Here is a 144,179-nt window from a genome sequence, read left to right as displayed (position 1 = left end):
GTATTGCTTCATTATTTCAGAGATTTTATCTCAGCCCATAGGTCTAGGTAAACAGGGTTTTCACAGGTTGTGGGCAGCCATAGCTCACACCTCTTGGAGCTTCCTTCACCTGGATCTTGCTTCCAGCCTATCAAGGCTTGCTGAGGCTTGGTGTAGGACTTCTTTGGCCCCCAATTGTGCCCCCTTTGGGCCCCATTGTTGACACGTGAGACAACAGACCCCCCAACCAAGTCACTTTTTTTTGTGCATGTTTCAAAATCTGGTCCAAAAATCACTCTTTTTGTCATATCTCGGGCATTCGAAACCCGATTCATACAAGGTGAGAGTCTAAGTTGGGGTTTTGGCACGCTCTGGACACGATGATGATGTTGGATTTGCCAAATTTTGATGATAGAATATTCTGCAATAGATTTCAGGTCTGAGACAGCATGTATTTGTATACTTATGGCTTATGTGATGCTTCTACTGATGTCTATTGATACCGGATCACTTGTGGATGTTATGCCTCTTATGTGAGACCCATTTGGAGCTGATTTAGCTCAGCCATTGATTGTTTTGAAAAATCCTAGATCTGTCCAAAATAGGGCAGCCACCTGTTACTTCCATTTTATGCTTACATGTCTTGGCATTTGATGCCTGATTATGCTCGGTTGGCGCCTATACATACGAGAATGTATGCCTATGGATTTGAGCTTGGATTGAGCACTGATTTACTCAGTTTATAGAGATTATATACTACTGAAAACTTCAGGACTGAAGCTATTTATGCTATAGTTGGGTTATGCCTATTGATCACGGGGTGCTCCCGGCTACTCGGTATGATGTCATGATGTATTTGGACTATGCCACATGTCTTGTTTATGCTCTAGAATGCTTTTGAGCTGAGATAAGAGCTCAATTTGGGTTTCACTGTCACTTCTTTGCAGCTGGCATTTCATCTATGACATGGTTTATGCCTAGGCTACCCAATACGGGTTATGATGTCTTGGTGAATGCTTTATGATTGGCTGTGGATGGCAATTGTTTGAGCTCGTCTCGACATTCATTTGAGTATTCCCTTCAGTAGTTGGACATTGACTTGGATTTTTCTGTTACGACTTGGCTTTTTCCACTATGACCTTGGATGCTATTGAGGCATTGTCTTGGTTACCTGTCTTTAGTTCTTTGACTTGGTTTGCTTGAGTTGTTGAGCTCGTTTATCCACCTTTTGATCCAGTGGGAGCATCTTGTATGCTTGACTGACATTGAGCAGGATGTTTATGCTATTTTGAGCATTTTGCAGATACTTGAGACTTTGGGATCTCTTACACTTAAATATTGCATGGTTCATGCACTGATATCTTGGAGTTGCTTTTTGACTTGAGCTTGGGCTTTTCACTCTTGTGAGCATATACCTACTGGTATCAAGTCTTGCCAGTGTTATGTATACTTTGTCCTATTGTCTAGGGGATATGCCTACTCACACTGATGGATGCTTTGGTGACATGTTTGGGTGTTTGCTCAGGGTCTTGATGACTGTTTGGTGCTTATTTATGCCTGTTTATGGCTGGTCATGTCATGGCTATCATTTCTTGACTTGGTACAGTGATTTGGTCAGCAATTGCCTCTCACAGTACCCTATTGTCATTTATTACAGCAAGCATATAACTCGAGACTGACATGGATTTTTCATGTTGAAATATTCTGAAATGATGTACTTTCACTAGTACTTAGTGGGCAGCAGCTTTGGTTACACTTTTCTCGCCATTTTCTCTCAATTTTGGTGTTTTTTCGGTCATTTTCTGCAATAAACAGCAAGCAGTTTTGAACTGTCTACAGTCTTCCAGCCTGCATTATAGCAAGTTCGTCCACTGATCATGCTATTTTCAACATCATTAAGCTTGATGGTACGAATTCCTCTTATTGGAAGAGCCAGATTTGTCAAGTGTTGGTGTAGAAATCGCAGATCAAACCTTTGAGGTTAAGCAAGCATCCGCCTATGCCAAATGAGGAATGGCTTGAGCTTGATGAGTTATGCAAGTCCACTATTGTATTATCTCTCACAGAACAGGTTCATTACAATGTATTTGAGGAAGAACAGAGAGCATGGAAGTTGTGGGATAAAATCAAGAATCTCTATGACAAGAAAAGTCTAGCAAGTCAGATGTATTGGCTAAAGCAACTTATGGATCTGGCATGAAGGAGAATGTGACTATGTCTGCTCACTTGAGCTAGTTCCATGCTATACTCAAGAACTTGACTTCGCAGGACATCACTTTTGTAGAGGATGTCACTCCTCTTTTCTTGCCTGGTACTCTTAATGAGCCATGGGATGTATTCCGCACCACATTATGTGCCTCTACTGCTACCTTAAAATTATCTGATGTTGAGAGTGCTCTTCTGCAGAAAGAGATTAATCGTAAGAATTTGGATGCCTCTCTTGTGTCGCATGCTATGACAGTTAGAGGCAAGAATGATGGGTATGAAAGCATGGCAGTGGTAGTAGCCGTGGATGGGATTCTCAAAAATATCGATCCAAGTCTCGTGGGAAGTCACGTAGCAAATCCCGTGGCAGGAATACAGATGTTACTTGTTACCATTGTGGGAAAAAGAGCCATATTAGGCCACAATGTCATGAATTGCGCAATGAAAGGAACAAAGATAAGGGAAAGACAAAGTGTAGGATAAGTCTTCTGATCGCAGCATAGTACCTGCAAAGTCTAGTGTTAAAATTGAAGAGATCAATGTTATGCAGCCTGAGGATATTGATGATGATTATATCCTTGCAGCTTCTTCTAGTGCTTGGCAAATGACAAAGATACACTCTATGTATGCACAATGTTGGCTCTTGGACTCAGGTGTGTCCTTTCATGTGAGACCTTGCCGAGAGAGGTTTCATTCATACTATACTGTTTCGGGTTCTGTGTGCTTGGGTAATGACAACTCTCTTCATATTGTGGGCATTGGTGATGTTAGGCTGCAGTTTCCTTCTGGTAGCAGTTTTGTTATGCAGGATGTATGTCATGTACCTGCTTTGACAAGCAAACTCATGTTAGCTGGACAGCTTGATGATGTAGGTTATCATGTATCTTTTGGAGACTTTGCATGGAAGATCCTCGTGGTAGACTTGTGATTGCGAGAGGTGCCAAGGCTGGCAGCCTCTATCCCTTGATTGTATCCGCTTCTTCCCTTGATCATGTTTTGTCTGTGGATTCTATCCCACATGTATCTCTTTGGCATGCCAGTTTGGGCCATATGTCTTTGAAGGGAATGAAAATACTTTCTGGTTTGCAGTCCTTACCGCCCCTTAATTATGCATGTTTTGATTCAGGTGAGCATTGTCTTTATGGCAGGAAGACTAGGTCTATGCATAAGAAGTCTGGTAGGCCACGCATGAGTGAGCCCTTGGCATTGGTACATTCGGATGTCTGTGGGCCCATGCCTTGTCAGTCTATGGGTGGTGCCAAGTATATTGTTACTTTCATAGATGATTTTTCACGGAAAGTTTGGGCTTATCCCATTAAGCTGAAATCCGATGTCTTGGTTGTGTTTCAGAGATGGCTTGCATTGGTTGAGAACCAGTCTGGGTATAGGCTAAAATGCCTAAGGACAGATAATGGGGGTGAGTATGTCTCACGTGCTTTTGAGCAGTTATGTGATGAGAGGGGTATTAAGCGTCAGTTGACTGCCCCCTACTCCCCCCCCCCCCCCCCCCGAGAATGGTTTGGCTGAGCAGATGAATAGAACCATCCAGGAGTGTGTACGTAGTATACTTAGCCACGCAGGCCTACCATAGAGCTTTTGGACTGAGGCAGTTAGTACAGCTGTGCATATCATAAACAGATCATCTTCTAGTGGTTTGGATTTCCAAGATGCAGAGGAGGTATGGACTGGAAAACCTCCCTCTTATACGAATCTCCGTGTCCTTGGATGTGAGGCATTTTGCCATGTGCCCACGGACAAGAGAAGTAAGCTGGATCTTAAGAGTGTCAAATGCATTTTACTTGGTTATAGGGATGCAAGCGAGATGGGTTACCATCTCTAAGATCCGCAGGCGCGAAAAGTCATCCACAATCATGATGTAGTCTTCCATCAAGACAAGATGCATCGGCAGCTTGAGAGAGTTGTTGAGATCCATAGGGTCATATTTCAGGAGGACGTGAGAACTCCTGCACAGCCAGTTGGATAGCCTACAGCTGCAGCAGATGCTCCTGGTCAGGGTGTTGGACAAGCAGTTGGGCAAGCAGCAGAGCCTGCCGTGAGATGGTCTACTAGAGGCAGATGTCCACTTGATAAATTTCAGCCCTCGATACATTATGTCTTGGTTACAAATGCAGGAGAGCCTTTCACTTATGATGAGGCTATGCACAGGGGTGACAATAACTCCTGGGAGAGGGCTATGCAGTCTGAGATAGACTCCTTGCATAAGAATGACACTTGGGATTTGGTTTCCTTGCCTACGGGCAAGAAGGCTTTGCTATGCAAGTGGGTGTACAAGCTGAAAAGTACCCCTGGACACCTCAAGCTGGCATACAAGGATAGACTGGTAGCAAAGGGTTTTAAGCAGGAGCATGGTGTGGATTTTGATGAGGTCTTTTCTCCTGTGGTTAAGATGACCACCCTGCACTTAGTCTTGGCTTTGGTTGCTCAGCTTGACTTAGATTTATACAAGATGGATGTCAAGACAGCTTTCTTACATGGGGACTTGCATGATGAGATTTATATGGAGTAGCCTAAGGGCTTTGCAGAACCTGGAAGGGAGCACCTAGTGTGCAAATTGAAGAAAAGTCTTTATGGCTTGAAACAAACACCTAGGGAGTGGTATCATAAGTTTGATGCCTTTATGCAGTCACAAGTCTATAGCAGGAGTGCTATGGATCCGTGTCTTTACATGAAGAAAGCCCATGATGGTTCTTTATTGATTTTGGTACTCTATGTGGATGATATGTTGATAGCAGGGAAAGCTCATGATGAGATAGATGCTCTTAAGGCTCAGCTCAAGAAGAGCTTTGAGATGAAAGATCTAGGACAAGCCGCTCACATACTTGGTATGCACATTAGACGCAACATGCATCAGGGACTCCTCTACTTGTCACAGAGGGAGTACATTCATAAAGTCCTTGAGTGCTTCCACATGCAGGACGTAAAGCTTATTGGTTGTCCATTGCCTTCTTATGTGAAGGTATCATAGGAGGCTGATTGTCCAAAGAGAGATGAGCGCAGGGCCAAGATGGCCAAGATTCCCTACGCATTCGCAGTGGGTAGTCTTATGTATGCCATGATCGCCACTTGTCCAGATATTGCCTTTGCAGTTGGTATTGTGGCACGCTATATGGCTACACCTGGCAAGAAGCATTGGGATGCCGTGAAGGGTATCATGAGGTACATGAAAGGCACTGCAGATATGTGCATATGCTATGGCAGCCAGGATACAGGAGTCGTGGGGTACACTAACTCTAATTATGCAGGACATGCAGATAGTAGGAAGTCCACTTCCGACTATGTATTCACCTATGCTGGAGGTGCTATTTCTTGGATGTCCAGGGTGCAAAAATGCACGGCCCTTTCTACTACAGAGGCCGAGTATGTTGCAGCCGCTGAGGCTTTCAAGGAGGCCATTTGGTTGGGTCATTTGGTTGTTGACCTTGGTATTGATGCTATCCCTACACTGCATTCGGACTCTATGAGTACTATTCAGTTAGCCAAGAATCCGGTCTTCCATGCGAAGACGAAACACATTGAGGTGAGGTATCACTTCATACGTGGAGTCGTTGAGGACAAGTCTGTTGATCTTGTCAAGATCTCTACTGACCAGAATCCTGCAAATCTACTCAGAAAAAGCCTCTCTACAGAGCGCTTTACCTTCCTCAGGAGGTTGATGGGTGTGGGATGAGATGACGTCTTTCCTCATCCTGTTGTACATGTGTACATGTTGTATTGTCTTTTTCTTTTTCTTTTCACTCCTCACTAGGGCAGATTCACCTTTAAGTGGGAGGTTGTTGGGGGTAAAGGCGCCTCCGCCTAGCCGCCCATGTATTACTACACTGACAGTCACCGCCATTGCACACTGTAGGTGGCGGGCGCCCGTCACCGTCGCTTTATTCTTTATTCTTTTTAGTGACAGTTTGAATAAAGGAAAGCCCAGTCACACATTGTGACTGTTGGAGTTCCCATTTCTTGTCTCTCTCTTTCTTGCTCTTGCTCTCCCGCCATAGCTCTCGAGTGCAAGCTTCGATCCTTCTCACCTTTCATGGTATGCACCCCAATCTATGGTGGCCAAGAGTATGCACCCTCTTAGATGGTGGGAGATTGAGACCTCAAACATGTTATGTTGTAAAATGGCAAAAAGATGCTAGGCTAGTTACAACTTAGCATTTTATACTTAACCCTAGTAGGCTAAATATTGGCTAAGGCATTTAGGCACTTTTACTCTATTACAGTGCCACTTTCTTGGATTAATATAATTAAGCAGGCCATACTACCATACTATTTGAACATATAAAAACAACTTTCTTTTACTAAATAGTTACATAGGATCTGTTAACATAGTCTTTAGCATAAAACAAACACTTAAAAATTTTAATAATTCATAAAGTCTATAGAAAACTATCACTTTTTCAAGAATGAAATAAAATGTCCCACCTAGGATGAGACCCTCCAACCAGCAAGGTTGGGCTGTATATGATTGCACTCCTCCTTAGAGAGAGAGAGAGAGAGAGAGAGAGAGAGAGAGAGAGAGAGACTCTATGAACTGAAAAATGAATGTGGATGTATGGGACCTAAACAATATGGAAACTTGAGAGTGATACTACCATCCTTTAACACAATTCCAAGTGTGCGATTGCCACCCATAAAAGTCAAATTTCTAAACATTTAAGTTTACATTTAAAATTAAATAAGAAATTCCATAGATTCACTACTTGAATGATAATAAAGATAATATTTATATTAATGGAATCAAATTAGAGTGCTTGAAATGTTAGGAAGGTATTATTAGTGATTAAGTTACACAAAGGGAAATGTTAAAGAGATAATTACATAGTTATAAATCCACTTAGATAAAAATTATTAAATGACTAGTTATTCAAACATAATATTCGCAATTTTGCTAAGGAAATTATAATTATCGATACAAAAAACCAAAATTATTAAAATTTTTCCTATCTAATCAAAATGCTAGAATAACAATTCTACAAGCCTTTTCTAACCATCTCAAGTTTATTTTTATACAAGCCACTAATATGCACATTACCATCTGCATTAATTTAGAGAGGAAAAGAAAATATATTTTAAAAGATTTTGAAGTAAATTCAATTAACCATATTTTACCCAAACATGGTTATCCTCATTTTTGGCCATCATCATTATATGGAACATCCACTGTAACTTCAAGTTGGTGCATTCGAGATGCATGGGTTTCATGGCCTCCTTAGGTTGTACTTCAGCTTTAGGATGAGCCTCAGCTTCAGCAATGGGTTCACTGATGGTGGGAGCATGAATGTTCTCCCTACATCTCTCTGGGGCTATTGAAAATTGTCTTCAACACACATTTCAGGAATACGCATGAATGGTCTCCAAACTTAGGTTGATTTTTATTAGGGTAAATCAAAAGTGTAGTAGCACTCATGAATTCTTTGAAAGACAATTCAAAGTAATTTCAATATTGCAATTACCTCCTATGCTTTGTTGGTAGAAATAGAGCTAAAATGAGTGGTTAGAAATAGAGAGATAGTGTAAATAGACTTTATGAGATGTAGTATTAGTTGTTTGCTAAATATGAAACTAATATTGGTAAAAAAGAAGACACGAACATCTTGAGTTGTAAGAGGATGTTCCATCTAGCATAGGCCATGTGATTGCCAATGGTTTGCACAATTGGAATCCACTCATCCTCAATGTTAGACACTTGTGTCGTTTTGTCCTTTCTTGTAAAGTTGAGAATCTATGGTTTTTTTTCAAACAAAAAGGTTTATATAGGTGTTTTTTTGGAAAAGAGAGAGAAAAAAGAAAGCTCAATATATTTTTATATTTTCTCTTGTTTTAAATCATTTTATTTTTAATTTAGCTTTGTTGAGCATGTTTTCTCCCTAGAAAGCCAATTTTTCTAAGTCTATTTATTATTATTAAAATCCAAATTCAATTTTATTTTTTCAATCTCAAAAATTTTCCTTATCTTGTTATTTTATTGCACCAAAAGTGCTCTCCTTTCCTATTTCTTATGGGTAAGGTTGCCTAATGCACTGTTGATGTTCGATTATGATGCCATAAAATTGTAGAGTGACCAAATTTTTTGTAATGAACAAGATTGAGGGAGAAGAGAGGAGAGAGAAGATTGAAAAAGGAGAGAGAAGAGAGAAAATGAGATAGAAAGGCTAGAGAATGAGAGAGAAAGAAGGAGAGAAAGCCATGAAAGTTGGAAGGAAGGTGAATAGACTAGTTGATTTCAAATTTTGCATGATCCTAACTAAGTCCCTAACAATTTTTATGGTAAGTATGTTGAAAACAAACTAAGAAATGGCTTATCCACCCTAGTGGTCAGTGGTCAAAAGGTTATTTCACCAAATGTAGTTAAGGAATAAAAGAAAAGGGTTTATGTTTTAAGTGTAGAGAAAAGTATACAGTGGATCATGCCCCTAAATGCCCTTACAAAACAACCAAGGGCAAGGTTCATAGCATGTATATCATGGAAGATTGGGAAAATGAGGATAAGGACCCAAATGCTTCGAATGTTGTAAAGGCAATAGGACATGCTAAAAATGTTGAGTATGAAAAGGATTAGAGAAAAAACAATTCTATGACCCATGGATGCATCTCCATGGATGCATGGCGAGGATTTAGGAGCCCTAGCACACTGCGCATTCAAGGAAAAATCAATGGAAAGAATGTATTTATTCTACTAGACAATGGTAGCACTCATAGTTATTTGATGAATTAGCCATTGATAGGCTAGAACGGTTGCCCACAGAATTACATCATCCCCTCAAAGTGCAATTGGCTAATAGTGATGAGAAAATCATCATACACATATGCTATAAGAGGTACCCCTATGCTTGGCTAAGAATTAAGTGGTATTTATTGATTTAAATGCATTAGAAATGGGCCCCATTATTTTTGTCTTATACTGTGACTGGCCGAAACACTTGGGCAAAATTGCTATGGACTCCTCTTAGTTACATATGGAGTTTCTCTTAGAGGGGTAGCTCATACACTTAGAGGGAGTTCATGATAGTGCAAATTTTTAGCTTATTATAGCAAAGCAACTCAAATTCAACATTGAAGACCTTGCTAGAGTATAAGGATTTGTTTTAGATGCATACAACCCTCCCTCTTAGGAGGGAGGTAGATCACCCTATTGATTTAGAGCCCCAATCTAAGCCAGTGATGAACAAGCCACCGTACAAATTCTCAAAGTGTGAGTATGAAGAAGTTGCAAAGCAAGTCAAGGAGTTGCTTGAGATGGGGTTTATTTAGTCGAGTTCTTTTGCTTATGCTCCCCAGTCCTGTTAGTTAAGAAGAAAGATGGGTCTTTTAAAATGTGCATTAACTATAGAGACTTGAATAAAATTAAGGTTAAGAATTGGTACCCCATACCTAGGATTGAAGACTTGCTTGATGAGTTAAAAGGAGCAAGGCACTTTATCAAGATTAATATGAGATTTGGCTATCATCAAAGAGCATGAGAGAGAGTATTGAGGTAAATACGACATTCAGGACTAATCATGGGCTTTATCAAAAAACTCGCTTCTCGCCCTTCCCCAATCTTATGAATAAAATCTTATACCCCTTTTAAGGCTTATGCTTGTATTCTTTGATGACATTCTTCTTTACAAGAAGTCAATGGAAGAGCACTTGTCACATGTCAAAAGGGTGTTTGACATGTTGGGAGAGCAAAGGTTATCTACTGTAGAAAGTAAGTGTATATTCATATAGACATTAATGGAGTATTTGGGAAAAATGGCATTTTGGTTGATCCCAAAAAGGTGCAATGTGTAAAGGACTAGTCCACACCTTCAAATATCACTTCCTTGTGTGGTTTCCTTGGTCTATCATCATTCCATAGGAGATTCATCAAGCATTATGCAACAATTGCAACACCCCTATGACAAATAGAAGGAAGGCAAAGAGACTAGTTGATTTCAAAACTTGCATGATCCTAAATAAGCCCCTTACACCTTTTATACCCTACCCATATAGCTAGGTATTTTCTGGTATTTTTTTATGTTTTCCCATACTATTATCTTCTTTACATTTTTGAATCAAATACATTTATACAATCGGTTTTTTCCCATTTAAATCTTAAATGATCCATTTTAAAATGTGCGAAATTTCTTATATTCAAATCATATGGTTTAAATTTTGTATTAATTACACTCATGTCTAACAATATGTAAATATACAAATGTGTCAATAATTGAAATTTCATCGTGAATATGTAAATTTAACAACATATAAATATGAAAATGTGTCAACATCAATGCAAGTAGCTCAAGACCATGTGTGGCATAATTGGATCCATAGAGTTTTAGCTTGCATGATTTATACACAATAAACCTTTCTTTTTGTACCGATACTCCTCAAATTGCAACTCTTCTTTCATTAGTAATTACCTCAAATGGTTGATCAAAGTCAAGGAGTTTAAAAATATTGTTTATGAAGAATATGCACTTGCTCTTCTTACCATGACGGTATTTCTCATAGAGGATTTGTAGTGCAATCCTTAAATGAACCTCATTATCCTCTAGTGGTTTGGAGTATACTAGCACATCATTGAAGAACATCGATAAGAGTCATCTAGATATGGTTGAGAGATATATTGCATTGATTGGTTGAATGTTATTGGGGCATAATCAATCTGAAGGCATGATCGATAATTCATAGTGCCCATATCTACTACAAAAGGCAATCTTTGGGATATCATGTTCCTTAATTTGGATTTGTTAATATTTGAATCTCAATTCTATCTTTGAAAACATCTTGGATCTGTGTACTTGGTCATCTGGTCATCTTGTATGATTGTTTGAATATTGATTTGGCTTTCGAAATTAGTTATATCTCATGGTCAACCTCTTAGTTTGGGGCATTTGTGTCAACTATTCTAGGAAGAGATATTCAAAATCATTGATATGTGAAGGTACTATATTTTCTTTAGTCTTCTCAACCTTGTTTAGTTGGTGATTGTATAGACTGATTGTTCTTTCCTTAGGCCATTTCATAGTTGGCTTGCCTTGGCTAGCTAAACTCTAGTTCTCTCACCTTTCCGACAGGTCTTTATGATGTTCCCTCCCACGACTTGGAAGATAACTTCCTCTTTGGTATACAATATCTAGGCTCTATTCTTCTTGAGCCATTCAATGCTTAAGATGCAGTCATAAAACCTCGTGGGCACAACTCAAAATTTGGCTTCAATTTCCTAGATATTTAATTCGAATTGAACTTTCCCTCTAGTTTTAGTAGAGTCCCACTAGCCAACTCTAGTATCATTTTCTTTGTTTCCCTCAAATCTAGATGCAATCTTTTAATTATCTTTGGTCTAAGAGAGGAATGAGTACTTCCATAATCAATGAGGATTTTGAAGGACTTGCATGTATAAGTTGTTGTTGTTGTTTGGATAATAGAGCATTGGTAGCCTTCTCCCTTGTTTTTGACAATTGTATGTATGGATCCTTATTCAATTTCCTCACTTAGATGCACCCTTCCTTTTTTGGCTAGTTGATCATAGTGTTTACTTGAGCTCTAACCACTCTTCCTTAGCCAGAACCTCTAGTATTATTACCATTTCCATGACCTCTTTTGACTAGCTACTTTGGATTAGGCATGTTGGAGGGGAAGAGGGGGCACATTGATGCTCATCATGGATAAATGGAATCCCGAATAGAAGATGAATGAAGAAGGCTACTTTTTTATCTGCAAAATTAGAGGAGTTGGAGTACATGGTGAAGAAAATGGTGGAAAAATCCATTGGCTCAAATTTTATGCCCATGGAGCTTTTTAGACACATATGGGATACATGCAAGAATGACATCTGTGAATATGCAAACCACTTCGAAGGACTGGCTGGATCCCCACCTCCATAAATCATGAGCTGATAAAGTTGATCCTCGAATCTATGGATAGGCTCCTTGTAATGCAGTGGCATCCTTTGACTATGCTTGAATGCCAAAGAGCTAGCTCTGCAAGTCAAGTTTCTGCTCCCTAGAATACCCCATAGGGATCAATATGGCTTTCTCCACAAACGACATATCCATGATGATATACTCAACTTGGTTGTGTCAATTGATCTTCCCTTTGAAAAGGAGGGCAGTTTATCCTGATCAATATGGACATGGACATGGCATATGATAGAATTTAGTGGGATTTTATATTGGCTAGATTAAGTTGGATGCATTTTGGCATACATTTGTACCAAATGGTCAATGGTCTCTTTGCTAATGCTTTTGCCGCAAAATTAGTGTTGACAACCTCCTCTCTCACAAATTTTAGTTCAAAAGATCAATACCATAGGGTTGTCCCATCACACCCTTGTTGTTTTCCTAATGATGATTAACTACAAAATTTAGAGTGGTACTATTAAATGCCTCCCTCTCCCTAATAGTTCTCATTTCTACATGCAACTCTTTGCTCATGATAAGTTTAATAGTATAGATGCTAGTAACTAGAATGTGGATGCCCTTATGGAAGTCTATAATCTTTTTTGTCATGTATTAGGTACAAACATGTGTTAGGAAGATCGAGGTGCTTCCTCTTTTAGTTTTAGGAAGTGAGGAATGAATGAAAGAATATGGTTTCAAGATCATAGGCCCAAGACAAGTCTTTTGTGAAAGGAAGCGACGGATCGAAGGTTGGACTCGAGAGCTATGGCCGAAGAGCAAGAGCAAGAAAGGGAGAGACTAGAAATGGGAACTCCAACTGTCACAATGTGTGACCGGGCCTTCCTTTATTCAAATTGTCACTAAAAAGAATAAAGAATAAAGTGACGGTGATGGGCGCTCGTCACCTGCAGTGTGCAATGGCGGTGACTGTCAGTGTAGTAATACACGGGCGACTAGGCGGAGGCGCCTTTACCCCCAACAACCTCCCACTTAAAGGCGAATCTGCCCTAGTGAGGAGTGGAAAGAAAAAGAAAAAGATAGTACAACATGTATACAAGTACAACAGGATGAGGAAAGACATCATCTCATCCCACGCCCATCAAACTCCTGAGGAAGGCAAAGCGCTCTATAGAGAGGCTTTTTCTGAGCAGATCTGCAGGATTCTGGTCAGTAGAGATCTTGACAAGATCAACAGAGTTGTCCTCAACGACCCCACATATGAAGTGATACCTCACCTCAATGTGTTTCGTCTTCGCATGGAAGACCGGATTCTTGGCTAACTGAATAGCACTCATAGAATCCGAATGCAGTGTAGGGATAGCATCAATACCAAGGTCAGCAACAACTAAACGACCCAACCAAATGGCCTCCTTGCAAGCCTCAATGGCTACAACATACTCTACCTCTGTAGTAGAAAGGGTCGTGCATTTCTACACCCTGGACATCCAAGAAACAGCACCTCCAGCATAGGTAAATACATAGTCGGAAGTGGGCTTCCTACTATCTACATGTCCTACATAATCAGAGTCAGTGTACCCCACAACTCCTGTATCCTGGCTGCCATAGCACACACACATATCTGCAGTGCCTTTCACGTACCTCATGATACCCTTCATGACATCCCAATGCTTCTTGCTAAGTGTATCCATATAGCGTGCCAAAACACCAACTGCAAAGGCAATATCTGGACGAGTGGCTATCATGGCATACATAAGACTGCCCACTGCGGATGCATAGGGAATCTTGGCCATCTCGGCCCTCTGCTCATCTGTTTGCGGACAATCAGCCTGTGATACCTTCACATAAGAAGGCAATGGACAGCCAATAGGCTTTACGTCCTGTATGCAGAAGCACTCAAGGACTTTATGAATGTACTCCCTCTGTGACAAGTAGAGGAGTCCCTGATGCATGTCGCATCTAATGCGCATACCAAGTATGTGAGCGGCATGTCCTAGATCTTTCATCTCAAAGCTCTTCTTGAGCTGAGCCTTAAGAGCATCTAGCTCATCATGAGCTTTCCCTGCTATCAACATATTATCCACATAGAGTACCAAAATCAATAAAGAACCATCATGGACTTTCTTCGTGTAAAGACACGGATCCATAGCACTCCAGCTGTAGCCCTGTGACTGCATAAAGGCATCAAACTTATGATACAACTCCCTAGGTGTCTGTTTCAAGCCATAAAGACTTTTCTTCAATTTGCACACTAGGTGCTACCTACCAAGTTCTACAAAGCCCTTAGGCTGCTCCATATAAATCTCATCATGCAAGTCCCCATGTAAAAAAGCCATCTTGACATCTATCTGGTATAAATCCAAGTCAAGCTGAACAACCAAAGCCAAGACTAAGCGCAGGGTGGTCATCTTAACCACAGGAGAAAAGACCTTGTCAAAGTCCACACCATGCTCCTGCTTAAAACCCTTTGCTACCAATCTAGCCTTATATGCCGGCTCCGGGTGTCCAGGGGTACTTTTTAGCTTGTACACCCACTTACATGGCAAAGCCTTCTTGCCCGTAGACAAGGAAACCAAATCCCAAGTGTCATTCTTATGCAAGGAATCTATCTCAAACTGCATAGCCCTCTCCCAAGAGTGACTGTCACCCTTGCGCATAGCCTCATCATAGGCTGTCCAACTGGCTGTGCGGGAGCTCTCAGCTCCTCCTGAAATATGACCCTACGGATCTCAACAACTCTCTCAGGCTGCCTATGAATTTTGTCTTCATGGAAGACTACATCATGACTGCGGATGACTTTCTGCGCCTACACATCCCAGAGACGATTACCCATCTCACTTGCATGCCCATAACCAAGGAAAATGCATTTGACACTCTTGGGATCCAGCTTACTTCTCTTGTCCCTGGGCACATGGCAAAATGCCTCACATCCAAAGACACGGAGATGCGCATAAGAGGGAGGTTTTCCAATCCATACCTCCTCTGCAACCTAGAAATCCAAACCACTAGAGGGTGATCTGTTTATGACATGCATAGCTGTACTAACTGCCTCAGCCCAAAAGCTCTGTGGTAGGCCTGCATGGTTAACCATACTACGTACACGCTCCTGGATAGTTCTATTCATCCGCTCAGCCAAGCCATTCTAGGGGGGGTGTAGGGGGTAGTCAACTGACGCTCTTCAATACCCCTCTCATCACATAACTGCTCAAAAGCACGTGAGACATACTCACCCCCATTATCTGTCCTTAGGCATTTTAGCCTATACCCAGACTGGTTCTCAACCAATGCAAGCCATCTCTGAAACACAGCCAAGACATCGGATTTCAGCTTAATAGGATAAGCCCAATGTTTCTGTGAAAAATCATCTATGAACGTAACAAAATACTTTACACCACCCATAGACTGACAAGGCATGGGCCCATAAACATCCGAATGTACAAGGGCTCACTCATGCGTGGCCTACCAGACTTCTTATGAGTAGACCTAGTCTACTTGCCATAAAGACAATGCTCACATGAATCAAAATATGCATAATCAAGGGGCGGTAAGTACTGCAAACCAAAAAACATTTTTATTCCCTTCAAAGACATATGGCCCAAAAGGGCATGCCAAAGAGATACATGTGGGATAGAACCCACAAACAAAACACGATCAAGGGAAGAAGCTGATACAATCAAGGGGTAGAGACTGCTAGCCTTGGCACCTCTCGCAATCACAAGTCTACCACGAGTGATCTTCCATGCAGAGTCTCCAAAACATACATGATATCCTGCATCATCAAGCTGTCCAACTGACATGAGACTACGTGTCAAAGCACGTACATGACATACATCTTGCATAACAAAACTGCTGCCAGAAGGAAACTGGAGCCTAACATCACCAATGTCCACAATATCAAGAGAGATGTCATCACCTAAGCGCACAGAACCCGAAATAGTACGGTATGAATGAAATCACTCTCGGTAAGGTGTCACATGAAAGGACGCACCTGAGTCCAAGAGCCAACATTGTGCATACATAGAGTGTATCTATGTCATCTGCGAAGTACTAGAAGAAGCTGCTAGGATATAATCATCATCATCAACATTCTCAGGCTGCATAACATTGATCTCTTCAATTTTAACACTGGACGTTGCAGGTACTATGCTGCGATCAGAAGACTTATCCTGCACTTTGTCTTTCCCCTTATCTTTGCGCAATTCATGGCATTGTGGCCTAATATGGCCCTTTTTCCCACAAGCATTTCTGCCACGGGATTTGCTACGTGACTTCCCACGAGACTTGGACAGAGATTTCTGAGAATCCCGTCCACGGCCACTACCGCTGCCATGCTTTCCATATCCATCATTCCTGCCTCTAACTGTCATAGCATGAGACACATGAGAGACATCCAAATTCTTACGGTTAACCTCTTCTTGCAGAAGAGCATTGTTACGGTTAACCTTTTCTTGTAGAAGAGCACTCTCAACATCAGATAATTTCAAGGTAGCAGTAGAGGCACATAATGCAGTGCAGAATACATCCCATGACTCATTAAGAGTACTAAGCAAGAAAAGAGGAGTGACATTCTCTGCAAAAGTGATGTCCTACGAAGTCAAGTTCTTGAGTATAGCATGAAACTGGCTCAAGTGAGCAGACATAGTCACATTCTCCTTCATGCGTAGATCCATAAGCTGCTTCAGCCCCACCACTAATACATCTGACTCGCTGGACTTTTCTTGTCATAGAGACTTTTTATCTTTTCCCACAACTGCCATGCACTTTGTTCTTCCTCAAAGACATTATAGTGAACCTGTTCTGTGAGAGACAATACAATAGTGGACTTGTATAACTCATCAAGCTCAAGCCATTCCTCATCTGGCATAGTTGCAGGCGAATGCCCGCTTAACCTCAAAGGTTTGATCTACAATTTTTGCACCAACACCTGCCAAATCTGGCTCTTCCAATAAGAGTAATTCGTACCAGCAAGCTTAATGATGTTGAAAATAGCATGATTAGTGGACGAACTTGCCATAATGCAGGCTGGAAGACTGTAGACATTTCAAAACTGCTTGTTGTTTACTGTAGAAAATGACCAAAAAATCACCTAAATCTAGGAAAAATGGCGAAGAAAGGGGAACCAAAGCTGCTGCCCACCAAATACTAGTGAAAGTACATCATTTCAGAGTGTTTCAACATGAAAAATCCATGTCAATCCATACATATATGCTTGCTGTAATAAATTTCAGATTTCAGTAAAAGAGAGCTAATAGTGCCAAAATTGGATCCCAAGGCAATCAGATACTGCCAAGACCAAAGCTGGCATCATGTGGGCATAGCATAAGCATATGACGATCGATAAGCATGAATCCAACACCCAAGTATGTCATACAAACATCTGCCAGTGAGTAGGTACACCCCCCCAGGCAATGGGGCAAAGTGTTCCTGCCACTACCAAAACTTAACACAAGTAGGTGTCAGTTCACAAAGATACGGATCCAAAACTGAGACTTAGCTCATAAGCATACAGTGAACCAAGACATATGATGTATCATCCCAAAAGGTAAGAAGTCCCAAAGTCTCAAGTGTCTGTAAACTGCTCAATAGCATGTAACGGCTCAATGCATAAAAGTACCACCTGCTCAATGTCTGATAAGCATTCAAGAATGCTCCCACTGGCACAAAAGCCGTATGTACGAGCTCAAGAGCTCAAGACAAGGCAAGACACAATGCCAATGACATAAGTCCAAGACAATACATCAATAGTACATCCCGAACATGTAGGAGATAGAGCATCCATATGTAGCATCCATAAGCATGTAAGACATCAAGTACATCCCAAGATACAACTCTAGCAAGCCAATAAATAGCTCAACTAAGCTCAACTAACGATCCCGAATCAAAACCAAGCTTTATGTCGAGCCCGAAGTGTCAATACGTCACCATATATGTTCGAAACATAGCCCGAAAAGCATAGGCATAAGTATACATGAGTAAAATGACTTCAGCCCAACTGTGTACAACAGTGATTTACTATTCAAAACTGAGAATTTCAGCACCAAAATCAGCTCCAAATGGTTGCCAAACAATAGGCATACATTCCCCTAACATCCGGGCATCAAATGGGATCAACCCGACATCAAATGACAATGCCAAACAAGTTGTAGCATCAAATGTCAATGTAACACTGTCATAAACTGCATGTGGATTGTTATGACAGTCCCAAAACATTGTTAAATCAGTCCAAATGCTATGCCAACACATTAACCATCAAAACCAAGCATCAAAGCATGTTCATATGCCCGAAATGGAGCCTTTCCAAGTGCCAATGGAGGGGGAGAGCTGTTGTTGTGACTATCAATGCTGAAGACACATATGGGAGGGCTGTGTGATTCTGCCAACTGTAAATGCTGGTCCTGGGGCTGCAAAAAATGGTGGCCAAGCTTTGGAGGGGTCCGGATAAAGCCAAGGAAGGCCTCAAACAAGCTCCAACAAGTCTTGTTCAAAGGCAAGTGAGATATGAAGCAAGGGAGCTTCAATGGTGGGTGCCCCAATCTTGTTTACAGGCTGTGAGACTTGAGAACTAAAGTAAACCCTAAAGAAAATGATCAAATACCTCTGACGTAATGCCTTGAAGGTGCCCAACAATTCCAGGAAGGTGCTCGCAAAGCCGGGGAGTGATGGGAGCTCAAAGGAGTCGGATATGGCTGCTGGGAAGGAGACCCAATGCAAATAGGGAGTTGATGGGATGCTAAGAATGCCATGAACCAAGCTCAAGAGTCGGAAAGCAAAGCTCTGATACCAGTTGAAAGGGAGCAACGGATCGAAGGTTGGACTCGAGAGCTATGGCGGGAGAGCAAGAGCAAGAAAGGGAGAGACTAGAAATGGGAACTCCAACAGTCACAATGTGTGACTGGGCCTTCCTTTATTCAAACTGTCACTAAAAGAATAAAGAATAAAGTGACGGTGATGGGCACCCGCCACCTGCAATGTGCAGTGGTGGTGACTGTCAGTGTAGTAATACGCGGGCAGCTAGGCAGAGGCGCCTTTACCCCCAACATTTTGGTACTTGGGTTTCCCAAATGTTGGTATTGCCTTCACCAAAAAATAGAAGTTTGAATGGTTGAAGGCCAAGGTGGAATCCAAAGTAGCTGCCTTGAGGCATCTCTTGATTATCTTGTGTTGAAGAATTTTTTTATTAATGCTATTATCAAACCTATGGCTAGTTTTGTGGCCATGGCAAGTTCATTCTCTAGAGCTTGATGACGTGCATTGGATAAGCTAATAAGGGACTTTGTGCGAGGCTATGCAAACTCTACCCAATGGCATGCAATGGCATGGAGCTTGTTGTGCGACTCCAAAGATGGTCTTCAAATTGATCTAAAGGCTCAAGATGGATCCCCCTTAGGTCCATATTATCACCCATTGGATGCAATTAGTCATCCTTGCAAAAAGGAAGACAGGTAGGTCTATAGTGGGAGAATGTTCTGATGGCAAACATGGACTTCAAAATTCATGAGTCAATGGCAACAAATTCCTTACTAAAAATATGGAAGAGATACATAAAGGACTTGAAGTGGTCTGAGGGAAGCATGCAAGGAGGAGACGCATCTCTCAACAAACACTTTTGGCTTTCATCCCTTGCATATAAGGATAATAAGGCTCCATCAAAGAATCATATGAAGCATCACCTTGCCTTGGATAGGAAGGGAATGAAAACATTGGCACAACTATTTTGGAAAAGGATGCCTTTAAGCTCATGGAGGTTGACGAATTGCAAGAGAAATTAAACTTGACCCATGTTGAATGCACCTTACTCAATCGAACCTTGGAGAATAAGAAGGATGGGTGGCTGACAACTCTGTGGTCAATAAAGAAGCCTGTCACTAAGACGTTGCTCACTAGAAAGGGCAAACCTCCGAGCATAGCCAAGAATAGGAGGGACTTTGAGTCAAAGAAGAATGACAATTTCTTGGCCATTCAAGTAGCTTGGAAAATTATATTTCCCAAGGACCATTGGAAGGCTTAGCGATGTCAAATTTGGAAAGTAACCCCCTCCAACCAACTTAACACCTTACTTTGAAAGGTGTGCACAAAGAAACTTAGCACTAAGGATGAAATAGGAAAATTCCTTAATGTGTCTCCTTGGAGTCCTTTGTACCATGCCACATTGTGACAATCATATTAAATGATAAGGATGTAGCCGTTGTGATACTTATAGAAGGAAAAGATCCATTATCCAAGTGTTAGAAACCTTATGTTGATGGCCAATTATCAATAGAAGTTATTAGAATGTGTGCAATTAGCCTTATTTTTTTAAAGACTAAAGTAAAGGAAATGGAAATTAATTGTCCATGTATAAGAAAGGAAGAAGGTAGAAAAAATGATGCTAAGGCCTCATATGCTCTCATGACTCCATATAATACTAAGATGCCATAAAGCACAATCCTTCTCTATTTTGATCTCTAGATAGGCCAATAATGGCCACCTTTTTGTACATGCCTTGATAGTCCCCCATCAAAATCCAAATTGCACTCCTTTTGCCATGCTTTGAGTGTACCCTTGAGTGCATCTAGTTAGTCCAATGTCAATGTCCTCATTAGACTAAGGTTCATCCAAGTGATCAAATCACAATAATGGTTAGACATGAATGTAGACATCAATCATATCCACTACATACTGATGTTTACTCACACACAAAATCAAACTATGCATGAGCTAGTTCACATAGCTATGGGTATCAACAAGTGTTGTAGCTTGCATAGTGTATGTCCAAATTTTCCAAGCCACATTGCAAAATTCCCATGGAAAGCAAGCGCTTAAGGTAAAACCTCATAATTATCCTGTCAATCCAACTTTGAATTTTGATCCCCTTTTCCACAATTTAGAATGGCAACAAGCTTTTTTTTTGCACCAATGCCTAGAGCACTAATGTAACATGAGATTGGGACCTCAAAGAGTAGTAATACCAATGACATTGATGCAATCAACATGGAGATGTTTAGTCAATGTGAAATTAGGTGCACCTCTTGAGTTTTCAAGCGTATTTGCATAGACATTGCAGATGTTGGGGTTGATTGCTCGTGATAATAGTTTTATAGTTCAAACTTGGGTTGAAATTGAGGCTAAATCTCAAGGGTGAATAAGAGAAACATTTAATGATGAATGCAAATGAACACTACATGTAGTCCACTATATGTGGACAAAAGTGCAATAAATAGATACCACTAAAGTCTATCTCTCCCAAGCTTATAATCCCTTTGATACTAGAGTGGGAGAGAAATATGTGGGAAAAGGATGTGTTCTCAACATACCGAGAGTCTCAGAATAAAGACAAGGCTACTTTTTGTAGACCCCACTCTATTTTAGGAGGCCATTACCAAAACCATCAATAACATAAAGATGGATTGTTCATTCAAGAATTCATGTCATCTTGCTATCACTGACCCACTATTAGTAGACTCCTAAAAGTCTAACCCATACGTGGCATGGACCACCCCCCTAGTATTCTAATGACCATCCTAATGCATTCTCCATCATGTCCACCATATATGGCTTGCTTACATGTACAACCACATTTCACTTTGCACATTAATCACAAATTATGTAACAATAGATGTAACCTTGTTTATATATGTGAATTTGTTTTTGTGAAGTGCATCTCTCTCAATATATAAATTAAGGGAGTAGCGAATGTGAGATAAATGTAACTAGGCTAACATGTGCAAAGTGTATACAAAGCTCCTCTCTCAATAGATCACTCATGTTACTACTTTTAACTCATGGAAGTAGCCTCAATCAGGTTGTTGACATAGTTGTGACTACCTCAAGCTATACAAGCTTGTGACTACATCACAATGCCAATCGTGGTCCATAAGATAGAGGATTACCTCTTCATTAAAGTAGAATGTATGTTTCATCCTCATTTGTAAGATGAAATTCAAGAACAAGTTTCAACTTGAGGTAGACTTACTTTTGGGTTTTTGATCTTGAAGATAGCCATAAAACTTTGTTCTTTACTTCTAAAAGAGAGGGGTTTTGGCTAGATGGTAATATATGCTGTGTTTAAAATTGATGGATGCATTACTAAGAGGTATTGTAATGAAGGCATTTGCAGATAAGTTATAGATGTGTGAATTGGACATTTGTATATATTTTGCAACGGTACCAGGCTAGAAGAGTATAAGAGTTGATTTGTGCCAAATGTTCATAGAATTCTTTTGATGAGAAGAGGTGTTTACGTTATATGATATGTTAGATGAGGCAAGCCAACTTCTATTCTAAACTAGGGTTCAGTTGATGTTTTTAAATGTACTTAAATGCTTGTGAGATGTTTTAAAAACTTGATATATAGGGTAAGAATTGGAAGATTCCTACTTAGCTAAGTAGGAAGTGCTTGATAGTAAAGAGTGTTTCATTAGTTAGCTAAGCTTTTGTGTTTAAGCTTGCAAATGACTTTCTACTTTTATATCCATGTTTCTTTTAGAAGAGCATAGGCTTCCACTTACTTCTGTGATGAACATCATTGTTCACCCTATTAAGCAATTCTTTATGCTGCACGATAAACCATCTTGATTTGCATGTTATAGAGATACCAAAAAACACACCATGTTGATCTACATGTTAAGGTGATAACAATAACACTCTTTTGCTATTTGGCCTATCTAGGGTGTCTTAGCATGTCTTCCTAAAGGTTGAGCTAAAAGACGAGATTGTAGCTAGGTCCACAAAATCTATTTTTTCCAAGCAACTTCTTTGCTTCCAACTTAATGGCATTCACAATCTTCAAAAGAGAAGCCCATGACTTCCTCAAGGTTGCTAAGATACGTGGTTTCTTATAATGTAGAAAGTTTTGAGAAGCAATAAGATCCCACTTTAAAAGTATCCACCAAATATCACAAAACTATGCATTATTGGCCTAGCGGCTCTCTACCAATCTCTCAAGCCAATGCATGTTTTTCCATCAACATCTCAAGAGAACCTTAACAATTGAGGACATTCCCAAATTCTCAATACTTGGAATCCCTAGACAACAATTCTTAACATCCTTCCAACTTATTGAATGCAGTAGGTGAAACATATTTTGCTCAATGTAGAGGTCCTCAAATAAATTAGCCTTTGTAGTTTTTATTGGACTAGGAGCATAGATCAAATATGAATTAGGGGTAGACATTATACAAACCTTGAGAATATTATGTGTTGAGCTAGGTAATAGAATACCATGGGTTTACTTCATACCTTAGCTTGTTGAGAACCCAATTTGATTTGTATTTTTCCAAAATGTCGATATTGTAGGGAAATCTTAATAACTTAAAGATGTTCCATCCACCAACAATGTTTCTGGTCTGTTGTAAAGACAATGGAACTTTCTTTGTAACACTTATCAAAGTCAAGTCCAACCAACTTTTTGAGAATCATGCACCATTGATGTGCGATGATATCTCACATGAAAGTAAACCAAGTTTAAAACCAATTAAAACTTTGTTAAAATGGTAGCCTCACACAAAGAAAACACCTTTTAAATTTTTTTAAATTGTCCTATTGGGATATTAACCAAGAAAAAAAAGTCAAAACTTTTCATAAAAATATTAGCTCAATCCTTCCTCCTCATCACACGATGTCCACACTTTTTAGAAACCTCTCATTTACCAATGATAATGAGACAACAACCTTGAAAAGTTAGGGTTCCATAACATTGGCATGCTATCCTAAACCTAAGGAAATGTTAATATGCTAGTATCCCTAACTATTGCGGACCATGGGTGGAGCTTCTTTGTTTCAGTTACCTCTCTCTCTCTCTCTCTCTCTCTCTCTCTCTCAATAGGTAGTGTCAATTACAAATAGTGTACAAGAGTCACATGATTACTAAGTATCGCCCAAATTCACTAAAGAAATGGTAGCATACAAAGGAGCCAAATGATCCATGGTAAGAAGACCCAAGTAATGTCCAATTTCCATTGAAGGATGCCTCACAATGACTGATATGGCTATGCACGGCATAATGGGAATAAAAAACAAAAGCATTACATATAGAACAATCACGCAAATATTCCCAAAAGTGTAGAGAGTGGAAATCACTAATACATGTGGTTGGGTTGAGCATGTAAAATTTGGGATTTCCAAAAACATAGTCCTTCATATGCATAGAGCTTCCTACAATGCCAAAATTCAGATAGAGACATCATTTACGTTAAGTAACCAGTCAAACTAGAAACCTACGAAAAGTGGCCTCTCTAGTTGTAGTACAAAAGCATGAGCCATTTGAAATGATCCATCTTAAGAGGGTCACAACAAATGGAAGACCACCCACCAACATTCTCCAAATGAAGACTTTACCTTTAAAAGGGGTTCTATTGAGCCATTGCACCATCACTATAGATTTCCACCATGCTTTGTCCTTGATAAGCAAATGATATATCTGTATTGTTAATGTTGATCTCTCACTCTGGATGCATGAGGCCTTTAGTTTGACATCCGACTACTTTATTGCCCAATGGACTTCGTTAGAATCAAGGGCACATTATTGCTTGATTTGTGTCCTTTATTGCCCAATGGACTTGATTAGAATCAAGGGCACATTATTGCTTGATTTGTGTCTAAGCTGTTCTGATCCCAGTTGGAGTTGTGAGCACACATCTAAGGAAAAATTCGTCAGGCAAATAGCTTGATGTGGCCATCTCCTCTCATTGGATATCGATCGTTTTCTTGCTTGTCAGAGCCTAGGAGATGTTCTGTCAGGCAAAAGGCTTCTCCACTCGAATTCCATTATAGAATGGGGGGTCTTGGCCTCTATGTACTTTGGGGCTGGACCTTTGCTTGAAGGGCCTGCCCACGCTCACTCTCGGATGTGGGATATGCCTCACACACAAAGTGAAAGTTCCTTGGCCCCCCATTTCCCCCCTTCTTCGTGGGTCTCGGTCTGTGTGTGTCTCTAACATGCCACGAGCCATTTGCAGCACGTTTTCAACGTCGATTTCACGTAGTAGAAGCTATATGCGAGTGAGGTCACGCAGGACATATACAGTGCTGAGTTTTGGAGACTGCAGCAACGGAGCCCTAGGCCATAGGAGCCTCTGCGATGCTTATGAGCCGGAGGTAGTAGAAGGCTTGCCAGATGATGTTGTGAGGATAGCAGCAGGGCACTACCACTCTTTGGCAGTAACTGCAAGTGGAAAGCTCTGGGCTTGGGGCCGCAACGTAGAACACCAGCTTGGGAGGGGCGTAGAACAGTGCAGGTGACCTGAACATTCTTTCATGCAAGTTTGTGTCTTGATTTATTCCACCATGCTGTTGCTGAGAGAGAGAGAGAGAGAGAGAGAGAGAGATGAAATGAAATGATATATTAACGTCTACAAAAGGCCAAAATGACTTATGAGACCATGAGTTACAATCATGTGTATGATGGTACAACTCTCTGGGCAAAATATGTATGTAGCACAAAGCAAAATAAGAAAGAAAACTAACTATGGCTATGTGTAAAACATAGAGCTCCATGTAGTAACAATGAGCTCCAAATGGTACAATCTCATGTGGGTATGGAGGACCTAGCTCTAGCCCGAGCAATGATCCCCTGTATCCACCTATGAATGTGTCGTCGATGTCTGTGCTGAGGTCTAGGACGTCTGGATCGGCTAAGCTGAATGGCTCGATCAATCAATACTCCTTGCTTGTGTGTGGACTGTGGTGGTGAGGGAGGCTCTCGTGTGGACTGTGGCTGTAACTGTGTTGAAGTCTTTTCAGTCTCCTTTGCAAAGAAGTCTGTGAGTTGCCTCTGTGAAGGGCCTCGATGTCCTGGAGCAGTTGTACTCCTGAGGCGCACGTCACGAAGCCGTCGTATCTCAAGAAGAAAGAGGCCAAGGCATTGCTGATCGGTAAAATCCATGACTCTGGATAGTGGTCCAAATCCGTCTCTAAAGAGATAATTGAAACGACCACGGATCTCATAATACGTTGGGCAGTAGCAAATATAATACTCCTCTGTCTCTGGCTCTAATTGGCATATCTGGCATATGCGCTCCTCTGGTGGGATGGATCTATAGCTACCAATCTCAATCTCTAGTTGATGTGAGGAGGTGCGTAACTGGCCATTAGTACATCTGATCCCATGGAAAAGATGGGTGTCCATGTATCTCGGGCGAACAATAAATCCATCATCTGTAGTATGAAGGAAATGTACGCGGTAAAAAGCCATCTTTGTCCCTAGCTCCTACCCTGGCATCAACCATGTCCGTTTGATATCCAACTGGGTAAGATCCATCTTGATGATCTTGCGGATCTCTAACCTGCTCAGATCAAGAGATGGTGCGTTAAGGGAGTACTGGAAGGGGGGTAACTTGTCCATGCTAAAGCCATGTAGCTCAAACCAGGCCGACATCTATGCATACCAACATGAAGTATCACTCTCTTTGGCAAGCTATCTGGAGGACTCAAGGGCCAACCGTGCATATCTGTGTCTGGGTAAGTCCCATAGGCTATGTATGTATGCGACCGATCGGGTGAGGGCCTCTATCACAATCAATGTAGCTGCTAGCTCGGCTTTGACGATCTCATGTGGCATTGAGGCCTTACATTTGATTATCTTGGATATCATAGACACTAAGGGTTTCTCCATCGACCTCCATCCGTTATAAGTGCGCCTTGATTTGCTACGGTGGTCAAGATTAGGCCCCCATATCTGTACTCCATAAAGTAGTGTGGATGTGACCAGTGTATTGAAGAGCCATAACTTGGTGCAAGGTTCTTGGAATTGCACCTGTGAGCACATCCTCTCCGAACCACCTAGTGCTGTGTATCCGCGAGTCAGTCTAGTGTCTGTTGTCTCTCGCATAGAAAAGGTGGGCCTTGTGAATTAGACTCCTAGATATGTATAAGAATCCACATACTCCAGCTTCTCAAATCCATATGTGAATTTAGGTGCCGATCTCTTGACCCACTATGGTGTAGTATTAAATACCATCACCTTGGTTTTACCAAGGTTCATTGAAAGCCCACTGTTCAAAGTATAGGAGTGTAGTGCATCCAAGTGTCTCTGTAAACCCTCTGGAGAGTCAGCTATCAATACAGTGTCATCTGCATACAATAGGAGGGGAATCCAAGTGCTAGCGGAGCTTCTCTATCTCCTTCTTGTGAAATGTAATCAGCAATCCTATCAATGTACAGGCCAAATAATGTCGGAGAGAGGGGGCATCCTTGCTTCACCCCAATGGTGGAGTAAATAGGTGCCGAAAGGCCCTCAGGTATCCGGACTCTGCCCACACCTCTCTCATACAATGCCAAAATACCCCAACTGAGTCTCGATACTGTGTCAAAGGCTTTGCAGAAGTCCACAAAGCAGTAGTAGGTCCGTTGGCCATGGGTCCTTCCCTCCTCAATGATCGCTCTGAGTGTGAGGATGTGATCCAATGTGGAGAAGCCTCTCCTAAAGCCAGCCTTGTTAGAAGTGGTACAACAATGGAAGCATAAACAACATGCTGAAATATAAGACAAGAGAAAGAATAAACATAAATGTAGATGAGAACTCAGATGTATGCCTGGGAAACGGAATCCATATCGAACACGAGACAACAACATACAACAGTGAGTCACTGGTTGTGTTGGCACCCTGGTACTGTCTCCTCTCTCCTCAGAAGAATCCACAAATGATGGCTGAAGTATCTAAGAGGAGGAGTCCCATCAATATATAGGCATCAAATGAGGGGAGCATTAAACGCAATCGGCCAACATTAAATGCTCCCTAGCCCTAAAAAGGGCACCAGAAAATGCCAGAAAAAAAATACTATAAAAAGGCCACAACCTCTGCAACACAAACTCACCCTGAGCTGACTAATATGCTAACACCCTCTCTTAGATCAGGGGTGATCTAATACAATACGATAGTAAAATCATGGGGTATCATAAACTATACAATATAGAACAACCAGAAGAACCATGGATATCCAAGCAGCGAGTGGCCAGCCCACCACCAAGATGCCGCCAAACATGTCTCTGAACATGTGACCATGGAATCCTCGCCTTTGGTCAGAACAGCCAAAGTGTCCCCTCATATCGGCTCCAGACAAAAGCCTCCCGTTCTCTGTCAAGTAACCAGTCCATCATGAACCTCGATGTCAATCCTGCTCCAGGATTTGTACCTGCTAGACTTCGGTCATAGTAGCTCTTTGTGTTATGTCACCTATGTCACTCAGGACATACAAGAACAATCTGCCAAACATGTCTTTGAACATGTGACCGTGGAATCCCCGCCTTTGGTTAGAACCGCCAAAGTGTCCCCTCATATGTGTTAGAGTGCAGCGGTGCGGAAGCGTAGGACTGAGAGAGAGAGAACGTAGAGAGAGAAGAGAGAGAAAGAGACAGTGAAAGATGAAGATCTGCTGTATAAAGTGTGCTGAATACAAAGATATGCAGATATATACACGGGCGCAGTGCGCTGGACTGCGTGTCTCCACCTCGACGATGCAACTTGCTGTTCACCTCAAAGTCCGCTGCAGTCTGCACTGTCTCCTGTCTGAAATCTGCGAACAGAGACGGAATCTGCGCGTGTCACCGGTCTGTAAACTGCGAGCAGAGAAGTGGCCGAAGTAGGGGATCGATTAAGGATGTGGACTGCAGTAGCCACAGCCTCGGCCCACAGAACCTGAGGGGTCTGTCGGTGCTCCATCATGGTGCGTGCCATCTCGATCACATTGCGGTTCTTCCGTTCAAGAATGCCATTTTCTTGAGGAGTGTTGGTATTGGCAAACTCCTGGTGAATACCTTTATCTGCACAAAACCGAGCAAACTCATTAGAAACAAATTCACCGCCCTTGTCGGATCGCAAGGTCTTCAACTTCCGGCCCGATCGGTTCTCCTCAAAGAGAAGCCAATCCTTGAAGTGTGAGAAAGCTTCTGACTTTAATGCCAAAAAATAGGCCCATGTCATCCTGCTGTAGTCATCTATGATCAGCATGAAGTATGAGCTCCCACGCAAGGACTCATTCCTCATAGGGCCATCGGTGAAGTAGGCCTCGTAGATACAAGCTCCATCGGTAAAGTAGGCCGCCGCGAAGCTGTGTGGGGAATGGCATCCCTATGATGCTTCCCCCGAATGCAGGAGACACATGGCTACTGGCTCACCACTATATCCGGCAACCCTCGAACAAGCTGTCCACGTGACGCCCTCCGAAGATAATCATAGTTGAGGTGACCAAACCGAGCATGCCATAACTCAGACTGTGACTGAGAGGTAAGAAGAAGAGTAGAGAGGGCGGTGGAAGACTTCAATTTATAAATGCCGTTCTCCTCATATCCGGATGATAGAACCTTCCTTGATCCACGATCAAGGACTCGCACCGTAGTACTGTCAAACTCCACCAAAAGGCCAAGGGAGCAAATCTTATGAACTGATAGGAGATGGTACCCTAAGCCTGGTACATGCAAAACCTCTGAGGTATGGGTACCACCTCATCCATCTGGAATAAGCTGCATCTTACCCCGACTTGCAATAGATACTGAAGAGCTATCTCCAATGAGAATCTGCCCACGCGAGGGTCGCAATTGGGCAACACCATCGGATGAAGGAGTCATGTGCCGGGAGGCACCACTATCAACGATCCACTCTCGAGCCTGGGGAGCTGTCATCGCAGCTTCAGAAGCATTCGGTGAAGCGTTCTCAATAACAGCTAGATGAAGAAATGCAGCTGATGAGGATGCAGCCACCGCTCCAGAATCCTTGGTGTCCTTCTTGTTGGTGTCCTTCTTGTCTTTGTCAGGGCAATCCTTCTTCCAATGGCCAGTTTTTCCACAAATATGGCATGTGGAGTCTTTGTCCTTATCCTTGTCCTTGTCCTTCTTGGACTTGTTATCCCCCTTCTTCTTCTTTTGGTCCTTCCCCTTCTTCTGAGAGGCTTGACCTGTCAGCACCTCTGACTTGGAAGCATTCTGTCCCTTTAACTGTTCCTCTTGGTCCAAGACCATAGGAACCAACTCTTCCCACCGAAGAGTAGACTCTCGCCCCGAAGCAATAAGGGCAGAGTAAAATGTACCGAATCGTGGCGGCAACTGAGACAAAAGTGTGATCGCCATGTCTTTGGAGGAAATCGGCTTCCCCGCATTCTGAACCTGCATCTGAAGCTGCCTTAGCTTGTTAATGTGCTCCCGTAGCGAAGAAGACTTGTTTACGGACAAGGTCCGCATCTGTACCTCCAAAGAAACCCGCTTCATAAGGGTCATCCGATTGTACATCTGATCAAGCTCCAGCCATATCTCCCGAGCCACCGTCAAGTGCTCGATATGAGCGATTACGGTTGTAGTACATGATAGAAAAAGAAAGGAACGAATCCTGGCATTCAGTTTGTCCCAATGAGACTGAGCCTTGGCCAACTCCGCACGAGCATCGGAAGAGAGTTTGGACTCATCTCTTACCGAGGGCCGGTCGATCTCCTCCTGTACAAGCTCCGCCAAATCATAGGACTCAAGGATGGCCAACATCATGACGCGCCAAATGCAGTAGTTGTCGCCGTCGAGCTTCTGATCTGCAGGAAGAGCCGGTAAGACAGGCACCTTCCGGTCCATAATCGACTGGAACTCCAAGTCAATCTCTGTAGACATCTTCACCTGTAATGCCTTCACAAACGCAAAAGCAGCCCCCTCTGACTGTGAAAACTCAGCCTGCTAAGGCTCTTCCGTGTCTTGAAACTTCTTCACCCGCCGGAGGCGATGAAAAAGCAAAACCTGCACTTGTAGGCTGAAAACTCAAACGTCCTCCGCGTCAAACAACAATAAACAGCAGCAAATCCACCACCTGGACTCCGTTCTTGCGCGCCCACACTCGCTTCAGCCTTGTTCCAAGGCACAGCCCTCTTGTTTGCCCTCAAACGCAAAAAACACAAATTTGTGTCGCGATAGAAACTCCTCTTCAGGTTGATTCTGCGCTCAGTCAGCCCTCTAACACTGCTCTGATACCATGTCAGAGTGCAGCGGTGCGGAAGCGTAGGACTGAGAGAGAGAGAACGCAGAGAGAGAAGAGAGAGAAAGAGACAGTGGAAGATGAAGATCTGCTGTATAAAGTGTGCTGAATACAAAGATATGCAGATATATATACGGGCGCAGTGCGCTGGACTGCGTGTCTCCACCTTGACGATGCAACCTGCTGTTCACCTTGAAGTCCGTTGCAGTCTGCACTGTCTCCTGTCTGAAATCTGCGAACAGAGACGGAATCTGTGCGTGTCACCGGTCTGTAATCTGCGAGCAGAGAAGTGTAGGAGACTGCTGGAGATGTCGGCTATTTATAGCCAGAAATCTGGGAAAAGAGGGCGCCAGAAAACTGCCTGTCGGCTGTATTAAATGCATCCGACTGCCTGCACAGGTTGGACTGCCACGTGGCAGTCCGACTGCATACTGCGGCTGCTTGTCCGACTGCACTGGCCTGACCTGCCTGGCTGTGATCTCTAACAATATGGGCTCCAGACAAAAGCCTCCCGCTCTCTGTTAACCAACCCATCATGAACCTGGATGTCAATCCTAGCTCCAGGATTTGTACTTGCCAGACTTCGGTCGATGCGTCAGGGATGTCCCTCTCTGGATCTTGTGCATTTGTATAGACATATAGATGAGGCACGGCTGCCCCATCTCACCACCCTCGCACACTCCCTCTCTAGCACTGGAAAGTCGGGAGGGATGTCTGCATCACCAACACTAGAAAGCAGTTGAGGAAGGGGCCACTAAGCCCTTCCCATGATCCGAAGAAGAGGATCCCTTGCGCCTTGGACTTCGCCTTGGTTGGAGGATCGGAATCGGAATCTGAGGCAGAGGATGACTCGTCGGAGGAGTCCGCATCCTGCTTCGTCTTTTGCTCATTTTTCTTCCTGGAAGCCACTAACTCTTTGCAGTTCTTCCTTAAATGACCTTTCTTGCCACAGTGGTTACACTGGGTCTTCAACTTCTTCATCTTCAAACCCCTCTCTGAAGCTGCAAGAGCCTCACCTGAATCTCCATAATGTGACGGAAGCCGCCCCTGTAGTCGCAAGGTAGCCTCATGCCCAAGTAGCATGAAGGACATGTGAAGAAAACTAATAGGAGTCGTAGATGTTTGTGCCCGTAAAGCATTCGCCACTCCATCGATTCTCGAGGAAGCTTGTAGAGTATCGTACCAACAAGATGTGCCTCTGATAGGGCAGACTGCATGGTGCGAAGCTAGTCCTGGAGTTGGGTAACACGAAGTAGGAAGGATTGAATCGTATCTTTGGATTCAAACTTTATTTGTTGGAGCTGGCCATAGAGAGTAACGGCCCACATGGTGGAAGGAGCCTCGTACATCAACTGTAACTTCGACCATACGTTTGAAGCCGTCGTACAGGAGGTGAATGCCGGTAGGACTTCTTTGGAAATACATCGAAGTAAGGCTGAATAAGCATAGGCATCATCCGAATCCCATGTAAGCATTGCCTCCTAGTCGAGACAACAAAGTCCACTGGAATAGGACCATGGATAATGGATACCCAAGCAGTGGGTGATTAAGCCACCACCAAGGTGCCTCGAAGAGAACTTGAGTGTTGATGCTAATCGTATCAAAACCTAAACATAAAGAAGAATCTTAGCCTCTCTATGTGTTTGTTAATCATCAATGCCTTGTAGAAGCATACATGATTATCTTGTCAAAAATGCCTCTAAGCATATGTGAACATGGATTCTCCGCTTTTGGCCAAGGCCGCCAAGGTGTCCTCTCATGTGAGCTTGGACTAGGAGCCAATTCCACTCTCTGCCAAGGAACAGCCCATCATGAACCTGGAAGTCAATCCTAGCTCTAGGATTTCAAAACGTGCTTGACTTTGGTATCAGGAAAGTCTCTCTCTAGAATGTGTGCACTTGTATACCTGTGTAGATGAAGCTTACCTACCCCACCTCACCACCCCCTCACACTTCCTCATTGGCACCGGAGAGTTGTGAGGTATGATTGTATTAGCTGCACTAGAAAGTAGGAGGGGCTACCAAGCCCTTTCCTCGGTCTAAAGAAGATGACCCTTTCCGTGACTTGGCCTTGATTGGAGAATTCGAGTCAGAGTCGGAGGAGGCGGTTGACTTGGCGGGGGAGTTCGTATTCTGCTATTGTTGTTGCTTCTTGTTCTTTTTTCTCAAAGCCACTAACTATTTGCAATCCTTGCGCAAATGTCCCTTCTTATCACAATGACAATACTAGGTATTCGATTTCTTCTTCCTATCACCCCTCTTTCAAATCACCATTGAGGAAGGCCGACTTCACATCCAACTGGTAAACATGCCATCTCCTATGGCCATCCAAGGCAAGAACAGCTCTAATGGTCGCCATATGAGCAGTGGGGGCAAAAGTATCATGACAATCAATCCCTGGGCGCTGTGCAAAACCTTTAGCAACAAGGCGAGCCTTGTGCTTATCCAAAGAACCATCGCTAAGGTATTTGGTCTTGAAGACCCATTTGACGCCAATCACCTTCTTATTCGGGGGGCGGGGCACGAGGGACCAAGTGCCATTCCTCTCAATAGCCTCCAACTCGGCTTCCATAGCTTTCTTCCATGGTGCGGACTGTAAAGCCTCCTTCACGGAGGTGGGCTCTCGATCCTGCATAACACGGGTCATCAAACAATAGTTAGAGCAAACAAGCTCCGTAGAATGTGCCTGGTGCCGCCGTGACCGCCGTGGACCATCCTGCGGTCCCCACTCCTCAGGAATCCCCTCGATCCCTGAATCACGGAGTGTGTCACGGGCCCATCGAGGAGGAGGCCGAACCTCCCCTCGTCTCGCTCCATCAGCTAAAGACTCTGGAATATCCACCGGTGGTAACTCCTCAGGGGTGACCGGTGGAACAGTAGACTCTGTGTCAGAAACAGAATCATAATCAAAAGGCACGGGCTCCAAGGGAACTGTAGTAGGAGCCCAACTCTCCCCTGGATCTCCAAGAACGGGATGCTCCTCACCCGTTGGTATGGCTGGAACCTCCACAAACCGCACATCGCGGCTAGTGTACACATCCCGCTTGATGGGATCATACAATGGATAGCCTTGGGACTGGGAGCTGTAGCCAACAAATACCTGTCTTCGGGAAGCTGCTTCAAATTTATCACGGTGAGCCTTGGGAATGTGAACATAGGCATCACACCCAAAGACCCTAAAGTAAGAAACATCAGGTTTAGTCCCAAAGTAAGCCTCAAAAGGGGTCATCCCATCAACGGCCGAAGTAGGGGATCGATTAAGGATGTGGACTGCAGTAGCCACAGCCTCGGCCCACAGAACCTGAGGGGTCTATCGGTGCTTCATCATGGTGCGCGCCATCTCGATCACACTGCGGTTTTTCCGTTCAAGAATGCCATTTTCTTGAGGAGTGTTGGTATTAGCAAATTCCTGGTGAATACCTTTATCTGCACAAAACCGAGCAAACTCATTAGAAACAAATTCACCACCCTTGTTGGATCGCAAGGTCTTCAACTTCCGGCCCGATCGGTTCTCCTCAAAGAGAAGCCAATCCTTGAAGTGGGAGAAAGCTTCTGACTTCAATGCCAAGAAATAGGCCCATGTCATCCTGCTGTAGTCATCTACGATCAACATGAAGTACGAGCTCCCACGCAAGGACTCGTTCCTCATACGGCCACATAGATCTGTAGATACAAGCTCCATTGGTGAAGTAGACCGCCGCGAAGCTATGCTGGGAATGGCATCCCTATGCTGCTTCCCACGAATGCAGGAGACACAGGGCTGCTGGCTCACCACTATATCCGGCAACCCTCGAACAAGCTGTCCACGTGACGCCCTCCGAAGATAATCATAGTTGAGGTGACCAAACCGAGCATGCCATAACTCTGACTGTGTTTGAGAGGTAAGAAGAAGAGTAGAGAGGGCGGTGGAAGACTTCAATTTATAGATGCCGTTCTCCTCATATCCGGATGAGAGAACCTTCCTTGACCCACGATCAAGGACTCGCACCGTAGTACTGTCAAACTCCACCAAAAGTCCAAGGGAGCAAATCTTATGAACTGATAGGAGATGATACCCTAAGCTTGGTACATGCAAGACCTCTGAGGTATGGGTACCACCACGTCCATCTGGAATAAGCTGCATCTTACCCCGTCCTGCAATAGACACTGAAGAGCTATCTCCAATGAGAATCTGCCCACGCGAGGGTCGCAACTGGGCAACACCATCTGATGAAGGAGTCATGTGCCGGGAGGCACCACTATCAACGATCCACTCTCGAGCCTGGGGAGCAGTCATCGCAGCATCAGAAGCATTCGGTGAAGAGTCCTCAATGATAGCTAGATGAAGAAATGCAGCTGATAAGGGTGCAGCCACCGCTCCAGAATCCTTTGTGTCCTTGTTGGTGTCCTTCTTGTCTTTGTCAGGGCAATCCTTGTTCCAATGGCCAGTCTTTCCACAAATATGACATGTGGATTCTGTCCTTGTCCTTGTCCTTGTCCTTCTTTGACTTGTTATCCCCCTTCTTCTTCTTTTGGTCCTTCCTCTCCTTCTGAGAGGCTTGACCTGTCAGCGCCTCCGACTGGAAGCATTCTGTCCCTTTAGCTGTTCCTCTTGGTCCAAGACCATAGGAACCAACTCTTCCCACCGAAGAGTAGACTCCCGCCCCGAAGCAATAAGGGCGGAGTAGAATGTACCGAATCGTGGCGGCAACTGGGACAATAGTGTAATTGCCATGTCTTCGGAGGAAATTGGCTAACCCGCATTCTGAACCTGCATCTGAAGCTGTCTTAGCTTGTTGATGTGCTCCTGTAGTGAAGAAGACTTCTTTACGAACAGGGTCCACATCTGAACCTCCAAAGAAACCCGCTTCATAAGGGTCATCCGGTTGTACATCTGATCAAGCTTAAGCCATATCTCCCGAGCCACCGTAAAGTGCTCGATGTGAGCTATCACGGCTGTAGTACAAGATAGAAAAAGAAAGGAACGAATCCTGGCATTCAGTTTGTCCCAATGAGACCGAGCCTTGGCCAACTCCGCACGAGCATTGGAAGAGAGTTTGGACTCATCTCTTACCGAGGGCCGGTCGATCTCCTCCTGTACAAGCTCCGCCAAATCACAGGACGCAAGGATGGCCAACATCATGACGCGCCAAATGCGGTAGTTGTCGCCATCGAGCTTCTAATCTGTGGGAAGAGCTGGTAAGACAGGCACCTTCCGGTCCATAATCGTTTGGAACTCCAAGTCAATCTCTGTAGACATCTTCACCTGTAATGCCTTCACAAACGCAAAAGCAGCCCCCTCTGACTGTGAAAACTCAGCCTGCTAAGGCTCTTCCGCGTCCTGAAACTTCTTTACCCGCCGGAGGCGATGAAAGAGCAAAACCTGCACTTGAAAGCTGAAAACTCAAACTTCCTCCGCGTCAAACAACAGTAAATAGCAGCAAATCCACCACTTGGACTCCTTTCCTGCGCGCCCACGCTCGCTTCAGCCTTGTTCCGAGGCGCAGCCCTCCTGCCTACCCTCAAATGCTGAAAACGCAAATTTGTGTCGCGAAAGAAACTCCTCTTCAGGTTGGTTCTGCGCTCAGTCAGCCCTTTAACACTGCTCTGATACCATGTCAGAGTGCAGTGGTGCGGAAGCGTAGGACTAAGAGAGAGAGAACGCAGAGAGAGAAGAGAGAGAAAGAGATAGTGGAAGATGAAGATCTGCTGTATAAAGTGTGCTGAATACAAAGATATGCAGATATATACACGGGCGCAGTGCGCTGGACTGCGTGTCTCCACCTCGACGATGCAACCTGCTGTTCACCTCGAAGTCCGCTGCAGTCTGCACTGTCTCCTGTCTGAAATCTGCGAACAGAGACAGAATCTGCGCGTGCCACCGGTCAGTAATCTGCGAGCAGAGAAGTGTTGGAGACTGCTGGAATCCTCGGCTATTTATAGCCAGAAAACTGGGCGAAAACCAGGGCAGGTCGACTGTTTAATGCAGCCGACTGGACTGCAGGCAGTCGGACTGCCACGTGGCAGTCCGACTGCACAGTCCGACTGTGCAGCCGACTGCACAGTCCGAGCAGTCCTGTATCCGTACAGGCGCTGATCTCTAACATTCTCCCCACATTTATAGCATAGACCCTTGGATTTGTCATTGGGAAGGGCCTTGTTGCTGTTGTTATTGGGATATTGCTTGACTACACCTTCAGCTCTCTTGAATTCTCCTTTTGGATCAGCATTATATCTGAAACTATTGCCCTGTTTTGAAGTATATGCTGTAGGGTAAGTTGGAACCTTGCTAAAATTATTTTGAAACCTGTTTTCAGCTCTAAATCCCTCTCTTTGTTGGCTGAACTGCTGTTCAAATCTCATAGGTTGATTTGATTGATAATTCATTCCTATTTTGGGCTAAAATGAAGTCAAATCTTTTCTATATTTCTGGTTGTACCTTTCAGCATATTGAATTGCTGCATGGACATTTGTAGACTTGGCTGACCCAACTTCAGCTGAAAGGTTTGGATTAAGACCAAAAATATATTTGTTCAGTTTGGTTGAATCGGAAATGCCTTCCACATATAGGGAAAGGTTTAAGAACTGGCTGGAATACTCCCTTACGGTAGAATCCCTTTGCCTAAGATTATATCATTTCCTTTCAAGCCTTTCCTTCTCCATCGGTGACACGAACAATTAAGTCATGGCTGATTTGAAGTCCTCCCAAGACTGGAAATTCTCCCCAATCTTGCTCATGTATCTCCACCACATATGCGCATATCCCTCTAGGTGTAGGGCTATATAACAAATCTTTGCTTGATCATTGCATGGGTAGAGAGTGAAATACATTTCCAATTTGTTGATCCATTCCTCAAGTTTGGTCGGTGAAGAGTTATCTCCTTTGAAATTGGATATGTTGATCTTGTCCTTGGATTCCTTGTCATAATGACAGTGTTGCCCATTATGATTGATATATCCAAAAGATTGCTGCCTATTAAAATGATCACTCATTGCTTGCTGTCCATGATTAGGAGTAAATGAATGTTGCCCATTTCGATTATTTTCAAAAGATTGACGACCAAACAATGAGTTCCCATGTGATTGTGTTATGAGTGGATATCCCATGTGGCAACCTATCATCATGATCTTCAGCATGCTGGAAATTGTCTCCATTCCTTGCTTTATCATGTGCATATTGCCCTTGATCATCTCTTATATTATGAACTTGAGTATGTTGAGAACCAAACTCTTTATAGAAGGGATGACATCCAGGTACAAACTCATTTCTGTCATCATTCAGGGAATAGTCTTGCTATCCATTATCTCTTGAATTAGTGAAGTTTGTCCTGTTTCTATTTCAGGAGTTGGTATGAGGTTGAATTGTTTCATTCATCTTAGAAGCTTCTCCATGTTCAAAAGTGGATGGTATATGTTAGTGGGCTGCTATGAACCTCACATTGCCATGAGTAATTGGTACATCTTCAACATTGGAAGGTGGATTGCTTTGCAATTTGTTACCCAAGTTGCTGAATATTGTAACTAGTTGTTTAAATTTGGCATCCAACCTATGGTTTTGCTGCTCCATATGTGTAATCATCTTGCCAAACTTGTCATCCATTGAATGGTTAAGTTGGATTAGACCTTCATTCATATTACCAATTTGCTTTGATAGCTGCTAGAAATCATTGGAGTCATGAGAAACATTTACTTTAGTTCTAGGATCATTGTCATGAGGAACCCTTGGCCATCGGATCTCTTCATTAGTTGTATTATTGCCCACAAATTCTTATCCTTGATTTGTGGCCTCTATGGTAGGATTTGCGTCAGCATTGTAATCTTCCAAGCCCTCATTAATGTGCTCCAATACATGCTCCTTCATATTTCTTGCCATCATGGAAACTGTAGTAACTCAGGATTGCCTTGTCAAAGAATGGTCAATAACTAGAGCTATTTTAACCAACCTTTCTACCGTGGATGGGTGGTAAATTCCTGATTACAACTAAATTACAGCAGCAAACAATTAATGCAAATCTGAAAATACAAATTTACCTATTGATCTTGGACAATGCACACTTGATTGGCCCCAAAATTGGCTCCCCTTTTGGTATTTCTTTAGCTTTATTGAAGAATAAGTTGATTTACAATGGGATTCTCCCAATCCCTTTCAGTATTCCAACTCCCCTTGCTGTGATGAATCACCAGCAAGTCTTTAATCCGATTTTCCCCTTGATTCGGGCAATCAATTGGCCTTCACCCTCTTTGATGGAAATGGAGAATACCCCAAATTCAATTATTTACTGGTCCCTTCACTTGAATAGGCTAAAAACAGCTTCAGCTCTGTTCAATCCAAGTCTTGGAGCTTCCAATTTCTGGCACGATTCTTGAGGCTGTTGCTAAACCCTAATTTCTGCTGCATATTAGGGTTTACAACAGAGAAATCTGAAATTTCTCAGCCTCCAAGGGTCCAAATACTGAGATCTTCAGAGCAAGTCTGTGAAATGGTTGGGAGATGAGAGGGAAAGCTGTAGAGAGAGAAAATTTAGAGTTTTTTCGCAAAGAATGATCAAAAATCAGTCAAATGCAGCTGCTGTCTTGCCACAACAGCTTGTAGATGCAAAGAATTGAAGAAAATCAGTCATTTACAGCTGCTACCCTGTCTCAACAGCTTGTAGATGCTGTCTCCTACTGTTGATTGGTCTTCTACCCTGGCAACCTCAGAAGGTCATCCAATGGCTGCAAATCAGACTAGCAACCTCCCCTCCCTCTCCCTTGCAGGCTGAATTTATAGAAATGCTTCTCTCTAGTCTCTAAAGACGTTTTTTAGTCTTGCATGGGCATTTTTTACAAGTGGCAACCTTTCGAAATAGTTTTTCAGCATTTTTTATAATTAAATATTAATTTTCAATCTTTAAATACTGAAAATTAATCTAATAATTATTTTGGTGTCCTAAAAAATAATCTGATTGGCCAATAATTAAATTGGCTAGGCAACTTTTGTTCCCGAGTGTCTCTGCACCATCTTTGACCATCAAATTGGCGTTAGGTACAATTAAAAAACTCAAGCATGGTATTTGCAAGTGGTAATATATGATACTTTGGTAACCTGAAAAAAAATCATAAAACACCTTGAAAAAGCACAATTGTTTTTTATGATGGTGCCGAAAAGAAATCAACGAAGCGTACGTAGAAGGTATCTGAACAACTCGGTCACACTCGCAGCACTTCACCCGAATTTTGATTGCACACTTAGGAGTGCAAGCAGTGTCTTCAAGCGAGATACTTGGCACCCATCATATAATGGTATAGATGCTTCCTCTCTAAGCGGATCAGATATCTCGATATCCATGGGCATCAATGCATCGATCATTGAGAAAGGTTTACCTATAGTAATGAGTGACTCATTGACTTACTATGCTCACCTTTTACAAATTTCTTGGGTATTCTCATAGATTGAATCAGCAAACAACCCCAAAGTTAGAGGTAAGCAATCTTTTAGAAAAATTGAAAGGAAATTGTATGGTCAATGCTATGGACTGATTAATCAAACAATGCAAAGAGTAATGATAGACCTCAATTTCAACAGGCTGATTTCAATGCAAAGAGTAATGATAGACCTCAATTTCAACAAGCTGATTTCAATGGGCTGATTGATCAATCAATTCATGCTTGGGATTGAAGATTCAATGCCTCGATACTTGAGTATTATGTTTCATTCAATTAATGCTGAGATTGAAGCTCAATGCAAGAGTACTCTACTTAACCTCTTCTTCAGCAATAGGAAATGCAACAAGAATTGGATGAGGAATTGGAGAGATTAAAGAAGAGTAATAGAAGTACCTCTTTCAATGGTTGAAGAAGAAGATGTTGCTTGAGTCAAACTTCAGCCATAAAGGTTGATAGACCGTCTTCTTGAATCCAACAAATGATCAAGAGAAGAATAGACTCCATAATCCCACACATTAGCTTCAAATACGATCCAAGAATGATGTCTACATCAAGTCTTTAGTTCCAATGAGTAGTATAGATAAAAATCCCTTGAATTTGAAGCCTCTTTGATGGAGATTTCAAAGAAATTCTTCAATCCCTGTCATACTTGTAGTTCAAGAGTAGATTGGCCTCAATCTTGAATGCATTGCTTGGATTCTTCAAGATCTTGTATACTTGAAGTAGAAGTGAGGTCCCTGGAGTGATTTAGAGCAAAAGCCCCATGTAATGGAAGAGAATAATCCAAGAATTTGATGCCTAAAAGTTGTTGCCTTGTTTTGACTCCATAGCCAACTATCCTTGAAGCTTCGAGTCCAAGAATGGTTCAATATCGGTCCCTTGAGTATTGGGGAAGCTCTAGGAATCTTGATAGAGTAAAAGCCCTTTGATCTCTTCAAGAAATTTCACTGTTGTCACAAAGTCTGCCACTTTGGAAGATCAAGAATGATTATGAGAGTGAGAAGTATCCCTGTTGTCACAAAGTCTGCCACTTTGGAAGATCAAGAATGATTATGAGAGTGAGAAGTATCCCTGGTGCTTGTTGTGAAGCTTGAGGAGTGAATGTAGAAGCTTGCTTAAAGGCTTATATAGCCTAATTTTTTTGTCTTCATAAGGGAGTGTGTTTTCAGTGTAAACAACGCAAAAACATACTCCCCTACTTCAAAATGAGAAGTAGTCAAAGCAAGCTTAAGAATACTCTATGGAGAGCTTATACCTCAAAGATTTCAACCATGGAAGTTACTTGAACCATTGAGAGGCCTGGAAGAAAGGAGAAGCCAAGATCCACCATGAAAGCTTGAGAGAAAGAGGAAAGAGAAGCTTGCTCCAAAAAGTAACCAAGGTTTAACTCTTTCCTTGTTTAGACTCTAGTTAGGGTCAAGAACCTTCAAAATGGGCCTCCATTTGACCACGACCTGTTATTTTGGCCAAGAACCTCCATCTTCCTCAAGATCTCCTTCAAGAAATCTTCAAAATTAATCCCGACTTGCTGCAGAGAACCCTGACTAGTCACGGGTGAACTGTGCCAAACCCTGTGACCAAATCTTGGTACTCCAATTACATGCTACCTATCCTTGTGACTAAATTCTCCATGAAAGTGACTCTTTCCATGGATCAAAATCCATGCTCTGATACCAATGAAATGAAGGTTGCCTCTTCAATGGAAATTACACAAAGACTAATAAGAAATGCTGAGAACCATAGCTTGTCACTTCTTTATTCAAGATGTCTTACAACCAAGAATTACAAGAGATGTTGAAGCCATGGTAGCTTGAGAATCAATTGATAATAGCTGTTGCAAGGAACTCACCCCTTATAATGGTGGGGAAAGAATTATCTTCAAGCTCCAAGAAGTGGAGATGTGAAAATTGATTAATAAAAGACGATTTACATTGGCACCCTCTTGTCTTTAATACTCCAATTTAAAACAGGCTAATTACCCAACTAAGGTAGCATGAAAAATTGCTTTACTACAATCCATGAGCTTTATGCCCCGTTCAAGATCTCAGAGGGGGTATGAGTCATTTATTCATCCCTTGGGCAGGCATTGTCAGGCTACTGTTGTATAGTTAGTTCTCTCGGGCACAATTGTGCATTTCCTTTTTATAAGGTTGACAGTGGTATGTAGTCTACAGGCAATTACTAGCTTCATTGTGTAGTCGAGTAGGCTTAGGAGGTTGCCACGTGGCATCCGATATTATTGTTCAGTATTTTTTGTATTATTTTATTCCGTGTTTGCTGCTTGGCAGCAGTCAGCCAGTTTAAAACCAGCTGACCTGATTACTATATGGCGTTTTTGTATGCCTATTTATAGGTAGCCTCCTGCTTGGGTCATTCCACTCGTTAGTTTTCAGGTGGAGAGAGAGATCATCTCGCGGAGATACTTGGACAGTTTGTTTGTTTGTACATCTGCCTTCTTCATTTCAACATTCGTCTTCTGGAGATTTTTGTGTTCGAGTGTGTCTTTTCTCTCTCCCTGTGTTCATTTCTTTTAGTCTTGTTCATACGCTTCTGCATTTGCTGCACTCTGACAATTGGTTCATAAGTTCTGAAGAAGATAGACTTTTGTTTATGAACTCAAAGAAAGGTGATGCATATAAAAGATTAATTCAATCCCTTGTAAGTTCTTCTCTTTTTCCTTCAATTTTTACATCTCAAGGTTAATTTGAAGTAGGTGAATCTTCTCTTTCATCATTTCAATTTGATGCATTTAATCGACAAAAGAAACCAAAGACATTTCCAACAAGTGCATCTACCAATCCGCTTAATCTCCCACCTATTCCTTCCTCTACTTCTGCTACACCTTCCTTTTCATATCCATCAAATGCATCTCACATACCATCGCACACCACACTGAGGGGTCCTTTACCCCCTTGGCATAGCCTTTAGGACCTCGTCTTTTCCTCAATCGGGTGATGGACCCATGATGGAGGCTTGTTCTTTCATCCACACACTTTTGGGATTAACATGGCCTAGGAATGCCTCCCAACCATTACGGAGTGTGGATCAGTTGGTTCCACAGTTTGCTTCCATAGCATTATCTAGTGGGCCTTCTAGTCATTTTGCTGTATCCCAGCTGACATTTGGAAAAGGCTCATATGTCGCGGTGCCTCCACTTCCATCGGCATCCTATATAAACATTCATGTTCCAGTGTCTTTGCATCAATCAACACCCATCAGATACCTCTAGTCTATTTTTACCTACCCATCTTCTCCTCTTCCTCCTATTCATTTCCCTCCATCACCCCCTTCTTATTCCCATTATTCTTTTTATTCCACTTATCAGATATCTCATGATTCTTTTTTATCAAGCAAACTTGCCTTTACTAACAAAATTCGTTTTAATGGGCCTAAATCACTACTTGGTCTAATCTGATGAGACATGTTCTTGACTCCCTACACCTATGGGATACTGTGCAGGGGTTGGAACCCCAACTCGATCCTATACGTGTTCCATAGGAGGTTGTCCACTCATGAAAGGCTAGGAATGCCTCTGCTATTGTTGAGTTGATGCAAGTTTATTGCCTAAGTTTCATTCTCAGCTTTAGCATTTTGATTTAGTATTAGAGTTTTTGGCACACTCGACTGACTGCTACGTGGTTGAGGATAGGACCAATTGTATAAATCTTGACTATGAGCTTCAAGGCTTTATAATCACTGACTGGAATGACTTGAAAGTCAAGTTGGCTAAATATTGGCAAGTTCTCACCGAGTTCTCTACCATGGGGGCCCCTAAGTCCTTGGACAATCAGGTCACATTGTTCCTTAACAAGCTATTGTGGAAATGCTTCCATTTTGTGTAGCAGGTGATGGCACAGTTCACCATGTCCATTCTACACATTTGAGTGCTAGCTACTCCTTTATGCTTGGCTGTTCTATTAGTTTCATAGTATAACCTCTATAGAGGGGGCTCTCATTGCTTCTTCTTAAAAGGGGCAGCAAAGTAAGGGCAAGAAAAATCAAGCTATTGAGACCCAAGGAAACATAGTCTTCTGCTAAACGTGGGTGGTAGAGTATACCTAAAAAGACTATGTATTGTCAGCATTGTCAAAAGGCTCACTACTTTGATGACGAGTATGGATCAAAGGTAAGAGGTACAACACTTAATCCAAGACTTAGACCATAGTTACCAGGAACGGGGAACGGGACCCCCTGGAACGGGGGGAACGTCCAAAGTGAGGGAACGGGAATGGAGGGAACGGTATACATATATATATATACATATATATATGTATATATATGTATATATACATATATATATATATATGTATGTATATATACATATATATACATATATATATATACATATATATATATATATGTATATATACATATATATACATATATATATATATATATATATATATAGAGAGAGAGAGAGAGAGAGAGAGAGAGAGAGAGAGAGAGAGAGAGAGTCAACACTTGTCTTAGAATCTAGAGAGAGAGATCATATCAACCATAATTCATGAAATTAAACTCTAGAGACATAATAATCAAGTTTCAACAATAATAAAGATTCAAAACATTGTAACTAGCAATGGATTGTCGCATTCATAATTCAACATTCTAATCAACAATGTTGCATAAGTCCAACTGGCAACAAGTGTGCATTGCAAAAACACAAAATATGCACTAAACTTTAAAGCCTAAATAGTAAAGATCCAAGTTACAAGAGCTCCAATTTCCAAGTCAATACTCTAAAGTTCCAAAAGGCTAGCTACTAAGTGCTCTGATTCATGGAAGATGGCTCCACTGTGCCTGAATGCTCATCCTGTTGAACAACATCTTGCCCATCATCATCACCATCATCATCATCGTCATCTTTTTCCCAACATATATATGAATCAGCATTTGCAACTGATGTACGAGCTAGCAAGCGAAGATTGGAGCTTACATAAACTAGGTCATTCGTCTTCATTGTACCAAGACGATTTCTCTTCTTTGAGTGAATGTGATTGAATGAGCTCCATAGTTGCTCTAAACAAGAAGAGCTAATTGTTTGGCTAAGAATACGAATAGCCAAACTCTGCAACTCTGGAGCTTCTGCCCCGTAGTCCTCCCACCATAAAGCAGCCCCAATATTTATCCTGTCCTCTAGTGCATCCTCTGTACCAAACATCCCTAATGTTTGCCGATATATAGAGAGCTGATTTTTAATTTTGCGTTGCATTTCACGGCTGGGATAAAGCCTTGCAAGCAATGTGTTCCAAGCCTTGACCACCTCAAGGTCTCTTTCTTGCATCTTTCCTTGAAACTCAGGATCAAGCACATATGCTGCAGCATGCATAGGAGAGTCATACTCATTCCATCTACTGATGCATAACTCCTTGATCTGCTCATACCTATCTGCATTTGGTTCCAAACTCTCCAACCTCTCAATCATGCGATCCATACCTTCATAGATCTTCCCAATGCATGGATCCATGCCATCTGCAAGCCTCAACATGTGCATAATAGGATCAACCATTTGGTTGGTGCGATTAACCTCATCCCAAAACTCTCTATCAGAAACATATGCATTACATAACACAACAGTAGCAGTGGCAGCCCCATTCCAATTTTCATACTCATCACTAGCAAATAGCTCCCGAATTGCACCTTTGCAATAGTGCAATCGACCAAGCATAAGAAAGTTATATGCAAATCGTGTATCCGAGTGTTTAAGAAGTTCTTTGTCACTTCTCTTGCGAAACTCAGCATGCAAGTACTGATGATTACATATAAAAGTGATAATCTTGTTGCCTTTCGCAACAAGAGATGCAATCCATGGCAAGTCTCCAATATCCTTCAACAAGTTATTCAAGCAATGCGCCATGCATGGACTAAAGGTGATATGTGGATACATTGCCATTAAAATGTTTCCTGCTGCCCTATTTGTAGGTTCACCATCTGCCACAAACTGCACTACATTTTCTGCCCCAACAGCCTGCACTACCTCGCACCACTCGGATGCCAATACATCTGCACTCTTTCCAGTCTCTGAAGCATCATGACTACCAATGAAGTATACATCTCCACGAGAATATGCAACAACACCATGTATGGACCTATGGCGTGTGTCACTCCATCCATCTGCTATCAATGTCACTCCATTTCTTGCCCATTGATTGCGAATATTTGCTGTTGCAATCTCTATGGCCACTTTCTCCTTTTGAAGCAATGTAGTCCTGATAGTTTCTGATGAAGGGGGCTTATATGTGGGTCCATACTCTGCAATCTTTGTCACCATATTTAAAAAATAAGGTGACCTGGCTGATTTGAATGCAATATGGTCATGGTAAAAAAAGCGTGCCACTGCTGCATCTGTTTCCTCTTTTTTCTTTGGTTCCCATGAAGTGTGCAATGAACTCTGTTTAACACCACGACCTGTTGCCATTGATGGCCCACGAGAAGGCTGCGTAGCCACTAATCCTGGTGGTCTTCTGCATGAAGCACCATGCCCTGCTGGCCTTGGAGTCCACGTTGTTGGATCCACTGCTATATTTGGCGTCCTCCTGGCATGTGAATTCCCCATAGAAGTGGCTATGCGGTCAAGTAACTCCTGCCTTTTCTCAATTGATACATTGGTGCAAAAACGCACCTCTTTCCCCTCCTCATGTAGAAGATGGGCTCTCACTTTATCAGCCCCACTAGTGCGAGCATAAGGGCAAAGTTTGCATTTCCAAGGGCGAGCCCCTCCACCTCTCAATGGCACCCCTGCATCTACCTCATCCCACCATGAACAAGTAGTGCTTCGACTTCGTCCAGTTGTTGACGAAGTACCTGCTGAGGATGATGAAGATCCCATAGATGTCAATGCTGCCATCTATATAGAAGTGACAAATAATCAGTAAACTGTAAACTTCAATGAAATTAGTAATTACAGATATTTGCAGCCAACATTTCAACATCCATGCGTCAAAGTTCAATGAAATTGCAAAAATTTCAACCAAGGTCTAAAGTGTACCGTGTGCCGCACGCGACGTAGGCGGGAGACTCAGAGGTAGGTGGGAGAGTCAAAGCCGAGCAGCCTGCAGACGGAGGAGCAGGAACAGGCGGGGTAGGTGCACGGAGCAGGCGGAGGAGCAGGAGCAGGAGTAGGCGGGGCAGGTGCACGGAGCAGGCGGAGGAGCACGAGCAGGCGGGGCAGGCGGGGCAGGCGCAGGGGACAGGCGCAGGCGCAGGGAACACGGGACAGGGCCCAGGTGCACGCGACAGGCGCAGGGGACAGAGTCCAGACGCAGGCGCAGGCGACAGAAGCAGGGGACACGCGACAGGCGGAGGGAACCTCCGACAGGCGCACGCGACAGGCGGAGGGGACAGACGTAGGCGATAGGCGACAGCGGGAGGCGGGAGCGAAACGTCAACAGGACTTTTTTTAAAAAACTTAAAAATTTACATGGCTGGGCTGGAACGGCCGTGCCAAACAGGGAATGGCCAGGGAACGGGCTGGAACGGGCCAGGGAACGGGCTAGAACGTTTTGCCAGCGTTTCCTGGGCTCGTACCTCCCGGAATGCGTTAATCTGTTCCTATGCGCCGGAACGGGCGTTCCCTGTTTCTATGACTTAGACCCCTGCCCCTTTGTTGGGCAACCCCTAGTAGGGGAGGCAGAGTGGTGGCAACCCTTAGCAGGGGTAGGGGTAGTGGCAAGGTGAGACCCACATTGCCATCGGTTAGCCATCATAGTCTACATTGTTCTCAAAGGGCATGTTTAATTGGTCTGGAGAGGACCACATTGTTTCCTTAGAGACATTTGAGGATGCAAGTCTCCTTCACATCTAGGAGTTGCCTCTCGACGAGGTGACGACAGAGGCCCACTCGTCACAATTGAGTGCAACATGGAGTAATAGAGCTTGTGGCTTCTCTCTCGAGGTTAAGTTTCGGGTTTAATCAGCTCATCATGTCTACTATCCTTCACTACATGTTACCCTATAGGTGGAACACTGGGATCCTTAGGTTGATTTTCTTCTCCCTCACACTGCTCTTTTTTGCTCCTTTTTGGGCCTGAGAGGGGATGTTGAGAAACCAAGCCATGCAGTCGATTTTTCCCTTCTTTATTTCTATTTTGCTTTCCATTTATAGCCCCAAAAAGACTCAAGTTTTCTAAAAGATTCTCTCATGTTGGTTTTTGAATTTCAATTTAGGACTAACATTGTAGGTATTTATTGGTCCTACTTGGATTGAAGATTTGGTTTTTCGGTTCTTGCCTTGGTGAGTATTGCCTCCATTAGTATGTAAGTGGTATGTTAATGTACACTAGGTACACATTTCACTGCAAGTTTATTTCACAAAAAGCACTTATGGCTGCAATCACTTCCCTAGGAAGCTAGAAACCCTAGGGCCTCATTGAAACACCTTTACACACCAAGAATCTGCACTAAGAACTTGTCCCTTAAAGCATCAGGAAGAGCGGCCGATCAATTCTTTTCAAGGTTCTACACCCTAGGGAATTCTCTTTACCCCTCTATGGGATTGAGACAAGCTTTCATTTCACCTAAGGAAACTTAAAACTTATAGTACTTAGAGCTTTGTTCTTGGTGCATCCTAACCAAGCTTGCTAGAACATTGGACCTAGATGTAGTATCTTCTCTCTTGAGATAGGGACTTGGCCATCCTTTTTCTCTTTGCATCCGTCTTTCTTTCCTTTGAGCTGATGTGTTTCTATCATTTTAATCATTGCTTTCTACACAACTAGTTTGTTTATTTTTCACGACAGATGGACTACTTCCTTAGTGGTTGTGCCTTCACATTCTTCACTAACATAGGAGCCATCTCTCGAGGTTGAGTTTCAGGCATGCCTGACACTTGGTTAGCCACTCAGTCTTATTCCCTTGTCTTGCACATTTCAACAATCGGCTCTCCCTCTAGTGGTTATCTAGCCCATCACCGCTGCTGCCATGTCATCAAAAGCCCTTGGCACCCTGTCCATTGCTGCCACCTATTGATTGGTGAGACTAGTTTTGGCCCTCTCAACAACTGCATTTACAGTTTTAGTAGGCTGCCCTTCTGTTCAGCCACTTCCAATGCATGCTGTAGCTTGTGTTTACTATAGTGTAGGCCATCCAGTATTGTCTTTACCTTCATCTGCTATTGCCCAGCTTTCTATAGCTTTGGGTGATCAGATGCCATTATCTTTAGGTGGTTACATTGATGTATTTACTAGTTCCAGCCCCAGGGACTGCTGTGTTTGGTTTCTAGCCTGTTGCTCTTTCGTTTTCAGCATCATCTCAGCTCTGACTGGCGGTTACATCACTTGGGATCCATCTTTGGTGGATATCACACTTTGACTAGGCTCTCAGCTTGCTCCCATGAGAGCCATTGGTTGATAGCTCTATCCTTGAGTATCTTGTACACTCTTTCCTTCATTTACAACATTCATTCATTCACTTCAAAGTTCTCTATCTTCTATGTTTGTGTTTTTGTATTCGTGTTTGAGTTGTGGTTGTGTATTTACTTTTTTTTTTTGCAAACCTTAGCATATCTCCATATAGCACCATAGCTTGTGCTCTTTTAAAGAGAGATGTGTAACCATCTTTTGTATATCAAATGTTACCAAGACATATTGGCTCAATGATTCAAGTTAATTTGATACATATGTACTTTGAAAGGCGATTTGTATTATTTAAGTATTTTAAAATATGATTGAATGTTCATCTTCTATTTAAGGGTGGTCAATGGCTAGAACGCCCTATAATTATACTTGGGTCATCATTGACGAGATGTCCAAGAGAAATTAAAAGTTTAGTTGGATGGTCAGATTGACTAGAAAGCTCAGATTACTAAGAGTTTTACACTCAGATAGTGAAGCCCATATAATGAGTGGTTTTAGAAAGTGAAATAGATGCTCATAGTTAAAGAAATAAACCATGAACTGATGAATCTATATAATAAAGCTATCTAGAATCTAAATTTTGCGATTCTTAAATTTTAAGAGATTACTATTTTTGGAATTTGCTTATATGGAAATTTTGTTTATGTCAAAGGCTTCAGAATTTATCAATGAATAATTTTATCTTCAGTAGCTATCTTAAATTCTTAACCATTTGAGAGATTTTTAGAGTAAAATGTTTAGAAGCTTTTTTTTTTAGAAAAGTGACATATGGTATCCAGAATAAGACATGTATCATTTTGAAGTGACAAGTGTGTCCCTACACTTGTCATTTTCAGCAACCACTTGTCATTTGTAGCCTCTACTTTCCACTTTTGAGCACCCAAGCCCAACACCTATATATTGAAGGTTTGTCTTTTATTTGGAATTAGCTCTCATGTTGAAATTTCAGCCACACACATTGTACTCTTTTCTCTCTCTCATCCAAGAAGCATTTTCTATCTAGTTTGATCTAATCCAAGTACTAAAGAAGAAAATCAGCTAGCTGCCCGAAGTTTGCAGAAACTAGAGCTTCAAAAGCCTAATTTTCACAATTGCAGCAAATCGGTCCTTTTGTATATGGTGTAGGCACTTGGTGCCCATGGTTTGTTTCAATTAATTTGTATAAAGGGAGAGGGATTGGTTTCCTTCTCAATGTGGTGTCGACTCTCTCTCTCAATTTTCATGGTGATAATTGATTGAGTTGAAGTTCAAAGTATTGTCATTCTCATATTCTTCCTTGCATTTACAAGATGTGAGACTCTTGTGAATTGCTTAGTTTGTTCTTGATTACACTATTGTAACGTGTCCACTAGTATCATCCAGGACACGTCTTAGCAGTCCATCGGAAAGGATGTCTAGAAAGCTCCACCCGACACTCCCATGGAATGTTACGGGTTTTGCGATCTAGTTCTTCCCGCGTCTGCCACGTAGCGGAAGTATCCTGGCCGTTTCCACTTAGGATCGACCGGAATTGGGGTTTTCCTAATGGGACACTAGCTAACAGCAACTAGCGTTAGACCCGAGCGAACTACTTTACGCAGAAACTCCAGGTCCGAAGCGGATTCACGCTGCACTTGGTTCAAGGAGAATGGGAAACGAGAGGGATGCAAAGCTCAACCTCTCTGCCATAAGGCATAGTCCCATTCCGTTCCCCTAAAACAACGTAAATCGGGTAAGACGTAACTCTAGGTCATCGTTCTCGTTATTCTTTTTGATGATGATGATCATTCCGCTGTCTTTCGAGATTTATGAGAAAAGTTCCCGGCTAACCGGGACCACCCAACCGTAGGACGGACCCATGGTCCATCCTCCGCACTTTCCTCGGTTTGTTTTAGTTATGTAATTATCTAACACATTAATTTGACATATAACAATCAGCTTCTTTAATTAATCTTGTTAAGCACTGGTTCCTTCACGTAATCTTATCACGTGACATATAAAAACAATATCAAGCAAGTTCTTTTAACATCTCATCATTTTATCTTTGAATTACAAGAAGTTTCGCCCGTAGGCTTATCCATAATCTGCCCTGAAGGCTAACCAGTAATCTCCAGGGATTACTATTCCAAGCTTCCTCCCGTCAACTAGTATGTGGGCCTCGAGATTCAATCCGGAGTCACGTTAGCCTCTTGTGCAGGACCCGGAAGGCGAGGAATTTACGGCCAGAGCCCCCCCTGGCACCCAAGCGTCCTCCTGCTCCAAGTAGAACTCAACGGAGAGACCTCTCGCGGCAGGTTCGGTCCACGTTCCCGGCGCGGTCAACAACCCCCTTGGTTAGGGTCAGACAGGCAGTCGGGGGTAACTGAAGCTGCCTCTCCCTTCAGGCCTTTAACCTGAAGTATAGGTACTTGTTTAATTTATACTTCATAATTCAAACAGAGCCCTAAAATCTCTAGCAAGCACAAACATTTCCATTAATCAACCCGGTTGTATGGCAAACTGCTAAAGAAGCGTTCTTTCCTTTTTGAGTGTATCAGCAGTCGTTCTTAAGATGTCTTGTAACTTGGCAAGATCCCTTACATTCGGATGTAGGGTATACCTAGTTTGGTTTACCCTAAGGTACCTTAGATATACTAGTTTCTATTTTACAACTTTTTTTTTTTTTTTTTTTGAAGGATATCCAAAAACTACGTCTTTTTGCAAGATAACTTGCGTAAGGATCTGTCGTCTTTGAAAAGGGTTTTTCCCTTTTCATTTTGTGACTCAATCACAAAATGATTTCATATATGTTGCGCAAGTCAGACGATGGAATAATCTGTTTAGACTTCTTAATCTGACGTATGTCAGGCCTAGGGTTTCTTTATTTGAGAACCTTAGGGACGACCCTATTTTCTTATCCTTACGAGTTTATTGTTCTTGCGGTAAGGTAAGTAGTCCAGTGTTTAGGGTATGAATGTTTCTATGTTTAGATTGGTCCGGTTATCTTTTGGAAAGATTGGTTTGGTCAGCTTTAGGAAGGTAATCTTACTCGTCTTGTCACGGTTTTACCATCTTTGATTACTTTCTCAATCAATACAGTTTAATTTGGCATATAGCATAATGTCATGATGATACAAAGAGTGACGATACTCCTAAATACCTAGCTAAGGAATTGGTGAATACACACTTTATTTGTTCCAATTCCTCAATTTGCAGGGGAAAAGTGTTAATAAAGTATCATCCAGCAATTCCCCATTACATTTTCTTTCCAAGTGATTTCGTATGTCTAATTTTTATACTTGTTAATTTCTAACATTTAGTTACCGTTTTCTTTAAAGATAAACTCATGCCAATTAACAACAGTTGCCTTGCAACTAGCAAAGATAAGTCTCTAGTAATTTGAGCATTGAAAGAAACTTTTCATGAATTTAGCCATTTTGCCATGATCCGTTGTGAAAAGAATAAGACTAATGGAGCAAGATATAATTTCTTCATTTTAGGACTATAATACTATAGTAAATGGATAGTATTGCCTATTATTTTATAATGCTTGATGCAATTTGAGAGAAACTAATTTGAATATATTGTCATTCATAAGCTAACTCCTTCGTTAGAATTAATTTGAAAAAAAAAAAATATTTCCTTGATAATTTTTCTTTGCATGATTGACTAAAACCCGAATTAACATCAAGACGACAACCTGGCTTTGAGGTGAGATATCCACATGGATACCGGGAGATGACCCTCCCGCGGCGACGCCTTGGACTTTCTTAGGAGGCATTGCAAGTGTGGTCCGTCGCACGTGGAAGCAGCTTTACAACTTCTCCTTAGAACTCCACCGTCGCTCCTTGCACCGTTCGTCAAAGTAGTTTTTGGAAGGTTTCCCTCCTTGAATTCGGGAATTGAAAATGATATTTTTAGAAACTTTTACAACTAAGACCCATTGAAGCCATGGGGAAGGCTTAATGGTCTTTGTAAGCTCGCACGAACGGAAATAACAAGGTGTGGAGAAGACACAAGGTATAGGAGAGCTTTAAAGAAAAATAATAGCCGTAAAGATTATAAGTAAGGGTCTAAGGGCCCTTAGGTCAAACTTAGAGAAAAAGGGCTTATGGGGGCTTACACATGGGGGAAGGTGAAAGGTTTTTGATGCCAAGGTAAAGGCTTAAGGGTAATCACGGGAGAAGTGGTTTTAAGAGGCCACAGGAAGAGTGATTCCAAAGCCAAGGGAATAGGTCTTTTAGAGATTATACACAGGTAAAGAAGTAATAAGACCCATAAGGCCTTTGTGCTTGGGGGGGGAAAGTGACTCCAAGTGAAAGAAAAAGGCTTTAGTACGAGGGTGAAAGGGGATTTAAGGGATTTTTAAATCCCAGCGGAGGGGGTTCTAATACCCATGGAAAAGGGTTTTGGATATGGGAGTTAAAAGGGCTTCATAACGTACAAGGAGGGGGTGAAAATTTTTGAAAGCACGGGGGAGGGAAAATGAAAGGGGCTTAAGGGATTTTAAAAGGTACAAGAAGGGGGTGAAAGGGGGCTTATCTAGCCCCCCCTTAGAAGCTTCCCTTCAGAACGTGGCAAGAGGGGAAGTTTTTCAACGCCGAATTGGTGGCGTTTGACTGTTGGGGCGGCCCGTCAGCAAAGGTGACGCCATCTTGGCCTTCGGCAGACAGTGGCGCCTCGTCTCCACTCCCAGACGTAGCGGCCAGTCTGTCTTCGATCTCTCTCTCCTCACGATACTATAGAGTGGCGGCAGCACTTCCTTTACTCACGATGCCCAATGTCCCATGGCGGTGCCTCCTTTCGGCCCTCCTTTGCACAGCATCCCGACTTCAACAGGGCGATGGCTGTCCGTCTCCTTCTCCCTCTCTAATCCTTCCCTTCCTCCCACAGGGTTTATATGGGAGGGGGGAAGAGGTACCTTCCCTCCCCACGTGGCTCGTGCATGGGTTTATCCCACCCTACGACCCCCAGCAAGGATACTTAGTCATCCTTGCTATTCCCCTCCCTTCCAGCATGACAGCCGCTGGGGGAAAAAAAGGGAATAATAAAAAAATTTCCTTTAATCCAAAGGTTATCCTTTTGGCTTTCTAGGAGGAGGTTCCCACGTAAATTCCTTTAACTCGTTTATGCAAGCGGAGATCAAGATATGTAGTATGTAATTCGAAAATCACACCATGGCGTATTTTTGGATGTTGGAATTTCCTTGCATGACTATCACGTGGGTTTAGAAATATTCTTATAATGGAAATATTACATTCTCTCCCCCTTGGAGGAATCGAGATGTCCTCATCTCGAAGTAAACTGGGGATATTGATGGTTGAGAGAGCTTTCATCTATCCAAGTGGCATCCTCTTCGGGATAATCTTTCCACTGGACAAGGCATTCTTTCAAGGTCCTAGATCTTAACTGTCTCTCCCTAATATCTAAAATCTTATCCGGTCTTAGTTCAAGGACTCCTTGACTAGGCATTACAATTTGTTGGTCATTAAGTACATGATTAGGGTTGGGTACATATTTTTTTAAGAGACTGATATGGAATACATTGTGAACTTTTAGGTTCTCAGGGAGTTGCAATTTATAAGCATTGGGTCCTAGGCATTTGAGGATTTTATACGGCCCACAATACCTTGAACTTAGCTTCCTGTATTTTCCTAGAGATAGAGAACTCTTTTTAGGGCGTACACGAATGAAGACCATGTCTCCTTCTCCGAAGACCCTCTCTTGACGTTTCAAATCCGCATATGCCTTTTGTCTGTCCTTGGCTGCTTGTATGTCTTGTCTTATTGACCTTATTTGGTCATCCATGTCCTCCAACATTTGTCTTGAAGCTTCAACTCTTATGGTTGGATCAGAAAAGTTTAGGGGACTTCGACAATCATGACCATACAATGCCTGGAAAGGGGTCATTCGAATGCTCTGCTGGTAAGAAACATTGTAGGCAAATTCAACTAACGGCAAGTATTGAATCCACCACTTCGGCTCTCGACAACAGTATGCCCTAAGCATATCCTCAATGATTTGATTCACTCGCTCTGTTTGTCCATCCGTTTGGGGATGGTAGGCGGTGCTAAAACAGAGTTGAGTCCCAATAGCTTCAAAGATAGCTTTCCAGAAGTGTGATGTGAAGAGAGAATCTCGATCGCTAATGATTCTTCTAGGTAACCCATGTAGCTTGAATATCTCCTTGATAAACAATCTTGCAATGTCGGAGGCTTTATAGTTTGTCTTTACTGGAATCAGGTGTGCAACCTTAGTAAGCATGTCAACTACAACCATAATGGAATTGTATCCTCCTTGGACTTGGGGTAAGCCCACAACAAAATCCATACTGATAAATTCCCATTTCATTTGGGGAATGTCAAGTGGTTGTAATTTTCCTGGCATCATGACATGTTCGGCCTTGATACGTTGGCAAGACAAACATTCAGTGATATATTTGAGAACGTCACCTTTGAGCCTCTCCCAATGGTAGCTCTTCCTAACTGCATTAAGAGTTTTTGCATAGCTAGGATGTCCTGCGAAAGGGGAATCATGAGCTTCCCATAATATCTTCTGCTTAAGTGACTGGCTTGTTGGTATACACAGTCTTGTTCTGTAGTAGACAAGTCCATTATCAATGGAAAATTCCTGATACTTAGCTTGTGACTTCAGATTCTGCTCCTTGGTAGATATTTCTTTTATCATTGTTTGGTAGGCCAAATCATGGCTTGCTTCCTCTCTAGCTAGTTCCAGTATAGGGTTGCTTGGCATAGATACCTTTGTAGCCAGAGATCTGGCCGTTGATGGATTCTGCAAGATTAGGGAATTTAGGAATGCCTTGCGACTGAGTGCATCGGCAACTACATTCTCTTTCCCTGGTCGGTACTTGATTTCAAAATCATACTCCTCCAATACTTCAATCCACCGACGTTGCCTCATGTTGAGCTCGTTCTGGGTAAAAATCCATTTGAGACTCTTATGATCGGTTACTAGAGTAAACTTGTTACCCAACAGGTAGTGTCTCCAAAGCTTTAGAGCATGGATGACAGCTAATAATTCCAGATCATGCGTGGCATAATTCTTTTCATGACTCTTCAATTTCCTTGAAGAGTATGCTACTGGATGACCTTCCTGCATAAGTACACACCCCAAGGCAAGAATACTGGCATCAGTTATTACCTCGAACTCCTTATTGAGGTCAGGAAGTTTTAGAATAGGTGCTGATACCAAACTTTGCTTCAATTTGTCGAAACTATTTTGTTCGGGAGTTAACCATGTAATAGAAGTCTGCTTCTTTAGTAAGTCTGTAAGAGGTGCTGCAATCAAAGCATAGTTTTTGATAAAGACCCTATACCATCCTGTCAAGCCAAGAAAGCTACGTATTTCTTTAACGGATATTGGTATTGGCCATTCAAGCACATCCTTGACTTTGGCTGGGTCTACTGATATTCCCTCTGATGATACTATGAATCCCAGATATTCAATCTGACGCTTGAAGAATGCACACTTCTTCATTTTTGCATACAGCTTATGAGACCTCATTGTCTCAAGGACAATCCGTAGTTGAGGTTCATGATCTTCTTCCTGTTTAGAATAGACTAAAGTGTCATCAAAGAAGACAAGTACGAAATCATCAATATATGGTCTAAAAATATCCTGCATTAATCTATTGAAGGTGGCAGGTGCATTTGTAAGCCCGAATGACATAACCAAGAACTCAAAGTGCCCATATCTTGTATTGAAGGCCGTTTTTGGAATATCTTCTTCCTTGATCCTTATTTGATAGTAGCCTGATCTGAGATCAATCTTGGAGAAGATCTTTGCACCTTGAAGGCGATCAAGAAGCTCATCTATTCTAGGAATAGGATACTTGTTCTTGACTGTTGATTGATTCAACCCACGGTAATCAATACATAGTCGAAGTGTCCCATCTTTCTTTTTCTGGAATAGTACTGGAGCTCCCCATGGTGAGTTGCTAGGCCGGATGTAACCCTGATCTAACAGTTGCTTGAGTTGTTCCTTCAACTCAATAGCTTCCGGTATGGGCATTCTATAAGGTCTCTTTGCAATTGGCGCAGCTCCAGGCACTAGCCTAATTTCATGATCAACTTCTCTTGGAGGCGGAAGTTCAATCAATTCCTCAGGGAATACGTCAGCGTATTCCTTTAGCCAAGAAGGTCCTTCATGAGACTCTTGCTTTTGATCTAACTTGTTAAGTTTGATCAGATAAACGGGTAATCCTTTTCTGACTCCTTTTATGATCCGCGATACTTTGGCTAATTGGATTCTTGGCACTCCTGTCTCACCTTGAGTTGTAACAAACTCCCTTTCACAGTTTCGAAAGGAAACTTGACCCTTTCCACAGTGGATGTGGGCGTCATTAGGCTTAAGCCAATCCATCCCAAGTAGACACTCATGGATACCTAAATTCATGACTCTGAATTTGACTGAGGTTTTCTTTCCTCCCAGAAAGAATTCTTCCTTAGCAGTTTGCCTGGTACAAGTTACCTCACGACCGTTTGCCAATTCCACAAGTAGGGTAGTTGCTTCTACTGTGGCTATTCCTAATCTTTTTGCACATGCTGGTGAGATAAAGGAATGTGTACTGCCACAATCAATCAAGGTTTTGAAACCTTTACCTTGATAGTCCGACGGTGTTTGAATCACCGAGAACTGGCGATTCGGCCCCTTCTTGTGTAAAGCGGCATGGACTGTCGCTCTTTCGAATTCTGCTTCCATAATCGGATCTTCCTCTTCTTCTGCTTCGCATCTTTGCCTATTGGTAATGCAGGCAGTTCTTCCTCTTTCACGAGTGGCGGCTCCTTGACCGCGGCCTGCACCTTGACGATGTCCCTCGCTGAGCTTGGGACATTGCCTTTTGAAGTGATTGAGTTCGTTGCAGTGGAAACATCGGAGGTTTCGGCCATTACTTTGAGTAGGAACAAAGTTGTTGACGTTATTTGTCCTTGCTTTCTTCCTTTGTCCCTGATTGTGACCTTGAACTCTCTTCACTTGGGGTCTGAATGTTGCTCTGTTCGGGTCGCTATATGACCAATTTTTGTTACCCCTTGGTCTAGCTTGTACTTCCTGAATTATAGGCGCCGCTCGAATAAGTGCATCCTGAAGATCTGACGGACGCATAGATTCGAGACGGGTATTTACGGGTGGATTTAAGCCCGCGCAAAATTTGGACACCTGCTGCGTCATGTCCATCTGTGGCGCATACTTTAAGAGAGAGACAAATTTAGAGTAGTATGCGTCAAGGGTGAGTCCTAGCTGTTTTAGCTCGTAGAACTCATTCATTTTTTGTGTACGATATGCAGGTGGCAGATATCTCCCCTGCACGGCTTTCTTTAACTTCTCCCAGGTAACGGACCCCTCTGAAGTCCCTTGATCCTTGCACCATTGTTTCCACCATAGTCTAGTTTCACCGGTGAGTTTTAATTTGGCGAGCATGGCCTGATTGGTAGGTGCAGTACCAGCTGCTTCAAAGTAATCCTCCATAGATTCAATCCAAATTTCAGCATCGGACTGGACGAATCTGCCTCTCCCGTCAAACTCGGGTGGCTTTATCTGCTTGAGGAGGAACTTCTTCTCCTGGATCACAGCAGTACTTGATGTAGGGGGCGAATTTGGAACCTGTACCTGGGGTTGTGCCTGGATAAAAGTTTTTTTTTCATAACGTTATTATATGATAATTGACGTTAGCTTATCTTTAGTTCAGTTATCTCGTAAATCATGAAGCTACTTAACTTTTTAACAACTCTGATGCACAGTCAGATATTGATAAAAGAAGTCATTATTTATATTTACATGGGCGTAGCTTTTATACAACGTCTCGTGTGTTGATAATCCAATCATTACATTTAGTTTGGGGAGAACAACATTGTATTGCATTTGTCTACAGGAACTGTGTAATAGTAGGGTTTTGGGTCATGGATCTTTAGGAATCGATAATTCATTGGAAGTTCAGGATATCCTTTTCGTTGGAATCCATACTTCTCATGGCGGCCCAACACTTTAATCCTGTCGGCTGGGATTATACGGGTTACTTCCTCATATACATATGAGTTCATTTCAACCCTCCGACCTTGAATATGTAAAGTCGAATTTATGTGCGCTTCCACAAAAATGAACAGCTTTACGACTTTCAAGTCTTCCAACCACTTGATCCTCTTTAGGTTGGTCTGTAGATAAGCGAACCGGTGGGCAGCTATGCAATAGATTCCTGAAGACCCTATCCATCTTCGTTCTATATATAAAGGTGATGGATTATAAATCTGCTCCAGGATGTTCATCATCCCCACTCTTTGTCTATAATGCGGAGAATGCATTGCAGTCATAAACATGACCCGGAACACCAAAAACTTGTTCCACGCTTCATAGTTCTGCAAGACAGTATTGAAGATGAGGAAGTGTTTGGACAGCAACAATTTCTTTACTTCATTTTATTGAGATCTTATAAAAACAATTCCGTTGTTGGTCGGCTCTGATACCAACTGTAACGTGTCCAGTAGTATCATCCAGGACACGTCTTAGCAGTCCATCGGAAAGGATGTCTAGAAAGCTCCACCCGACACTCCCATGGAATGTTACGGGTTTTGCGATCTAGTTCTTCCCGCGTCTGCCACGTAGCGGAAGTATCCTGGCCGTTTCCACTTAGGATCGACCGGAATTGGGGTTTTCCTAATGGGACACTAGCTAACAGCAACTAGCGTTAGACCCGAGCGAACTACTTTACGCAGAAACGCCAGGTCCGAAGCGGATTCACGCTGCACTTGGTTCAAGGAGAATGGGAAACGAGAGGGATGCAAAGCTCAACCTCTCTGCCATAAGGCATAGTCCCATTCCGTTCCCCTAAAACAACGTAAATCGGGTAAGACGTAACTCTAGGTCATCGTTCTCGTTATTCTTTTTGATGATGATGATCATTCCGCTGTCTTTCGAGATTTATGAGAAAAGTTCCCGGCTAACCGGGACCACCCAACCGTAGGACGGACCCATGGTGCATCCTCCGCACTTTCCTCGGTTTGTTTTAGTTATGTAATTATCTAACACATTAATTTGACATATAACAATCAGCTTCTTTAATTAATCTTGTTAAGCACTGGTTCCTTCACGTAATCTTATCACGTGACATATAAAAACAATATCAAGCAAGTTCTTTTAACATCTCATCATTTTATCTTTGAATTACAAGAAGTTTCGCCCGTAGGCTTATCCATAATCTGCCCTGAAGGCTAACCAGTAATCTCCAGGGATTACTATTCCAAGCTTCCGCCCGTCAACTAGTATGCGGGCCTCGAGATCCAATCCCGAGTCACGTTAGCCTCTTGTGCAGGACTCGGAAGGCGAGGAATTTACGGCCAGAGCCCCCCCTGGCACCCAAGCGTCCTCCTGCTCCAAGTAGAACTCAACGGAGAGACCTCTCGCGGCGGGTTCGGTCCACGTTCCCGGCGTGGTCAACAACCCCCTTGGTTAGGGTCAGACAGGCAGTCGGGGGTAACTGAAGCTGCCTCTCCCTTCAGGCCTTTAACCTGAAGTATAGGTACTTGTTTAATTTATACTTCATAATTCAAACAGAGCCCTAAAATCTCTAGCAAGCACAAACATTTCCATTAATCAACCCGGTTGTATGGCAAACTGCTAAAGAAGCGTTCTTTCCTTTTTGAGTGTATCAGCAGTCGTTCTTAAGATGTCTTGTAACTTGGCAAGATCCCTTACATTCGGATGTAGGGTATACCTAGTTTGGTTTACCCTAAGGTACCTTAGATATACTAGTTTCTATTTTACAACTTTTTTTTTTTTTTTGAAGAATATCCAAAAACTACGTCTTTTTGCAAGATAACTTGCGTAAGGATCTGTCGTCTTTGAAAAGGGTTTTTCCCTTTTCATTTTGTGACTCAATCACAAAATGATTTCATATATGTTGCGCAAGTCAGACGATGGAATAATCTGTTTAGACTTCTTAATCTGACGTATGTCAGGCCTAGGGTTTCTTTATTTGAGAACCTTAGGGACGACCCTATTTTCTTATCCTTAGGAGTTTATTGTCCTTGCGGTAAGGTAAGTAGTCCAGTGTTTAGGATATGAATGTTTCTATGTTTAGATTGGTCCGGTTATCTTTTGGAAAGATTGGTTTGGTCAGCTTTAGGAAGGTAATCTTACTCGTCTTGTCACGGTTTTACCATCTTTGATTACTTTCTCAATCAATACAGTTTAATTTGGCATATAGCATAATGTCATGATGATACAAAGAGTGACGATACTCCTAAATACCTAGCTAAGGAATTGGTGAATACACACTTTATTTGTTCCAATTCCTCAATTTGCAGGGGAAAAGTGTTAATAAAGTATCATCCAGCAATTCCCCATTACATTTTCTTTCCAAGTGATTTCGTATGTCTAATTTTTATACTTGTTAATTTCTAACATTTAGCTACCGTTTTCTTTAAAGATAAACTCATGCCAATTAACAACAGCTGCCTTGCAACTAGCAAAGATAAGTCTCTAGTAATTTGAGCATTGAAAGAAACTTTTCATGAATTTAGCCATTTTGCCATGATCCGTTGTGAAAAGAATAAGACTAATGGAGCAAGATATAATTTCTTCATTTTAGGACTATAATACTATAGTAAATGGATAGTATTGCCTATTATTTTATAATGCTTGATGCAATTTGAGAGAAACTAATTTGAATACATTGTCATTCATAAGCTAACTCCTTCGTTAGAATTAATTTGAAAAAAAAAAAATATTTCCTTGATAATTTTTCTTTGCATGATTGACTAAAACCCGAATTAACATCAAGACGACAACCTGGCTTTGAGGTGAGATATCCACATGGATACCGGGAGATGACCCTCCCGCGGCGACGCCTTGGACTTTCTTAGGAGGCATTGCAAGTGTGGTCCGTCGCACGTGGAAGCAGCTTTACAACTTCTCCTTAGAACTCCACCGTCGCTCCTTGCACCGTTCGTCAAAGTAGTTTTTGGAAGGTTTCCCTCCTTGAATTCGGGAATTGAAAAGGGTATTTTTAGAAACTTTTACAACTAAGACCCATGGAAGCCATGGGGAAGGCTTAATGGTCTTTGTAAGCTCGCACGAACGGAAATAACAAGGTGTGGAGAAGACACAAGGTGTAGGAGAGCTTTAAAGAAAAATAATAGCCGTAAAGATTATAAGTAAGGGTCTAAGGGCCCTTAGGTCAAACTTGGAGAAAAAGGGCTTATGGGGGCTTACACATGGGGGAAGGTGAAAGGTTTTTGATGCCAAGGTAAAGGCTTAAGAGTAATCACGGGAGAAGTGGTTTTAAGAGGCCATAGGAAGAGTGATTCCAAAGCCAAGGGAATAGGTCTTTTAGAGATTATACACAGGTAAAGAAGTAATAAGACCGATAAGGCCTTTGTGCTTGGGGGGGGAAAGTGACTCCAAGTGAAAGAAAAAGGCTTTAGTACGAGGGTGAAAGGGGATTTAAGGGATTTTTAAATCCCAGCGGAGGGGGTTCTAATACCCATGGAAAAGGGTTTTGGATATGGGAGTTAAAAGGGCTTCATAACGTACAAGGAGGGGGTGAAAATTTTTGAAAGCACGGGGGAGGGAAAATGAAAGGGGCTTAAGGGATTTTAAAAGGTACAAGAAGGGGGTGAAAGGGGGCTTATATAGCCCCCCCTTAGAAGCTTCCCCTCAGAACGTGGCAAGAGGGGAAGTTTTTCAACGCCGAATTGGTGGCGTTTGACTGTTGGGGCGGCCCGTCAGCAAAGGTGACGCCATCTTGGCCTTCGGCAGACAGTGGCGCCTCGTCTCCACTCCCAGACGTAGCGGCTAGTCTGTCTTCGATCTCTCTCTCCTCTCACGATACTATAGAGTGGCGGCAGCACTTCCTTTACTCACGATGCCCAATGTCCCATGGCGGTGCCTCCTTTCGGCCCTCCTTTGCACAGCATCCCGACTTCAACAGGGCGATGGCTGTCCGTCTCCTTCTCCCTCTCTAATCCTTCCCTTCCTCCCACAGGGTTTATATGGGAGGGGGGAAGAGGTACCTTCCCTCCCCACGTGGCTCGTGCATGGGTTTATCCCACCCTACGACCCCCAGCAAGGATACTTAGTCATCCTTGCTATTCCCCTCCCTTCCAGCATGACAGCCGCTAGGGGAAAAAAAGGGAATAATAAAAAAATTTCCTTTAATCCAAAGGTTATCCTTTTGGCTTTCTAGGAGGAGGTTCCCACGTAAATTCCTTTATCTCGTTTATGCAAGTGGAGATCAAGATATGTAGTATGTAATTCGAAAATCACACCATGGCGTATTTTTGGATGTTGGAATTCCCTTGCATGACTATCACGTGGGTTTAGAAATATTCTTATAATGGAAATATTACAACTATAGATAACGTGATAATTCGTGATGGCTCATACTACTTTATCTTTGATTCTTTGACGTTCTTTCAGGTTATTTCTTCAATGGAGGCTTTGTTAAGGCATTACAGTCTTGATTTGGAGGACAATGCTTCATCTACTAATATTTCTTTTAAAGATAATTTGCCGAGGCCCAACTATGCTTCTTCTCATATTCCTTCACAAGGTGTATCTCAGTTGGAGCACTCCATTAACAGGACTGATCACCTCTTAGTTGAGGTTGAGGAAAGACTCTCCACTTACAACACAATCGAAAGTTCAAACTCTTCACAATTAAGCTCAATGGTGACAAGTTTATATAATCCAGTGTGAGTCTAATTACACCTACACTACTCCTTTAGTTATGCAAGGATTGATTGTAAGTAACCTAGGAGACCCAATTCGGTATAAATATGGATTTAAAGAAAACTTTATGATTAGAGATGTTTCACCGGGTAATCCTTCATTCTTTGTTTCATTTGAGCATGACTTTGGTGCTTTCCATTCACCTTCACACTTTTTCCCCTTGCCTCCCACTTTCACATCACATTTAGATTCATCTACATTCAATCTAGACCCTTGCTTTAGACCTACAATAGGTTATCCTATCTTAGTTGACGTTGTCTTTGATACACATTTAGCTTTTAGGCCATCAATAGACACTTACAAGTTGTATGGCTTTGCACCTTGGTGCCTTGTTGTTGTCGGGAATATTACCTCTGCACTATGCACTTTCTCCAAATCCGCAAGTGTATCACTCTTTGACCTTTTGTCCTTTTGTGTGGGGAATCCCCTTCCTGTACATTGTACCACCCTCCTCGGTTGCTCAAACATATGAAACCCCTTCTTGTGCTGGTGAGTCTTGTCGTTTGAATGACATACGTAGTTGACAGGAATCACCTAGCCTACTTGAGCTGCGTTGAGATAAGAGATACATTATAAACAGATTAGCCCTTTAAAACAGTCCCAAAACATGTAAATTATCCAAAGTTTTACTAAATGATGCATAGTTCTAGAGAGTGTCTATGTCCCATAAGCCAAACCCTAATTTGGGAGGATCCACTTATTTATAAATAGACAAGCTGACCACCACACAATCTTATTACTTGTCTTGCAGGTTTTAGCTATCTGGTCTTCCTCTAGTGGCTGTCTAGCCCATCATGGTTGCTGCCCATCATCAACCCTCAACCCCCCTTGATGCCCTGTCCATTGTTGTTGTCTCTATTGACTTCAGTTTTTGGTGACCAGTTTTTGCCTCTCCCAACTTCTACATTTATAGTTTGAGCAGGCTGCCCTACTATCCAACCACTTCCAATGCATGATGCAGCTTGCGTTTACTGCAGTGCAGGCCCAATCATCTTCTTGACCTTCCTTTGTTGTGGCCGTGATACCTACAATCTCTGATGATCAACTGCCATCATCTTCAGACAGCTACATTGCTACATTTACCAGTTCCATCCCTAAAGACTGCTGCATTTAGGTGGGTGCTAGATTACTATTAGGGGTGACTTGTACACGCTTCCCCTATGAAGTAGAACCGAGATTCCCATGCTCGACCAAAAGCTCCATCTACTAAAGTTTCTTTTATGGATCATTCGCTGAGGCCCAACTCTTCTTCATCTGATATTTCTTCACAAGGTGCATCTCACTTGGAGCACTCTGTTGACAAGATTGATCGTCTCTTAGTCGAGGAAAGACTCTCCACGTAGGACACAGCTGAAAGTTCAAACTCTTCACAATCAAGCTCAATGGTGGCAGGTTTATACAATTGAGTGCGAGTCTAATTACATCTATACTGCTTCTTCAGTTATGCAAGGACCGACTATAAGTCACCTAGGAGGCCCAATTCAATATTGACTTGGATTTGAAGAAAACTTTATGATCAGAGATATTTCACCAGGTAACCCTTCATTCTTTGTTTCATTTGAGCATGACTTTGGTGCTTCCTATTCACCTTTGAACTTTCCACCCTTCCCTTTCACTTTCACATTACATTTAGATTCATCCACATTCAATCTAGACCCTTGCTTTAGACCTACAATAGGTTATCCTATCTTAGCTGAAGTTGCCTTTGCACATTTAGATTTCAGGCCATCAGTAGAGACACTCAAAGATGTACCACTCTGCACCCTAGTGCTTTGTTGTTGTCGGGAATACTACCCCAGCACAATGCACCTCCTCCAAATCTGCAATGAAAGGCAAGGGTAGTAAATAACATGATCAAGCACTGTTTGTAGCAAGTGTAAAATTCACATAAACCAAAAAAGTAAATTTACCACTTAAACTTGGACAATGGATAGCGTGTTGGCCCCAAAATTGGTGCTTGTTGCGGTATTTCTTTATCTTATATTGCAATCTGGATGGAATACACTAAGATTCCTTGAATCTTGTTCGCTTACTAGTTGCCTCTTGCACAAATGACCAGCAATCCTCCAAACCAATTTGCCCCTTGGTTTGTTCAGGGATTGGCCTTCAATGTGCACCTTCGGTGACAAATTCAGCCCCAAATCACTAGTGTCTAGTTGGTCTTTTGTTATCACCTCTTCTCTCCAGCCTCTCCACTACCCTCACACCCCTTTAGGAGGACATTGCGGCTCGTGGTTCGTGGCTGTCTGCATCATCTTCCTTGTGCTACGACACCCTTGTTTTCTTGTATCACATTCACTCCATGATTCAGAACTTCATCATTCCATTCATCAGAGTTTCTTCTCTCTTCTCTTCTCTTCTCTATGTTTGCCAAGTTCACTCGGTGTTCCTCCCCAGAAACCCTACTATCTCGCTGGTACGTCATCGTTTGACATGGTATTAGAGATGGATCTGCTCAAACAATAGAAAAGATCCTTCACTCCAATGAAGGCAAAGACCGGTGGCGGGTTCAGCATCCACTTTTCTTCTTCTTCCGCTGCATCAACATCCTAACTGGCGGCTGCTTCTTCCTATGTTTGCTGTTTTCCAGCGTGCATTTTTAGTCTTTCTCTCTCCTCATATATGTTTTTAGTATTTCTCTCTCCTTACATGCATTTTTAGTCTTTCTCTCTCCTACATTGTCGTCTGCATCAGATCTAGCCTTCCATGGCTGCATTTGCCCACATAGATCCTCCTCATCAAAGAAGACAAAGACTGGTGGCGAGTTCGGCATCAACATTTGATTTCTCTATCATTTCCACTGCGCATTGGGAGATATCCTTTTCTTCCTTCCACCCTTCGTTCTCTAGTTTGCCACACCGGTACCATGGCGTCTTCACCGACAGATTGTCATTCTACTAGGTGTTCCTACTGTGGCACGAAAGGTCATACCACCGAAAATTGTCGACATGGATCTTTGCTCCCCACACCTCCGGAGTATATGCATCTTTCACTAGGCACTCCTTGTGCCACCTCCCCTTTCTGGGCCATAGAGATCATTCTACATCAGCTATCAGAGTATTATGCTCAAGGCAATAAGCCACAACCAATGCGCACTAAATTCTTTTGAGCACACAGAGGCTCTAAGACCTCTTGAGGCGATAAGCCCTTCTAGAAACCACCCCATTGTGTGGAGGTTTCTCCCACCCACTTCCAGGTACAGTGGCTTCCATGGCCCACATCTCCTTCACAGTCCACTCTCCTGAGAGCCTGCAACTGTTCCCCACCCTTGGCTCATCCTGAGCCGCCTTCTTTCCCACTCTCTTCCACTCAGGTTCAAGAGGCCACTTGTGGGTGCTTTCTAGTTTCTTCTTCCGAGCCCTAGATACCTTCTTAGTCACGACTGGCGGCACTTACTTCATCATCAGATGTTTTGCAGTTTGTGAACCATGAGTGGTTGGATTCTCTCTCTCTCAGACTTGGATTCAGAGGGGGATTTTCTTACTTCGCTCTTAGAGGGGGACTTCCAGTTTTTCATCGGCTTCAGAGGGGGCTCCTACTTCTACTCCTTCCAATTAGAGATGGACCCTATGTGCCATGAAGTTCTTCACACACCACCATCTTTTACTTTTGAGGAGTGACTCTCCTTTGAGAGGTCATTTCCTCTGCTCATACCCAAGATCTAGAGGACCTACTAGATCGGGGCCCTTGGATCTTTAGCAGCGACTTGGTGACTAGGCCATCGTATTCCTTCCAACATGGAGTCACAGAGCTAGTGGCTTCTCTCCCGAGGTTGAGTTTCGGGTTCTCTAGTTCACTCTGTCTACTGTTCTTTACTGCAGGTTCCCTTTTAGGTGGAAACCTTGGATCTTAGGGATTCTCTAGATCTTCTTCCTCCTCTTCTTCTTGCCTTGGTCACTTGGTCAACATGGAGCCAACTCCCGAGATCGAGTACGGGAATATTCTTATGATTCTCAGCACCACATAAAGTCCTACATTCCTCCTATGCATTGCATGATTTCATCATCTTTGTACTAGGGTACTTGGGCATGTTAACAATTTTCCCACGAGGGACACTGTCCAAGTGGCACGTGTTGCATGAGCATTTGTCAGCATGTAGCATTCCATCTCCACCTTACTTTTCTCTTCTTTCCCTTTTTGGGCCTAAGAGGGGTGTTGAGAAACCTTTCACCCTTCACCTGTGGTCTGCATTTTTGCGTTTCTGGGTTTTGCAGCCCCAAAAAGGGGCGCCGTCCTAGACTGACTATGTCTATTTATAGGGCACTCTCTCACTCATTCTTTACGGCTGATTCATTGAGTCCATCACCTCTTCTCTCTAGCCTCTCCACTACCCTCACACCCCTTTAAGAGGACATTGCGGTTCATGGTTTGTGGTTGTCTTCATTATCTTCCTTGTACTATGGCACCCTTGTTTCCTTGTATCACATTCACTCCATGATTTAGAACTTCATCATTTTATGAATCAGAGTTTCTTCTCTTTTCTCTTCTCTTCTCCATGTTTGTCGAGTTCACTTTGTGTTTCTCCCCAGAAACCCTACTATCTCGCTAGTATGCCATCTTTTGACATCCCATAGCTGGTGACCTGATTATATAGGCTTCTCCTAGCTTCTCCGCTACAGAATGACTTTTCTCTCTCCTAGTCTCCTATGAGCCTCTACTCACTTGCATGGGTAATTTTTGCTAAGTGGTAACCTTCTAATCTATTTTCTAGCACTTGCAAAAACGAGATTGGGAGAAGAGTGGATGGCTAGCTACCAATTTATAGAAAATTAGGGTTCTAGATCCTCTCCCACTTAACTCTCTTGATCTGCTCCCGGTTTTAGGGTTTTGGCTAAAATAAGCATGTTTTGGGGCTATTTAAGTGGCTCAAAGCAATTCTTAGCACAACAAGAGTCTCCCCTGTAAACAAAAAGATGCCTCATGCTCAAGCAACATCGAGGACATATGTGTGAAGCTCACATGTGTAGATGATGTCTGTCTGCAAAGCATTGGTCACACCATCAAACTTCGAGGAGGAGCTTGTAGAGGACCGTTCCCACTAGATGTGCCTCTGGAAGGGCAAACTGCATGTGTCAAAGCTGGTCATGTACTTGTGTGTAACACGGAGAAAAAATGATTGAATGGTGTCCTTGGGCTCAAACTTCATTTGTTGAAGCTGTCCATAAAGGGTCACAGCACGCATGGGGGAAGGTGTCTTGTATAACATGTGAAGCTAAAGCAAGTAACCGTTGGTAGAACTTCTTTAGAAATACATCAAAGCAGTGCAGAATATGTTAGAGTTGGACATTCCCTGGATAGGCAGCAGGAGTAGCAGGTATAGTAGGCAACAGGATTGCCACGTGGGAGTTGATGTGTTAGGCACCATCAATTTTCAGGTTGGACAGGCTGGTCGGATTGATTGTTGAGCAGTCGGCTGCATTTAATGTAGCCAACCTGGTATTTTTAGGCATTTTTTACTGGTTTATTTATTGGCCTTGGTTTTTGCAGTCCTTCTCAGTTGTGCTCCCAATTTTCAGGCTGCAGACCATGGAGACTGACCTCGGGGCTGACGGAGACTCAGATCTTTGAGGTGGAGACAGACATTCTCTTTGCATCCGTGTATATTTCTGCATCCTTATATAGCATTCTTCATTGCAGATTTTCTGCGTTTCATTGTCTCTTTCTCTCTCTATTCACTCTTTGTCTTGGTCATTCTTTTCCGCATTACTTCACTTTGACATTGTATCAGAGCATTGAAGGATTGGATCCATCTGAAGAGGAGATTTCAGTGCAACACAAGGCTGCGTTTTCAGCATTCAAGGGCGAGTAGGAGGATGCGCATCAAAACAAGGCTGAGGTGAGCGTGGGTGTGCGAGAAAGGAGAAGATTTGCTGAAGCTATTGCTGTTTTTTCTGCTAGAGAAGGAAGAAGGCTGCGTTTTGGGCCTTCAAGTGCAGATTTTACCTTTTTATTGCCTTCGCCGATTGGAGGAGGAGCGGGACGAGCGGTCAAGAGCCCTAGCAGGCTGTATTCTCATAGTAAGAGAGGGCTGCTTTTTGTGTTTTGCGCATGCATTTTAGGTGAAGATGTCTTCTGAGGCTGAGAAAGAGTTTCAGGCGATCGTGGACTAGAAGGTGCCCATCTTTCCGGCTCTTCCATTAGATCAAAAGCTCGATGGTAAGAATAACCGCATCTGGCGTGTCATGATGCTTGCCATTTTGGAGTCCTATGATTTGGGGGAGCTTGTTACAGAGGCTATTCATCGTCCTTCTTCGCAAGACGAGTCTAAAATTTCTTCTAGTGATAAGGTGGAGTTGGCAAAGGCTCAGGTGCATTGGGATAAACTCAATGCTTGCATTCGCTCGTTTTTATTTCTCTCATGTACTACATGTGTTATGTCTCATATTAAGCATTTGATGGTCGCCCGGGAGATATGATTGGAGCTTGATTAGATGTACAATTGTATGATCGTCATGAAGTGAGTCTCTTTGGAAGTGTAGATGTGGACCACGAGTGTCAACAAGTCATCTTCTATGCGAGAGCATATTAACAAGCTAAGACAGCTTTTGATGCAGGTACAAAAATGTAGGGAAGGAGATCACTTTTGAAGACATGGCGATAACTCTTCTTTCACAGTAACTGCCCCGTTTTTAGTGGTTTTTATTTCCCCTTGATTGCTTCAGAGCAGTGTGAGACTCTTCTGTGGGAAGAGTTGGTTCCTATAGTCTTGGACCAAGAGGAGCGATTGAAAGGGATTATTGCTTCTAAATATGGGACTTTGGTTGGTCGGTCCTCTTAGAAAAAGGGGAAGGACCAAAAGGAGGACAAATCCAAGAAGGACAAAGAAAAGGAGTCTACTTGTCACATTTGTGGCAAAACAGGTCATTGGAAGAAGGATTGCCTCAACAAGGAGAAGAATGATAAATCTTCAAAGGATTCTAGAGCGGTGGCTGTTGCCTCATCAACTGCTTTCCTCCACTTGGAGGTGGTTGAGGATTCGACCCTAACGGCTTTTGATGTTGTGTTGATAGCCCCATATACTTGGGAGCGGATTGTTGAAAGTAGTGCCTCATGGCACACGACTCCTTCGGTAGGTGTTGCTCATGTACGGCCTTTGTATGGCTAGATTCTCATTGGTGGCAGTTTGTCTATTCCAATACAGGGACTGGGAGACATGCATCTTGTTCTAGATAGGTGAGGTGGTGCCTATACATTCGAGGTGCTTTATGTGCCCGGCCTTGGGATACCATCTACTTTCAGCCAAAAAATGTATATGTAGCCTTGTTAGTGAAAAAGTGACATAAATGTATAAAAAGGTCGGTCCTCCTACCCTTGTTGGTTGAGGCTGCTCATTTTGTGCCTCCCTACTTGATTTGTGCCTCTCTGTCCCCTCTAGGAAGAGGGTGAGGATAGTGACAATGTTAAATCTTTTGCGTGCCTTCTCTCTTGTGTGTCTTGAGAGTGTAGTTCCTTCATGAAAAAGAGAGCTTCTTTGCACGATTTGTGGCCAAAAAGCGTATTTTTTGGAGCCTTCTTAGTGGAACAGTGACATAGATGGATAACAATGTCAAGCATAGCTCCTTCTACCCCTGTTGACTGAGGCTGCTCATTTTGTGCCTCCTTGCCCAATCTGTGCCTCTCTATCCCCTCGAGGAAGAGGGTGAGGATGGTGACAATGCTAAATCTTTTGTGTGCCTTCTCTCTTGTGTGTCTTGAGAGTGTGGTTCCTCATTGAAAAAGAGAGCTTCTTTGCAAGTTTTGTGGCCAAAAAGTGTATTTGTAAGCTTGTTGGTTTTGTGCCTTCCGTCTCGTGGTTGAATTTGATGTGAATTCTTTTAAGCTTCTTGATCTTGGATCGAGACAGATTACTTCTTTAGGTTTTGAGGACAATGGAATCTACAAGTTGCGGTCTTTTTCTGCCTTGACTTCTCTTCTTCTTACCTCATAAACTCTGTTCGAGCTTTGGCAGGCTCGGTATGGCAGTCTCAATTATGATAACCTTCAAAAGGCATCTAAGGGACATGTTCTTCGAGTTTTGCCGGACATTATCGCGAGCCAGTAGCCTTGTGTATCTTGCATTTGTGGGAAGCAAACTTGTGATGTTGTTTCCATCAAGGCTTCAAGGCAATCTTCAATACCCTTGGAGCTTGTTTCTACTGATCATTCTATACCGATGAGGACAGAGTCCCTTCAAGGAAGCTTGTATTTCATGCTAATTGTGGATGCTTACAGCAAGATGATATGGGCTTATTTCTTGAAGTTGAAGTCGGAGGCTTTCTCCAACTTTAAGGATTAGTTGCTCTTTAAGGAGAACCGATCAGGTCGGAAACTGAAGATCTTACGATCGAATAAGGGTAGAGAATTTGTTTCTAATGAGCTTGCTTGTTTTTGTACAAATCGTGGTATTCATCAAGAGTTTGCCAATACTAACACCCCCCAGGAGAATGGCATATTGGAGCGGAAGAATCGCAGTGTGATCGAGATGGCCCATACCATGATGGAGCACCGTCAGATACCTCGGTGTCTTTGGGTTGAGACTGTGGCTATTGCTGTTCAAATCCTTAATCGATCCCCTAATTCCGTTGTTGATATGGCTCCTTATGAGGTGTACTTTGGGTCTAAGCTAGATGTTTCTTACTTCAGGGTTTTTGGGTGTGATGCCTATGTTCACATCCTGAAGACACAGCGTGACAAATTTGAAGCGGCTTACAAGAGATAGGTGTTTGTGGGCTATAGCTCGCAGTCTCAAGGCTATTGATTGTATGATTCCGTTACGCGAGATGTCTACACGAGTCGTGATATTCGGTTCGTGGAAGTTCCAACCGCAAAGGGGGGTGAGGAACACCTTGTTCTTTGAGATCTCAGTGATAGCTGGGTACGAGCGATTGTTTCTCTGGAGCTTGTGCCTCTTGAGGACTCTTCTCCGGATGACAAGCTTAGTTCTCAGCCATTGGATCCACCGATTTCTCCCTCGCCGTCGGTGGACCTTCTAGAAACTTCAGTAGATGTAGAGCGATGAAGTGAGATTCGGCCTCCTCGTTGGGCTTGTGGTACTCTTCATGATGCAGGGATTAAGGGGGTCCTTGGGGAGTGGCAGTCGTAGAATGGCCTGCTGTGTTCTCGGAAGAACCAAACACACCACACCGAGCTTGTTTACACTAATTACTATTTGATGACTCGTGCCATGCAGGATTGGGAACCCACCTCCGTGAAGGAGGATTTACAATATGATCATTGGCAGAAAGCGATGGAGTAGGAGTTGGAGTCAATTGAGAGGAATGGCACTTGGTATCTTGTGCCAAAGTCTCCTCATAAGAAGAATATTGGAGTCAAATGGGTCTTTAAGACCAAGTACTGCAATGATGATACGTTGGACAAGTACAAGCCCACCTTGTTGCTAAAGATTTTGCACAGCACCTAGGCATTGATTTCCATGATACTTTTGTCCCTATAGCTCGAATGGTTACTACTCACGTAGTTCTTGCCTCAGCTAACCATAGGAGATGGCTGGTCTATCAGCTTGATGTGAAGTTTACCTTCTTGAATGGGGAGTTGAAGGAGGAGATCTATGTTGAGCAGCCTCCAAGCTTCGGTTCTTCTGATGGTAAGGTGTACAGATTGAGGAAGACTCTCTATGGCCTTAAGCAAGCTCCCCGTGCTTGGAATGAGAAGATTGACTCGTTTCTCTCAGAGAAATTGCGGCATCAGCGTTTCAAAGCCAACCCCTAGGTGTATGTACACACCTTAGGTGGAGGTCATGTGTTGTTTGTCCTTTATGTCGACGATTTAATTGTGACAGGTGACCATACTTAGATGGTCGAGCAGATGAAGGCAACACTTCATGAGAAGTTTGAGATAATGCATAATGGAATTCTTCACTTCTTTCTAGGTCATGAGATCTATTAGACTCCTAGGGGAATCTTTATTTCCTAGCAGTGGTATGTACAGGAGCTCTTGACCATGTGTGAGGTGGAGGGATGCAAGTCTCTTTCGACTCCTATGGACTCGAGTTGGAAGGCTATCGCTCATTCTGATTCTCCTTTGGCTTATGCTACCTATTATAGGCATTTGGTTGGCTCCTTGATCTAGTTTCTTGATAGTTGTGTTGACTTATGTTATGCTGTAGGTGTGCTGGCCGAGTTTGAGTGAAACCAAGATGGTGCATTGGCAGGCTGCTTAGAGGATTTTGCAGTTCCTATAGGGAATTCCGGATCTTGGGATCTATTATCCCGTTGGTATTGGTGCTACAGACTTGGTACTTAGGATGGAGTTATTCAGATTGGGTTGGCGATGTGGATCATTGGAGGTCCATGACAGGTTATTGCTTTACCTTGGATGTTGGTGTTGTTTCATGGAGTAGCAAGAAGCAACCCATGGTTGCCCTATCTTCGAGTGAGGTGGAGTATCGGGCAGCGTATTCTACTACATGTGAGACAATGTGGCTTTGCCGGCTCTCGGAGGAGCTTGGTTGGCTGCCCACAGAGAGGTCCTATTGTTCTATAGTGTGACAATGAGAGTTGCATTGCCTTGGCCAGGAGTCCTATGTTTCATGCTCCGACAAAGCATATTGAGATCCAGTACCATTTCATTCGAGAGAGATTCCGAATGAGACCATTTCCTTGGTCTATTGCAAGATAGAGGACAATCTTGCAGACTTGTTTACCAAGGTGGTTCCCTAGGCTTTACTTTGACCGCATTCCAAATCCCTTAGCCTTCTGTTGTGTCCAAGATATGAGAGGGGGTGTTAGAGTTGGACATTCCCTAGACAGGCAGCAGGAGCAGCAGGTACAACAAGTGATAGGAGCGCCATGTGGCAGCTGATGTGTCAGGTGCCATCAATTTTCAGGTTGAACAGGCTGGTTGCATTGATTGCTGACCACTCGGCTGCATTTAATGCACTCGACCTGGTATTTTTAGGCATTTTTTGTTGGCGTATTTACTGGCCTTGGTTTTTGCAATCCTTAGTTGTGCTCCCATTTTTGAGGTTGCAGACCGTGGAGATTGCTCCCGGGGTTGATAGAGATTGAGATCTTCAAGGTGGAGACATACGCAGACATTCTCTTTGCATCCTGTATATTTTTGCATCCTTACACAACTTTCTTCACTGTAGATTTTATGCGTTTCACAGTCTCTTTCTTCCTCTCTTTTCTCTCTCTCTTCATTCTTTGTCTTGGTCATTTGGTTCTGCATTGCTTCACTCTAATAGAATACACACATGCTGTTGAGAAACCCTTCACTCATAGTTTGCATTTTTGCATTTTGCGTTTAGGGTTTGCAGCCCTAAAAAGGGGCGCCACCCTAGACTGACTGTGGCTATTTTTAGGCCGCTCTCTCATTCATTCCTTACGGCTGATTCATTTAGTCCGTCACCTCTTCTCTCCAACCTCTCCACTATCCTCACACCCCTTCAGGAGGACATTGCAGTTCGTGGTTCGTGGCTGTCTTCATTATCTTGTGCTACGGCACCCTTGCTCCCTTGTATCACATTCAATCCATGATTCAAAACTTCATCATTCCATTCATTAGAGTTTCTTCTCTCTTCTCTTCTCTTCTCCATGTTTGCCGAGTTTACTTTGTGTTTCTCCTCACAAACCCTACTGTCTCGTTGGTACGTCATCTTTTGACATGGTATCAGAGCTGGATCTGCTCAAACAACGGCAAAGATCCTCCACTCTAGTGAAGGCAAAGACCGGTGGCGGGTTTGGCATCCACTTCTATTCTTCTTCCGCTGCACAAACATCCTAACCGGCGGCTGCTCCCTCCTTCGTTAGCTGTTTTCCAGCATGCGTTAAGGGCTGCTGTTGCCACCTCCACCTCCCTGCTGCTGGCAGCTCCTCCATGTTGGCAACTGTTCTCTGCAACCTGGCTGTTGTTTCTGTGGGTTTCAAGTGTTTTCAGCTTACTGCCCACACCCCTTTCGTAGAAGGCATTGCAGTCTCAGTTGTCCCTTGCTCTCATCTATAGTCTGGCGCCTGTTTCCAGCATACCACACTATTCTGAGCTGATTTCAGCATTATGACTGCTGCCGCTAGGTTTTCTTGCGTTTTTAGTCTTTCTCTCTCCTCGCCTGCGGTTTTAGTATTTCTCTCTTCTCGCCTGGGTTTTTCTACTGGTTGCAACCTCTTACTGCTGGTTGCATCCTCCTTCCATTGGCAGCTCACTTCTAGCCCTTCCACTGCTCTCCTAGCCCTTGAGACGAACATTGCAGTTCATGGTTCATGGTTGATCTCTTTCTTCTTCAGCAAGGCACTCTGGTATCCATGGCTTCTTTACAAATAGATGACAAGACTACTAGGTGCTCATACTGTGGCATCATGGGACACACCACCGGTACTTGCCGACTTCGACCTTTGCTCCCCATCCTCCCAGAGTATATGCGTCTTCCACTAGGCACTCCTTGTGCCACCTTTGCTTTCAGGGCCACAGAGATTGTTCTGCATCGGCAATCAGAGTATTATGCTCAAGGCAATAAGACACATCCGATGCGCAGTAAGTCCTCTCGAGCACATGGAGGATCGATTGGCTCTACGACCTCGTGGAGATCGTCGCAATGCCAGCGGCAAACTTCTCCCACCTATTTTCGGGTATAGTGGCTACCACAGCCCGTGGTTCTACAATCCACTCCATCGAGAGACTGTGATTGTTTGATACCGTCTCCTCGTCAGTCTGCTCCTTCGAGAGACAGTGATTGCTCGATTCCTTCCTCTTCTTCAGCTTCCCGGTCCGCTCCATTGAGAAGCAACGACTATTGCCCACTCATTGCTTAGTCTGAGCCCCACCCTTCACCCTTGCCTACTCAGTTTCTAGAGGCTACCTTTGGGAGTTCTTCACCACCCTAGATACCTTCTTCGGTCCGATCAGTGGCACTTCCTTCATCCTCAGACATTTCGGAGTTTGTGATTCATAAGTTTTTGGATTCCCTATCTACCTCAGATGGGGATTGAGAGGGGGATGATCTTTCTTTGCTCTCCAAGGGGGTATCTACATCTACTGCGACTTTAGAGCGGGCTCCTATTCCTCCAGTTTCACAAGGGGTCCCCACCTACTACTCAGTCCTTCGCCCATCTTGGTGGAGTCCTTTTACCTTCTTCTTCTACCCTTGGATGGGATGGCTTCCTTCCAGTGGTCATCTCACCTATTGATACCCAGGATCTCAAGGATCTACCTAGATCGGGGCCTTGGAGGTTCAACCGCAACTTGGTGACGAGACCTTCGTATTTCTTTTTGCATGGATGCACCGAGCTAGTGGTTTCTCTCCCGAGATTGAGTTTTAGGTTCTCTAGTTCACTCTGTCTACTGTTCTTTATTGTAGGTTACCTTTCAAGTGGAAATCTTGGATCTTAGGGATCCTCTACATCTTCTTTCTCCTCTTCTTCTTGCCTTGGTCACTTGGTCAAGATTGAGTACGGGCATATCCTTATGGTTCTTGGCACCACACAAAGTCCGACATTCCTCCTTGCATTGTATGTTTTCATCATCTTTGTACTAGGGCGCTTGGGCAAGCGAACAATTTCCCCACGAGGGACACTGTCCAAGTGGCATCTGCTGCATGAGCATTCTTCAGCATGTAGCATTACATCTCCACCTCACTCTTTTCATGTTCCCCTTTTTGGGCTGAGAGGGGGTGTTGAGAAACCCTTCACCTGCAGTTTGTGTTTCTACGTTTTGCGTTTAGGGTGTGCAGCCCTAAAAAGGGGCGCCACCCTAGACTGACTGTGCCTATTTATAGGTCACTCTCATTCATTCCTTACGGCTGATTCATTCAGTCCGTCACCTCTTCTCTCCAATCTCTCCACTACCCTCACACCCCTTTAGGAGGACATTGTGTTTGTGGTTCGTGGCTGTCTTTATCATCTTCGTTGTGCTATGGCACCCTTGTTCCCTTGTATCACATTCAATCCATGATTCAAAATTTCATCATTCCATTCATCAGAGTTTCCTCTCTCTTCTCTTCTCTTCTCCATGTTTGCCGAGTTCACTCCATGTTTCTCCCTGCAAACCCTACTGTCTCATTTGTACATCATCTTTTGATACATGTATCGTCCGAATCCCACATAATCACAGCTTCCTCATGGTTGTCATCATCAAAATCTTTAGGAAGAGTAAAAGAATGTTGAGGCCAAGGAATAGCTCCACATACATTGTACCAAATTTACTTCTGCACAAACCAGGCTTTCATCACAGCACTCCATGTAAGATAGTTAGGTTCACATAACTTATCATCTGTAGAAGTGCATGGAGGAGCCATATGGAGAGGAGAAGAAGAGAAGATAGAGGACAAAGGGTATACGGAGAGGGACCATAGCCAAACCAACAACAAAGATGTCACAAATTGAGAGTTCACATGCAGTGTGACAAAAAAACTGATAAAAAATGAAGGCCAACTGCTACAAAATGAAGAAAAACCAGTCAAGAAGTGCTAGAAACAGCAAAATGACCTATAGAAACAATTGCTCAGCCATGACTAGGGGCAGAAAATGAAAAATACAGGGCGAGGAAGCGTTTAATGCAGCAAACTAACGATTGCAGGTTGGAATCCAAGCGTAGGTTGAAAACGTTGGTTGCTGGTCTGAAAATTGCAAGCCTAGTCAGCAGGGGGAAGAAAGACTTGTAGTCAACAGAAAAATTGCAGCAGGACCTAGGTTCTGCAATTTGATACCATGTCAAAAGTGGTGCAGCAATGGAAGCATAGACAAGTGCTGAAATAAACTATTGAACACAAGATAGAAGAGAGTGAAAACAAAAGAACACTGCAAAAGAAGAGAACTCAAAGATGTGCTTAGGAAATGGAATCCATATACGAAATATGAGAATGATTGAAGACCACCTAAATAATGATGATAACTGAATGAGAGGAGAAGCCATTGAATAAATAGGCCCAAAGTATGCCAAATATGGAAGCTGGTTGGCCAGCAATAAATGCCTAAATAATCACTAAGATGACCACCATAAAATGCCCAAATTACCCAGTAATGTCAAGCATAGCCCAAACTCACACATGAGATGACTAGACAGCTAACAAATGCCTAAATAGTCACTAAGATGACCACCATAAAATGCCCAGCTTAGCCAGTGATGTCAAGCATAGTCTAGACCCACACATGAGCTGACTGGAAAGCTAACAAGTTTTGCATCAATTGTTGATCAGTTTTTGCAATCAGTTTGGGTCACATTTGCAACAATTTGTGATTAGCTCTCAGATCAGCAAATGATCAGTTTATCATCAGATTTTGCTTAGTTTTCAATGCTTTACAGTTGGTTCCATGGACAGCAGCATGCTAGTAAATGCCGCTGACAATTTCAGCCATGTTTTATACTGAGAAAATGCTTTACTATGGTTGTGAAGTGAGAACAATTGAGAAACATGAGTTATAGATGTGTCCAATGGGTTTCAAGTAATAGTTCTAGATTGTTTCTTAGTATTATCTGATGTTTATGCTACCTTGAAATTTTCAGCAAGGTTTGGGGCATATGGAATGGTTAGACAACAATGGCCAATGTTGTGACTGTGATGCCTTATGGAAATTCCAGTGCAATATGCTTTTCCTTTGGCACAATGTAGTGCAATTGAGGACGATTGCAGGGATTTCAAGGAGGGGTTTCTCTTAGGGGACGTTAAATTTTGAGATGCTTTAATCTTACCGATAATATTTGATTAAACTATTAATCAAATGTGCGAGGCTGTTTTGCACATGTGATGCATATGGCAATTATTTTATGGTAACATGCCAAGGAGCTCGAGGATGCAGTGGGTGTCAAAGGCAAAAGTTGTGAGAAGTTATGCTAATTGGATTTTGGTGGTCAGTTGGAGTTAGCGTTGACCCTAGGATAGTTGTTTGGCCAATAAGTGTCAGCGATAACACTAGGAACTAGCATTAATTAATTAATTAATGCTAGTCAAAGGGTTAGTAGAGGTTGGGAACCACTCTACATTGCAAATGGCCTACCCAATTAAATTATGGATGGGCACATTTAATCATGGACAGGGTCAAAAGGGCTGAAATTAATTTTCGAGATTATTTAATTCTTAAAATTTATTAATGGATGGAAAATACTAAAAAATGAGTTTAGAAAGTTGCTACTTGACAAAAATGCCGATGTAAACTAAGAAAACGTTTTTGGGGGATGGATCTTAGCCATTTAGTCAATTTATAGCTTTTGTGAGAGAGAGAGAGAGAGAGAGAGAGAGAGAGAGAGAGCTACTGGTCCGTTTTCTAATTAGAGAACAACAATTTGCTACAAAAGTTAGCTATGTGGGGGATCTCAATAGGTAGGAGACAACAAGGAGACACCTTCTAGGGGTTGGCAACAGCATTGTTGATCAAGTGATAGCATTTTCGAGGTGCTTGGCAGTAGGTGATTGCATTAAATTTAGGGTAGGGCCTGGCAACAAGCAAAATTTAGGGTTTTCTCGCAAAAAAATTAGATATTTCTCATTTTTTGGATTTCTCTTTCCTTTGTTTGAAGTGGATGCAGTGATGAAAGTGTGGAAAATTATTGTAATCGATTGTTGAACATGAGGCAAAGAAAAGAGAAACATTGTACAAAGAATTCAGAAGTAAAGAGATGCTCGGGAAATAGAATCCATATACCAAGATATGAGATAGTACAGAACCAATGCGAGTCATTGGCTGTGAAGGCACTGGCACCGTCTCCCTCTCTCTAACAGAACCAGTCAGATGATGAATGAGGAGGAGGAGAGACCGACCATAAATAGGGAAAATATCAGCCATAAATTTGGGCTGGTTGGCCAACATTAAATGTTGATTGGCTAGCATAAAATGCCATAAAATGCATGAATAAAATGCTAAATAAAAATGCCTGAATACATAGGAAAATATCTTGGTGCCCTAGCTCACTGAATCACATGCATAGACTTAGCCATGAAGTGATATATCTGCTAACACCCTCTCTCAAATCGTGGGTGATTTGGTACAAGGGAATGATATAATGGTAAGAATCCATCAAAGTCCATACCACAATAAATACTAGAAGTGAACCATGGATAGCCAAGTAGCGAGTGGCCAACCCACCACCAAGATGCCTTGCAGAGAATTTGATGTCAATGTTGATCATGCTAGCTCCTGAAAACAAAGAAGAATATGTATACCTAGGAGTCACTTTCTTTGGCCCGAGATTTTCACTGAGGGGAATAGTTGAGGCCCGATTGGTGTGAGACTATGTAGCACTAAGGGCCCTTGAGAGCTAGTGTGCTCATGTACACTTTCAGGAACCTCACACCAAACTATGGTTGTTTGATACACTAGTCACACCTACTCTTTTGTATGGAGTGAAGGTCTAGGGTTGTAGCCTATATCACAAACAATTGAGCCCACTTGTTGACCAGACTAGCCAAGAGAGAGACCATTATGATGGTTGGGACCAAATAGAGAGACCATTTGTGATGATGATATCATGCATGATTAGGAGTAATCCCTTCACCCCACTCCTTATCATCAGAGCAGGGTTAGGGGCAATGCCTATGGTTGTGGAGGCACTCTTTAGAGTAGTGACATTCTTACACAAGATATGTGAGCTCCTATGCCACAAATATCCCAGATTGGCATGACTTTCTCTAGGCAGTTAGCAGAGGCAGGTGAGAGGGACTGTTGGTACTCATAGATGGTCTCTTGGATGAGCTTACATGGACTAGACATCAACCAATTCCCGCCCTTTGACTATAGCTTGGATTGTCTTACACTCCATCTCAGTCAATTTGAGCTAAATTCAGTCATCAACGCTAACGTCTTAAGAGTTGAGATAAGGAGGACTTGGATCCAACAGCCGCTACTTCCTCTAGGACTCGAGATGGAGTTTTACTAGAGCCACTTCCTATCCCTCTCTGAGGATGGATTTATTGTCCAACCACAATATATGGACACACACCTCTCCCACAATATGCGGGCTGTTATTGAATAGATGTGTGCCTCCTCTCATCAGTTCAGGATAGAGACAAGCAAATGGATGGATATTCCAACGGAGGACATGATATGCCAGCTTTGTAACAAAGAGCCTGAGATGGAGGAGCAATACATATGTAGTTGTACAGTGTACTATGTCATATGGGGAAGGTATCACTGCCTTTTCTGTGAGGGCTTTGGACCTCTTCATCATGTCATGGAGTATGAGGACCAGAGATGTCTAGGGTTTTTTCTCCTGGAGCTTCAAAGGCACTGCAGAGCACTACTACGAGACAGGAGACTAGCTTGCCTGAAGGGACCCAGGCAGAGAGTAGTGACGGATTTCTTTCATAGATCAGACCCATATAGGCACTACTAGCTCAGCAGACACAGATTCATCTTGCTAGACTACTACTCCACGCCGCAGAGTCACATTAGACAGTTCTATTGCACTTTGTCGACCATAGTGACCTCAACCATACGGCCAACGATTGAGGGGCCCATACTATAGTCAGATTAGAGCCATCATTACGGGACATAGGAGACCCACCCCTCGATACATTAGTAGGGGGGCCCTGAATCACATCATGGTTGGGATCATGTGTTGATCTTGACATTTAGAGAGGAGCTACTATAGCTAGACATTTTATACATTCAGTTCTTTAAACATAAAGATCTTTAGATGTTAGCCTTATACTAGGATGCATTTTTCTTTCACTTGATGAGATGACATTGGACTGAGATGTACTTTGGTCTTCTCATAGGCCACATTGGCCTTTTGTGGACATTAATATATCTTTCTTTCTTTCTTTTCTTTATGCGTGTGTCTTTTTGTGTTCAACTCTCTCTCTCTCTCTCTCTCTCTCTCTCTCTCTCTCTCTCTCAGCCCATGCATCAACTTTCACAATGCTGCACTCTAACAGTTCCACGCTGTCATCTTGTTTTTGGAGGTTAGAGCTAAAGCTCAAAGCTCCTTCCTTGGACATAGTCCTCTTGCTTCCATTCCCACCCTGCATGCATGCAGCGAAAAGGGAAGAGCCATGTGGCAACTGCTTTAAAATGCCTACCATAGCCATGTTCACTCCTAGCTGCCTACATCATAGCACCATCGTACCCTTTAAGGCTATACCCCCTTTGTTCACAAGGTGATAATTGACATATAGTTGTGCAAATTTGTCATTTTTCTTGACAAAGAGAATAAGAGTTGCTAAAAGTAATCAACTAGGCCTCATCAACCTTCTTGAATTGACAGATGAATAAGTGCTAACTCCTCTATTATTTGGAACATTTGTTAAGGTGACCACCAAGTGTCTTGTGTCTTGGAACTGTATTCCTCGAAGAGACTAGCAATAGCGTGGCTTAAAAAGTATCACTCTTCAACATACATGCAAGTTTGAAAAATTGTCATACTTGAGTTGTGTATGTTTTGCCTATGTTAGAAGATGTGCCTTAAGAAAGGAGAGGCAAGGTAAGTATCTACAAGTCCCAAAGGTGATACCCTAGAAATCAATTCTTGGGCTGATAGTCGTGAGGTTGTGGGTTCATGTCTTGATGTGTGCATCACTTGGTTGGAGACCTATGTTCACATGGTGTGTTTGTGCAACTCCGGGCTCATGCCCACTTAAAACACTCTATGTGTGCTCTTCCTTGGCACAATCACTGAGAACTATCCTATCTGCATGTAGGTACAATGCCAGCATGGCTCTTGCTCACTCACTTGGCTAATATGGGGGAAGGCACCCCCCATGGGCATTTGGGAGTGTGTGTCTTATCTTAGAAAAACAAAAATGCAAGTTTTACATAAGATTTGGGATGATATTTCTATAGCAAGAATGGGTCGATAGAGTCCAAAGACACAAGTACGTGAGAAAAACAATGTGGAAGGTCTAACTTATTAGATTAAAGTCAGTATGTGCCAGCTTATTAGTCGATTGAATGGGCTTCCTAAGATGAGGAGGTTGTGATCATGTTAAGGAGTCATGATTTGATTTAAATATGAGAATGGGCTTCCTAAGATGAGGAGGTTGTGATCATGTTAAGGAGTCATGATTTGATTTAAATATGAGAATATTATTTGATGTTCTGTGAGTGTGCACATGCAGGTGTTGAGAAAGTAAGGTGTGCAGGTAGCTTTCACCAAGGAATTGATGTGCACCAATTTAAGTGTCCTTATATAATGAAAAGGTGTATCTTTGGTAATGTGCACACTTAAGTATATGGTGTTATACACTGTTATGTAGACTAGAGTGATGTAATTTGCAGTAAGTTAGGATTGCAACTTGAACTAGCGAAGCTCTGTTTCATTCTTACTGATTTATCATTTGACAAAGGACAGTTTCACAGTGGGATACAAACACTGAAGTTCTAGTCACAAGGTGTTGGCCTATAGAATAAGTTTACTGGTGGTTCTCATACTACTGTTGTGCTATAGAAAAAGGATTACTAGAAACGTTGGTTCTAATTTTACCTTTTCTGCAAACTTTGTCAGTAGAGAAAAGTGGAGTTATTCACAAGAGGTTCAGGGGCTAGGAGGCATAAAGGTACAAGATGCTGCTGGTTCTGGTGTCGTGACTATGGCCATTGGTACTGATGGGACATTGTGGGCGTGGGGAAAATCTAAAAGAGGTCAGCTTGGGCTTGGCAAAAACATTATAGAATCTCGCACTCCTGAACCCATTCAAGCTCTAGCTGGGCAGCACATTGTGCAGGTGCTATAACATAAAAACCCTTTTGATACAATCTTCTTTAATCTGGATAACAATTTAACTGAAATTGGCCTGTAAGTGATTTGACAGAATGAGAGAGGTTTTTTCAGGTGCAATTGATTCAATGGAAAGACCTACAAAGCACTTTATTCAAATATGTAGGAATGCAGCTTTTTAATGTTAGTCTTTAGTCATTAGGAATTGTCTATAGTAGAGTGAATAATAAATATGCACTCACAAATACTTGAGTTTATGAAGAATACTTTCAAAGCAGATAAAAAATTGCACAGTGCTGTTTTAACAGTTTGAAAGTTTCATCAGCAAGTTTCGGTTATATTTTCAGGTATCTTTAGGATGGGGCCATGCTCTTGCTTGCACAAGTGAGGGCAAGGTTTATTCTTGGGGATATTCAGCTGATGGACGGCTAGGCTATTCTGACACAACCAGTGATAGCTGTGCAAGCTCAAACTTCTCTGTGATGGAGAAAAGCAAGGCCGACGAGGACCTTCTGGAGGCCGTTAGCAAAAGTGTTGAGGAAGATGTAAGGAGAGAAATGAATATTGCACTGCAGTGGGAACCACATCTTGTTGATTTGAGAGGCCTTCGAGCAGTCAAAGTAGCTTGTGGCTTTGATCATTCACTCGTTTTATGTGGTGAGACCTTGCATATGTAGAAAGCTTTGATGATGCATTTTTCAAGTGGATTTTTTATTTCCCTCTTTTTCTTGGTGGAGCATGTAATACACTTTGTAAGTTGTGCATTCTTGTTTGCTCATATGGCTAATAGGTTTTGTTGTGATGTATTCCTATCAGATCTGGAAATTGTAGTTTTATGATTGATATTTTCTGTTGTCAACAGAGAAAATTACAATGTGTCTCACTGCTTACAGTTTTCTGGGTTTGTTGAGATGGCAAGCTCAACACGTGTGGATATTGATGATGGACCGCTTGGTTAGATAGGCCTGCACTTCTACACTTAGCACATCGGTGGTCATTATGATCCACACATGGCCATTGACTTATCGCTTATTATATTTAGTTTGTTATACCTACCTACAGTTGGCATAGTTATAGCACTAGTCGATTAGTAAAGTCAATTATGCACTGTTTGACTTAGTAGGCAACTTTTCTTTATGTTGTATTTTTTTCCTGTAAAATGTGGCTGATTATATTACTCAAAAAAACTGATTACAATGGAGTACTTGTGCTCAACAGACCAAGCTGGAGCTGGTGAAAGTCACATATACATCATATATACAAGCCTCTCAAGGTGGTTTGGGGGGAATGGGGGCAAGAAGCCATGGAGGGGGGGTGTATCGCCATCTGGGGCTGCTTGCCTGCATCACGAAGAACAGGTCCTGGCCACCCCAAGTGCGCATGAAATGACCTCGGAGCTCCTGACGAGCCCTGGACTCGCCCTGCACCTGATCCCATCGGCCTCAAAGGGAGTAGATGATGGGGGTCCAGAGCTCTGCTAAGGTTGCCTGTATTGAAAGTCTCTCTCTGCCGAAAGCCGCCTGACACCACACCTTCCAGATATGCCAACCAGTAAGACTCCCTATGATTTCCTATATCTCAGAGCGATCTGCTGTGGGCTCCAGTACTTGGCGGATGGGTAGAGCCTCTAAACCCACCACAGCGTACGACCTTGCCTCAATAATGAATATCATATCCTGCATCCCGGCCTCATACAGAAGGTGACGGCCCTGGCTGACCGCCTGCCAGTAGAAAGCTCCCCAAGAGATACATCCAAGGCTGGGTGCTATGCGGTGAAGGATGCAACATACTCCTCTCCACACGAGCTGTGCCGCCTCACACGACCAAAGGCAGTGCTTTGGGATTTCCATAGACTGTTGTGTGCAGCACTTATAAACTCCCTCCTTTTGCATCTAGGCAAGCCAGCTTCCCACCACCAAGCCTCCATGTGCCACCAGTCAAAAAATACGATACCCTCCTCGGCCTCCAGCTGTCTCATAGGCGGCGCCAGAAGGTTCGTCGAAACGGTTGCGTGATGTTGTGCTCTGCCCAATGCCTACTATGCGACGACGCCCAATCCATATTCTCCTGCATCAGTACGTGTCTGCCAATCCTAGCGGTGTACTCCAGGAATCTCGATGGCTTCTTGGCGACCATACTGCCAGCTAAAGCCACTCTCCCGGATCCCACTCCAGCTCATCAAGTGGCCTTTCTTCCCAGATCCAGAGGCGCCACTCCTTGAGCTCCTGCCAAAAGACCAAAGGGTCCAGTTGCCATGTCTTCCCCTGAAGCCCAACCACCCGAATCCTCTTCCATGAAAGGACAGCTATCCTCTCGTCCTGCTGTTCTCTGTCAAGAGCCAGACGTCCCCTCTCCTGCACTATGAAAAAGGTCCCTGGTGGAGTGCCACCCACTCTTCCTGCCACCTGTAGGGGGATGCTTGCTGGTGAAAACCTAGCGGCCCATATCTCCTTGGGTTCTATCGGCTCTCGGATCGGGGGAGCAAGCCACTCCTGAGGTATCGCTGCGTCTATCTCCCTTCTCCTCAGCTCCACTCCTCGCTGGCAGTCTGATACTTACTACAATACCTCCTCGTCCGCCATCCTGTACACCTCCCGCCATGTCCTGATGGTACGAGCCGGGCCAGTCTCCCAACCAGCCCACTGGATGTGGGGGCGCTCGCCAATCTGTGCCCCTTCCCGGTCGCTGACCTGGGGATTCCAAATCACCGGCTGATGGTCTATCTCCTCTTGACAGCCTGGGGGGCTCCGGATTAGGGCCTTATGGAGGTCTTGCCACATGCGGAGCAAGCTACGTAGGAAGAGTGCTCTGGGGGGGTGATCTGGGCTAACATGAATATCCATCTCAGGTATGGCCTTCACTCACCGCCAAGCCTCGGTCTACAGTCCTGAAGACCCTCCTGTAATAGGATCTTTCACGTCAGTCCTTCCAAGGTGAGACCGCGGACAACTAGCTTGCCCAAGAGGGCCATACTCTGATACTCTGGGTCTATGATCCCAAGCCTTCCCTCTGACCGATGTCGTATAATGGTCGTCCACTCCACCTTGGCCTTGGAATCCTTGGAGCCGTCTGACCTGGACCAAAGGAAATTCTGCACTAGGTGGCGAAGCTGCATTACGTAGGAGGAGGAGAAGCACCAACACGAGGTGATGTGCCAAGCCCTTGCTAGGAGGACCTGGTTAACTACCAGGGCTCGGCCGGCTAGTGAGAGGTGAGCCGTGCTCTAGTAGGTCAGCTTCCTCCGAATAGAATCGAGGACTGGAGGAAACTGCTGGGCGGGAGTGATGTCGAGTCCCACCTGAAATCCTAGGTACCAGACGGTCTGAGTCCATCTAAATCCCTGGTGGATGTCCCACTCCATACTAGAGTCCGGGTCTGTGAGGAAACCAACCGACCTTCGCCAGTTGATTTTTGCTCCTGTTGCAGAACAGAACACCTCAAGAGCCAACCTCACTCTCTCCAGCATCAACTCGTCGTCCTCTATGTAGAGCGTTGTATCATCTGCATACTCTGAGTCTAACAACTCGGTCTCCTCTCTTACTGGAAGTTGGAGGCCACGTAATCCGCTCACACGCGACCTGAGGAAGTGAGACATCGCCTTTGCAAAGAGAAGGAACAGGTACGGGGCTAGGAGGCAGCCCTGTCGGACCGATCTCTCCACCTTAATCTCCTCCCCTCACCTCCCTCTTATGAGAACCTTGCTGGTGGCCCATCTGTAAAGTGTGGAGACCCCGGAAATCCAAGCCTGGGGGAAATCTAGCCTCACCATGGTGCTCTTTAGGAAATCCCAGTCCACCCTGTCATAGGCTTTCTCAAAATCCAAGAGTAGTACGGCCAGTCTCTGCCCACTGTGCTAGGCCCACTCTGTCACCTCAAAGAAGGTGAATACATTGTTTAGGATGCTCCTATCCTGGACCAGGCCACTGCTGTGCAAACAATGCTAGTGCTTCTCCCATCCATTGGGAGGTGTGGTCCGCCACTTGACTCTTCAACTCTTCCTCTATCTGTGTCGTCGTCCACTCCCCTGAGTGAGAGGACTGAAGAAAAAATGCGTTGTTTGATCCATCCGGTGGTGCTAGAAGATGGACCTTGTCTCTCCTTGACTTATGAACCACGAAGATTCCCACCTCTAGAGGTAGTGGGAACTCTCCGCGCTCCGCAACTCTCAAGTAGGACCATGGGCCGCTGGGGAAGAACTCCTGTGGCAAGAGGTGTGCCTATCTCGGGAGAGTGTGACGGGTGGTAAGGGTGGATGAGCTGGTGGCTGTATGGGAGAGGGAGGACTGCTGGTACGAAGAGGATGTAGGCGTGTGTGGCTCATTACCTCCTGTGGGAGGGGGGGGGTGGGTCTGGGGGGGATCACCTGAACCAGGTGCGGATTAGGGGGAGGCTCAGTACAGGGGGTGGTGGGGGGGAGGATGCTCGAGGGATGGTGGGATGGACGGAAGTACATGGTGGGTGTGGGGGGGGGCTGGTGGTCCAAGAAATGGGGGATTGTGGGTCAGGGTCAGTGGGGGGCGGTGCATGGGATGTGGAGGGAGGTGGGTGTGGGGGCTGTGGGGACTCAAGAGAGGTAGTCTGTGGTGCGGGTGGTGGATGTGGGGGGCTGCGGTCTTACCGGGTGGAGCGGGCAGGGGGGGCTGTGGAGTGCTCTGCCCAGGGGGTGTCGCACACCCATCTGCTCCCTACTGCCGAGGCTGGGTTTGAGACTCTTGTTGCGCTTCCCCTTGCCGCCTTCCTCTTTGTCGTCTTTGGACCGGTGTGAAGCCATCAACGTCCACCTGCGGGCATGTCGGCGGAGTCACCTTGGCTCCGAAATGCGTACAACCTGCTGCCTAATGCCCAAAGTCGTGGCAACGCAGGCACTGCCCTGGCTGCCCTGTCACAATGACCTACTGCCTAAAGGAGCGTCCGCTCGCCTCAATCTCTAGGAGTTGTGGGATATTCTTGACCTCTTTCACTGCCACCTGTATCTTTGGGACTCCTGCAGCTATCATTGCATCCGTGAAGAATGTGGAAAGGATAGTGCCGAAGAGCCGTCCAAAGTCTTCCACCAATTGGCGATACTCAATCGCCAGGCCGGGGAAAAAAAGGGTGATCGGGTGCCGAATAAACCTATAATGGAGTGCAAACGCTGCCACAGTAAAGCCCCTGTACTAGGGGACCATGTGTATGATCCCCTTTGTGGACGCATATGGTGAACTGGCAAGTAACTCACGAGCTGCATCCACCGAGCTGAGCTGGACCATGAAGATCCCTTGGCCCAATAGGACCGCCTCCTCGATCTGCGTTGTGCCGATACGCAGTGTGGAGTGTAGCTAGTCCCAAAGCTGGGCCCTGGTTGGGGAATGTCCTACTACCTGACCATAAATTGCTGTTTCCATTAGCTCCAGCTTCTTAGCTCGAACGGCTAAGAGCTGTTCCTCAGAGAGGACTACGTGCAAGGTGTTTGACTGGGGGGCACTCATTGAGTGCGTCGGTGTTTGACCAGAGGTTTCCATTGCCCGTTCCTTCTGAGAGAACTACCAATCACGTCGCGGTGCTACCTAAGAGGGGGAGTTGCTACAGATGGAGGGAGCAACTGGAGGGTGGGGGGATCAATGGCGAGGGGGGGGGGGACATTGCTGTGTTTGCTACGGATGGGTCCGAGGTTGCGGAGGGGGGAAGTGTACCGAGGGGGATCTGGAGGAGAGGATAGCTTTGGGGGGGGGGGGGGATCTGGAACAGAGGGTAGCCTTGGGGGGAGGCAGAATGTTGGGGCGGGATGGGCAATCACGCCTGGGTGAAAGCAGCTAGGCTGAATGGGAGGCCAAGCGGACGGATGGGGAGCGGGAGGGGGGGGGGGGGGGACAGTCGTGTGGGCGGGCGGATTGAAAGGCCTGGCGGGCGGACGGGGAGGGACAAATGTCGAGGCGAGGAGGCAAGCGATCTGGGAGGGGCTGCGATCACGCGGAGGGGCGCGATGATGATTGGGGGCCCGCGCGATCAGACAGAGCAGGGGGTAGAGACCTTTCGACGTGACGGACGGAGCTTCTTGGATGTACCTAGTTATTGGATTTCCCCTCCTTTATAAGCTTTCTCTTGTGTGTTTGTTAGTTTATCCACCACGCGATTCTTGAAATGATATTAGAGCGGCGCCATTGAGAGAGGCTAGTTTTAAAGATTATAGAGGTATTGGAAGCAAGGCAGAGTGAAAATCTCAGATGGCTGTGAGATTTGGTGTACGAGCAGAGCACTGTATATTCTGCAAACAAGCCCTTTACGGCCATGCTGTTGCTTTTTTTGCCATCTGAGGCCGTTTCAGGCCCCATTTTAGATCTATAAGATTGGGAACAATAGTTTCAGGGCATATTGTAATTTTGGTTGTCTTGGTCGAAAGTGGATGCACAGGTTACAAATTTCAAATTTGTAAGTTTTGAGGTGTTTGTCAAGAAGCAAACATAGGCTTTATCTGTAAACAAGAAGGTTACTTGGTGTATTATTGTACACTTATTGTGAAAGGTTGTAGAAGACTTGCTTGTTGTTTTGTATCATTTTTATGATAATGACAGAGAATAGTGAAAATCCCATCATTGAGAAGTTGGATAAGAACAACTATCCATTGTGGAAGTTCCGTGTGGCGAACTTCCTTATTGGAAAAAGGCCCTGCGGGATGAATTAAAGGTGTGGAAAGAATGGAATGCAAAGGACAAAAATGTGATGTATTGGTTATCTACAATCATCATTGATAATACTATATTGGGACATATCAAGAATGCAGAAACTTCACATGCAGCTTGAATAATGTTTCAAAATATGTTTTGAGTAAATACAAAGGCACGAAAGTTTCAACTCAAGCAAGAGTTGAATACTTTGAAGAAAGAGAAAATGTCTATCAATAAGTATGTTTTGAAGGTGAGAAGCATTGTAGATGCTTTGGTTGCGATTGATGCAATGCTTGATGATGATTTGGTTTCACCTACTTTGGGTGGTCTTAATAATGAGAAGACTTGAAAATCATTGTCACTTTTGTATATATAGAGAAGCCATTTTCAAATTTTTATGAGTTGGTCTCTCTCATGATTACCGAAGAGATTAATATGCAGGGTGACTCATTTGAAAGAAATGGTGAATAGGTCCAAGCATTTTACTCAAGTTCAGGAAGGAGATGTAGTAGATCCTCTTCAAGAGGCTGTGGTATGGGATGTACTGGTGATAACTAGCAAAACAAGTTAAATTAGCAATTCAATGAAATGTAGATTTCAGGAGATCATGGAAACTCTAGAGGTAAAGGGAGCTCTAGAGAAAGATGTGAATGGTAGAATTGAGATTCTCGTAATTTTGGTATTATTTGCTATTATTGTGGCAAAACAAGTCATATTGTAGCTCATGCACAGAGGTAAATTGGAGCAAGGAAACTATGGATAATCTTTATGACAGAATGAATATAAAAATGAGCTTCTGTTTGTTATGTAGCATACGATGAATGCTATTACAGATAAGGGGAGATATGATGATATATGGTATACTGATTTAAGTGCATCTAATCATATGACCAATCATATTAAATGGTTTGAAGAGATGTAAGATTTACAAAATCTAAGTTATGTGTAGAAAAAGAGACACATGATGATATATTATATGTTGATTTAAGTGTATCTAATCATATGACCAATCATGTTGAATGGTTTGGAGAGATGATTTACAAAATCTAGGTTATGTGTAGACGGGTGATGATTTATACTGTCCAATTTGACACATTGAAAGGTTCCCTTGTTCTTGCATGATGGCTAAACAAAGAGTCAGTCAGATGTATTATATGTGCCATCAATCACAAAGAATCTAGTGTCTGTTGACTAAATAGTAGAGCAAGGGTTGTAGGTTCGATTTAATACAAAAGATTGTTTTGTAGAAGACTAATGATAAGTGTAGGTTAGTTGCAAAAGGAAGTAGAGTTGGCTGAATGTTTACTTTAGATGTTGGAATTTTTGCTATGAATGCTGTTATGTATGTATGCTAAAGGAAAAAGAGTGGTTGTAGACATTGAAATTTGACATAAATGTATTGGATATGTAAATGTGTAAAGGCTGAAATTAATACAGTCCAAAGGATTGGTTACAAGGTCGCTTGCTTTTAGAGTTGCAAAAGTTCATAAAGTATATGAAGTATGTTAGTTTAATAAGCAAGCAAAACAACCTTTTTGACATGGCAGACATGTGAGCAAATATATACTTAATGTTGTGCATACAGATATTTGGGAGCCTACACAGAACATATGTCTTGGTGGTAGCAAATACTTTGTTACATTTATTGATGATTCTTCAAGAAAGCCATTGATATACTTCATGAAAAAAACATATATATTTGAGTACTTTAAAACTTTCAAGGCTGTTGTTGAAACAAAAATAGACTTGAAAGTTAAGTGTAAGAGATTAGATGGAGGGGGAGAGTATCTCTCTAATGAGTTTAGTGACTTTTTGAGGTCTCATGGAATAAAGATACAGCTTACTTACAGGTATACCCCATAACAAAATGAGATTGTAAAAAGAAAAAATAGATATATTGCAAAAGTCTCATAGACGTTGATGGTTGAAAAGAATATGCAAAAATATTTTTGGTTTGAAGCTGCTCATATTGTTGTCTATATTATGAATATTACTTCTAGAACTGTAATTCATGGAATGATTCCTGAAGAATGCTTTACAAGCAAGAAGCTCGATGTGTCATACTTGAAAGTAATTGATTGTATTACATATGTTCATGTGCCAAATAAGATGTGAAAAAAGCTTGATATAAAGGTTGAAAAATGTATTTTTATTAGATACTCTTTAGAGCAAAAAGGATATTGTTGTTATAACTGTGTCACAGGTGAGTTTAGAGTGAGCAGAGATGCTATTTTTTATGAGATGAGCAGTTGGTATGCATCTAGTGGTGATAATTGGATGATGATGATCATGATAGTTATGTGTAGAAAAAAAGCAAGAATCACAGAGCCTTAGTGGACTAGAAACATCATCTCGTAGTATATCTAGAGTTAGTTCTTGGTCTAGGAGTAGCTTTACATTCAGATGCATCTACAAGTATTGTAGGTAAAGACAAAGGAAAGAAAGTGTCGGATAGTAATGATGTATTTACTGGTCAGTTGGGTTTTGATGGAGATTCCAGTGATTCAAAGAGTTTGGATGATGAGCTTGGTATTCCTTCAGTCACGACACCAAGTGTACAAAGAGCACATGGTGATGTTAAAGCTCGATTGAGTGATCCTGTGGTACACAAGTCTAGCAAGTTGAGATATCTTGTTAAGAGATTTGGTTTTGAAGGTTATACATCTCACCACTATGCTTATATGGTAAAGATGGTTTAGGATATTGAATTCACTTGCTTTGAGGATGCTGTTGGTCATGCTCATTGGGATGCAACAATGGATGAAAAGATGAATGTATTAGAAGCCAACAAGACTTAGGATCTGGTACCATTCCCTGAGGGCAAAAAAGCTATTGACTGTAAGTGGGTTTACAAATTAAGCATAATATAGATGGTTCGGTGCTAGACTCGTTGCAAAAGGCTATGCTTAAGCATACGGCATAAATTATGAAGAGACATTCAGCCTAGTTGCTAGGATAGCAACTGTTAGATGTGCGATTGCTTTGGCAGTAGCTAAAGGTTGGAGTTTGTAACAAATGGATGTCAAGTATGTTTTCTTGCATGGTGAATTGCAAGAAGAGGAGTATGTGGAGCAGCCAATAGGTTATGAGGATTTAGAGCATCCCACATATGTGTGCAGGTTAAAGAAGATGCTCTATGGATTGAAGCAAGCACCTAGAGTATGGTTTGACAAGATTAGGGAGTATCTTATCAACATTGACTTTTATATTGAAAAAGAGAAATGTAACTTTGGTCATGATAGTCATCTATGTGGATGGCTTGATTATTACAAGTAACAATGACAGTGGGATTGTTGAAGTGAAGAACTTTTTGAGAAAGTTTAAGATGAAGAATTTGGTTGAGCTGAGGTTCTTTCTTGGTATTGAGGTGATTAGATGTGATGATGATATATGGCTGTCCCAAAGGCAATACTGCTTGGATATGTTATCCAACTATGGTATGACTGTGTGTAAGTCTCTTTATTGCCATTGGAGAAAAATGTGAAGTTGAGTATTGATGTTGGGAATGAGATAGAAGACTCTACGATGTTTAGGAGAATAGGAAGAAGTTTGATTTATATGACTATTACAAGGCCAAACTTGAGCTATGCATCGATCTTGTCAATTAGTTTATGCAGATGCTTAGAAAGTCTCATTTGGATGCAATTAGACGTATATTGAGGTATATGAAGTCCACTCTACATTATGGACTTTTTATGTGGTAGGTAAGAATATATAGGTGTTTGGATAAACAAATGTAGATTGGGTTGATAGCATGTCTGACAGAAGATCTACCAATGGATTCATGTTTTTCCTTGATAGTGCAACAATTACATGGAGTAGCAAAAAGCTACCTATAGTTGCTTTATTGTGTACAGAGGCTGAGTATAGAGGCGTTGCTATACTAGCATGTGAGGTGGTATGACTGTAAAAGTTATTGAGTGATTTGGATGTGTAGGGAGTTGGTCTAGCTGTCATTTACTGTGACAATACAAGTAGCATACAACTAGCTAGAAACCTAGTGTTCCATGCTAGAACTAAACACATTGAGGTGCATTACCACTTTGTAAAAGAGAAGCTACTTGTGGGAGGGATTGACTTGGTATTTGTTAGCACACAAGATCAGATAGTTGACATTTTCATAAAGGCATTGGGTGCAGAGAAGCTTTAAAAGTTTCGACGCTTACTTGGAGTTGCAGAGGTACAATTGAGCTTAAGAGTGAGGGTTGAGATGGTAGGATCAACATGTGTGGACATTGATGATGGATGGCATGGCTAGATGGGTCCACACGTCTATACTGAGCATGTCCATAGTCATTATGATCCACACATGGCCATTGACTTATCGCTTATTATATTTACTTTGTTACACCTATATACAGCTGTCATAGTTATTGAAACCAACCTTCTTTCCATGGATGGGTGGTACTTTTCTAATTACAACTTGGTTATAACAGTAACATTTCTTACAAAACTGAGAAATGCAAATTAACTTACAATCTTGGACAATGGACACATTATTGGCCCCAAAACTAGTGCCCCTTTCGATATTTATTTAACTTAATTGAAGAAGAAGTTGATGTACAATGGAATTCTCCCAATCCCTTTTGGTATTCCAACTCCCCTTGCCGTCCAAAACGACCAGCAAGTTTTCAGTTTGATTTGCCCCTTGATTTAGGTAGTCTCAATTGGCCTTCACCTGCTTTGATGGAGATGGAAAATTCATTGATTTGTTGGTCTCCGCTAAACCCTAATTTTTGCTGTAGATTAGGGTTTACAATAGAGAAATCTGAAGTTTCTCAGCCTCTATTGATCTCAATGTTGTAATCTTTGGAGGAAGGCTGTAGAAAGACTAGGAGATGAGAGAGAATATTGAGGAGAGAGAAAATTTAGACTTTCTTCGCGAAGAAAGAAAGACAATCTATCATTTATTGCTACTGTCCTTTCTCAACGGATTGTAGATGCAAAGAGATGAAGAAAATCGGTCATTTATTACTACTCTCCTATCTCAAGAGCTTGTAGATATTGTCACTTGCTGTTGATTGGTTTTCTCTTGCCCCTAGCTGCTTTAGAAGGTCCTCGAATGGCTGCATATCAGACCAGTAGCATCTCCTCCCTCTCTCTTGTAGGCTGCATCCAGTAAAATGTCTCTCTCTAGGTTCTAAAGACATTTTTAATATTGGATTGACATTTTTGACAAGTGGCAACCTTCCTAAATGGTTTTTTCAGCATTATTCATAATTAAATATTAATTTTCAGTCTTTAAATATTAAAAATTAATCTAATAATTATTTCCGTGTTTGAAAAATAATTTGAATGGCCAATAATTACATTGGCTAGGCAACTTTCATTTTGGAGTATGTGTCATCTTTGACTATCAGATTGGTGTTAGGTACCATTAAACGCCACTTCTCTAGTGTCACCAATTGACACTTATGGCCAGATGAATAACCTAGGCCAATAACTAGTACCAAATATCACCAAGTACTTGTGTGGCAAAACTTATAGCAACTTTTGCCTTTGACATCTTGTGATTTGCTTGGGTCTTGGGCTCGTAAATTTACTCTAACCCTAGTTATATCTCACATGTATAACATTTACTTAACCATGTCATTAAAAATTAATCCACATGTTAAGTGAGGTTTCAAAAATACATGTCCACGACAGTTATAGTGCTAGTCAGTTAGTATAGTGAGTTATGCACTCTTTGACTTAGTAGGTCACTTTCCTTTATGTTGTATCTTATCTATACTTTGTGTACATTGTATTGTGTGCGGAAGAAGAAGAAAAAGACGAGTAAGAAAACGTTTTGGCCTCCATCTCTCTTCTTGTATTCTTGAGTGAGCTTCCTCTTGTGTTTATGGTGTGTTTGGTACTACAACTCAAGCAAGTCCCCCCACCATGCGATTCTTGATAGGGTTGACCCATACTTAGAAGCTATCATGGAGTTGAAAGTAAAAATGTTTCGTATGTTAGTTGCAATCTCTGTATAGCCAGTACAACAATATTGTTTTAAAGCTTTTGTGTATTATACGATAACAGCTGGATGGTGACAGAGAGCTTTTGCACCCAACGAGGTTTTGCTTGTCCACATTTCAACTGCAATGTATTTGCATTATTCAGAAATATTATGGCCATTTTGGTGGCAATAATGCACTGCCTTTTTTTCATATCCTCACCCTTAGTGGCATTGAAAATGCAGCCAGTCTTGCCCTTTGACTGTTTGGACTTCCATTGGTTGAGCAATCTTAATTACCTGAAAAGACTCTGAAGCGGTTGGCACCGCCATGCTCTTCTTTGACCTGTATAGAAAATTGAATAAATTAAGGCATATTTGTTTTCGTCACCCCAACAGGATGGGATTCATAGTTTTGTGCATGGCCCCTACCACTGGATCTTCATCAGGCAATTGCATCACTCCTTGAAGTCACATCTTGATGAACAACACTTGAAGATCATCTTTCTCTATGGCACTTCAATCTCTTCATTATCACATGCAATTGTTGTACTTGAGGAAACAAGCAACTTTTTGAGTGAATATAAGTATTCTATTCTTGGAAGTCAACATACTTCCAAAGATGTAAGACATTACCAATTCCAAAAAATACTAGTTTAAGGTCCCATCATCTAGTGTTTAAGGTCCCATCATCTAGCCAAGAGATTAAGCCACAGAATTTTGATCAATTGTTGTGACCTTTGATACAGATTGAGCATAGACTTGCTTCTATTTGCATGCTTAACCTTCCTTGTTTTAGTAAGACAGCAGGAACTTTTTAGCTATTTCTTTTTTGCCTTATAAGCAATGTTGCATGAAAACATGTTTCTTACAAGTTTAAGACATTTCAAAGTTTTTCGTACTTACGAAACATGTTTTTGCTTCAATATCTGGTTTGAAATGCTGATTCAAAAACTTGGAATTTAAATGGGTGATGACTTGATTGTGAATCTCCCCAATTTAGAGTTCAGTGTTTCCTATTTCAAGTTCATACATGCTTTCTCAGTCTTCATGAAAGTCCAGTATGAGTTTAAAGTCTAATGGTGCTTTATTTGTATATTTCTAGTTAATGTGCACTCAAACTTTTTTTTTTCAAAGTTTCTTTCTTGTCATTTCTATGCTATATGAAACCATTTCATGTGTATGAAACCTTCCATTGCCAAGATTCCTGCCTACACTGCTCTAAGAAAGCAACAATCAGCTTTAAAAAGATAAGGATTTTTTGGTGAAGGCATATAGAGGCCATGTATGAGGCCTTTGGGGAGATACCGCAACCACTTTTGCACAGACCAAGCCTTCATAACAGCACTCTAAGTAGAATAGTCTAAGTACTTTGAGTTTATCATCCCTCAGTAGAAGAACACAGAGGGGTCAAGAGAGAATGAAGATAGGAGTTAGAGCTAGATACATGGGGCACTTTGTGGTCGATTTCAGTCCAATAAAACAAGAGTTCAGCAGTTCGACAGTTCATAACACAAGCACACAATAGACGATGGACAGTGGAACAGCAGTGAAGTGAATGTAGTGAAGAATTACAAGTTACAACTGAGACACAAGACCCTCTCTAAAACTGAAAATGCAAAAGTGCAGGGGATCAACAAAAACATAGGTTTTACCAATCACTGGATGGTGTCAGGTCACAAATGCAAGATGATGGAGTCTTCAGCACAGCAGGCGACAGCAAGACAGGCCGGGGTGACAGCATATCGAGAATCCAGAGCAAGGCAGCAGGCAAAAACACTCGGTAAACAGTTCAGAATGCTCACAAAACAGGTTGCACAGCACTAGAGACAGGTCACTCGGCGGGAAGAGAGATCACCAGCCAGGTAGTAAGGGGAAGGAAGCTGAAACACCAGCCAGGTAGTAAGGGGAAGGAAGCTGAAACACCAGCCAGGTAGTAAGAAAACATAGGGTTTCAGACCTGGAGCAGTCAGTGAAAACACACAAAATCAGCACACCAGCACCATTGGTTATGTGATGCCATGTGAGAATTCACAGATGCTCAGAAGTGTGAAAAAGAAAGCACAAACACACGAAACAAAAGAACGCGAAATGCACGGGTAATTGAATCCATAAGATGAAGCACGAGGTGTGCAGTACAATATTAGCAGGGTACCGACAGAATGATGACTAGCAGTAATGCATTCAGTTTTCCTCTCCAAGATTCAAGACGGTGCGATACAAGAAGAATGAGAGGCTTGGAGCATATATAGAAGCCTTGGGATGAGACATGAGATGATCGAAGAAACTCTAAAATGGGCCACCTAGTTGCCTCTATCAAGCACCTAACTACTGGCTAAATATTGTGCCTAATGCCAACGATACATACTAAACTGACAAAGGGTCCACCATGCATGGGTGAGGTATGCACAGTGGATCCAGATGTGTGATTGGGCTGACTAGGCATAGGTATGGTCACTGTATGAGTATGCTAGGGAGGATGGATAGACATGCTATAACCATGGATGTATATCCTTTTATTTGAATGACCCATGGAGTGTATGGAGGTGTACCATAAGCAAATGATGGATATAACTATATCTAACTCATTGGAGTCCAAGTTCCAACACAACCATACCAAGATTAGTAGGTGTACAGAAATGCTCTACCACAAAAAACACAAGAACAATCATATGACAAAGACACAAACTGATAAAGAAAGACAGTTAAGGTTAGGATAACGTAGATACAATGAACACATTGAAAAATAATGAATGAATACTGAATAGAATACAACGCTCAATGCAGCAAACATACTATGCAGTGCAAAATACTAACCCTTGAACTCCCATGTCTCAAACAAGGACTAGTGTAGAGAGTATGAGTTGAAGAGTGTGTCGTACTCTGAGGGATCTTGAAACGCAGCAAGACAGCCTCTGAATGTATTTGGCAGCAACAAACACAGCAGTAGGCTGGAAACTGCAAAATGCAGCAAGAGATGATGTGGTAGATGGCGGTGCACATGATCAGCAAAATGCAGCTTCTAGAGCTTACGATGAGGCTGGGCAGCAGCAGTTTGCACAAAATGCAGCACTTGGATGATGTGGACAGGCTGGGTGGCAGCAGTATGCAGCAAACGTAGCTCTCTAGGGTCTTGCCAGCTGCAGGCAGCAAAAAATAGGCTGAAACACAGGTTTTTGGCGATGAACAGCAGCAAACGCAAAGATTTGGTGTAGATAGCAATTGGTAGTTGACCAACAATGTGGAGATGGTTGGAAATGGTCCAAATCTGTGATGGATGACTGAGAAGCAGGCACCTGATGGTAGAAAGACAATGGTGGTCAGCTTTGGCTGAGAATCCTTTGTGCATGGGAAACTCTAGCACTTGTAAGCTACAAAAATGAGAGTGAGGCTAGAAATAGGATATCATGCCCATTTATAGGAAGTTTGGGTCCTCCCAATCAGGGTTTGTGCTTATGGGACACATATTCTCTTTAGGAACATATTTCTTTTTAATAAAAAGGTTCATTAATCAATCATGTTTTGGGGCTGTTTTAATGAAGCTAATGTAGTTTTTGCTCAATATCCCCTTTCAAGCCTAAAATGGAACTAGAAAGGGATTGTATTAGTCCAAGCCCAAATTTTATTTTCTTTACTCCAAAAGCATTCCACCCCCAAAGTAGCTAGGGCATTAGGCAAAGGATGCACATCGGCTGCCTAGTGATCTATCTACCAAGACTACGAAGGCAATGGTTATCTTACCAAGGGAGCCCAAGTGATCACCCCAAAGAGGCCAAGGCATCAGACAAAGGGTGGTGGTCGACTATCAAGTGGTCTGTCTACCAGGACATGCAAAGGCGGATGGAACCACATTGGACTTTGCTTTAAAAAAAAGAATTGATTTAGCTTTAAATGAGAGTTTTCAATTAGTTTCATTCTATTGAGTAATATGTGCCTTTTTGGGAAGAATAAAGGGATGGTTAGAGCCAAGACCTTCATAAAGTAAACAAGCTCTTCCAACCACTACTAGGTATCGCTGATGAGGAAATTTATGGAGGGTATGCAGAGGAAGCAAAATAGATAGGTGGAAGCATGCTAGGCAATCAAGAGAGAGTGCCATGTGAGTTGTCGTGAATATGGTGGATCCAAAATTGACCACTTTAAAAGACTAAAAAATGATAAATGCACATGGATGCATGTTTATAAGAACAAAATGCCAATGCACTAGAGTTATGCAAGAGGCAATACATATGATAATGTTTATGCAAAATACTGTGCAATGCTACTACTTGGACAATGCCCTCACAAGGAAATTGTTCACTTGCCCAAGTGTCTTTTTACAATCATAGTCATCTAGAGGATGTGCATAATGATATAATGTACAAATAATAAATGTCTCTAAAGCAATAATGAACCAAAATCTTGTCGCCCTCAGGAGAAGAAGGCCGTCTACTCTCAGTGTGGAAGGGAAAGCCAGAGGGAATTTCTCTCTCCGTTAATCCAAAGCAGTAGCAAGTAGTGGAGAATCGGTTGGTAATTGCCTTCGTCAAAATGTTTGCAAAATTATTTGATACAGCATAAACTCTAGGTATATAGTGCCTAGCTCAACCTGCTCTTTGGTGAAATGGAAGTAGAGTCCGACATGTCATATCTGTGGTATGATGATCGGGTTAAGTAAGTGCAATGACACTTTGGTTGTTGCAATAGATGGTAGTCAAAGAGTCACATGGAAAATGAAAAATCGCCAGTAGTCCCCTCAAGTATACAGCCTCTGTGGTATTGTCAAAGAGGGCTCGATACTCTGCCTTAGCTATGGGAGTAGCCACCATCTCTTACTTACGGCTTGATCAAGAAATGGGAGCCGTATCCAATGATGGAAAATGTGCGAGGATCAAGACAGAGTGCAGAGTTTAGAGTAGGGAGAGTGAGCAGAATGAGTAAGAGTACGACACACACAGTGTTTGATACAATGATGAGATGTACCACTTTAGGTTTTGATAATATATAAAGTACAAGTGTAAGGGTGCGTGCATACTTGAACATCGTAAAAGTCACAGTGAGCTTTTATCCCCAACAACCCCCCACTTAAAGGCAATGTGCCTGAAGGTAGAGGAAAGAATCAGCTAAGTCTATGTATGTATAAAGCTGAAATACATATGTACTATCCAACCCCCATCATTTGGCGGCAATGAGCAAACCGCTCTATGTTGGATGTAAAGTTCCTTTGGGTGTAAAGTCCCATTAATCTCCGTGTGTATAAACTTACGAGTGTGAACAAATCCTATTCTTGTCTCGCACTCCATTGCACTTTGACACAACAAACTGGTATCAAAGCTATGGTAATAGTGTTCACGCTTCCCAAGAGTGTGAGCCAATTTTGCACACGAGAACAAGCTCATTTTTGCTCAGACAATACTCGACAGCAAGGCGCAGGTTGTTTTCTGCTCAAACATGTCAAAGTCAGCAGTTGATTGCCTGTCAAAGGTAGTCAAACCAAGAGGGGCACGTTCCTTGCAGATGATAGCAGGCGACAATACTTTTGCACAGTGGACCAGCATGGCTGTAGTCGTTAGCATCATCGCAACTTGGTGGATACCACGGGGTGGGGGCGTGGGTGACGGGCAACCAGTCAACAACTCCCATGGGCAAACGGGCGATTGACGCAGGTCTGGCAAGTTGCCATGCCCGCAGGTCCAGCGAGCGACCATTGAGCGACTGACGGGGCTTGGTCAATGCCTTGACATACTCCATTTTCTTCCGTTTTTTTAATCTGCAAAAATTCACCTCCTTCCTCATCGATTGTTCGCATGTACAAGCACAATGTGTCATCTTGGCTAAAAATGTTGAGGCTTTTCTCGGATTTGGGAACCGCGATACAGAACATGACAATCTGACCGAGAAATTGCAAAAATTGTGCACATTGGCCTTGAAAATTTTGGGACTTTTCATGTATCAGTGAAATTTTGCTCAACTGAGCCAAATTTACTGACATTGGTGCACATTTGGACTTGAGAGATTTGGGGCTATTGCAAAATTGACATTTTTTTTTGCTAATTTTGCCCCTTTTATGCTCTTGGGATCATGTGTTAATACAATCGGAGCAAATTGGTCAATAAAATTTTGAGGCTTTTGCTAAAATTTGAGAGTTTTGGCAAAATTGATGTTTGAAATGCACTTTGGGAACATTGTTGAAGCAATCTTGGTGTTGTAAGTAGTGGGATTTATCTCCCACTTTGTGAGATTTTGGAGAAATTGCAGAGAATTTTAGTGTTTTATGTGTATCAAGAGTTGACTTGGTTGTTAATTTACATGGGGATGCACGATACTTTGTCAATTTTATTGATGATTTCAGTAGAATGTCATGGGTGTATGCATTAAAGAGCAAAAAGAAAGTATTGGATGCTTTTAAAAGGTTTCATGCTTTTGTTGCCATACAAAAAGGATTTAAGTTAAAAGCTATAAGAATGGATAATGGGCGAGTATGTTTCAAATGAATTCAAAAAGTTTTGTAAGATGCATGGCATTAAGAAGGGATTGATAGCTCCTTACAATCCTACATCAAATGGCGTGGCTGAAAGATATAATTGCACACTTTGTGAGAGAGTCAAATGCATGCTGTCCACAGCTAATCTCCCATAGCAGTTTTGGGGAGAGACTCTTAAAACTGCAGTTCATGTGTGCAATCACTCTCCCAATCGTACATTGGAAAATTGCATTCCTGAAGAGGTTTGGTTTGGCAAGCCTGCTTCATATGACCATTTGTGTGTCTTTGGTTGCGATGCCTTTGTGCATATTCCTATAAATGAGAGGACTAAACTAGACAAGAAATCCATCAAGGGCATGTTCATGGGATATGGAGATGAGGGAGAGATGGGATATAGAGTTTGGCTTCCTCAGGATAGGAAGATAGTATGCAGTTGAGATGTAGTATTTAATGAGGCAAAGTTGCTGAAAAATGCTATACATGGTGACCTTGAAAAAAAGAAGGTCAAATTTGAAGATAATGGACAGCAAATAGATGCAAATGATGAAATGGGATAGCAAGAAAGACATGCTGAAAATAGGTTATAGTTGCAACTAGAAGATAATGGACAGCAAATAGATGCAAATGATGAAATGGGACAGCAAGAAAGACATGCTGAAAACAGGTTATAGCAGCAAGAAAATGCTGAAAATCAGCCACCAGGTGATGGTGTGCACATACCTGAGGATGTAGGCCATTGCCTATCAATACAGATCATTGGGTAAGAAGGTGTGGACGTGTCAGAAGGTAGCCACAGAGGTTTCAGCCATCTTTGGATTGCATTTTATTGATTGATGAAGGTGAGCCTCTAACATTTAGAGAGGCACAATCATGTAAAAACAAGAGAAAGTGGGAGCTTGCTATGCAAGAAGAGATGAAATCTCTGTATGTGAATAATACATGGGAGCTTGTATCTTTGCCCAAGGATAGGAAAGCTATTTCTAATAAATGGATTTACAAGGTGAAATGTATTGATGGGAAGCCCAAATACAAGGCACGTTTAGTTGCTAAGGGCTATACATAAAAGGAAGGCATAGACTTCCAAGAGGTTTTTTCATCAGTGGTGAAGATGACTATGCTCTGTGTTTTGTTTGCTCTCATTGTATCCTTTGATCTAGACTTGGATCAGATGGATGTGAAGATTGCTTTTCTTCATGGTGACCTGGATGAAGAGCTGTACATGAAACAATCCGAAGGTTTTATTATTCCAAGGAAAGAGCATTTAGTTTGTAAGCTGAAACACAGCTTATATGGGCTGAAACAAGCCCCTAGACAGTGGTATAAAAAGTTTGATACTTTTATGCTCAACCATGGATTCAAAGGTAGTCATGCAGATTATTGCTTATACACTAAAAAGGTTGATGACGGAAGCCTTATTGTGTTGGTCTTACATGTGAATGACATGGTGATTGTAGGAAAGCATAAGAGTACTTTACATGCTCTTAAAAGGTAGCTGAGTTCAGCCTTCCCAATGAAAGATTTGGAAGTAGCTGAACACATTTTCCGCATGCACATTAAAAGAGATAGAGGGTAGCACGTGTTGTTTCTCTCATAGGACAAGTACATCAACAAAGTACTCGACAGATTTAATATGGCTAATGCTAAGCCTCTTGGTGTGCCTTCACCGCCATATACAAAGCTTAGGAAAGATGATTGTCCAAAAGATGATGCAGCTATTACTGCTATGAAGGGCATAGCTTATGCATCAGCTTGTGGTTCTTTGATGTACGCCATGGTTGCAACTTGTCTTGACATTGCTCATGAAGTGGGAGTTGTTAGTAGATTCATGTCTAACCCTAGCGAACTACATTGGAAAGTAGTGAAATGTATCTTTAGATACTTAAAAGATACACAAGACAAGTTTATATGGTATGGAAAGGGTATACTAGAGTTTTAGTGATTCTGTGATTTGGACATAGCAGGAGATCTTATCACTAGAAAAGCTACCAATAGGTATGTTTTTACTTTGGTTGGTGGGGCTTTTTCTTGGTGTTCAAGGTTGCAGAAAATTGTAGCATTGAGTACTACTGAGGTTGAATACATTCCAGCCACAAAAGCTTCTAAGAAAGCTATTTGGCTTGGCTGTTTGGTCAAGGATTTTAGTCTTTTTGCATGTACTCTAGTGCTTGGTTGTGATAGCCAGAGTGCAGTTGGTTGGCTAAGAATGCCATGTTCCATGCATGTACCAAACACATAGATGTTCGGTATCACTTTATTCCACAGGTCCTGGATGATGGTTTTTCACATTAACTAAGGTCAAAACCCAAGATAACCTTGTAGATGTTCTCACTAAAAGTCTTGCAAAGGCTTAGCATGAGCATTGCATTTGATTAGTGGGAGTTGGCTAGCTTAAAGGTACCACTTTGGGCCTTTAAATGGGAGGTTGTTGGATGTAAAGTCCCTTCGAGTGTAAAGTCCCATTAATCTCCGTGTGTATAAACTTACGAGTGTAAACACACCCTTATTTGTACCCTAATATATAAATACATTTTTATTCTTTGTGTACTATAACACTTACTTGTATACTCATCTTGGGATTCCCTCACTCACACTCTCAGCTCAGTTCCTGTTCCATTCCTGTCTCGCACTCCATTGCACTCTGACACAACACTATGTTGGAAGACCCTTCATAAGAAGGTGTGCATGATTATCATTTGTATGGACCTTGACAAGCTCAATGCTCTTGTTATCAAGTACATTCCTGATAAAATGATACTTCACATGTATGCACTTTGCCTTTGCGTGAAAGACAGGATTCCGTGCTAGCATTACAGTACTCTTATTGTCACAATGGAGGATAGGAACCTCTAAAATACCAAGCTCTCTCACCAGACGTGAAAGCCATAAAGCCTCTTTGTATGCCTCCGTGGTAGCCACATACTCTGCCTCTATAGTAGACAATGCAACACACTTTTGCAACTGGGATATTCAAGAGATTGTTTCTCCTACGAACTTGAACACATATCATGAAGTAGGCTTCCTGCAGTCAGGATGACCAGCATAGTCTGCATGCGTGAAGCCAACAACAGATGACTTATGCTTCCCAAAGCAGATACACAAATTCCTTGTGCCCTTAAGGTATCTCATGATACCTTTCACTACTTCCCGATGCTTTTTGCAAGGATATGCCATATACCTGCTAACCACTCCGACTGCAAATGCAATGTCAGGACATGTAGCAATCATAGTATGCATCAGGCCACTAATCTGAAGCATAAGGAATCTTGGCTATCTTAGCCTTTTCATCATCTGATGTAGGGTTGTCATCTGCACCAAGTTTCTGTTAGCGATAGTCAGTCATTCCCTGGCGGAGCAGGTAGCCACGTGGCAGTCTGGTACAATCGGACAGATCTGTACCAGTCGGCTGTATTTAATGCAGCCGACCTGCCATATTTTTCGCATTATTTTAGGCTATTTATAGCCGGCAGTCTGCACATTGTTCCCACTTGTGTTTTGCAGATTTCAGGCTGGAGAATCGTGCAGACTGCAGCGTACTTCGAGGTGAACAACAGGTTGCATCGTCGAGGTGGAGACACGCAGTCCCGCGCACTGCGCTCGTGTATATATCTGCATATCTTTGTATACAGCACACCTTATACAGCAGATCATCATCTTCCATTGTCTCTTTCTCTCTCTCTTCTCTCTATGTTCACTCTCTCTCTCAGTCTTGGTCCCACGCTTCCGCATCGCTGCACTCTGACATGGTATCAGAGCAGTGAAGAAGGGCTGACTGAGTGAAGAACTTGCCTGAAGAGGAGATTCCATCGCGACACAAGGCTGCAATTCCAGCGTTCGAGGGCGAGCAGGAGGGCTGCGCATCGGAACAAGGCTGAAGCGAGCGTGGGCGCGCGGGAAAGGAGTTTAGTTGGTGAATTTGCTGCTGTTTGCTGCTGTTTGAAGAGGAGAAAGGCTGTGTTTTCAGCTTTCAAGTGCAGGTTTTACTTTTTCATCGCCTCCGGCGGTTGAAGAAGGTTCGGGACGCAGAAGAAAGAGCCCTAGCAAGTTGCGTTTTCACAGTTAGAGGGGGCTGCTTTTGCGTTTGTGCAGGCATTACAAGTGAAGATGTCTACAGAGATTGACTTGGAGTTCCAGACGATCATGGATCAGAAGGTGCCAGTCTTACTGGCTCTTTCCTCAGATCAAAAGCTCGATGGCGACAATTACCGCATTTGGCGCGTGATGATGTTGGCCATCCTTGAGTCTTACGATTTGGCGGAGCTTGTACAGAAAGAGATCGACCGGCCCTCGTTGAGAGATGAGTCCAAACTCTCTTCCAATGCTCGTGCGGAGTTGGCCAAGGCACAGTCTCACTGGGACAAACTGAATGCCCGGATTCGTTCCTTTCTTTTCCTGTCTTGTACTACAGCCGTGATAGCCCACATCGAGCACTTGACGGTGGCTCGGGAGATATGGCTGGAGCTTGACCAGATGTATAACCGTATGACCCTTATGAAGAGGGTTTCTTTGGAGGTGCAGATGCGGATCTTGTTCGTGAACAAGTCTTCTTTGTTGCTGGAGCACATCAATAAGCTTAGATAGCTTCAGATGCAGGTTCAGAATGCGGGGAAGCCGATTTCCTCCGAAGACATGGCAATCACACTCTTGTCCCAGTTGTCGCCACGATTCGGTGCTTTCTACTCCGCCCTTATTGCTTCGGGGCGTGAGTTTACTCTTCGATGGGAAGAGTTGGTTCCTATGGTCTTGGACCAAGAGGAACAACTGAAGGGACAACATGCTTCCAAGTCGGAAGCTTTGACAGGTCAAGCCTCTCAGAAGAAGGGGAAGGACCAAAAGAAGGAGGACAACAACTCAAAGAAGGACAAGGAAAAAGAATCCACATGCCATATTTGTGGTAAGACCGGCCATTGGAAGAAGGATTGCCCCGACAAAGACAAGAAGGACACCAACAAGAAGGACTCGAAGGATTTTGGAGCGGTGGCTGCACCCTCATCAGCTGCGTTTCTTCATCTAGCAGTCATTGAGGACTCTACACCGAAAGCTTCTGATGCTGCGATGACAGCTCCCCAGGCGCGAGAGTGGATCGTAGACAGTGGTGCCTCCCGGCACATGACTCCTTCATCAGTTGGTGTTGCCCAGTTGCGACCTTCACGTGGGCAAATTTTCATCGGAGATAGCTCTTCGGTGTCTATTGCAGGACGGGATGAGATGCAGCTTATTCTAGATAGACGTGGTGGTACAAATACCTCAGAGGTGTTACATGTGCCAAGTTTAGGGTATCATCTACTTTCGGTTCATAAGATTTGTTCACTTGGACTTTTGGTGGAGTTTGACAGTGATTCGGTACGAGTCCTTGATCGTGGATCTCGGAAAGTTCTCTCATCAGGATATGAGGAGAACGGCATCTACAAATTGACGTCTTCTACCACTCTCCCTACTCTTCTTTTTACCTCTCAGACACAGTCCGAGCTATGGCATGCTCGGTTTGGTCACCTAAACTATGATTATCTTCGGAGGGCGTCACGTGGACAGCTTGTTCGAGGGTTGGTGGACATAGTGGTGAGCCAGCAGCCATGCGTCTCCTGCATTCGTGGAAAGCAGCATAGGGATGCGATTCCCAACAAAGCTTCGCGGCGGTCTACTTCCCCAATGGAGCTTGTATCTACGGATCTTTGTGGCCCTATGAGGAATGAGTTCTTGAAAGGAAGCTCTACTTCACGTTGATCGTAGATGACTACAGCAGGATGACTTGGGCCTACTTCTTGGCATTGAAGTCGGAGGCTTTCTCCCACTTCAAGGATTGGCTTCTCTTTGAGGAGAACCGATCGGGCCGGCGTTTGAAGACCTTGCGCTCCGACAAGGGTGGTGAATTTTTTTCTCATGAGTTTGCTCGTTTTTGTGCAGGTAGAGGTATTCATTAGGAGTTTGCTAACACCAACACTCCTCAAGAAAATGGCATTCTTGAACGGAAGAACCGAAGTGTGATCGAGATGGCGCGCACCATGATGGAGCATCGACAGACACCTCAGTTTCTGTGGGCCGAGGCTGTGGCTACTGCAGTCCACATCCTTAACCGATCCCCCACTTCGGCTGTTGATGGGATGACACCTTTTGAGGCTTACTTTGGGACTAAGCCCGATGTTTCTTATTTTAGGGTTTTTGGGTGTGATGCCTATTCACATTCCCAAGACTCATCGTGATAAATTTGAAGCGGCTTCCCGAAGATAGGTGTTCGTTGGCTATAGCTCTAAGTCCCAAGGCTATCATTTGTATGATCCCGTAAAGCAGGATGTGTACACCAGTCGAGATGTGCGGTTTGTAGAGGTTCCGGCCATAGCAGCGGGTGAGGAGCATCCCGTTCTTGGAGATCCAGGGGAGAGTTGGGCTCCCAAGACAGTTCCTTTGGAGCCAGTGCCTTTTGATTCCGAATCTGTTTCAGATACAGAGTCTACTGTTCCACCGGTCACCCCCGAGGAGCTACCACTAGTGGATATCCCAGAGTCTTCAGCTGATGGAGAGGGACGAGGAGAGGTCCGGCCTCCTCCTCATTGGGCTCGTGACACACTCCGAGATTCAGGGATCGAGGGGGTCCATGAGGAGTGGGGACCGCAAGATGGTCCGCGGCGGTCACGGAGGCACCAGGCACATTCTACGGAGCTTGTTTGCTCTAACTATTGTTTGATGACCCGTGTTATGCAGGATCGAGAGCCCACCTCCATGAAGGAGGCTTTACAGTCCGTACCATGGAAGAAAGCTATGGAAGCCGAGTTGGAGGCTATTGAGAGGAATGGCACTTGGTATCTCGTGCCTTGCCCCTCGCATAAGAAGGTGATTGGCGTCAAATAGGTCTTCAAGACCAAGTACCTTAGTGATGGTTCTTTGGACAAGCACAAGGCTCGCCTTGTTGCTAAAGGTTTTGCACAGCGCCCCGGGATTGACTGTCATGATACTTTTGCCCCTACTGCTCATATGGCGACTATTCGAGCTGTTCTTGCCTTGGCCAGCCATAGGAGATGGCCTGTCTACCAGTTGGATGTGAAGTTGGCCTTCCTCAATGGTGATTTGAAGGAGGAGATCTATGTCAAGCAGCCTCCTGGCTTTGGATGGGCAAGTCTACAGGTTAAAGAAGGCCTTGTATGGCCTCAAGCAGGCTCCGTGTGCATGGAACGAGAAGATTGATTCGTTCCTTCAGTCACAGTTGGGATATCAGCGTTCCAAGGCCGATCCGCAGCTTTATGTACACACTTCCAAGGCTGGTTGTGTGCTTTTTGTGTTGTATGTTGACGATTTGATTGTCACAGGTGATCATGCACAAAAGGTCAAAGAGACGAAGGCAGCTTTACATCAGGCGTTCGAGATGACGGACTTGGGTCTACTCCACTTCTTCTTGGGCCATGAGATTTATCAGTCTCAGAGGGGGATTTTCATCTCTCAGCAGGGGGATTTTCATCTCTCAGCAGAGATATGTACAGGAGCTCTTGGTTTCTTTTGCGATGGAGGATTATTGGACCATTTCTACTCCTATGGATCGAAACTGGAAGGCCACTTCACATTCAGATTCTCCCTTGGCGGATGCTTCCCGCTACTGTCAGTTGATTGGATCATTGATTTGGCTCCTCAACACTCGTGTTGATCTTTGTTTTGCTGTTGGTCTCTTGGCAGGGTTCATGAGTGAACCTCAGACGGTGCATTGGCAGGCTGCCCAACGGATACTTCGGTATTTGACGGGGACCTCTGACTTAGGGATCCATTATCCAGCAGGCACAGGTGGTTCAGATCTTGTACTTGCCGGTTGGAGCGACTCAGATTGGGCTGGCGATGTGGACCACAGGTGGTCTACTACAGGCTACTGTTTTACCTTGGGTGCAGGTGTTATTTCCTGGAGTAGCAAGAAACAGCCCATGGTAGCCCTTTTGTCTAGTGAGACGGAGTATCGGGCCGCATCTTCCACCACATGTGAGGCTGTGTGGCTTCGGAGATTGTTGGAGGAGCTTGGCTGCCCCCAGACTCGTCCTACTTTTCTATGATGCGACAATGAGAGTTGCATTGCCTTGGCACGGAATCCTATTTTCCATGCCCGGACGAAGCACATAGAGATCCAGTACCACTTCATCCGGGAGAAGCTTCTGGATGAGACCATAGCTGTGGAGTACTGCAAGACGGAGGACAATCTTGCAGATTTGTTTACAAAGGCGCTTCCCCAGGCTCTACTTCGGAGACATGCCAGATCCCTCAGGCTTTTTCCCCGTCCAGGCTCTGAGAGGGGGTGTTAGCGATAGTTAGTCATCCCTTGGCGGAGCAGGCAGCCACGTGGCAGTCTGGTACAGTCGGACAGATCTGTACCAGTCGGCTGCATTTAATGCAGCCGACCCCGACTTGCCATATTTTTTGCATTATTTCAGGCTATTTATAGCCGGCAGTCTGCACATTGTTCCCACTTGTGTTTTGCAGATTTCAGGCTGGAGATTCGTGCAGATTGCAGCGTACTTCGAGGTGAACAGCAGGTTGCATCGTCGAGGTGGAGACACGCAGTCCCGCGCACTGCGCCCATGTATATATCTGCATATCTTTGTATACAGCACACCTTATACAACAGATCTTCATCTTCCACTGTCTCTTTCTCTCTCTCTCTTCTCTCTGTGTTCACTCTCTCTCTCAGTCTTGGTCCCACGCTTCCGCATCGCTACACTCTGATAGTTTCACATATGAGGGCAATTGTACACCAATGGCTTTCCCCCCTCCATATTGAAACACTGCAAAACCTTAATAACATACTCTTGTTGCGACAGATAGAGAAGACCTTTCGATCTGTCCCTGAGTATACACATGCCAAGAATATGATTGGCCTCATCAAGATCCTTCATATCAAAGCTACTATGTAAGCTCTGCTTCAAGGAGTCTAAGGTATGAACATCCCTACTTGCAATAAGTATGTCATCCACATACAAAACAAGAAGAATAAGGTTGCCATTTGCTACCTTCTTGGTGTATAAGTAGTGATAAACTTGAGAGTGATGGAATCCTTGAGATTGCATGAATGTATCAAATTTATGATACCATTGGCGAGGTGTGTGTTTCAGTCCATACAAACTCTTGTTGAGTTCACATACCATGCGCTCTTTTCTCTTTGCAACAAAACTCTCAGGCTGCTGCATATAGATCTCCTCATGCAGGTCACCATGTAAGAAGACTATCTTGACATCCATCAATATGAGTTTCATATCTTTAGATGCAACCAAGCCCAAAATGGTTCGCAAAGTAGTCATTTTGATTACTACAAGAGAAAAGATTTCATCAAAATCAACTTCATATTCTTGCTTGTACCCTTTAGCAACTAGTCGTGCAAATGCACCAAATCCCAAGTGCCATTTTTCATGAGAGATTCCATCTCTGATAGCATAGCCTTATGCCATTCCTTGCTGTCTTTTCTGTCCATTGCTTCTTGGAAGCATGATGGCTCACCACAATCTGTCAACATGACATAATCAGCCACATAATTGACACGAGGAACAAACTTGTCTGGTTGTCTTTGCACTTTGGTCGACCTATGGATCCAATGGTCAAGATTTGTTGGCTGTTGAGCGTGTAAATTTGCATTAACAACTTGCTGTTTTGCAGGTTTAGTATGTTGTATGGCTAGTTCTAGTTGTTCCAAAGGCATTTGGTCTTACTGAATTTGTGGTACATCATGGGAAATATCTTGCTAATTATTTTCAGCATTAGTCCCTTTATTTTTAGGGACATTTACAACTAGTATTTGTTGCTGTCCTTTTGTTGTTTCAGCATTAGTCCCTTTATTTTTAGGGACATTTACAACTAGTCCCTTTATTTTTAGGGACATTTACAACTAGTATTTTTAGAACTGTCCTTTTGTTGAAATCTGTCCCTAGTGTGATATGCATTAGAAGACTTGTTTGCTGAATTATTTTGTCTGTTGAGTTCTTCCATCAGCAAAGAACCTCCACATTAGAATATAATAGGTGAGCATTTGAGTTACTCAAGGCTATCCTAAAAGTATCTCAACTTTTAGGCAAAGTGCATAGTAAGAAAGTAGCTTTGAACTCATCGTTAATATGGAAATCCAAAGCAATCAATTGATTGAAAATGGAGTTGAACTCGTTCAAATGTACAGACATGGTTTACCTTCTTGCGAAAGTCAATTAGCTTTCTCAGCCAATAAATCTTGCCCACCACACTTTTTTGAGCATACAATTCTTCAACTCTTTGTCACATTGGATATGTTGAATTCAACCTCTCAATGTTAAAGAGCAAGTTGTCTGACACTAAGAGCTCAATGGTAGAGCGTGCAAGCTCATCCAAATCATCCCACTCTTCTTGTTCCATACCTATTGGTTTTATTTCCTTCGCTTTGATGGGCTTCACCTGTTTCTTGTGCACCAAGACATTGTAGCATTGTTTTTGCCATATTGCAAAATTATGTGTATCCTCAAGCTTCTTGATGTGCAAAAGATTGCTGCTGTCATTGTTTCCAGCCATAATTTGTAGCACTAAATTGACTCAAAAGTTACCAAATGTAAGCCCAAATGTCAAACAAGTGACCACGGTACATGTAAGTACCAACCGGCAATGAAAATAAAAAATGTGGAGAAATTTCAGATCTACAAATATATTTTTAGAATTAGAGTGTCTGCTACTGCACTCCATAAGCAATTACAACCACATTCAGAGGTCAAGGCATCAATTACATGTGAAATCTCCAAATTTTGATTACAATTTCTGTACCAAAAGCATTCACGGACACAAATTTGACAATTTCGGTCAAAAGCCCTAAATTTTCAAAAGGAAATCTGTCTAGGTTGCATCAATACATATGCCCAAGTGCATATACCAAGCAATTCTTGCACAAATTGATTAAATTTTGCAAAAGCCCTAATTTTCTTGGGTCCGGTGTGCACAAATTTAAATTAAATTAAAGAAGTTTCACTAAAATGTGAAAACCCCCAAATTTTCTTGGGCAAATGTGCACCGATTTTGCAATTTCCAAGTTAAATTATCCTGTTCTGCATCACAATCCCCAAATCCAAGAAAAGCCCCAATTTTTTGGGCCAAATTGCACACTATGCATGGGCATGCGAATAGCCATTAGTGGAAGGGAACAAATTGCAGAAAATAGTTTTTAAAAAAATGACGAAAAAGTGGTTCTCGAATTTGAAAGCCGGACGCGTTGACTTGTTGACTGCTCGGGCATCCATCAGGCCGTCGACTGCGTTGGCCTATCGTGCTTGCAGCCCACTTTCCGTCCGTGGCCGTGTGCCGTCCGTGGCCTGCTCGCCGTTGGTGTATCCCGTCACGTGCTCTTGACTACCTGCGTCGCCTGAGATGCGTGTACTCTAACCAGCCCGTCAGCTGAATCTACATCCACTTGATAGTCGCTTGCTCCGCCAGCTATCCACTTGACAATCGCCTATCTCTCTCGCTTCACTACGACCAGTTGCTGCCTATCCAACTCATGCCTAACTTTCCTCGAGCAGTGTGCACTCCTTATGCTCTAATACTAGTTTGATGGCAGATGCACAAGGATCGAGATAGAGTGCAGATCACATTGAGTGTAGAGTTCAGAGTAGGGAGAGTGAGCTGAAAGAGTGAGAGCACGACACACAGTGTTTGGTACAATGACGAGATGCACCACTTTAGGTTTTGATAATATATATATAAAGCACAAGTGTAAGGGTGTGTGCACACCCGAACACTGTAAAAAGCATGTGAGCCTTTATTCCCAATACCCAAGGAAAAGATGTAGCCTTTGTGAGACTACTAGGTGTCAAGATTTCCAGTTCAATCTAAATTAGTATACCTTTGCACAAGCAAACCATGAGCATATGTCAAACCATAAGAAAAAGTACACCAAACACACACATACAAGCAATCCAATGTGACACTTTTGGTGAATTGAAATATTGAATAAGTAAAGAAACAAAATATGCAAAATCTAGTCTTAGTATGAATCAACCAAAGAAGTTTTCCTACAATGGATCTTATCGAAGGGCTGACCTAGGGAATCCTTAGATAAGTTGACAATGTGGTCAAGTGACATAGGCACAAGACATGTATGATTACTACAATACTATTCCACTAACCAGAGGCCATACTTCTACTGTGAGTCAGAAATACTATCTCCAAATCAAACCACCTCCATCCCCAAGGAAATAAGATAACTTTTCAAGGTCAATCGTCTCAAATGTGGAACAAAGCTGGCCTTAATATCTACTAAGGGCCCCATGCAATCTTCAAGTCAAATAATTGCCATCACTTGTAACTATGCCCTATAGAGAGGCATTGTCCCTATACAAGCTTGTTCATGGGCAAGTGCAACCCTACAAATAGGCAAATAGTTATGAAACACAGCAGACTTGTAGTGTTGACTTGAACGTTGCAGATTTGGCACGCATGGTAGATCTAATTCATGATTTGCAAGGTGACACATGAGGGGCTCTTGCAATAGCAAATTAGGGTGACTGTATAGAACTACATACTTCTAGTTTCAGGTCAGCTTGTGTTCTTCTTGAGTGTGGTCTGTTTTGGGTTGCTTCGAGCATAGATATGCATGCATCGTTTGGTATACATATGGATTTTCTTGATCAACAAATTTGAGAAGGGAGAGAAAAAGAATTGGACTCTAATGTTGAGACTTTGGCCAAGGATTTTCATGAGCTAGTGGAAGGAGATGAGATGGGTAAACTTTGCGAGATGGGGAGTGATTCTCCAGTTTTTGGTGCTCTAGAGATGCCTCAACAAGGTGCATCTATTTCCCACTCGTAGACAAATTAGTCTTTTCAGTATATGCTACCACATGCTAACAATCTCATGAATGACTATATGCATGTAAATGAAGAAAAAGTGAACTCTTTATTGGACAATGACCATGTACTGGCTACCTTTGGGATAGAAATAGTATTACAGCGGATTGCTGCCTTCCATGAGAGGGCAGCTATCTTTTATTTCACGAGGGCACCCTTAATTACCATTAGAGCATGGCCACAATCAATGCTTTTGAGTGATGATGTGCATTAGAATAATGATAGTGAGCATGTGTGAGATCCTCTTGTTGAGGATATTTATGATGGAATGAAAGGATTCTTTGAGGTCCTCTTTCGTGCTTTAGATGCTCGTGGATGGTCTGTTGGTTCATGTGGTTCCATGGAGGCCCATGGATGAGTTTTAGGATATTCTTGGGCAGGTCTCTCCAATTTTGATGAAAGTGGTTAATTTCCCTTTTCACCTTTGGTGGCTCCTTCCTTTGTCTTTGAGGTCTCTTGGACAAGTTTTGGTGGAGCCTCATTTGGCTTCTTGTAATAGAAATAGAGCGTGCTTGCTTTGGGATATGAGAAAACCTTGGCCCAATAAAATTTGTTTTAAGGCTCTAGGGTTTCATGCATTGGTTTATGAGCCGAAGTGGGGGACTTTTGCTGGATATTGATTCAGATGTGGCAAATTGGCTCATTTTATTTGTAAATATGATCATAATCTTGAGGTTTTTGAGTGTTTTCTAGGTCCTAAGGTGGATATGGAGCATGAGCCCTAAGATGTGTCATGGCAACAATGTGTTTCTTCCCCTATGCCCCTTGGTCTACATGGAAATGGAAATAAAGATTCACTTTAGGTTGTGCTTGAGGGGGACTTGAGGGCAAGCCTCAAGTTGCCTTTTAGGAACATGCATCTAAGCATGCTTCTTGGGTCATTGTGGTCAAACGCCATGCTTGTCAAGAACCCTGTTTGACTCCTATGCATCCAACTTTTGGTAATATCTCTCAATCTTTTCAACACACAAGGGTAAGGGATTGTATTCTAAGCCCCAATTGTCTCGAATGCATGAAGTTAGAGTGGTTGATAAAGGTGCTTATGATTCTACATTCAGATTTGATGCTTGTGGGCAGATCTTGTGGATGTGATTTGTAGTGATATAGAGAGATTTCAAGTTGCTAAATTTGTGGATGTAAAAGGGAAGTAGTGTTTCCATAGTTCTTTCCTCTTTGTTCATTATGAGAATTGTTTTATAAAATGTCAAAAGGGTTTCATTGGGAAGTAAGCATTGTAGATTGTGGACGACTGCTTTTGCTTGTAATTTCGATTTTTTGTGGGTTGTGGAGCATAATAAATCGAGAGTTATGTTGGTTATTTATTCTTCATTGCAGCCGTCATTGGTTCATTAGGATGTTCAAGGTAGATTCATGGTTGTGCAGATTATGTATGAAGGGGAGGCTCTATGGTTGGTAGGTGTGTATGCACCTAGTTCTTCATCAACTTTCGAAAGATTTGTAGTGCCTCGTTATGGCTTGCCATCGAGGGTCTGTTATTGGTGACTTTAAATTTTATGTGTTTGCAGACTTGGCGAATTCATCTCGCTTTTTTAATGGCCCATAAGGGTTTTTATTATGGGTGACTTCAATATTTGTGTGCCCGTGGACTAGGTGACTTCACCTCACTCTTTTATGGATGTTCATGAGTGTCAAGTATGGGATGCTTTGGCAGCCATGTCATTGAAACAAGACATGTAGTCTTGGCTCCATTCTTCTCAATTTGAAATCAATCTCTTCATTATTTGGATACTTGGGCTAGATTGGATGGGATGTACATTTGCTAGAGTGATTCATTTTTTCTAGCAATGATTGACATGAGGGTAGAGAGATAGCATGTTCTTTCTAATTATTATCCCTTGGTTTTCAAAATGACGCATCAATCAGTGTATGCCTTCAAGATCGTGCTTGCTCATTTGCCTTTGCATTTCAGTTAGTCTTTTCTGTTGCACGATCAATTCTTGGGGTGTGTGTGGCAACCAATTGCTTCATTTGGCATGCAAGGTTTGTCCAAGGGTATAGATGCATGGCGTATTTTTAGGGATAATGCACACGCTTTGTCTTGACAATATGGTATTCAATATGCATTTGCTTTTTGAGCTGAATTGCAGCATTTGCAATCCTTGTTGGAACATTTCGTGTCTATGCAACATGTAGGGGATACCTTCGATGAATTGCTTACATATTTTGAATGGTTGAAATGCAAAGTCCAAACTCTTCGAGGAATATGCTAAATATAAATTGTTGGCCTGTCTAGATGCTTTGCATGATAATAACTGTGAGACTCCATTTCTTTTCTCATTTATGCCAAAAATATACTCGAAAGGATATTGTGTGTTTGATGAATGAGGAGCATGATATGGTTACTGAGCTTGGATTTATTATTCAGATGTGCCTTAAGTACTACAAATCTTTGTTGGGTTCGCATGAAGTTCTTTCTAATGTTGTTTAGTTTGCTCATCAGTATATTTGTGACATGGTTGGAGATCAAATCAAGCATGAATGAGCAGATTTGATGGAGGTGGATATTACTAAGGTTGAAGTGGAGATGCATTGTTCCATTTACCAAATATGAAAGCCCTGGTTGGAATGGTCTCCCAAATGAATTATTTTCAACCCATGTTGAACATCTTAAGGATCCACTGATACACCTCTGCCAGAATGTATGGAGATTTGGTTCAATGCCTTCAGATTGGAAGATTGTCGTTATGCATTTGCTGCCCAAGGTTCCTTCCTTGTGCACCTAGAAGCAATGGAGACCCATTTCTGTTATGGGTTCCTTGTACAAAGTCTTTTCGTAAATCATCGCCGATAGATTTCAGAAAGTGTTTATGCAGTCAATTCATCTATGTCAGTATGGTTCACCATTCCATTGAAGGATGAAACATCTTGCATAATTATTTTGAATGTTTAGATGGGGATTGATTATGCCAAAGCCTCTAGTCAATAGGTTGTTATGATCCAACTAGATGCTGAAAAGGATTTCAATCATGTTAGCTCTTTTTCTCTATAGCAATTGATGTCTGCCATGGCTTTTGATCCTTAGATGACTCCTCTTATTGACACCATGAGCTGGGATGCCATGGCACATATTGTGCTTAATGGGCGGGGGGGTGGGAGGGGGCGTCACATATGAGATTGCTTGTTTCATTTTCTTCATCAAGGATGCTCTCTTAGACCTTTATTGTTCACATTGGTTACTCACTAAATCCTCTCTTTGTTAAATAGGTTGGCTGACGATGGTGAGATTATTGGTTTAACTTTCCCTAGGGGTACTCAACTTTTGGGTCAATCACTGGTAGACAATTCCTTTATGTTTCTTAAGGATGACCGGACCAATGTAAATATATTTTGTTTGATTGGCTGATGATGGTGAGATCATTGGTTTAACTTTTCCTAGGGGTGCTCAACTTTTGGGTCAATCACTGGTAGAAAATTCCTTTATGTTTCTTAAGGATGACTAGACCAATGTGAATAGGGCAATGGCTGTTTGGATTCTGTCTGGTTTGGCTTTAGGGCTTCATATCAATGCTCAGAAATCTACATTGATTTCTTGTACCTAGATAGGTTTGCAAGATTTGGGCTAGTAGGGAGTGGTTGTTTCTAAAGGTGAAATTGCTCGGTAGTTGAATTATCCCATTGCTATGGATGTGGCTCCTCGGGCCTTATTTGATTGGATATCTTCTCAAGGTCATGACAAGTTTATGTATTAGAAATCACAAGGCTGGCCTCTTCATGTGTGGCTGAAAGTGGCACAATCCATCATGATCAGTATGGTCTCATATTTTTTGCCCTTCCTTCCCTAGACCAAGAAGTCCCTTCGGAATAGGTGGCAGCCCATTTGCTTTATGTTGTGGAAAAGGAAAGGAAATTGTCTGGGTTAGGGTGTGGATATCTTGGCAACATGTTACTTCTCCAAAATAGTTCGTGAGGCTGTTTTGTTGGATGTCAATCTCCATATGATGGCTTTGAGATTGGCACTTTTGCAAGCTCTATTTGTGTAGAGTCATCCTTGGATTGATGTTGCAAATTTTTCAATTGAGGAAACTTGTATCTCCCATGGTTATACTCTTACTTGGCTTCTTGTTATCATGTCTTGAATTTGATGTGGCCTCTTTAAACTTGATAGTCATTTCTCCTTACTCATCTGATTGGCTCCTAGTAGATGATTGACACTTTTGCAAGCTCTACGTGTGCAAAGTCATCCTTGGATTGATGCTGCAAATTTTTTATTTGAGGAGACTAGTATCTCCCATGGCTATACTCTTATTTGGGCTCCTTGCCGTCATGTTCTAAATTTGATGCGGCCTCTTTAAATTTCATAGTCCTTTCTGCTTACTCATTTCATTGACTCCTAGTAGGTGATACATGGCTTTATAGTTTGGTGTCCTGATCTCCAAAAGAAGGCTAAATCATTACAAGCAGAAGTGATGCCCACTTCCAGACTACTAGATTGGCTGATAAAGATTTGTATCGGATAAATTTAATTGGATGGCTAGATTGGGGCTGCAGATTATATGTGATGTGGTCATTCCTAGTCAACCTTATCTTTATTCTTTCTGTTGTATTCATTAGTACTTCTAGGTGCCTAGAGGGTATAGCCAAATTCGGTCAACCTTGCAAGAGTAGCTTCAATGGTGTACTCCGTTGCTTGCTTTTCAGCCTTCTTCCACTTGGCAATATTGGGCATTTGTGAAACCAGACAATTTTCTAAAAAGGTTGGAAAGTCAGATTTACCATAAGATGAGGATAAGAGATGGGTCATTGAGAAAGCCAATAAAGTTTGGCATGTTTGGGATAGCAAAGAGAAGTGGCGGGACATATTACTTCAACTTTGGAAGTGCAAGATTCCTTATCAGGGAAAGTTTGTCATATGCAAGTTGCTTATTAGGAGGTCCTTCCACTAGGGATGTGCTACATGCTCGGAAGATTTCCTGTGGCCGTTGTATCTTTTTCACCACATGTGATGCATAGTATGGAGGAGTTTTGGAAACGGGGGAAATAGAAACGAGAAAAACCGGAGTTTCGGAGTTTTGGAGTTTTGGCCAAATTTTGGAAACGGGGAAACGACGTTTCGGATTGTACCTAAAATAAATACAGTTCTATGTGGATATGTAAATATACAACAACATGTATCCAAATTTCATACAAAACTTTGAGTCTTCATGTCATATAATTGAAATCATGATTCATTACACATGTCACAACTCACGAGTAAAGATTGAAGAGTCAAGACTCGATGGCTGAAACTTAAGACAACTTAACACAATTAAGACTTAATTTTCAAAACTTAACGCAACAAAATGAATTATAATTTATGACTCGCGAATCATCTATGATCTAAAGAGCAATGAAGAGTGACATCAAGAACAGTGGAGACTGACATCAAGAACAATGGAACAAGAATCAAGATGCATAATAAGTGAAATCAAGATACAATGATACATGTAACTATATCATGTGAATAATCTGTTAAAACTCCAAAGGCCAGTGAGCATTGAGTACTGTGTACTAGTCTCTAGACTCTAGTAACTATTGAGTAATAAGTATCAACATCAATGAACAATTGGTAATTGTAGTCTAGACAACAAGGCCTGATGTCTTTGTTAGGAATGCATGCCAAGTGGTCTTTCATGCGCGTTATGCTCCTTGATTTCTCCAACCCACAATAGTTGCACCGCCACTTCTTTGATCCGCCGGAGCCCTCGTATCCCTTGATTGGAGTGACATGCCTCCAATATGGATCCGACGCCATGATTAAACTTTAGGTAATGGGAAGAAGAAGAAGAAGAAGAGGACGAGGAGGATGAGGAGGTGGAGGAGGGAGTTGGAGTGCCCCAAAGCGAACCGTAGGATACCAAAACGCCGGTTCGCCATTTCCGTTTTGGTCCAAAACGGCCGGTTTGTTTTGGCAGCCTCGAAATGCCGTTTCGGGGTACTATGATGTGATGAGACCTCAATTCATCTTTTCATCTCTTGCCCTGTTGCGAGAAAGATTTGGAGCTTTATTTTCCATGTTTGGACATTGGTGACACAACAACGAACAATGATCCACTCTTGGGTCATGGGGAAGATGCCTTCTTTGACTACTTTGCTGCAGCTAACCAAATCATTGTTGCCTTTAACATTTTTTTAGATGGGCTGCTCTTTGGCATATTTGGCGCACCCATAATGTCTTTATCTTTTATTCGGCCTTGGGTATCCATGGTTATGTGGCTTGTGTTCAAGGATTACCTGTTATGGCAGATTTCTTCCATGGTTTCAGCTGACGTGGTCCTCCCTCAAGTTCTTGCTCCATGGCTGCATATTGTTTGCTCCACTCTTGTTGTGCCCTCCACATGATACTTGTGTTTTGTGTTTTGGTAGCCCTTTGGCTTTACTTTTTTTTTTTGGTGGTTTTCATTGGCTGGCCAAAAGGCATGATGTAAATATTCTTATTTAATTTAAGTTTCATCTATGTGTGTGTGTGAATGATAGATTGAGGCTTCGTATCCAGAGCACCCTATGCATCTAGCAAGGGCATGATATTTTCACATGCGTATTTTGGATGGAGGCAAGCAAAAAGATGATAGGTCTAACAATTGTTATCATGCAAAGTATCCAAATAGGCTAGCAGTTTATATATTATATATTGCTCATCTTGAAGAGTGTGGACTCTACATTTCAACCACTCAGAATAAGTGGCAAATTCATTAGAAGTATCCCCAACCTCTTGCAAGCTTACAAGATACTCGAGTAGGGATTGCAATATTGCAATTCGGCTCTAAAAGCAAATGCTGGCTGAATTCCATATTCTCAAGACAATGTGCACGTATTCTCTCTAAAAATCAACCAAGCATCCATTCCCATAGATAGGATTTGTCTGCAAAAAAAGCAATCAATTGTTACATATACTTAGAAAATTCATGCAACAAAAAAGACTAATTGAATTGCAAGGAAAAACGATCAAGTAGGGCCTTGAAGGCATCCATTGGCTGATGTATCATCTCCAAGATCAAAGATGATGATTTGAAGGAACATGCTATCTCTCCACCCACATATTAAGCATTGGCGGAAGGAAGGAATCGCTTTGGTAAATATACATCCTATCCAATCTAGCCCAAGTACCAAAATGCTAAAGAGAACGGTACATAAATCTTTGCTTGGAAGGATGGAACCAAAACCACATATCTTGTTTCAAGGATGAAGTTGCTAGAGCATCCCAAGCTTGGTGCTTAGGAGCATTCATCATAGAATGAGGGGAAATTACCTACTCTATATGCTCACAAGAATTAAAGTCACCCATCACAAACACTTGATGGGCCATAGAGAGACACAATGGGTCCTCCCAAAGCTGACGATAATCCCAAGTAGTGTTGGATACATATACTCCTACCAACCATTGAACCTTGCCCTCGTACATAATCTTCACTATCATAAATTTGTCTTGAACATTCTTGCAAAGTAGTGATTGCTGAAATGAAGAACGAATGGCCAGCATTACCCTGGGGCGTGGATCTATGAGGAGCATGACCACCAAAAAAATGTGTTTTTCCTTTTATACATAAATGGAATCGGACATTGAGTGCTGCTTGTATTCCGCTACACAAAAAACATCCCAATTACCATTACTACTAGACAAAACACCCTTGCGATTCCATAATGTCAATCTCGTGATATACAAGCAAGTGAAAACTATTGCCGTAGTGCTTTTCCTTTAGCATTTGCAAATTTACTTGCTTGGAATCTTCTCATCTCACTATGAATTACATCCACAAGATCAACCCTCTTCAAACCAGTAATTGTGGATTGAGAAGGATATTACTATTGCTAATTACAAAAAGCATATTTGGAAGCAAGCAACCTGCTTTGAGAGTCTAACCACAAAGTAGAATCATTACTTCTATCAGCCACGCCTACATATGGTGTGTTGGACGATTGAGCCTTAGAATAAAATCCTTAGCCTTTTTATTGAAAAGTGTGAGTGGCCGTCGGCGCATGGGAGCTGAACGGGGTTCTTGGTGAGCATGGTGCTGTACCACAGTCACCCAAGGAGCTTCCTTTGAAGCTTGTTCTTGAGAGGTAAGGTGAGGCTCACCTCAGGACTATCATTTTGCAAATCTTTAAACCCATTTTGCCCAATATAGGTGGAAGAGGAGATACATATTGCAGTTAAGACAAAGCTTGAGACTTATACATGTGCATATGCATCTCTATCTAAGGATCCGCTAGATGCTATGATATCTTATGATCTTGATTACATTGTGGTATAAAATGACCTAACTGACCAATTTAAAGCAATGCTCAACAAATATCCCCCATTTCAACTCATAAACCAAGGCATGTAAACCAAGAGGCTCAAAACATATTTTAATGAGACAAGGTTTTCTTGTATCTCATAGTAGGAAATCTCTATTTCTATTACGGGACTCTAAACGAGGTTCCTCCAAAACTTGTCCAAGTGAGCATATAACTAAAGAGGAGCCTCCAAAGATGTGAAGGAAAGTTTATGACCTCTAGTCAAATGGGACATGCTTGCCTTAAAATATCTTGAAATTTCCCTAGGGGCCACCATGGGACCACATGAACTAATTGACCATCCAAAAACAAAGAGATGTTTTACATTGTCTGAGCACGAGTGTTCAGGGTATGAAAGAGAGCCCCAAAGAACCCTTTTCACCCATTGTAAATATCCTAAACAAGAGAAGTCCATGAGAACATCAATATGGCTTCATTAAGGGACGAAGTATTTTGCATAATATTCTAAATGTTCAATTGGGGATAGATTTTAAAGCCTTTGGCCAGCAAGTTGTTATGATTCAGCTGGACATTGAAAAGGTTTTGACCATGTTAGGTGGTCTTTCTTCTTGGCAGTTAATGACTATCATGAGTTTTGTTCCTTGCATGATTTCTCTTATTGATACAATTGGTTATAATGCAGTGGCATGCATAGTGCTGCTTAATGGAGGGGGATAATTGATGAGTTGCTCTCACTTGCTCACTTCTTCAGGGATGCTGTCTTAGTCCTTTGTTGTTTGCATTGATGACTCATCCTATACTCTTTCTACTGCAGAAGTTGGGCATTGATGGGAAAATCATTGCTTTGGCTCTTCCAAGTCGAGCTAAACTTTTGGCTCGCTGATAATCCATTTATGTCTGTTAAGGCTGAGCAATTGAATTTGGTTAGAGCAATGACTATTTGGAGCCTATTTGGTTTAGCTTCAGGCCCCTATATCAATACGCAAAATCCACTATAATCAGTTGTATAGAGAAAGATCTACATGCTTTGGGATGGCAAGGAGGGATTGTTTCTTGTGGTGAGATTACTAGAGATTTGGGTTATCCCATCGGCATGGATATGGCCCCTTATGCTTTGCTTGATTGGATGTCTGTACGCATTCATGATAAGCACATGTATTGGAAATCTCAAGGGGGCCCTCTATGTGCGTGATTTAAATTTCCACAAATGGTTGTGATAAGTATGATCTTCTATTTCCTACCTTCGCTTCCTTGGACAAGAAGTCGTTGCAAGAATTGGTGCAGTCCATCTATTTTATGCTTTGGAAGAAGCAAGGAAATCGTTTGGGTGAAGTATGGGTCTCTTGGCAACATGTTACTATGCCAAAATGGTTGGGCAGTGCTGCCTTGCTGGATGTCAAGATTCATATAAAAAGACTTGTGCTTGTACCCTGTTGCAGTCTTTTTGTTACAACATTATCCTTGGACAGGCATTGCTAGGACTTTTATTGAAGAAATTGGCATGTGACATGGCCATACTAGAATCCAGGCCTCATGGTGGTGGAATGTTCTAAATTTGAGTCAAACAGTCCAAAAAGGAGGCTAATGCCTTGCACATTGAGGTCTTGACCACATCCAGGTTGCTGGACTGGCCTGACAGCACATGGAGTGGGATAAGTTTAATTGGATGGCTAGATTGGGTTTGATGACTGTACAGGATGCTGTCATTCCTGGTCAGTCTCATGTTCATTCTTTCTGCTGTATCTGTTAGTAATTTTGGGTGCCTTGGGGTTACAAGCTGCTTTGGTCAAACTTCAAGGAATGACTTCGGTGGCATTCCCCTTTGCCTGCATTTCAGCCTTCATCCCTATGGTTGGATTGGCCATTTGTGAAACCGGATGATTTTCTGAAACATGCAACCAATCAGATTTACCATAAAATGGTTGAGGACAAGAAATGGGTGATTGATAAAGCAAACAAAGTTTGGTTTGTTTGACATTGCAAAGCTAAGTGGCATGATCGGTTGCTTCACTTGTGGAAGTCTAAGCTTCCCCGCCAAGGGAAAGTTTTCATATGGGGGCTTCTTATTGGGGGTCTTCCTACAGAAGATATGTTGCATGCCCGGAAGATCTTTAATGGTATATGTGTCTTTAATACTACATGTGACAAGACTTCTGCTGATTTTTTAATCTCTTGCCCAGCTGCTAGACAGATCTGGGATTTCATTTCCCAAGTATGGACCTCAGTGACAAGTCAGTGGATGGTGATCCATTCTTGGGCTTGGGGAAAGATGCCATCCATGGCCACTCTGTTTCATTTTATGCAATGGACTTGTCTTTGGCACATGTGGAGGACCCTCAATGCTTTTATTTTTGATTTGGCCTACACATCCATGCTCATGTGGGGCGTGTTTGAGGATCGCCATTATGGCAAATTACTTCCATGGTTTTGGCTAGTTTGATACTTGGAGAGGTGGCTGCTACATGGATGGATATCATTCACACCACCCCCATTGTGCCTGCTTCATGATATGCTTCTTTGTTTCTGTAGCCTTTTTGTTCCATGAGTGTTTGTTGCATGCTTTGGTAATGCTAGGTTGGCCAGATGGCTTGATGTACATATTTCAATTCATTACTTCAAACTTCTTCACCAAAAAAAAAAAAAAAAAAAAAAAAAAAAAAGAACTCCTGTATTGTCAGTCATATAGTTGTGTTTTTGTGTTTCTAGTAATTAATAAAATTACCCTTTATGCAGAGAGAGAGAGAGAGAGAGAGAGACTTTTACGAAAAAAAAAAAGAGAGAGAGAGAGAGAGAGAGAGAGAGAGAGAGAGAGAGAGAGAGTCATCAAATTGTAGAAAATGGCTGTGTTTTGAGCTTTGGAGATGACACCCATGGTCAGCTGGGTTGGAAGGCAGTGACTGATTCAACTCATGAATTTGAAGTGGCAATCTCTGACTATGTGGTTTCCATAAATGCTGGACTAAGCCACTCCCTGGCACTGGCACTTAGTTGCACTAATAGCTCTCAGTACATTCAACAGAAAGAATTAGCTGGTACAGTGCACTCATGGGGCTGGAACGCAGCATTCCAACTGGGCAGGACAGCATGCTCGAATATACCAGGGAAAGTTCATGGACTAGAAGATCAGGTGGTTAAAGTGGATGGTGGCCGTGTGCACTCTCTTGCTGTAACCTTGAAAGGTGAGCTGTGGACTTGGGGAAGTGGAAAGAATGGAAGGCTTGGGCTGGGCAGTTCTAGAGATGAGCAACAGCCTTCTCTTGTAGAAAGCATGGAGGATGTAAAAGTTCAGGAAGCTGTTTGTGGAATGGATCATACTCTTGTTTTAGCAAGTGAAAAGTGATGCTTTACACTACCAGGAGACTAGTGAAACTCAAGGAGAGAGAGGTGCAACATTAGCTTTTTTGTTTTTTGTACAGCCTAACTGGGATTTGGAGTCCGATCTATGTATGAAAATGCTATTTCCAAATTTCTTTGGAAAAATGTTTGAAAGTCATAGTTGGATGGGAATGCATCATACTTACCCAGGTGGTGTTTTTGAGATTAGAAGAAATCTGTATAATTGTGTCAATTTATTCTTATTTTGTCTATATTTCTACTTGAGAAGATTTTAGAGTTGATCCAAGTATTTCTTGAGTATCAGATTCAGCTAGTGGTGCTATGTGCACAGTGCTTGCAGATGTTGTGTCTGCTATGTTAACAGTCAGGATGCTTACTCTTAGTTGCTTATCATATAGTCTGGTCTAAAATAGGCAAGCAAAGCAGAAATATGCAGAGTAAAAGCTAGCCAATAAAAGCATTCTAGTCAGAGTAGTCAGAATCCTTCTCATCTTTCCAGTAGGTAAGATAATTCTACAGGTTCAGAGGAGTTCTGGTATCTTTGGAGCAAATCTTGAATGTGTAATTGGTGGTGGGAAGTAGGTTTGGGTTGATGGGTCTAGCTGCTGGGCAGTCTCAGTAGTAGTGTTTCCAGTAATATGTGTGGATCAGCTAGACTACATTTTCAGTCTATTTATGGGTAATCAATTGAGACATAATTTTTTCTGTCAGTAAAGTGCTCTGTTCTAAAGCTTTCTGAATGGCTTTGGGGAGCATCTGCATGACCAGAATATGTAGTTGCATCCATATATTTCAGCGATTAAATTCTGTGATGTATGCTGGATTTCAGCTTCCTTGAGCAATCTCTCTAGGATCTTTGAGCTCCTGATCTTCAGTCTCCATAATCCTACATCATCCCTCTTATCACGGGTTCCCAGATCAATTGTCAATTTTTTCACCATTGCAGTTCTCTACACATATCTACAGACGACCACCATTTGGTCAGAACATGCTTTTGCTTGCAAGTGAGGTGCATGCATTAAGGATGCATGATGGGGCCCATCTATATGCTCATAGCTAGGTGAATGCAAATTAATTCAGCAAGTTGTTGGGTGACAGCAAGATTGAGAGAGTAAAAGATTAAGGCCCATACCCACCCTAGTCATACACCTGTCCATATTAACTTCAAATTGAGACACTGGTGAATTCAGTCTTGCCAACCTGTGTATTTTAGCTTGTTATCTCACTAAACCAACAATTCCTGTAAAAGGTTGTTTAGGGTAGGTGTCCAACAGGTAGCAGTACATACAGCATGCATTGCTCTAAAACATGGAGCTGGATATATTCTCCTGTAATGGAACATATAATTTCAACCCTGTTAAACATTTTTTAAAAAGACCTTGCATTGCTGTTGCAATGTGGTTTTCTTTATGTACTAATCTTGGCCTATTTTTCCATTATCATTTCTAACTAAGATGTAAACATCTCAAACTCCAAGGAAAGCATAGTGCCACTTTGCCTCCTTTTTGCTAAGTAGGTGTTTTGCCTCATGGGCTACCTCATCTAGATTTGTTTGCACATTATTATAACTTATAAAAAAACCAACCTAAATCTTAGAATTTAGTTTGGGTGGTGGGGGCTTGAGCATGAATCTCTCACATACCAAAAGAGGTGTCACAATCCTCTTCCTGGAGTTCAGCACTTGCATATGCTATATGAGTGGTGTTTCATGGTGGCTTGTGGCTATCTCCAATGTCAAGTGTGTGCATGTTTCAAGATTTTTGACTTAATGGGTCTAAACACGAGCCTATGTTTCTATTTTCAAACCTTCTCTTGAACTTTTCACTAGTAGTATAACCACTTATTCATTCAAAGGTTCCAAAATTTTATCAAACTAGCCATTCAAATCACACATTCTTTGAGATACTCCATTTGATGTGATAACAAAAACTGATTAGACAGTTTGTAAAAATTATGCATATATCTTATAAAGGAGTCAATTTTCAATGAGCTGGACATATGTGCATAGCACAGAAATTAAATACTTTCAAGTGACATTCAGTAGTTTATCTAACATGAGAGAGCTTATGAATGTGGAAGACATCATTTATCTCTTGAAAGAAGGAAATATGAAGGTTCATGGACAATTGCCGAGTGTGTACTTCTAAAAGCTAACAAAGCATGGTGTTTATATGCACAAATATAAGGCTAAACATAATAGTATATATATTAAGTAATTATCAAACTTAATTTCCAATATATCAAGCTATCTATTTCATCACAATGCTCTATTGATTGAACTAGGCTATATTGTTAGAATTGTGAGAAAGTTACGTCACATGTGCATGTGTATGTGTATGGATGGGTGTGCATGATATCTTTGCCACTGAACAAAGTTTGTTATTATATTTTGATAGTGATATATGTGAAAACACTTAGGACCATTGGGCCCCTTTTTTCTCTCTAGGTTTTTTTTTCTAGCCTTGTATATACGTTTATTAACTTTAGGGCATACCTAGTCTTGTAAATCTTCTTTTGTAATATCTATTAATACACTTTGTGTTCTACTCTCTCAAGCTTTTTATTCTTCAAGCTATGTGTGTATATTTTTTGCAATCCTAAATCTAACAATTGCTACCAAAGTAGGCTTCAACCTCTTAGGTAGAGTCATCGACACCCTCTATTTGATTTTCTTTGCATAGGATGAGGTTTAATGAGTGTTTATGAGTTGACATACACTTTGGTTGAGGTCCTATATAGGCTCAATGTCATCATATTTTTTTATTCGGGTTTGTTTCGATCTTCATTTACACTACTATCGATATTGTGTAGGTTGTTTTGTCTCTTTGTGCAAATTTTTCACAATGGTCAAATTTACCTGTAAGAGCCTTTATAGTTTATGTTGTGCTATTATTAGTTTTGTGCACATTTTTCTCTATGCATGTACCTTTTGCAGTAAGTACAATATATAGCCATAGCTTGCAATAATTATGTATTTCGATATTCTAGGTGTTAAGAGCACGCTAGATGGAACCAACTATCCATTATGGGCTTATATGATGTATCGTATATTGGTTGTAAAAGGGCTTTGAAACATTGTGCTTGGAATTGAAGTACGTCATGGTGTTTTGGGAGGTACAAGTACAACAAAAACATGTACCATTAAGGATGTTGTAGATTGTAGTTCCACTCTAGTAAATACTAGAGTACCACTACTAACTACTCTTGAGGAGATTCGTTAGGATGGTAAAGATGCAAAGGCTCATGCCTTGATTGCATTGTCTATTAAACATACCATAATTCCACACATTTGCTTATATAAGACAACTAAAGATACTTTGAATATACTTGTATGTTTATATCAAGGAAGAAATGAGATATGTTGTGTCGCTGTACGGACACAATGTGAAAAAACATAGAATACATCATCATCCGGCTTTCTTATTGATCTAGAGAGTCAATGTCATCATAGTCATTAGTGCTAGTATCCATGGCATGGATGGTTCAAAAATACTAGAATTTTGGATAATTTTAGTCTATTTTTTATATTATTTATTGTATATATCTTAAAAAGCTAGGAAAACTTCTAGAATAGGGTGGCATGCAAAAAGCAAGTTGCTTTTTCAATCACTTTTGAGATTTTTCATGAAAAGAAAGAGAGGCGAAATCACACGGGCCGCGATTACAGTTGACATGCAAAAAACAACACTTCAAATTGGGAAAAGAAATGATCTGAAAGATTCTTATCATGTGTCCTAAAGTTTTATTTCCCTTTTGGAGCCAACGGAGCCATCAGATTTGGGTTCCGAGCAGTAGAGAGGAAGCGATTGTTTGATGATGCACGTTTTTGGTCCATGGGGGAGCTCCAAGAGATCTAATGCTTGGAGATTGTTTCTGAGTAGTGCCAGATAAGGAACTTCAGGTTGTATCAATACATAGTGATTTGATTCATTGTGCTTTGTATTTATCGTAATTACCTATTGTTTACTCTTTTTATTCTCTTCAATCTCCTATTCTCTACTTTTTTCTATATCTGATTCTCGGTGGATACGACCTTTCGATAAAAACCCATCTGACATTGGTGAACTCAACGTGAAAGGCCATTAGAAGGAAAGACAAGATGAGAGAACCTTCAAGCACAATTTCCAATGATGTTTTGCAACAGTTAGTGCAGAATATGAACATGCTTATGTATGTACAACAATAACATGTGATGTATGTTTCTGCTCAAACAGAAATTGTTGTGATGAATGCTTTGCAAGCGGTTGAGCGTGAGATGAGAAGTTGTTCAATGGCAGAAATGTATCTGCATATGTACATACCTATGCTCAAAAGATGGAATTCTTTGGCGTGGCTCAACTTGCATGGAGCCGATATTTTGTACGGATTACTGTACATGAACTGAAAGCACAAATTAGTCAATTGTATATGTAGAATGCTGATTGGATAGCTTTCAAGAAGACACTCAGGGAAATTTTACATTGAAGACACAAGTTTGATTACACGCAAGACTTTCTAGGAGTGGGTTCTACAACCCAATAAGGGTCTTGTGGCTATAAAGTTATTAAGAGAATTTGAAAGTCGGCTTGAGCAGTTAGATCTTGTAGAACCGCAAGCTCTTGTAAGTCAAAAAATTGAATTGTTTCTACAAGCGGCAAATCTTGAGCTTCAAGAGAAGCTTGATGATTTGTTAGAGAATGAGACTACAAAGATATGGCTTATAATAGAGTGGAGGTATGTTAAAGACGTTACTGTACTGGTGAAAAAGCAAAGAAGAAGAGAGAGATTGCATATATCTAGCTTGCCCACTGTTACGAACAATACAGTTGATGTATCCAATAAGCCATCCACTTTTGTAGCTAACTCTATTGGTGCACCTATTGTTCCCAATGTTAGAGAGGAAGATGTATTAGATGAATTGGTTAAAGGCATGCATGATCTTCAGTTGAAGGTCGGAAAATTGGATGAGAAAGAACAAGAGAAAAGGGGACGGGCAGCAACCCCTAAACCAGGAAAAATATGTATGTGGTGTGATAGTTTGCAGCATGAAAGGAAGATTTGTGCTTCTTATTAAGAGGCCTTGACATGACAACTCGTCTTTTGGAAAAGATGACAAGATTCATGCACAAGAAACGGGGTTGTCTCTTGCTTTGAATTCTAGAAAAGGAGGTATGCAAAAGTTGTTGAAAGACTTGGTTGTTCGAAATGCTTATGCGGTTGTACATGCATCTACTTTTGGTCTACAGTAAAATAGAATGCATGGCCAAGTGATGGTTGGACCAAAGGTTGTAATATTGACACATGCTTTGTATGCAGTTGAAAAGATGAAAGTTACTGATAGTGAAATATCTCATGCAGGGCAAGACATTCATCACATGATGTGGATGTCGTGCCGCTATGCGGAATTAGTGTGAAAAAACATGGAATGCATCATCATTCGACTTTCTTATTGATCTAGAGAATCAATGTCCTCATAGTCATTAGTGCTGGTATCCATGGAATAGATGGTTCAAAAGTACTAGATTTTTAGATAATTTTAGTATATTTTTTATATTATTTATTATAAATATCTTAAAAATCTAGGAAAACTTCTAGAATACGGTGACATGCAAGCAAGTTGCTTTTTTAGCCAGTTTTGGGATTTTTCATGAAAAAGAAAGGGGCGAAATCGCGTGGGTCACGATTGTAGTTGACATGCAGAAAATATCACTCCGAACTAGGAGTGATCTGGGAGATTCCTGAGCAGGTGTCCTATGGTTTTGCCTCCCTTTAGGATCCAACAGAGCCATTAGATTTGGGTTTCGAGCAACAGAGAAGAAGTCAATATTTTGATGCACGTTTTTTGTCTACGAAGGAGCTCCAAGAGATCTAATACTTGGAGATTGTTTCTGAGTAGTGCCAGATAAGGAACTTTAGATTCTATCAATACATGGTGATTTGATTCATTGTGCTTTGTCTTTATCGTGTTTACCTCTTGTCTATTATTTTTCTTCTCTTCCATCTCCTATCCTCTACTTCCTTCCATCTTTGATCCCTGGTGGATACGACCTTTCGACTAAAACTCCTTCAACATTGGTGAACCCAATGTAAAAGGTCATCAGAAGGAAAGACAAGATGGAAGAACCTTCGAGCATAATTTTCAGTGATGTTTTGCAACAGTTAGTGCAGAATATAAACATGCTTATGCAAGTACAACGACAACAACAGGTGATGCAGGCTTCTGCTCAAATAGAAACTGTTGTGATGAATGCTCTACAAGCAATTGAGTGTGAGATGAAGATTTTCAATGACAAGAATGTATCTGCATATGTACATACCTATGCTCACAAGATGGAATTATTTGGGGTGTCTCAACTTGCATGGAGCTAATATTTCAAGAAGACACTCAGGGAAGAATTTTACATTGAAGATACCAGTTTGATTATGCACAAGACTTTTCAAGAGTGGGTTTTACAACCCAATAAGGGTATTGTGGCTATAGAATTATTAAGAGAATTTGAAAGTCGATTTGAGCAGTTAGATCTTGCAGAATAGCAAGCTCTTGCAAGTTAGAAAATTGAATTGTTTCTACAAGCAGCAGATCCTGAGCTTCAAGAGAAGCTTGATGATTTGCTAGAGGATCAGATGACAAAGAAATGTCTTAAAACAGAGTGGAGACATTTCAAGGAAGCTGTTACTACACTTGTGAAAAAGCATAGAAGAAGAGAAAGATTGCATGCCTCTAGCTTACCTACTGTTACATGCAAAACAATTGATATATCCAATAAGCTACCCATTTCTGTGGCTAAACCTATGACTGTACCTACTATTCCCAATGTTAGGAAAGATATATTAGATGAATTGGTCAAAGGCATGCATGATCTTTAGTTGAAGGTCGCAAAATTGGATGAGAAATGACAAGAGGAAAGAGGACGGGCATCAACCCCTAAACCAGGGAAAAGATGTATGTGGTGTGATAGTTTGCAGCATGATATTGTGCTTCTTATCAGGAGGCCTTGGCACGACAACTCATCTTTTGGAAAGATGGCAAGATTCATGCACAGGAAACGGAATTGCCTCTTGCTTTGAATTTTGGAAAGGGAGGTATGCAAAAGTTGTTGGAGGACTTGGCTGTCTGAAATGCTTATGCGATTGAATATGCTTATACTTTTAGTCTACTGTTTTATAGAAGGCATGGCCAAGTGATGGTTGGTCCAAAGGCTGCAATATGGACACATGCTTTGCATGCAGTGGAAAAGAGAAAAGTTACTAATAGTGAAATGTCTTATGCAGGGAAAGACATTCGTCACATAACTAGTTGGGAATCACCGGTTGATGTATATTCAGTGGATGCATATTCAACAAGAGGGAAAAACACGGATGTTGGTGCACAGATCGAATGCCGTAAGCGTGCGTAGTGAGCGTTAGAAGGTCCCCAAGAACAAAAGAACTCTACTTTTTGCACACAAATCAATGTAGAAGATTTACATGACATGAACAAGAGACCAATTGGGTGCAATCTCCCCCCATGCCTTGTGTGAGCGCTCCACAAAGTATGTATTTTATGTATTAATCATCTTCAAGCTCAAATAATAGCCCAAATTACAAAATAGCACACTTTAGCTTTTGAGTTTGCTTTTGTGCCAAATAGAAATAAAGCTAATGGGCGCTCAAGAAGTCAGGCATACCCAATACAATGTCCAAATACAAATATCCAAATCGTGCGTCCATGCGCATACAAAAATAATAAATAAATATCAAACGCCTTAATAAATAGGCGCGAAAAAATATAAGCGCCATGCCTAAGGTATGCGCCCATCAAAATATAGATGATAACTCGAATACACGCTATCCTCCAATGCTTTCCACCGCCACTACTGCTATCTCTACACATCAATTGAAGCATTCACAATCGTTAGTAAAATAATACAATTAAACCGACAAAAGTGAATACTTAGCAGTCTTCAGCTACATAAATAAATTGATTGGTTAGAAATCAATCCTAACCTTAATTTATCACGAGTGCGCACTCTAAACTGATAAACGTTTATTAATTTAAATATGTATTTTGCAGAATCACCCGCTATGGAATCACCCATGTACACACTAAATTAACAAAACGCCCGAAAAGGATAGGCGTCCCCATCGACTTCTCACACAAAGAATCCACTTTGTGTATGAGCCTCGGTAATAAAATCTTACGAAATCCATCGTGTAATATGCCTCCTGGCATCATATCCCCAGGGTGGGATAGCAATTGTCCTCAATTGCTATTAGCTCAATGTGGAGCTAACAGAGTGGGGAAATCATTTAAGTCTCTAGGGTGCATCCATTGGGCCTCTTCAACAGGATGGTTTTTAAACTTGACCAAATATCTAGAATATCTATGGCCAGTTCTAGTGGTCATAAAGCTAGTATCTATAATAGCTTCAGGCTCAAGGATTTCAGTCTCTTCATCTAACAAAGGTGGGTTTTCATAGACAGGGTGTACAAGTAATTGGCCTCTAAAAGGTCGTAATAAACTAATATGAAAGGTGTTGTGAATTTTCCAATGTGGTGGTAGTTCTAGTTTAGATGCATTGTCATTAATTTTGTGTATGATCTTGAATGGTTCATAGAATCTAGGTGCTAATTTCACAACTGGGCGTTTATCTACACTTTGTAATCTATGTTTTTCTATTCGTAACCAAACATAGTCATCAACTTTGAAATTCATGACCTGTCTTTTCTTATTTGCTTACTTTGTATATGATTCCTGGGCTTTGGCAATCATATCTTTAACTTCATCAAAGATAGTAGCATGTATATTAACAATATCATCAGCACTCTGAATTTTATTTGATAATGAAGCAACAGGTGTAGGCAATCTGTATCCATAAATAACTTTAAATGGTACTTTCTTTGTAGCTGTGTGTGGTGTATTGTTATATGCAAACTAAAGTAAATATAAATGTGTATTCCATGTGTGTGATTTTGAAATAGTGTAAGCACGTAAAAGATCTAAAATAGTACTGTTAGTAGCTTCTATTTGACCATTAGTTTCAAGATGAAATGTAGATGAAAAATCAATCTTTATGCCTAAGTTAGCAAACAAAGTAATCCAAAAATTATTGCAAAATCTAGAGTCATGATCAGAAATAATAACTTTTGGTAAACTATGATTAGTAAACACAGTTTTCAAAAACAATTTAGCTGCTTGAGATGCAGTTAAAGTTTTCTTGCATGGAATGAAATATGCTTGTTTGCTAAACTTGTCTACAACAGTCCAAATCATATCATGGTTAGCTTTAGTGTTAGGTAAACCAGTAATAAAATCCATAGAAATCTATTCCCATGGTCATGATGGAATAGATAAAGGCATTAATAAACCATACTGTTTACCATGGTGTCTTTTAACTCTTTGATAAACTAAATATTCAGAAACAAAGTTAGATACATCAGTGTCCATATGTGGCCAATAAAAATCTTCAGTCAATGTACGCAAAGTAGATATAATACCTCTATGACCTTGATATGGAGGACAATGAATCTCATTCAAAAACAAAAGATCTAAATGGAACTGTAACACATAATCTCTTTTCATAAAACATGAATCCATTATTGTAAGACAATGAATCAATAGGAATCCAATTATTTGTAACTAATTTATTTCAATAAGATTGAAAAGTAATATCCTGATGATAAGTATCTTTCATAGGGATAAAGGAATCAAATGATATCACATAAATATTATGAATTGTCGGTCTTCTACTTAAAGCGTCGGCTACTACATTCTCTTTTCTGGGTTGATATTGGATAAGGGGATGAAAACTTTGAATGAAAGCTACCCATTTTGTATGTCGGTCAGATATTTGGGGTTGACTAAGGAGATGTCTAATACTTTGTTGGTCAGTTTTGATCATAAACTCAGAACCCATTAAGTAATGTTTCCATTGACGTAAGGCTTGTACTACAACTAGCAATTATTTATCATATGTAGAATATTTAAGTTCAGATGGTTTCAGTTTACAGCTAGAGTAGGCTATAGGATGATTATCTTGCATAAGTACAGCTCCTATTCTAGATCCACTAGCATCAGTAACAACTAAAAAGAATGGTCTATTGAAATCAGGTAGTTGTAATACAGGGGCATGGGTTAAAGCATGTTTCAATAAATCAAAAGATTTTTGTTGATTATCAGACTAATTATACACAATACCTTGCTTTAAAAGTTTAGTCAAAGGTAATGCAAGTAATGAGAAATTTCGCACAGACTTTCTGTAAAAACTAGCAAGACCTAGAAAAGAATGTAACTCATGCATATTTTTGGGTATGGGCCAATTTAAAATTGGTTCTATCTTTTTAGGGTCAACCTTAATACCTTTTCATGAAACAATATGTCCTAGATATTCAATTTCTGTCTGAAAGAATTCACTCTTTTCTAGATTAGCATACAATTGATTATCTTTTAACAACTTGAAAACTAAAGACAAATGTTCATAATGCTCATTCTCATTTTTACTGAATACCAATATATCATCAAAGAATACTATAACACAATGCTGATATTTCAAACTTATGTGATTCATCATTCGACTAAATGTAGCAAGTGTATTAGTTAGACCAAAAGGCATCACTAGAAATTCATAGTGTCCAAATTGTGTTCTAAATACAGTTTTGGATATATCAGATTTATCCAATCTCACTTGATGATAACCATATTTAAGATCTATCTTACTGAATATGACAGAACCTTGTAGTTTATCCATAAGATCATCTACCCTAGGAATCGGGTATCTATTCTTAACTGTAATTTTATTCAGGGTACGATAATCAATGCACATGCGATAAGTTTTATTATTCTTCTTTACTAATAAAACAGGTGCACCAAATGGAGAACTACTAGATCTAATTAATCCTCTGTTTAACAATTCCTCTACTTGATTTTGAATTTCTTTCTGTTCAATTTGATTATGCTTATATGGTGCTTTACATGGTGGTTGTGTACCAGTAATTAAGTCTATTTTGTGATCTTCAGAATGTGAAGGTGGTAGTCTAGGTGATAAATCATTAGCAAAATAATCTTTAAATTGAGCAAGAAATTGTTTATGCCTAGGATGCATATGTTTTTCTTTAGCTTGAAGTTCATTCACCCAAATTAAATAATATTTGCTACTTTTACGTAATGCACGTTTAGCTTCAGTATGAGTAAGCAGTGGAAAATTATTAGATGCGTGCATACTATGCAATGTAATTTGTTTTTCTTGAAAATAAATTTTAATTAAATGCGTGGAATAATCTATGTCAGGATTATGCTGATGACAACAAGGCATACCTAGGATAATATCACTAGACTACAAATGTACAACTAGAAAATTTCTTTGTTCAGTATATTCACCAATTTTAATTTCTAAGTTATGCACCTCTTGTGTTCCATTATATCTTGTGCCTAGGAATGCTGCTTTAATACGATAATGTGTAGAAACAGTTTGTAAATTCAATTCTTTCACTAACTTTGCAGAAATAAAATCATGTGTGCTACCATCATCATGCAAAATAATCTTTTATTTACCATACACAAAACATTTCATTGTCAACAAAGAATGTGGAGTTGACATACCTGGCAAAGTATCTGAAGGAGTACCAATGTCGTCATCATCTTCTGTAAAGTCAGGCATTTCCTCACGTTCTTCATCTTCCATTTCTCCAAGATAATTGATATGGACATGTGGCTTTTTCGATTGGCAATTGGCTGCTAGATGTCCAGGTTGATGGCATTTGTAACAAACTATAGGTTTGGCTTTAGATACATTGTTGGTAATGGCAGGAAGTCTAGGAATATTAGGATTTGACTGTGAGGATAGCTTAGGGTTTTGATTGGTATTTGATGGCAAAGCAGGTGGTCGTGTCTAAGACTTACGGAATGTAGATGGAAGAAAATGACTTTGATTGAATCTTCTAAAATTTGAATTAAATTGCTTGGAACCATAGTTACCATTAGCTTGAAATTGTTGTGGACGCTTGTCTCTTCCTCGAATCTTGTCTTCAGTGTCATGAGCCAAAGAAATTGCATCTTCAAGAGTTGTTGGCTTGAATATATTGACTTCAGCATAGTAATGTCCAAGTAAGCCAAACATAAACTTGCATTTGTGAGTCGCTTCAGGTACATCTTCGAGCATGCGTAGTTGCAGTAGGGCATTCCAAAAACGCTCAGTGTATTGGGAAATAGGTTCACGTTCTCTTTGCTGTAGACGATCCCATTGCTTTATGGGTTTTTAATGGAATTGAGGAGGAAGGAAATTCTATAAAAACTTCTTTTGGAAACTCTCCCAGGTAGTGGGACAATAAATGCTCTTGCGAACCACAGTCCACCATAGAGATACTCGATCGACTAGATGATTAGTGACACATTTAATTTTGTCTTTCTCAACGTATGTCTCTTCATGAAAGTAATCATCAAACTAACTGATAAATGCAAGTACAGTATTTCCATCTCGAGATCCATTGAAAGTACGAAATTTGAAGTTTCTTTTACTTATCTTTGTTTCTTTACGGATGGATTGGGCTTCGAGCGTCGCATCGATGGTACGTCGTATAAGATCTTTGGGTTGCAGTCTATCTTTGTCAGTGGTAGATCGTTGCAAATTGGCCAATTGAACTTGCAAAGCTTGTCAGGCTCTTCATTCTTTATCAAGCTGCATCATAATTAAATCCAATTTTTGTTCCATCGTTGGTTCAGGAAGATCACGTTCCGCTATAAAATCGTCCATATTTTGTTCTATCATCCTGTAAAAATCCAAAAGAGCTCACACTCTCGAAATCTGATTAGCGGGATGAGCGTAGCTCAAAGTCGGATATACAAGGCTTATATATTTTGTTTGGCTTTTACAGTCTTTGTCTTTTGCGGTTGCGGGATTTGTTATCTTCGTAAAAACTACGTATGACCTTCTGTGTTTGCTGAAACTGGTTCAACAAGTCTGCGTGTGTGAATATAGTCTTCCAGGGAACAATTCCATAATTCTGTGCTTCTGTGCAGGAACAACCTTTGTGGGAGTTGTTGAAGTAAATCAGTAATGACTTCTGTGGACTTAGGTGACTTGCAAAAGTAAAGTAACTTGGAAGACTTAGAGTATCTTGGATGATTTAGGAACTTTAGACTTGATCTTCCCTGCGTGATCTTCGTGTAAATAAGGACGTTTGCTGTCGTTTTGACGCCGACGAGTACGTCTTCTTGCCGCTTGATGACGAATTTGTGGGATGAAGCTTTTTAAGCTTCTTATAAAGCTTATGACTAAGGCTTAATAAACTTTGAAGTAAGCTTTTTAACTTTGTAGCTATGGAGCTTACTATTGATTGTTAAAAAAAAACATCTTGAAGAAGGAGATGTAGAAGTGGCCCTCCGCCTCCTTAGGCTGGTCCTTCGCGATCAGAAGCTGCAGATAGGGGTTCTTGACCGCCAGGAATTCACCCGTATCGATCGTTTGTGATGAGACTCACTGTAGAGCTCGATCGTTCTAGGAGCTCCACCTTTGCACAAGATGGTAAGCAATTGGAAGCTCTCGATCTCAGCTTCGCTCTGATACCACTGGTGCACAGATCGGATGTCGTAAGTGCGCGTAGTGAGCATCAGAAGGTCCCCAAGAACAAAATAACTCTACTTTTTGCACACAAATCAATGTAGAAGACTTGCACGACATGAACAAGAGACCAATTGTATGTAATCTCCCCCCATGCCTTGTGTGAGCACTCCACAAAGCATGTATTTTATGTATTAATCATCTTCAAGCTCAAATAATAGCCCAAATTACAAAATAGCATGCTTTAGCTTTTGAGTTTGCTTTTGTGCCAAATAGAAATAAAGCTAATGGGCGTCCAAGAAGTCAGGCATACCCAATACAATGTCCAAATACAAATATCTAAATCGTGCGCCTATGCGCATACAAAAATAATAAATAAATATCAAACGCCTTAATAAATAGGCGTGACAAAATATAGGTGCCATGCCTAAGGTATGCGCCCATCAAAATATAGATGATAACTTGAATACATACTATCCTCCAATGCTTTCCACCGCTACTGCTGCTATCTCTACACATCAACTGAAGCATTCACAATCGTTAGTAAAATAATACAATTAAACTGACAAAAGTGAATACCTAGCAGTCTTCAGCTACATAAATAAATAAATTGGTTAGAAATCAATCCTAACCTTAATTTATCACGAGTGCGCACTCTAAACTCATAAACGTGTATTAATTTAAATATGTATTTTATGGAATCACCCGTGATGGAATCACCCATGTACACACTAAATTAACAAAATGCCCAAAAAGGATAGGCGTCCCCATCGACTTCTCGCACAAAGAATCCACTTTGTGTATGAGCCCCGGTAATAAAATCTTACAGAATCCACCGTAAAACCTCACGGAATCCACCATGTAATATACCTCTTGGCATCAGATGTACTTGTGAAAGAGAAACAGAAGAGAGATGAAGATAATGCAGGGATATCTAAGAAAGTAACAAGAAGAAGTGTGGATTTGTCTAAAGTTGCAAATCAACCACCTCCCGAGCATGTTATGGAAGAGGTCAGTTAGCAAATTAGCCACCTCCCAAGCATGTTATGGAAGAGGTCACTCATCAAGAGAAAAAACAGGATAGCAAACAAGAGGGCAAACAACGAGGATATAAGCTGTAGTCTGATATTGAGATAACCACGGATATCTTGGAAGATCCTATAGTGGAAGAGTCAGTCATTGCATCTATAGATTTTCTTAATGCCTCTGAAGATGTTTACGAAAATCATGTTTTACTTGATGCATGGACTCAAACAGAGATTGGTGACTTGTTGGATGCATATGATTTGCAGGATAAAGTTATCGTTTCTAAGATAGTTCATGAGCTCGAGGATATGCCTTTAGAGGATGTTAGATGTAATGCTCCATAGTTGGAAAATGTTTCAGATGCTTTGTTAGAGGCCTTGATAGGCAACTCTAAGATGTTTCAAGATATGGATTGCTTTACTATTTTGGGTGATGGTGAGAATGTGCTGGATGCAACTGAGGCTCAATTTATGTTTTGGTACATAATTTTCAGTATAAGCAGATTTCCATGCACCAGACTTTGAAAGAGCAGGCATGTCGCTATGTATTTGTTGGTGGGTGTGTTGATAGCATACATATGGAGATTCAACAACCTCTAGTTTATGATACGCACCCAAGGTCTTATGACCCTAAAGGGGATACTAGGTATGGCTCAAGAGTTGTATAAATGCTCAGTATTTTGATCTATGATCCAGGGAGATACCTTTTTATATGCATTATAAGTGACAAGTTGACTCTATGGGTGTTTTGACCCAAGTGCTGGCACATACCGCAGGATGTGCAGGTTCAGAGAGGGTGGATGTCGTGCCACTACACAGACATAGTGTGAAAAACTCTGGAGTGCATCATCATCCGACTTTCTTATTGGTCTAGAGAGTCAATGTCATCTAATCCATTAGTGCTAGTGTCTATGGCATGGATGGTTCAAAAATACTAATTTTTAGCTTATTTTTTATATTTTGGATATTATTTTTTGTAAATATCCTAAAAAAGCTATGAAAACTTCTAGAATAGGGTGGCATACAAAAACCAAGTTGCTTTTTCAGTCACTTTTGAATTTTTCATGAAAAATAAAGAGGAGCGAAATCGTGCGCATCACAATCACAGTGGACATGCAGCAAACAATACTCTGAACAGGGAGAGAAATGAGTGATTTGGGAGATTTCTGACCAAGTGTCTTGGGGTTTTACCCCCCTTTCGCCCCCTTTCGCAGCCAACGGGGCCATCAA

At 42.1% G+C, this 144,179-nt stretch overlaps 2 protein-coding genes across 6 annotated transcripts; one reads left to right on the top strand and one right to left on the bottom strand.

Moving 5' to 3' along the window:
- Positions 1–24,874: 24,874 nt before the first annotated feature.
- Positions 24,875–128,654, top strand: RUG2 (Regulator of chromosome condensation (RCC1) family protein). Of its 5 annotated transcripts, none has more exons than XM_087701661.1 (4): positions 24,875–25,240; positions 84,773–84,989; positions 85,330–85,639; positions 127,867–128,654. In XM_087701661.1, exons 1-4 carry the CDS (start codon positions 24,942–24,944, stop codon positions 128,412–128,414), a joined length of 1,374 nt encoding a protein of 457 aa, XP_087557787.1. In that variant the 5' UTR covers positions 24,875–24,941; the 3' UTR covers positions 128,415–128,654. The 5 variants fall into 5 exon arrangements, with proteins under 5 accessions (XP_087557787.1, XP_087557789.1, XP_087557786.1 ...); XM_087701663.1 differs by having other exon boundaries at positions 127,909–128,653; XM_087701660.1 differs by having other exon boundaries at positions 84,770–84,989; positions 127,867–128,653.
- Positions 25,531–26,514, bottom strand: LOC148019083 (uncharacterized). The gene has a single exon (XM_087701054.1). The coding sequence runs from the start codon at positions 26,194–26,196 to the stop codon at positions 25,531–25,533; it is 666 nt and encodes a 221-aa protein (XP_087557180.1). The 5' UTR covers positions 26,197–26,514.
- Positions 128,655–144,179: the final 15,525 nt, after the last annotated feature.

Source organism: Lygodium microphyllum, chromosome 20 (genome assembly GCF_053477565.2).
Source record: "Lygodium microphyllum isolate KBCC chromosome 20, Lygodium_microphyllum_v1.1.10, whole genome shotgun sequence".
Taxonomy (NCBI): domain Eukaryota; kingdom Viridiplantae; phylum Streptophyta; class Polypodiopsida; order Schizaeales; family Lygodiaceae; genus Lygodium; species Lygodium microphyllum.
Note: the sequence above shows the minus strand (reverse complement) of the source record. Positions and strands in the feature narration are given on the sequence as shown.

What these genes read in the sequence shown, in the direction of transcription:
- RUG2 (XM_087701660.1), top strand. Translation starts at nt 24,942, where the DNA reads ATGCCACGAGCCATTTGCAGCACGTTTTCAACGTCGATTTCACGTAGT. An exon ending in AGGGGCGTAGAACAGTGCAG is followed by an intron (nt 25,241 to 84,769) that starts GTGACCTGAACA and finishes AAACTTTGTCAG; the next exon opens with TAGAGAAAAGTGGAGTTATT. An exon ending in CTGGGCAGCACATTGTGCAG is followed by an intron (nt 84,990 to 85,329) that starts GTGCTATAACAT and finishes TTATATTTTCAG; the next exon opens with GTATCTTTAGGATGGGGCCA.
- LOC148019083 (XM_087701054.1), bottom strand. Translation starts at nt 26,196, where the DNA reads ATGGCTTTTTACCGCGTACATTTCCTTCATACTACAGATGATGGATTT.